Consider the following 116,604-nt stretch of genomic DNA (forward strand, 5'->3'; position numbering starts at 1 on the left):
CCATTAACTTTAGGGAATTTGTGTGAGTCCTGGTTTATTTTTAGCCCTTCAGATCTTTTTGCACAAGGGTTAACAAAGACGCAAGTTGGGCAATAGGAGGAAGAGGAATAGGAGGGCAGAGATGTGGGAATGGAGCAGGTCTCTGACCCTCCCAGGGACATCCCTTTGGACACACTGGCTAAAGGAAGGGAAGGAAAAGAAAGAGTGAGAAAAGACCTGCCAAACCACGCTGGCCAGACAGGAAAAAAAAAAAAAAAAAAAACCAAGGGCCCAGAGCTGATTTGCATTTGTATCAGGCACTTGGGGAATACAGATAAAACACTCTTTATTTTTCAGGGGAATTCAGGGAATATCAGTAGCAACATCCGTGCATGAGCACAAAAGGGGAAATAGAAGTATTTTGGTAATCCTGTTCTTAGGCAGCAACAGTGATAACATCAGAATAACACATCTCTCAACTTTTTTTCCTGGATCTCTTCAGGAAAAGCAGCACTGGCACAAAATTACAGTAACTTCTGGCAGTGGCGCACTTCGGAGAAGTCAAGGAGGGAGATTAGACAGGGAGTGGAGGTCACTAGCAATTTATTGCTAAACTGTGAACAAAAGGAAGGGCCCAGAGTCCAAAATTAATATCAGAGTGCCCTTATACTTCCTGTCATCAATGCCTGCAGTGCTCTGTGGTCCCCCTGCCTGCCTGCTGGGCACTAGCAGCATAAAAGTAAAGCAAAACTGAAAATTAAAGAAGAGCACTGGTCAAACATTGAAAAAGGCTACAAGAAAAAGAGTGATTTGTGGCCAGTGAAACAAGTTGTATGACTGAACTGCTGCTTAAACATCAGACTGTGCCTGCTCACCATGGGTGTAGGACACACTCATCCTAGTCCTCCCTGATTTCCAGTCAGAAATCCCATTTACATGTGTTTCCATAGATCGGATCGGTTGGGTTGGAAGGGACATTTAAAGAGCACCTAATCCATTCCCCCTCGCCATGAATACAAGCATCTTTCTCTAGATCAGGTTGCTCAAAGCCCCACTCAACCAGACCTTGAACACTTCTAGGGATGAGGTTTCCACACAGCCATAGGACTGTCCATCCCTGCATTGCCCAAATCATAAAATGCCTGCCTGCTGGGCTTCTCTCAGCCTGGTAGCTTTGCAAGTTCATCTCCTGGGCAGATGGACATCTATCAGCTGCTGGACCTCTGCTTAATTCTGATTTAGTTAAACAGATATCTGGATTCTACTGAAGCTATGAAAAAGCAGTGAATTGGCCACAGCTGTGACAGCTCTATTAATGTGTTACAGGAACAGCCCCGGGGCTAAATATCTTCTGCTATAGGCCAACAACTGCTATTTATCCCTGAAATAATGGCCAGGAAACCTTCCCTGATGCTTTAAATGCCCTTGAGAAACATTTACCCCCATGTTTAAATAAACTATGTGCTCCTCTGCATGAGGAAGGATGAAAACCAGAGGGGCTTTGCTTGTTTGTTAGCAGTGTGTACCAGATCAAAGCAACGTTACAAGTAGCCCTCCACTGTCATTTCTCAGCTGTGAAACAACTCACAGGTTACTTCAGGCTTGATTCCCCTCAGGCTTTGCCCATATAATTCCTTATTGCACCTTTGCAGCCACCTTAAGACCTCATAGAGCTTCAGCTGAGAGAGGAAGGGCCACAAAACCCAAAGTGGTGCTGTAAAATGATTTAAAATTGCAGCTGTGCCAATGCTACCCTGTCAACACTTGCATTTCCTGACACCCATGTGCCAGGATCCGTAAACATTGCAGAAGATGCTGTCCTCTACACCCACTCTCCAGTTTTATATGCATCCTTTTTATCCAGGAATTTTCCATTCATAAAAAGACATTTCTGCTTCCATTTCTTGATGTTCTGGAGGATGGGGGTTGGGAGGGGAAGGGAGAAACCGAGATAGCAGAGGTCGAGCCCCTGGCTTACTCTGCTGATCAAATCCTGGGCTGTGGCATTACCTTCCCTTTCAGCTGACCCAGTTCGAGCGCTGCGACTGCCTATTCCCACGCCACGTCAAAGGGAAGGTTTACATTGTTCAATGGATATTAATTTAAATTATTCTGGGGGTGCTTGGAAACCACCTCCTCCCCCCTTCCCCTTCAGTCTCCATGGGGACTATCACAGAGGCTCGGAGATATAAATGAGCAGCCACTGACACACTGATCTTCCTCCCCTTCTGTTGCAAACTGCCATCAGCGATTTCCACTGTCACAGGGGAGACATTCATATTTTGCTGAATGACCTGCTAGAACAAGATAGACAGATCAGTTTTTTTTTTACTTGTTAGGTACAATATCCTATTAATACCACTTTCCATTTGTTCCTTAGGTTCACACACTGGCGTTGTAGTTCTTTTCTTCACACCAACATCCTGCTGCTTGTTGATGGTATTAATAACACCCACAGCAGGAGGCTGTGCCCCCCGGGGTCTGGGCTATCAGAATAATTATTGAATGACATTAGGGTTGTTCTGTAAATTACTTTGTGACCCAGGAATTCAGCAGGTTACCGCTATAACTCAGGCTCTCGCAGTTGATTGCACTCACCTCCCGCTGCCCTGACATTTATTAGTCTAGTTTGCCTAGCAAGCACTGACTTCATCTGTTGGGAGGAAAGTTGGGAGCCTCTGCTATCCTCCAGCATGACCTCGGTGGGCCTGGCCCTTTCTAATGGCCTCATTTGTGGTGATTGAGTCTTGGGTACTGGTTTCCACATGGAAATTATATCCTTCACTTCCTCTCCTGTCCTCTCTGGCACACACTGAAATGTTATAGGGCAGCTGGAGAGCCCAGTTTGTGAGGCTGGACACATCTGCAGGCTGCAAGGGGGAAGAAGAAGTTAATTCATTTCCTTCTGGAGGAGGAACATGATTTTTTCCCCATGCATGCTCACACATATATGCATATTTCATGGGGGGGAACCTACCATTCTCCCCTCGGACCAAAGGAACGGGACTCACATCACCAGAGCCTGCCTCAGCCAAGGAGCTAAGGGCAGACAGTGGATCTGTGAGATGTTTGGAGGAACACCAAGGGGCTTTAGACACTGCAAGAAGTTGGGTTGCTTCCTATCAGACTGATGCACGTGCAGGTGTGGAAACAGAGCTCTGGGTGTTCAGGGAAGCCCAGTGTTGGAAACAGTGACACACTGAACTGTGCCTGCCATCACTCCTGATGACTCCTCAGCATCTGCCCAGATGTACTGGATAGCTTCCCTGGGAATGCTGAGCACCACTTAAGATTAGGGCAATGATATCACATTAAAAAGTTTATAATTCCTCTTGAAGAAAAACAGTCAAGACCTCTTTGGTCTTATTCTGGTCCAAAATTCCTACTTACTAAATGCTTATATAATACCTGTGATGAAACACTGGAGATCTGGTACATAGTTCTCTCAGATTCGTTTGATCCTATGAACCACTCTCCAAAAGAAATCCCTTGCTCTTTGTATGGAGGTAGCCCAGACCATTCCTCTTCCTCATCCCAGTTGCTTGGACAGTGATTAACTGTTAGACGTGTTCCATAGTTTCTTTCGGAAATTACTGGGTTCTGTTTTCATTGCAGCAAGGAAGCTGTGGGGACTGAGCATCACTTCTAAAGCTCAGAGCAGCATACGTGTTTCCTTCCTTGTCCTGGCAGCTGCTCAGAGCTCAAATGCAGAATCTGTGGCAAAATTGATATGGGGATGCAGACAGCAAGAAGGTGGTCAGGAAAGATGCCAACCTTTCAATGCTGCAAAAACTTAGAATAAGTGCTTTCAAAAACTAGTCGAAGCATGTCTTCTATAACAGAGACAAAAGAAAAGCTACGTTGTTCTCAGGTTTCTTAGTCTTGCAGATGATGCCAAGTTAAAGGGAAGCATTGATACATTCAAGAAAGGATGGCCATTCAGACAGATGGGCTGCAAGAAAGAGACAAGAACCTCATGGAATTCAATGAGAGCAGGCACAAAGTCCTGTCCCTTTGGAAATGAAGGACTCATTATGGTATCAGGCTGGGCACTGGCAACCTGTGGAGCAGCTCTGTGGAAAAGGTCTTGGGGATCTTGTTGCACATCAAACTGGGCATGAGCCAACTGTGTGTCCTGGCAGAAGAGACCAAGAGCCTTCTGGGCCATATGAAGAGGAGCAGAGCCAGGAGATCCAGTGAATGGATCATCTCCCTCTAACTGGTGCTTGGTGGCCAAAACTCAAACACCACAGCCAGTTTGGGGCCTCCCAGTAGAAGTTGTTGATGAACTGGAGCAAGTTCAGTAGAGGACTACTGAGATGGCTGGGTCTAGAACACTTGACCTGTGAAGAGAGGATGGGGGGACCTGGACTCATTCAGCCTGGGAAAGGAACAGCTTTAGGGACACCTAACAGAAGCCTCCAGTGCCTACAGGGCTGATCGAGAAGACACAAAGGACTCTTCATAACGGTGGATGGTGGGAGGAATGAAACACATGTAAACTTAAACAAGGGGTTCAGAACTAGATGCAAAACCTTTCCATCATGTGGACAGATGAGCAAGATGCTCAGAGAGGCTGTGCAGACTCCAGCCTTGGAGATTTTCTGGACCCAAATGGATAAATCACTGAGCATCTTGGTCTGACCCTGTAACTGACCCTGCCTTGAGCAGGAGGGTGGACCAGAGACCTACTGAGGTCCCTTCAACCTGAACTATGATTACTGATTGTACAGCAATGTGCTGGGGAGATGTCAAGGCCTGATTTGTACAAATTGCTTTTCCCTCCTTCCAAAAACTCAGTTTGATACAATCTGGGACCAGTTTTCAGATTGTGCACTAAGTTTCTGAATACATTCTTTCCACAGCAGAGAACCCAATGCCAACTTGACAGCTGAGGTAGCCAGAGAAGCACCTAGAACTACAGCCGAGTGCCTGTCTCTGTGAAGAAGACACACTGATTTTGAGGTACCTCTTCTCCCTGTATTGTTCTACTGGGTGGTGAGAGGACACAGTGTGTTTCATTCCAACTGGGAAGGCAATAGCTCCACATAGTTTTCCTCCTGATGTGCTGTTTTGAGGATGCTGAGATAACAAATAACAAAATGCAACTTATTTGTCTCTGCTATAAAGCCAAATCCATGTGCTAAAGAGTCCCAGAGCCACAGTTTGTTAAACTCTTCAGCAAGGTGGGGGGGTTCTACCAACTGTTGCTGACAACAGGATTTCCTAATGTTTCTAAGAACTATGCATCCACATGGACATCCAGAAATCAAAGATTCACAAGCACAGACCTACGAACAGCACAGGTACCAGCTGGGGTCAAGCTGTGTCTGCATCCCACAGCACCACCCCTTGGTGCTGTCTTCCCCGTCCAAGCACAGCTGTGTTCACTCCTGCTCAAGTATCACTCTGCAATAACTTGTCAACAGATCTAAACCTTTCCAAGGGCTTAATATGGAAAACAGGACCTTTGGAGAATTTCCTAAAGCCGTGGATCCACGCGGGAAGGACTGCTCATGCAAAGCACAAAACCAGACAGGGTCTTGTCATCCAAGTAACTGTGGGCAACCTCACCACATGCTCAGAAAGGAGAAAGAGTTGCTGTATTTCACGTTGCAGGGAATGTGGTTTTGCAGGAGGGCAAAAAGGAGGACCCTCTATTCAGGTGGCAGTCAAAGGGAGCAGAGAGTGCTCAGCCGCCTGTCGGAATTGGCCCTGTATTGGTTCCACCCCCAGCTATTTGAGGTGAAACTTGGCCTCTCAAAGCTCTCTGCCTCTCTCCTGCGCCTTTGTATTCTCTAGAAGGTGAAGCGTAAGGGTATAAAAAGCTGCAAACAAGTTCCTACCTCTGGAGACCAGGCATTTACTCTAAGAAAGAAAGACCAATTGCTTCCCAGAGCATTGTCCACCCACATTAGAGAAAGGATTAAGCAGATACATTCAGCTATTCTAACAGATTTTCTTTAAACCTTGAATACGCCTCTCACACTTGGTAAGATAATCACATTAGTTTTGTCATTAAAAGATCCCTTTTATAGAAAGTACCTAAACCGCTTAAACCACCCAGAGAGGTCGCATACATTAGAAAACAACAAGACAAACGGAAGGGATTTGCTATTCCCAGTCTCAGTGTTTCACTGCCCCTACTTTCTAAACTGGGGGATGGAACGAAAAGATTTTGCAAATCACCAGTGGGGGGAAAAGTCCCGGAGAGCTGGGCAGCCCCCACCCACCCTGGGGAGCCCTCACTCCCCACTGAGGAAACATTTGGGCATAGCAGTGAGGACTATGGAAAATATATTTTTCCATATGGGGAGGCCCACAGGTTACACCTGAAGCACCCCTGGTCTGCATATCTGGCACCCAAAACCCAACTGATAAGCAACAGCTGATGTAACTTATTACTGCCTTGGAGGGCACAACTATAAGGTGCTCCATGCTAAAGGAGCACATTCTCCCTCTTCCCTGCTGTGGGCATTGCTCTCTCTGCATCACACCCCAGGACTACAGGGACCACCATCACAGGGCTGCAGAAAGCACAAAGCAGGTCCCCAACTCAGCAATGCCCAGGGTAGCAATGAAATTAGCTTTCAGCAATCTAACTAATGTTGTAAAGCAATTTCTTCGCTGGACCTGTATTATTGAAAGGATACAGAGAAGGAAACTGCCCTAAAGCACGTGGATCAAATAGTTTCAGATTTGCTGGTAAAATAAGTTGGGCTGGGAGGAAAAAAAAAAAAAAGAAAGGCCGACTTAGGGCTGCAACACTGATGTTCGTGCAGCTGGAAGCAGTCCTGTGAAATCAAGGAATCAAAATAATACAGGAGCACAAGTCTACTCAGACCAGTAGAAGCTGCAATGCTCAGCACCTTTACATGATAAAACCAGAATTTTTTAACAACAAAAGGGGAACATTGAAAAGCACTTAAGCACTGTGAATTTACCTCAGATATCATCTTTGGTTCATATCTTTTGCCAATATTTCATCATCTTCAAAATTAAAATTACCCTATAAACAAAGTGAGTTGCAGAACATATTTAGCTTCCTCCCTAGACTCTGCAGCCTTAGCCCTGCCCTATTAACACTTTGGGCTGCATAGCTCAATTAAAACCTCTCCTTGCCAGGTCAGAGGGCACTACAGATCTGTCCTAACAACCTTCCTTATCATGGACATGTAGGAAGTGCGTGTTTGCTTGGGACTGAAATAAGCTTTCAAAGTGAAAGTGGACTTTTCCCCATTGTAGGTAGCTTGATTGCATTCACTGTGGTCACCTATGGAGAACAACCAGCTCATATACCTGCTCCTCCTCACAGAGCCAAACCTCTGAAGTAAGAAACTACCAAAGGAGTGCAGAGCCTCACCACCTGTCATCCTGACTGCCACTCCTGATTTCCGTAACTAGTTTTCCTCCTGCTCCAACAGAGTCAAATGCAAAGAAGACAATGTCACTTGCAGAACTCTGAATCTGCCAAAGGATAAAAATCCATGTCTTTGCAAAACAAAATCCAGTTCCAGATACTCCACATTCCATTATTCTAATGCATTTTTATCGACACAAACTGCAGGTTCACCAGTAAGACTCATGCTTGGGGGAAAGCATTCATTCTTTTTCCTTCTGCATTTTCCCCAGTGAGTGGGAAACATACAGTTTTAAATTCCAATAATTTCTGACTTACATAAGCCTGAGATGAAGTATGGTCCATCATCATATGACTGGAAAGATAAATCAACCATTTGCCATGGCCCAACCTGTTCTTACCTGTACAAAACACACAGGAGAGCCAACATTTAGCTGAAGTAGCCAAACCACAAATCTTGGTAGCATTCAGGGATGTATACATGGATTTTAAGATGTTTGAGATAAATAAGACCTAAAGTTTCAACTACTCAGTTTGATGGGAAAAAACGTAAAAAGTAGGATCAATTAAAAATAACATAAAAACAAGTCACCTAATTTATAAGCTGGTCCAAGCAGTAAGAACCTGATCCAAAGGGCACCTAAATCAGTCTCACAGACAGAAACTGAATGGAATAGTAAGATTATTTTAAAAAACACAAATAAACAAAAAACCCATAACCTATTTTTTGTTTTAAATGTCATTTCACACAACTAAAAGTTGAAAAATTGCATGTTGTTTTAAGTGTTACTGAAGGTAATTTTTTTGGCTTATGAAAGGAGTGAAAAGAGAAAGAAGAGAGGAATGAAATTCTAAATTACTTATGCTGCTTGAAACTAAAAAGTGTTTTCCAAAAAACAAAGCAGCAGCTATTTCCTGAGATGATAAGTTCACTAGCAGGGAAGAGAGAACACACAAGCTGATTAACAATATAGAGTTAATTTGTTCACAGCCCAGTGCATGAATATGCCCATGTCTTTATCCATATAACATGAAAATGCTTATCCCAAAATTTGCACTTGGAGTAGCACTCTGAGCAATTCATGGGAACAGTTGGACCAGGCTCTTGCTTGCTCAGTTAAATCATTTCTGATCCCCAAATTTATATTTACTTTTACCAGTTTCATTCCTTGGCTTGCAGTAAACCAGGACATCAATTAACATGTCAGAAGATACAATAGTATTTCTACGAACTTCACTGTAATGCCCTTAATTAAAAAAACAATAATTCTTATTAGTTTCAAAAAAGATCAAGGACATCATGTTATTATAAAGTCCATGAGTGAGAGAATATTTGAAGTAAAAAGTGGAACTACTGGAAAAGTAATCACCAACAGCTTTCAGACAAATCCTACATAGTTTTTCCTTCACCCCTGTGCTTCTTCTCTGGTCTTGTTCTCTATAGTTTTTCTAAGTAATTCCCTTGCTCAAAAGTATGAGAGGTTCAGATTGCAGAGTCTGAACATAAATTACATGTTTAACACAAGACAAGGAAAAAGATGTTGTGTTGAAAAGAAGATACACAGGAGCGTTTGAAAAGATAAAAATTCAGTGTTGGGTTTGCTTTGTTCACAGAGGATAGGAGGAGACTGGAAACAGAAAAGGCCACCTGGTGTCTTAGGAAAATACTCAACTATCAGGCATATCATCAAAGCTGAGAAAACTTTTCAACAGAAATGGAATTTTAAGAGTTTGGGGACACGAAGCCTAGCCTGAGTCGTTCTAAAATGGAGTTGTCCTTTAAACTGCAAAGAATCCTTTCTGAAGAAGGGCTGCAGTGTGAATGAAGCCAAAGCTGGAAAATGAGGGGACTGCCCCAGCCATTTATTAATGTCAAATATGCTGTCTCATGAATCAGGGCAGTTTGTCTGGTTTGGAATCCTTACAGAAAGCCCAGTGCACCTGGCTTGGTGAGCTCAGCATCAGGCTTTAGGCTGATCCAAGGGGATAGCTGCATTCTGTGTTTTCAATAGTTTGTCCAGCAAACAATTTTTTTTAAAAAAGGCTTTTATTGAAGAGCCATCAGCAAACAGATCATGTAGAATTTGAACAATACACAGAATGAAGGGGAGGGAGGAACCCACACAAGGCACAGCCCCAATTATTTGTCACTTCATAAGATCTAGCCAGCACGAGTGTCACATTTGCTCTTCAAGAGAATAGCTTCAAAAGCTTCCTGATTTAAAAAGCTAAGTGTTTCTGGGGGAGACACACATATACACACATACAAAATATACTCAGTTTTCTTTGGCAACCATCATCACAGTGACAGATCTTTCAGCATTAGGACAAATAGCAAAGGAAAAAATAAAACCCCGATGCAGATTGTGCATGCTCAGCCATTTATCAGCAGAGTGAGTCTGGGCCCAGCCCTGACCATTCAGTACAGCACAGAATACAAAAGCCACCTGATTAATAAGCCACAAGAAAACTAAGGAGAAAAAAAATTATATATTTATTTCTATTCCTGAACTGATTCCAAAGGGCAAGGGCTGTTTAGTTTCCTTACAAACAGCACAGCCAGCTTCCCCATGCCTTCCCTGCCTCTCCACTGAACATCACAGTAAGATATAATTTCTGTTCCCCCATTATCTCCACCAGCTGAGGATGTCTGAAATTCAATCCCACTGGAAGCAGCAGGAGTTTCATCCACACCACTGCCATTTAATCCACTGTATGTACCAGCAGTTGGAACAATCACTCAGCTCAGTGAGGAGCAAGGCATCAAGCCTAGAACAGGAACCTGTTACTACATGGTAAAATACAGCATTTGAGAAGAGCAGAAGAGGAAAGCAAGGCAGAGCAGGCAGCTCAATCCATGAACTTGGACTGAAGTTTATCATCCGAGAACGCTCTCCATCCCTCTGCTGCCTGCTTCTCTCATGGGCACAAGCAATGGTGAGCACTGCAATGCAGGTGAGGAAGCAGGAGGGAAATGCTCAAATGACCACATCGTAAGGCCTGGTCCTACTCCCAGCAAAGCCAATAGAGGTATGATAGCCACAATTGTTGCAGTACGACTTCAGTGACTGTGCCTGGCCTCTTCAATCCATTGCTTCATGTGGTAGATTTCCAAGGCTCGAGCTTGCTGTACAGATTTGGGGTCCAAAGGGTTACGGCTACGTAGGTCCAGGTGATGGGCTCCATCTGGGATCACAACTGCCACAAGGGAATTGGTGATGTTCTGGGTCACCCCACCTGCAGACCATGGGTCCAGGTCCCCATTGCTATAAGGAAAGAGTATTTCATCAGGATACATGTGCACAGCAGTCAGCAGTGAAGCTGCAGCTTCACATCAACATATTCACCCAACTTTCAACTAGTTTTGCATATGCAGCAACAGAAACAGACCTCAGCCCTGTCTCAATGTCTTGTGCCCACCCCTCTGCTGAGAGAAGCCTTTTTGACAGAGGTATGGAGCTATCTGCATCTTAAGCTAGGCTACACTTCACAATTATTTGCTAATTCAGATAATAATCTTTAACAATGCCAAAGTCTCTGGAGATAAATCTGCTGCCACCCGTAATCATCATAAAAGGTTCATGTTCCCCTGTAAACAAGACATCTCCAAATTCCCAAATCAAAGCACTTCACTTTCCTTCTTCACAGCCTGCCATAAACAAATAACCTACTGAACCCCTTTAGAGCTGAATTTTCAGGAAGTTCTACATTTGCTGTCTCAGCTGGGTGCCAGCCTGGTTTTGCAAAGAAATGCTTGGACAGTCCATTAGTCCACTTATTTCTAAAAATAACCATATTAAAATGAAGCTTTTATCTCCCAAAAAACTGTCTAAAATGACTCTTCCTCTGTAATAGGACAATTTAATGCCATTTACTCCCCCTCCTCCCTCACCCCAAATCATTTGAAAGGATTCCTTGCACTATAGATATGGCTCCAAATAATAGACCCTAGAGCAAGTCAATAGCTCAGCTGGGGAGAGAGTTTTCCATCTCTCATTCCTAGCATTGGACTTGATCCAATAATCCCTACTACATTTTATTTTCCTTTACTGCAATGCTCTTCCCACACATGGTCCATCTTTCTGCACAAAGAAAACAACATCCATATACTTGTGGAACTATGCAAATCTAGATCTGTTCCTCACTCAGAGCACTGGATCTGCCCACAAAAGGAAATGTCAGAGATGGGCTATGGTATACAAGGGTAAACTTCTAGATGGATCTAAGAAATTAAAATATCCTTGGACATTAAGAGATATAAAGCTAGAAAAATACCACAATGGCAGCACTAAAAAACAACAACAACAAAAAACCACAAACCAGAAAAATAAGGAGTAAAAAAAGAGGTTTTTTAGAAATAATTAACAGTAAAAACCTGATGAGGTATGAACTAATACTATACTTGTTTTACACTGAAAAAAACCCCAAGTATCTTGAGTCTCTGTAGTTCTTTACTTCCAGTGATTCTAAATATGACTTCAGACAAGAGAAACATTTTGTATCTGCAAAACAAAAAGCATAAAGAGCTGCCCAATAAACCAAATGCATTGGATTTAAAAGGTCACCTGAATCAGCAGAGCACCTTGGCAACAGGGGGATGAGTTGCTGAGAGACCCATGATGTACATGAACTTGGATCTTTTGGTCCTAGTCATGTGGAAACTAAGCATGCCACACGGAAACAAACAGCCTCCGGCTTTTCTGCAAGCTGCTGGCTGTGTCCTCTGCCAAATGATGGTACTAGAGGCACTGACGCAGTTTGGCAAGTGAGACTTGCTGAGAGGAGGGGGGATGGAGGGCTCACCACAAAATCATAAGTCTTAACAGTTTCTGTGGAATAACATAATTCAGTACCAACTAGAATGAATTACTTATGTGTTAAAACTAAGCATGCATGTAAGTACTCAGTTGCCCATCTCACGGGACAGGAATTTCCCAATGTAAACCAAAGAAGTAAAACAAGGGAAAGAATAAAAAAGTCAGCCATTTCTTTCTAGCAGTGGCCAGGCAAGTAAGACTTTCAAAAAACAAAACAAAACAAAAAAAAAAACTAATGAAAAATATGAGCATTCTAGTCCTGTTTTCAATTGCTATACTTCCTTCACAGCATACATAGGGTTCTGCCTATCTCACAGCAATCCCTTTCCTATATTCTCTTCAGTCTCCTCAGCCCTCCAGCCCTGAGTTTTACACAATCTTAGCAGCACTGCCTGTGCATCCTTTTTAAACATGCTGGCTCTCCACAACTGCCATGTTTCCTTTTATTAACTTTTTTCTCTCTCCTTTTCTCTTCAGTCTGGCATAGTTGTATCATTGCCACCAATTCCCTCCTTTTGTGCTAACTATTCTCCCTTCTGTACAGAACTCCAGTACTTCTCATAACAGAGCCTTCACTTTTGGCCTCTCCCTGTGCAGAACTGGGTAGGTGGGTGCCCTAACTCAGAAGGATGTATACAACCTAGGTGTGATCCATCCAGACTGAAAAATACTCATTTTTAGATTGTGCACACTAAATTTTGTACTGTCTGATATAACCTGGGCTGATTTTGACTACCATAGTACGCTGATGATGAGACACTATAAATGCTACAGGCTCCTTGCCACTGCATTCATGAACAGTGTTAAAATGTCACTTCCCACCACTGCACAGCACTTCCATACCAAGTACACAGCATGTACCAGTAAGAGGAGTGAAAATTGCTGGAAAAGAAAGGGGAAACAGTGTTCTGAAAACCCCAATTTCCTCAAACAAGTTTTAATAAAGATGTGCTGCCTAGGACAGGCAAGCAACACCTGTGCACAGCCTAAACCACTCACACTGCATACATCCAGGAAGGTATCAAAGTAGCAATGGAGTTTCCTGCATTAATACCATACAGTCCATTCAAGTCTGACTCTGCAGAGTGATGTACTGCTCGCAGAGGGAGAAGCAGCAACACCAGTTTAAGCATTCTGGCCAAATCCCACTGCGTCTGGATAAATCCACCCTACAGTAGTTCTCTTCAGATGTAGTATTTTTCCCTTCCTGTGCTACACTGTTGTGCAAGTTGCCTGTCACTTGAAACACAGTCCTTTTCAGCCCACAGGGAGCCACATCCCAGGTAAACACTGGGATATTTTTTGTAAAGCACTCTTCAGTGTTTGAGGATAAAAGGCTCTTATATAAAATGTACAGTGTTGACAATGTATTTGTTTGAAGAGAAACATCCAGCTTGAGATCCAAAAGCTTTGTGTGTACAGCACTAACTTCTACATTCATTTGGTTGCTTTCAGGCTTTTCTCATTTCCAGCTCCTTCAGCTGGCATAAATTCTTAAACACTTAGATTTGTTTGCTTGTCTATCACTTACAAAGCAGATTTCTACTGTACAGAGCTGTGAGACCTTGGAAATAAGCAACACTCCACAGAAATTAAGTTAAACCAACAAACTTCTTTTATTAAAAAAGTTTTCCAAAAGAGGGTGGAATTTCTCACTCCAGAGCAGATATTCTGCTAGGACAGAAACAGCAAGAGGCATACAAGAGGAAAGCAACAGGCCTTTGGAGCCAAACAGACCAATGTTAAGAGCTGCAAGCCAGAAAATAACCCCTAATTTAAGTGAAAACTTTATACTGTTAAAATGCACACCTATCTACCAAGTCCAAAAGTCTAATTCTGATCTTGTTTTATAGAAATGGTAGGGTTTTTTATGAGAAGGCCTTGCACAATTTTAACCAAAGCACAGAGAAATATATATCCAGGAGCTTCCCACAGCAGGCAATCGGTACAGCAAGTCAGGACTCCTGAAGCACAGGCCTCAATGGGTGTACTGAACACCTCCCTACCACATAAGCACCTGATGAACAGACAGCACTCATCTGTATCACCACACAGCAGAAGTACAACTACATGAACCTTCCTCTAAAGATAGCAGAGTTTAATCTTAAAAATAAGGAAAGTGAAGGCTGAATAGAGAGCAAGCTGCAAGCCCCAGTTTTTTTAACTAGACTGAAAAATTTCTTTCACTTTTTGTCCACATATAAAGGTGTTTCAGAACAAACTTTTGTTGTATTACCAGTATGCCTTACTAAAATGGACATGTCTTTGTATTTGCATCTTATACAACTGCGTTGAAACTTGCCTAAATACCACTAAAAGAAAAGGGCTATTGGCAGTAATAGAAACTCCCCAAGTTACTTGCCTTTCTTTCCTGTATCAAAGGGATAAGGAATGTCATGCCAGCCCCTCCACAAGGCTATCACTCAGAGCAATCATTTTGGTACTGAGATTCTGTGTTATAGCTAGAGCTTGTTTAGACTTTCCTTTTCTGTGGAAGTGACAGTGCTTTGGGTTCATAAAAGCTAGACGAATTTACCAGCATGGGAAACCTGGATTTTGGCCACAAGATAAGAAGGATTCCACATGGGAAGATTATATTTGGCAGAATCTCAATCCAGATTCTTCTTTTAGAGTCACAGAGGCGATAACAGAACAGTTGGCTTCTTTAGCCGCTGCACATTGACCATTTTACTCTCAGTAGCAACACAAAGCATTCCCATCATTTATTCAGCTGGAGTGCTGTAGACAGATCCTTTTGCTACTTAGGCCAACTTTCTCTTCACTGACAACCCAAACTGGTGGAAGACTCTACACTATAAGCTGAAACAGGGCTCACCTGAAGATGATGTTGCTGTGCGAACTGATGTTTTTTCCTCCATACATAGACAGAATCCAAGAGGGGCGAGGCCTCACTCCCCACAGTCTGTAACACTCTTCTGAAAATGCATCAAAGTCCCATTTCTCAGGTTCAAACATGTCATGGACACCATCTGTGCAGAAGGGCATCACCATCTCAGTGCAAGCCTGAAAGAAACGGCAGATCAATAAGATGTGTTCCCAGGAGACTGTCCAACAGCTGTTAGTGCAGTATTTAAAAAAGGAAGCTTAAACAGCATTTGATCAGTAATTACTATCAAACTATCACAGAATCATTTAGGTTGGAAAAGACCCTTTAAGGCTGAGTTGAACCACAAACCTAAAACTGCCAAGTCCACCACTAAACTGTGTACCTAAGTGCATAGTGTCTTTTAAATACCTCCAGGGATAGTGACTCCAGGACTTTCCTGGGTAGCCTGTTTCAATGCTTGACATTTTTCCTAATATTCAATCTAAAGATCTCCAGGTGCAACTTGAGGCCATCTCTTTTCATTCTATTGCTTGTTACTTAAGAGACTGACCCCCACCTTGCTACAATCTCCTTTCAGGTAGTTGCAGAGAACATTAAGGTCACTCCTCAGCCTCCTCCTCTCCAGACTGAACACCTTCAGTTCCCTCAGCTGGTCCTCATAGGATTTGTGCTCCAGACCCTTCCCCGGCTCTGTTCCCCTTCTCTGGACATGCTCCAGCACTTCAATGTCCTTCTTGCAGTGAGAGGCCCAAAACTGAACACAGGATTCAAGGTGTGGCCTCACCAGTGCCAAGTACAGGAGGATGATCACTGCCCTGGTCTTGCTGGCCACACTATTGCTGATACAAGCCAGGATGCCACTGGGCCTTCTTGGCCACCTGAGCACACTGCTGAATCACAGTCAGCTGCTGTCAACCAGCACACCCAGGTAGTTTTCCTCTGGGTAGCTTTCCAGCCACTCTTCCCCCAGCCTGTAGCGCTGCCTGGGGTTGTTGTGACTCAAGTGCAGGACCCAGCACTTGGCCTTGCTGAGCCTCAAACAGTTGGCTGCTGTACGTAGTTTTCCAGTCTATATGAAGAGCAGAAACTCAACAACTAGCTAGATAATGAAGATACAACCTAAACCTGCTTCTCTTTTCTGCCTTGCCCTCACCACTACAATCATACTTGGTTTGTCACTATATTTCTCACCAGTACATCAATACATCTGACACAATATATTGACAGGTAAATGACTTGACAACTCTTACCAGCTCTAGCTCAAAAAAACCTCAGTGAGTTGCAGTTTAGAAAGGCTACTGTGCATACCTGATAGTACCAACCAGTTTGGCCCAGATTCTTTGTTGCAGTCTCAGACACATCTAAGCATAAGGCTTCTCCTGTATAATTGTAGTATAAATTTACTGCCTGGAAAATATTCTGCAGTAACAATTTGTCAGAGAGCCTGGGATCCTTCAAGAACTTGCAGACTTCCTGCAACAAAGAGAGAAGGGGAAGTCTAAATCTATAGGTATTAAATATTAGGACATGATACCTGCTAGGATATTGATTTCTTGTCCAAGTACAGTCAGAGCAATTCCAGAAAACATCTTTATATGTGATGATATATCCTGAGCATTATCACAAAAAGTATACACAAATTGCATTTGTGTAGTGCATGCTACTATCAGGAAGCTGAAACTTTATATTTCCTGACTAAAAAATTGAAAAAAAGACCCAGTGCCACCTTAATATTTCATTTACCAAATTTTTCAACCCATTTACCACACTTTAAAATAGATTATATTTAATAAATAGTATTTAGCTCCTCTATAAAGACAACACATACAAATGTATAACAAAGAAGCTCCAGGTATAGATTGGGGTTCCCTGCAGTTTGATGTAGGCAGCTCACAACAGAGATTAAGCAAGATAGACGTATATCCAGCTACTCTACACATAGAATCATTAAGGTTGGCAAACACATCCAAGATCATCTAGTCCATATTTTCCCCCCTTTGTCATCCTCGGAGTCATATTAGAGCTTCTGTTTCAGAAAAAGAGTATCTGAACAGCTTAAATAACTCAGATTTTATATATTAGTACTGTCCAGATGAATAGCAGCCTTTTCTATTTTAGATTTATACCTCAGTCAGAGATAACATGGACAGTGGTGGAGGTGAGCCTGTTTCTCAGGTTCTGTCAGACTGACAACAAAGCAGAACTAATTTTCAAGGTGTTTATACTGCCCTTTGCAGACAGCCACGTGGACAGATGAACGTCCCTCTCTCCTCCATCAGGCAGCTTTACACAAATGAAAATTTTTGTTTTATAATTAACTGCTGCTTAGTAGCCTGAAATATCTTATCTTATCTGTCTTACCTACCTTACACAGTAACACAAAGTCCTGCAGGGAAATTCAGCCAGGGTCTTAATGAATAAAAACACTCCAAGAAAATGGAAATCTTGGAGAGAGCACTGTGGATAAACAGAACTGCACAAGTGAAGGTTTGCAAGTGTGAAGAGGTTCTGCTTTGAGAAGTGACCCTGCAAGGAATACATTTGTGGAGATCCACATTTTGTCTCACTAGTTTTCTCACATCAAAAAGGACAGAGGCTCAAAACTTTCTCTTCAGTTGCAAGCTCTGTCAGCTAAGCCTGGCACCAGAATCCCTAATTTTGTGTGCTTTTTTCTGCAGCATTTCTGCTACTTGAGAGCAGCTCTGCAGCACAGCTGAAGCTTTTCAATCATCCCTGACACTTTTCTTCTTCTAGGCTCTTGATACAACCTATTAGTCCTACAAGTGGCAGTTAGTCAACCAACCAGGTCATGTACACAAAGATGTTACCCTGGTTGTGTTTTCTCAGTCATGTTGGTTCTACAGAGCCAAAAAAATAAAGGAAAAGGTGCAAGTTAGGACGGAAGGAGATAATTAGTTAAACCAAATGGTCAATTCTACGAGATATTAGTTCTGAATTACCTGTATAGGCCAAGCTGGCAGAGGCTGCAAGAAGTCAGCTTTATAAGGATAATTCACCATAGCCAAGTTTACCCATGTTTCACTCAGCCAATTTTTCAATACAGCAGCATCCTGCAGATTTTTTAACGGGCTGCACAAATGAAATGTGCTGGAAAGCCACTGCAAACCTGCATCTTTAATAAAAAGAAATAGACAAAATAATGGTACAATACACTAAATATTAACACATAGGTCGTTTGTTCCTCTGCTAAAAAATATTTTCATTTAGTATAACTAATTTAGTGAAATTATTCCACATACATACAAGTATAGCAGATCAAATATTAGTCAGCACCTGACTACAACCTCCTTTCAGGTAGTTGTAGACTCACAGAATCACTTAGGTTGGAAGAGATCCTCAATATCTTCAAGTCCAGCTGAGTCCCTGTCAGTCCCTATCGCTGAGTCCATAAGGATTGCAGTCATTTTCTCTACCTGAGTGTCTCAGTAAACAAACTTTTTTTTTATAGTAATGACTATCAGGCCTATTTTGTCAGAAAGGAATACAAGCCTTGAGGTTCTGAAGTCTGCTTTTGTCTGACCTTAGGGATGTTTGGACCTGGATTCTGCATCCCACCAGGTCTGAAAGAAGCTTGTGATACAAAAAAACAGGCATTTAAAAAAAAGCCCACTAAGTTCACTTGGCAGTTTTCAGTACTAGGCATATAGTTTCAAAAAACCCAATACATACACAAGTGAAAGCCATAACACAACCCCGAATATTACTATTCTTTGAAAAAAGTATTGGTGAGGTATTACCTGTTGAGGAAAGGTGGTTAATAGCATTCCAGGAATTCCGGATGCTTTCCGAGCAGCCTGTCCCACTCTTTTTGAAATCATTGGTCACTATGCTGAAAAAAGCGCCACATGGAACCAAATCACCAAACTGCCAGACTGGGGCGGAGGCTGCCACAGCTCTGCAAAGGGACATAAAAAGATCCTGAACCTCTGCAAAGTGAACTTCCATCCTCTGGTCAATACCCTCCCCACAGCCACTATCTAAGTAGCACTTGGACACTGCGCTCTAGGTGAACTAACCATAATGCTGCAAAACTATTCCATAGGTCTGCATGCAGAGGCTGCTGAAGGATATAAGTCTTGGATACTAGTACAAAGATATCAGTAAATACATGAAGTAAAAATTCAGACTCGATTAGTTTATTGTTCTTCATTCGTATCTAGCAACTAGGTCTTTCTCACTAGACATTGTGTAAACTCAAATGAAGAGAGTCACTGTCCACAAAAATATACTCTCTTGCAGAAAAAAGTTGGGAAATTACTATTCTTTTTTCCAAGAGGGTAACTAGGGCATTGAAGAGATTAAAGACCTGCCTAAAGTCATTAGGAAGTCTGGAGACGCTCAAAAAAATTAGATGCCAAGTGAGTGTTCATGTGCTGTTTTCACAAATCTAACAGGTAGCTCTGAAAATATACATAATCCAGTACCTGCTGACCTACAGTTGCCTTTATTAGGCAGATGTGCCTCTTCCCAAATTCAAAGTAACTTGATTCCTTCTTCCAGTAGTGAAAAATTCAAGCCATTGAAGTACCATTGAATTATGGTACTTCTCCCAGAGCTGTAATATTTATAGCATGGAAGTAACAAATGCCTGCTCTGTTTAAGCAGGATGAGTACACTCACCCAACTACCATATGGGGATATTTCATCCTAAACCAGGCTGCAAGCATTCCTCCATAAGATCCTCCTATAGCTATGACTGGACTGTGACGGGCGCCTGCAATAGTCATCTTTAAGTAGTCAACTAGTACTGCAAAGTCTGCCAGAGCTTGTTCTGATGTCAGGTAATTCAGATGCTTGGAATCCTGAGAGGAAAGAAAGCAGGTTATATACAGCATGAGAGACTTCCAGCAGCAGTCTTTCTATTCCCCACAGCAGTTGTAAAGGTTTAAATCTATGCCTGATAACAAATAAAATATTCTTTGCAGGTTTCTCTGGAAGCACTAAAAAAAAAATCTCAGATTTTTTTTTTTTTTATTCCTAGAATTGAGAGTTACAAAAATAGGATAGTTGTGTTCTTCTAGCACATTCACATCTTACTCAAGTTAACGCTAATTGCCCTGGCAAGGATTACAACATGCAGAATTATGTTTGTATAGAACACATCTATAAGGAAGACACTTACGCTGAAAGACTCATTCCCAAAGGGCAAAGATTCTCCATAATATCTGTGTTCAGCAAACACCAACATAGCATTAAGTTCTTCAGCCACATCCCACATAAAACCCTGGTTGGAGGAAAACAGACATTGAAAATAATTGATTCAACTTGTTTAAAAGTCTCTACTTTCGGTCTAGTGTATTTCAACTCTTATTCTTGGATTAGAAAGATGGCACTATCAAAATACCAGAGAGTGCAATTTGGTTTTAAAGTATCACTGAAGTAAGAAAACACATAAAACAGATACCCACACAGAGAAGGTGATACATGCAAAGAAAGTATGTATATTTTAATGCTGCAAAACATTAGGCAGAATTGTTTTGTGATTATGCACAAGCAATCCTGACAGAATTCCTATGACATGAGCTTCATCCACAGCAAATAAAAAAGGCTACAGGAGAAAAGCATGCATTTGAGTTAGGACTACATTACAGAAAACACAAAACTTGTTTGGCAATAAGCAATAATCTAGAGCATTGCAATACACTTATTTTTAACTAATAAATAACTACAACGTGATGGTACTCGATAACAGCTTGTTACCACCAGTTATGGAAACAGGCAGACACAGATTGCCTGCCGACAGAAGTATGTATGTAAGCAGGCCTTGATTGCTTTGAGCTTGGTCTTGTTGTGTTACTGGACTTTGTAATGAAAGGCTGAAAAATACTCACACACTCCATTCTGCATTTGTATCAGCCAGGGAAGTAAAAACTTCCACAGGTATTGCAGAGAACAAGAATCATCCAGCCCCCTTGATTTCCAGCCTCTTTCATTTCACTTCACACTTCTCTTAATAGTGATAAAACATAAACATCAAAACCTCTCATTTTACTTGGGGAATCTAAAGTACTAGGATAAGTACTAGGATATGGTCCAAAATTCTGAATTCTTAGCTCAAAGCACCTAATGGTGTTTCCTCCAGAAATTTTCTTCACTACTCTAAGAAGTTAACACAGTGCATCCCTTTGGTTTCTTTGGGCTTTAAATAACGCCCTGAACTCCCTAAAACTTTTTCTGTACTTCTGTTCTGCTTCCTTTTCCTCCTATAACAATCAGAACAATCATTACTGGAAGAAAGGACTGTAATTCAAGAATTTATTTTCTACATACCGTGTTGTTGCAGAACCACGTGATGTCTCCTTCATTGCCTGTATAAAATAGTATTGGTCCATTGTCTTTCTTCCAGTGCTGATCTGCTACCAGATACCGCTGCCGGAATGTACGATTTTCATCAAATCCAAAGTGATCAATCTGTAAGAACAAGGAACAACGTATTCAGAAAGCTAGAACTGATCCTGGAGTCCACTGGGAGTGCCGACAGTCACTTTGCAGATGGAAAATAAAGAAAAGCAAAAAAAAGGCAAAAGTTTTACTAAGATTAAAAAAAAAATTGAATTCATTTATATTCCTTATACATCAACATTCTTCTGCTTTATGAAGAAAAACAGTAAAAATTACAGGTGTATATACTGAAGGAGAAATGCTATTTTCAGTCGTTAATAAAAAAAATCATGCCCTTTTTATAGTATCATATTTAACATGAGATATTCTAATATATTTAGAAAGATGGACCAATCTGCTAAGAGGTCAAAAAGTACCTCATGCAACAAAACTGTATCAAAAAAAAAAATAAAATCTTCCCACAATGTTTTGAATCTTAGGAAAACCTTACTAGCCTAGTCTTGTTATTCGAAAAACAAAAAACCTGAAAAAAACCCCCTAAAGCCCTAAATAACAAATGAACAAACAAACACCAAAACATCAACCCACAACCAACTAAAATCCCACCTCTTCCTTCTCTCCTTCCTTTGGATAATTTCATTCTCCACAAGCATGAAATTTAAACAGATTCTTTTAGAAAATGAGTTTTGGTTGCTTTTTTTGTTTGTTTCTTTGTTTGGTTTTTTGGGAATTTATTTGTTTGGGGTTTTTAATCTTAGAAGACACTATTTCTCTGTAGTTCTTGTGCTCTTGGCACATTTTTCAGATAGTTTCGTGGAGCACTTCTCCTTTTCCTCATTGCAATTTTCACTAGTCCATATAACTTCCCCAATTCTTTCCATTGCCCTACAAATATTGCAGGCCTATACATCATATCCCTTTACCCAAACCCCACAGTGTTAGCTTTATTTCCTCATTAGAAATTCAATTTCTAACATCAGTTTTTCAACTTCTACTCACACTACTTTGTATTCACTATCCACCTCAACCCTTCCCCAAGCATTCATCTGTATTGGAAAGTTTATCAATTTCTTTTACAAGGTAACTCCCCACATGGGTATAATCTTATTCTGGAATACCCATGCAGGCCTTTACCATAAAATATTTAAAAAAAAAAAATAATCAAACCAAACCATGGAACACTCCAGAAGACCTTGCTACTTAATTACCACAGGTCATCACTGCTTTAATTCATCAGCTAAAGATGACCTGTAGCTTCCCAGTTTCGACTTCCATCAGCACTCATTCACCTTTTCCTTTCCTAGTTCTTGCCGGCAGTAACAGCCTGACATCTGCTGGCTTGAGGATCTCTGCTCAACCACCCATCCACCTTTACACCCACAATTCTGTCAAATCTCTCACATGCTCCAGGAATCAACCTTTCACATTCCCTGTTTTGGAAAAATCTGCAAAGTAATTTTGAGAAGCAGCAAATCACACTTGCTGCTTTGTAGTGACCTGTCTGCTAGGCAGATTCCTCCAGACAGCTCAGGAAAGCGTAACTCTTGATCTGCAGGATCCAGCTACTCCACACCATGTACTTATATTTCCTTTGGGTCAAAGAGACCACATGAACTTATTTCAAAGATACAATCTGCTGCAGAATGTCTTTTCTAAATTCTTTCAAAGTAACTCTCTTTTGGACTGAAGTGGGAAGCCATGTGCCACAGCTCACTGCTACAACAGCAGGAGCAGTCAGATGTCTGTGCATAGTCTGAACACACGAGAGACAAGGTCTTTGCCCCCAGTAAGTATCTTTATTGACTGCTTCAGACCCAAGCAAAAGTAATTTATGTATGTTCTATAGTTTTCCTCAATGGGACCATTTACTCTTACTCACAAGTACATGCTGATGTTACCATTAAAGGGCTCTTTCACTGAACTCAAGTGCTGACAACATATGCTGGGATTATTTTACACTGACAACTCACCTGCTCCTTTTCCATTTGCACAGTTATTATTAATTTTAGTTTCATTTTCTACATCAAGCACAATCAAGAGTGATTAGATGTAGAAAGGCAGAACAAGGTCAGCAAATGAAAAAAATCTTTGGTCAAGACCCTGGGATGATTAAAAAGATGGATCAGTTAGGGCACATCTAAAAAGTCAAAGTATAGTTTAATACACTCCAACACTATTAGAAAGTGCAACTAATACATATTTTGTTCCAGGTCTGTTTGTAAAGGGGAGAAGTCTCTCTTTCTATTTAAATTTTCTGGTTAGGCTGCTAGCCAGAGATAGGAAAAACAAGCTCATGTGTTCAGTTTGCCTTTAATAGAATCCTCTAAAATTAAACACTTAGTTTTAAAACTTGATTCGGCATCCTTCCTGCCTGCAGCCAGAGTGCTAACTACAAAACCACACCCCAAAAAGTATTCAACTGTGCAACAGAAAAAAGAAAAAAAAAAGAGTGGAGGGGGAAGACTAAACAAAACAAACAAACCCCCCAAAACAAACAAACAAACAAACACACACACCCCCACCAACCAAAACAAACAAACGAACAAAAACACAACCAAAAACAAACAAACAAACAAAACCACACAAGGAACCAGAGAGAAAAAAATTTTGGCACCAGGCTGAGCTTATCCAGTGAGGTATTGTGCAGAACAGATTCTAAAGCCCATTTTACTGTTCCTTTCCACAGGTACTGGAAAATTAGGATAGTGATACTCTGATATGCATATATTTTCCCAAATTAATGCTACTTTTCTTTAAAGATATGACTTACTGTGTTTTTTCTTTGATGTGATCTGTCAGTCTACTTCCCCAAAACAAACCCCAAAAGCCCAATGCTCTAGTGAGTCTGCCTCTCAATATTGAGAGGGAGAAAAGTACAGGTATTTAAGTTCTTTTTTAGTTACCACATTGATCAAAGTGCCATGTTTCTCTGTCTTGACTCTGACAGATGTTGGAGACTCCCTCATTGCCATCAGCCATGTTATACTTTACTATTCTCCCTCAGTCTGTAAAACTTTGATAGTCCCGCAGCAATAAACTGCCTCTGTTCATCATATTCATAACACATCAAAACATGGACACATGTAAGATCCCTGGCAGCACAGTCACAAATCCAGGCTTCTCCAGACAAAAAACCAACCAACCAACCAACAAAAAAAAAATCACAAGTACCTATTACTCAACTGAAGAGCAGAAACTCCTTTATTGCTACATGATGGGGCTTTATACCTGGTAGTAACTTGTGTTTGCAAAGGTAAGACACATAACACAAGTAAAAAGAAAAAAACCCACCAAACCTAATGATTGTAAAGCAGACAGAGACCGCAGAGCAAACCACGACTGCTGGTTATTCAAAGAAATGCTGAATCCAGAACGTCAAAATCACGGTGTGGAGGTGTCCCCAAGGAGTATCTCCTCACAAGAGTAAAAACTGTGTGAAAATGTGCCAAGTCAGAGGGAAGAGGCACAAGAATCAATATCAAATCTTGAAGTGAAAGGTTTGGACACGCAGGGAAAGCTGTAGTTCAGGAACAGCAGATGGAGCTGTGGTGTAGCCAAAGTGAGATGCAGAGGTGCACACAGGAGCTTTTGGGTCTCATTCAAACAAGGGCTTGCTTTCACCATTCTTTATCGAACAGGTATACAAACAGAAAATAAACCCCAGTAACTGCGTGAAGTATACTGTACAATACAAACCAACTAGATAGTTTTTTGGCTTTTTTTTTTTCCTCCTTAAGTCAGATTTCATTAAAAAGCTGAACCAGAAAGGTTTTCCCCCCCACACACACTTACTCAAAATGAGTAAGATAAAGGCAATGACTTTTGCAACCAGACTTAATTAGAACAGACCACAAAGCAAAAGAAAAAAAGTGGTTTAGTACAATACCTTAACTGCTGGTTAAAACAATGATAATGATAAACTAGCATATATATGGTTTTTCTAAATACAATCTTCATAATTACAACTACGGTCAGGATGTCAGTACAAGGTCCAGAGCAACCTAATAGAACTCTGAAATCGGCCTGGTTTGAGTGGGAGGTTCGATGAGATGACATGCAAAGTTCCCTTCCAAAGCTAAACTCTAGGATTAACCCAAAACAGTCACTCAGCCGAAAGTTTTAAGTTTCTATACATGTGACTACCTAGCAAGTTTGGCTAGAACTAAGAACACAGTCATCACCTGTGATGCAACAGCAATGTTTTACAAATGAAAATATGATCTACTGACACAGAAACAGTCATTCTGATACTAACAAAAGGAAGGATAAAATTAGAAAAAGAAGCTCTGAAAGTGGTAAATTATTAATAAGTTTAAGAGAAACTCTCCTCAGATGAGGCAGGCAGGATAGGAAAGCAAACAATAAATTTCAGTTACATGTACAAAAACCTTTGTGAACACTGATTAAGAAAGCCTTGTATTTTCCTGCACTGTCTTTGAGAAAATTTGAGAGGTAGATTGCTCTGTTGGAAGACTGCAGCCACTACCTGCAGCACAGCAGCTGGAAACTGTACTCCCAGAGTTGGATTTCAAACAGCAGTAGGCAGCACAGGGCATTCTGCCCACAAGGCTAATCAGAGCTCCAGACTGAAGGCTCAAGTCAGCAGCTTTGATCCTTTAGCTCAGAGAAACTTTCTACAAGAAGAGCAACTCAGCTCAGGAGAAAGAACCTTCTCTAGACTGGTTTATTGAACAAACTCATACTGGAAGGAAGGGCCAAAACCCACCTTGCTGTTTGAAATATACAGCACATTTCTATCTCTTTACCTTGTAAGTGCACACTTCTCACATGCTTTTGTTAAGCTCTCAAAGATGACTTATCTCAGAGTGGGGCTTTTTTAATGTGCTTTTTTGTTTTTTTTTTGGAAATCCATTTAAAATAGAACAAGCCACTCTGCCACACATTTCCCCTGGGGAGGAGACAAAAAAGGCACAGCAGATGTTATTGTGCAGATGTTAGCCTGTTTAATGGACTTCTGGAAGTATTCAGGAGCTAAAGCAATGAGTAGAGTGCAAAGACAAAACAGGACATGTGGGCTAAAACCCACTTCCTTCTCAGCAGCACCTAAGGTCATCAGTGATTACAGAGACAGGGAAGCAAAGCCAAGCCTTTACCAAAAAAGACTATAATTCACAGGGTAGTTTCTAACCAAAAGCATTTGATATCATTTGAGATGGTAAATCAGCACCTGATGGTTTTATGCTTTTGAGTTTCTGGCAAGACTGTGAGCACCTGAAAGCCTTTCTGTCATGCCTTGAATTTCAATCCTCTGTGTGACAGCTTTATTTTCCCAAATTGGATATTCCCTGTGAAATCAAGCCAGTTGTTTTACTGATGAGAAGCCAGGGGATTTTAAGAGTCATGCTTCACTCTCCACATGTTCATGGAGTTGTTTTGAGTGCTCATCCTGTCTGAATTATATCCTGGGGACAGGAAGATACAGGATAGTCTGAGGATATCCTCCTGCATGAATAGCAGTGTCCTAATGAATAGATGTCCTAATCTCCTTGGGATTTCACTGATGTGTTTCGATTCCTGCTTTTACTCCTGTCAGGCTGTGAGACTACAGTTCAGTCAGCTGGCCCTATTAATTTTGTTTCCTCTTATAATCTTTGCTTCCTCCATCCAAATTTTAACTTCATGAGGCCAGGGATTGCCTTGTCATCTTTGCATAACATCATATTCAAGAGTCTCCTTTTCTCCAGGCTAAATAAGCCAAGCTCCCTCAATCGCTCCTCGTAGGATTTGTGTTCCAGACCCTTCATCAGCTCCACTGCCTTTCTCTGGACACACTTCAGCACCTCAGTGTCTTTTGTTTACTGAGGGGCCCAGAACTGAACACAGGACTCGACAAGCAGCCTCACCGGTGCTGAGTACAGGTCTGGTCACTGCCCTGGTCCTGTTGCCACGCTAATTCTGATACAAGTCAGGATGCCACTGGGCCTTCTTGGCCACCTGGGCACACTGCTGGATCATGGTCAGCTGCTGTTGACCAACACCCCCAAGTCCTTTTACCCTGGGCAGCTTTCCAGCCATTCTTCCCCAAGCCTGTAGCGATGCATGGGGTTGTTGTGACCCAAGTGTACCTGGCATTCTGCCTTGTTGGACTTCACACAATTGGCCTCAGATCATTAACACAGCCTGTCCAGATCCCTCTGCAGAGCCTTCCTGCCCTCCACCAGATCAACACTCTATGCCAACTTTGTGTGATGTGCAAGCTGACTGATGGTGCCCTCAATCCCATCATCATTTGTTGATAAAGATATTAAACAGGACTGGTCCCAGTGCAGAGCCCTGGGGAACCTCACTTGGAACTGGCCAGCAGCTGGATTTACCTCCATTCACCATCACTCTCTGGGCTTAGTGATCCAGTCAATTTTCTACCCAGCAAAGAGTACACTCATCAAGCCAAGACTGACTTTATGTCATTGCCATTTTCCACATGCCCCATAATACAGAGGTTTTGCTTACCAGATTTGTTAATCCGTCACATTTACCAAAACATACAGACAACAATATATATGCTTTTTGCCTATTAATTGTTTCCAACTTCTATTCAACTATTGAGATGGTCTAGAGCAACTGTCACCAAGTTTTCCATGACTGGAATCAGCTTTCAGCCAAATATGCCCCCCAAAGCAAATGCAGGCTTAGGATCCTAGTAACAGAAGGATGTCTATCATTCCAACATTGTCCTTGAGAACACACTGGCCTTTGACAAGACACATGGTTTAGTGATGAACTTGGCAGCATTATGTTTACGTTTGGGCTTGATGTTCTTAAAGGCCTTTTCCAACCTAAATAAGTCCATGATTCTACACTTCATGTATCTTACTGAAGGTTCTCTTATGCTACAGAAGTCACATCACCTGCTCTTGGGATGCCATTTAAGGTAGTCTGATTTTTAGCACTCATTTATCTCTTCAGTGATTAAAACACACTGACAAGGAAAGCTTCCAACAGGAACTCTACCCCTGCCCTGAGTCACACAGTTTGGACAGGCACTTGAAAAGACCAAAGAACATTTAAACAGCTACAGGATATGCTGCAGGAAAGCCCCAGGGTACTCAGGTCAGCCCTTGTTAGAAACAAACAGTACATGATAAAAGGTTATTTTTATGTCGGAAACCTGAGCAGCTAATGAGAACACAAACAAATTAGTTTCAACTTCCACAAACCATTAGTACGTTTATGCTGCAATTGAATCTCCAGATTCTGCTTACCATGTAAAAATGAAGTCCATAAACAAATTTAGGCTTTAATTACTTATATGTAAAATCCCCCAGCAGTCACAGTGAGGATGCTATTCCCTGTTAAAACACCTCCAGCTGAAAGGACAGGTCCCACAGGGCATCCCAGCATTTTCTGTCCCAGACTTGAGAGTCACAGAGCTCCAAGTGGGAGAATGGGTGGGTAACCAAGGCAGAAGATGGCAGGAATCTCTTCAATCAGCTTTACTACTGACACTCCCTAACCACACATTCCCCTGGTTCTTCTCCAAGCAATGGAGGGCCTTGTGCCACTCAGAATTCACCAGGTACATAAATCTGTAACAAATTATTATAGCAATAAACACTCCAGATGTTCACACCATTGATGCTTCCATTCAAGTCATTATCCTGGTGAAAATTCTTTCACAGGACTTGGGATGGGGCAAGGCATAGGGAACAACCAGGTCAGAGCTGTATTACCCAAGGTGCAATAATTTGCAAGGCTGAAAAAAGCACCAGCAAGAACAAAGTTACCCCTCTGCAAGGTCTCTCACACCCCTAACAGGCAAAGACCACTAATTTTTTCCATGTGCCTTCCAGACTGAATTACAAATCCATCACATTTGGAGGATTAACTTCAGAGGAGAGGAAAAAACTGGACATGAAGCTTCAATATGTCACATACGAAGCAGCATTAAAACATTCCAGTTTTGCTAGGAGTGTCCTCAAGTTTTGAGAAGGACTAACTGTTTAAACAAAAGACTTTACAAAGTTTCATCTTCTCTGATCAACACAGTTTTCATTTGAAAGGCTTCCTCAATTCTTTTTTTTTAACAAAGACACGGAGAATAAAAGCATTTCAGATTAAAGATAATATTTTTATTTAGTGAAATTACATACTTAAAACACCTGTATCCCTAGCCCCAAAAGGGCTAGAACTTTCTACTTTGTCAAATATTTTTAAAAGGTTTAATTCAGGTTGCAATTGTTTTACTTCCCAGGGTTTCACAACTACAACTAAATCATTCTCCCCACCTTAGTTCAACTACTATTATTTTTATTTTTTTTCTACAGCTAGTCCTACAAGAAGACAAAGGATCCAAGGAAGAAGAGACAGACAGTGAAAGCAAACAGGTAAACTGTCCTGTCATCCATCCAGGTAGTCTTCTGTCTTCTAATTCTGCAAAGCATGGACAAAATTACAAAAGGTCAGCACAGGGATGGCAATTTATCACTATTAAAAGGTTATGTATTTTACACGTGCCACTGTGAATCATGTATTTAAAAGCCACCAATTCTGATGAGCATCAAGGTGTGTGGGGGGGGGAATTTCAGAAAACAAAGCATCAAAGCAGCAATTACTCATACAGCCCTGATGCAATAGCAAAAATACCACATAGCAACTTCTGCTTTGGCAAGCTTGCAACATATCTGAACACTGAAGAACAACTTCTGCTTTCAGGGCTGTGAGATGTTGGTAGACAGGATGACGAGGGAATCAGCAGCATTCAGGGAAATAACACCCACAGCTCCTCACAAGTGAAAAGTTTTTCTACAGAGAAATTGCTCTACTTTACAACAGAAACATCTAGATCTATTGTCATAACCATTAGAAAAGTTCTCCAGAGGCTGAAAAGCTCTAGCAAACATATGGATAAAAAGTCTTCATACCAGTGTAGTTAGCACCCTGAATCAAGCCAGACCACAGATGCTTTTCTTCTCATAGCAAAGCAACAGTTTTCTCATCTAAACAGAAGCACTCAGATTTTCATCCCAAAAGCTTTTTTTATTTCCATTTCTACTTTCCTTTTTCCACTTAAAAAACATGAGCATTTTGTTACAAACTACCCTGTTCAGCACAGACTCTGAAGAATTCCACGGACATTGCTAAAAGCCATTTTCCATCATCTTATAGAACAGAAGCTCCTGCTTAGGAGTCTAGGGAACTCTACATTCCCCTCCCCATTAGCACTGACTTGCAGGACTGAAAACTGCACACTTGTAGGTGGCCAGCCATTTATCACTGTGTAGGAAGCACCACAGAAAAGCCAGCACTTCCAGAGCAGCATGTGGTTCTGAACAGCTTTTATGGAAGACTTCGTTTTCAGGGAGTAACACAGCAGGGCAAAGCAAGCTGTTGCTTTCAGGAACACATCAAATGTTTTGTTCATGCTAGTTTTGCTTTCACCCACTTCCCCTAGTTCACTCTAGCGGGACTTGGACCCCAGCCAAAGCCAAGGGGCCTGATGCCCATCACTTTCTGTTCCCGTTGTCTTGAAAGGAAGTTCCTGAATGGAAACTACCTCTAAACCTACCTCTGACTGTTTTTGGTCAGTTTGTTTTCTCAGGGTTTTTTTCCACACTAAGTCCCTTTGTGGATGCTTTTTAAAAAGGTTTTTTACTTCACAATGACAGAAAAACTTATTCCGTTTGGAAACAGTATAAATGAACTAGGAATGAAAACAGATGCGCCACTAAGTGTGTCTGAATCAGCAGTCAGAGGGAGAAGACATCACACAGTATCATAGCTCCCTGCTATCCCATGGCGGTAGGATTTTCAGTGAACCCTCTTCTCTTCAGGAAAGAGACACTTCTCAAATTTTACTCTACAAACACCTTTTCCAGATAACCTTCACATAATCACTCTGACTTTAAGCCTGACACAAGGGTGAATTTGTACATAAACTCTGTATCTTCGCTGTAGGAGTGAATAATGGAAAAAGCTCTTACATCGACTTGAAGTTAGAAATAACAGCCCACAAGTACCAGAAGTTTTATTCTTTGCTCACTATGTTCGTTTAGAGAACAATAACCACACCACAGCACAACTGACCACTAATGCCACTTGGCAGTAGCACTATAACAGCACTGAGTGTCAGAAAATACTACACATGCATGCTAGAGCTGAACTAAAGCATAGGAGACAGCAACTAAAAATTTAAAATAAAAAAGAAAATTATCCCCCTCTGCCACAGGCAAGGAGTATCTACTGACTGTGTTGAAAAGAAATGCAATGCCCATTCTTCTATCTGTATTTAATTCTCTGAATTCACATGCCTGGAAAACAAAGAAATTAACCATTTTCACAGAATATTCGTAAGGTGACTGAGTACAGCCTGGTTTACCCCATTAAATTTCTTATAAGTTTCACTACTTTAGATATAAAATCCAAATATTCCAGAATTGATTAAATAAATCAAGCTATTTCTTCAGTTTTTGAAGGCTTAAAATGAAATAGTCAAGTCTGATCCCCAGTCTCTAACCAAATTGGCATAATACTACAAATTATCTGTGTGGTCTACCACAATTTATTTTGCTGATGGCTGGTCTTGATCTCCTCAAAGTCAGATGAAGAAACAGATACAGAACTCATTACCATCAAGTTCCATTTTCCTTCATTATATATTTTACTTCATTTTCCTCCATATATCCCCACTCAGTCCCCTCTTCAAGAAAAAAAAAAAATCAGCTCTTAAGACTTTACTTCAACTTCCAGAAGCTCCTGGTACAAGTCCAAATTCAATGAAGTTAACAGGAGTTCTCATGCACATCTGGCTTATAAACAGCTTGCTACATCAGTCATATGCACTTCTGCTTATTGTTTTGTTCTTTAGACTTTCTGTAATCTAGACAGTCTACCAGAAATCTTTCAGTGGACTATTACAGCTTTTAATGATTAAAGCTAGTGCGATAAGAAATGCTCAATTTCAGAGGGAGAGTAGTGATCACTGATGTTTTTTGTAGTCACTAGTATTAACTGCTCACTTGAAGGAAGAGGCTGCAAGTAGTGAGGAAATTGTTTCCTGCTTAATTTGAGAAGCTGATGTCTGCATTGTGACCCCACAGATAAGTAGTGCATAAAAATAAAAATTCACTGACAAGCTTTAACAAGTACTTCCCTGTTTTCCTGTCCACTGAATAAGAGCTATTGTTTCTGCTTATGGACCTGGTTTATAGCTTACAGCTCCTGTTTTAAATCACGCTATGAAATCACAGAGTAAGAGCTGCCAAGTACTCTTGTACTGCTTGATGATTAAAACATATATTCCAAGTAATTCACCTCAGAGACAAACATCAGCATCACTTCTTCTCTAAACACCAGCACAACTTTTAATTGGTACCAAGGGGCTCTGTAAAAAGCACTTTGTTTTTTCCTTCACCAGAAGTCAAAAGTGCTATTGTGTTATGGTGCCAGGCATGGAAAACAAACCCATCTTAACCATTCCCGACATCTGTTACTATTCTGAGACACCAACCTGAGTCACAGTAAGATGCTAAAAGAGCTGCTAACCACAATTAAAAATGATAACCTCAATCTGTCTCAATACCTTTTTAAGCAAGTTTTAGACCTGTGGTTGAAAACTACTCCCTTAACTTTAAAAACATTTATATATAACTGTTGTATACACGTTTTTAGTGCCACTTTTACCAACAACAGTGAAAATTTCAAATACTGAAAAATGTTCAATTGAATGAAGGATATGTTGTTCCATAAACGCAAATTTTTTTCTTGTGAGTACAAGAGATGGAACATTTTTTTAAGAGAAAAACTGCACCCTTAGTTTTGATTAATTTGACAAATTAAGACATCAAATTGATTTTTGATGTAGTACTTATTTCTAGTTAGAGCAGGAAAATTCTTTTATTCATGCACTTCCTTTTAATTGGTTCTTTCTGTAAAATAGAAAGAATCATGTCTGAAAAAAAATATCTTCCCCTGTGTAGTCCTCAAATTCTTTTCTAGCTTGAAACTTGTGTTTTAATTTTCGCATTTTCAATCAAAGCTTTCATTTTCTCTGCTTCAGAACTTCAGCCTGTAACACAAAATAGGGTATTAAAGACTCCTGATATAGCCGGAAAGGATCAAATTGCATTACTTTTTCAACTTCACTACTTTGAAGCTTCAAGATAGCTTCCTTTTATGTACACACAATATGAAGTGTAGATGCATTTCAGAGCACAAAGCCTTGCATGTGAATTGACTAAGCTATGAAATACTGACATAGGTGTGAAATATAGGAGGTTATTAAATGCAATCATAACTCTTCTTTTGGAAAGGATGACACAATTGACATGTATTAGTTCAATCTGATTGAAGGACCAGGCTCACTAAGTTGCTGAACAAAAATTGCTTTGTACTTGTTACATTGGTTCTTAGACAAATTCATAGCAGTTCACAAAGCAAAGTGTGTGCTTACAAAGTGTGATTGGGGTGAAGGGTCTAAGAGCACATTAAGGCTCATGCAGCCATCAATTATCAAATTGAGTGAAGAGATACCTCGTCCACTCTCTTTTCTAAGATGACAGTTGATCAGAGAAGCCTTCAAATATCAGGAAATTTAAGGCTTCATTCTCTCAGCGGTACCACACATAAACCACCACAAGCTCTCAGGCTATGGTTTTTGTAACACTGGTATTTGTGCTAAAGACAGCGATACAGAAGTACAAAACAACGCCACCCAAAGGTCAGAGCAGCTGCCTGACTCAAGACCCTCCCCAGTATGCTCTAAGATTATTTCTACTTGGGTAAAGAGAAGTAGATGGCTCTTGGATGCCTCATCAAATCCTTCCAATAAATTTGAACCATGGTCACAGACACAGCTGCTTACAAAGAAACCATCCAGACTGTAGTGGTCTTTCTGCAGCTCTATACTTCCTACGCTCTCTGTAAAGCTCAGTTTTAGATGGATTAATGTAACACACAAATCACAAGCAATCTTTTAGCAAGCAAGCAAAATACCAAAGCGGAAGTGAGAATAGACTTGCATGCAGAAGTCACACTAGTATATCAGCACTCAAAAAGAGACCAATATCAACGTCCCCAATATAGATACAATTTGTTGATGTAAAGATGAGGGTGATTGCAGAGTTTCTGCTTCAAGGGCCATCTACTGATAAGGGTTGTTCAGGACAGACAGGCCAGCAAGCAAGCAAAGGCACTCATCACAGACACAGGCATTGCTTGACCTATTTCTCAATATTCTAGATTTTTAGCCCTGTCATCAGGGATGTCTGACACTTAAAACTGTAAACAGGAGGAAGTTCAATGCAAATCAGCATTGAGCTGAATTCTGACCATGTTATTTCTCCATTTTTATAAAAGTAGACTTAAATATCATTGATTCTCAGTAAAAGCTGACCCTCAAGCAATGCTACAGGTCTACAGCCCTTCATGCCAAGAAGTTCCATTTAGAGGTTGGAACTCCACATGAAAATTCTCAGCCTCAGTTCTCCAATGTGCAACATTAAAAAATTGTTCACAGTGCTCAGGAGGTAACTTTTTAAGCAACAAAATTCATGCACAGAATCTGTTTAGACTTTTAACATTTTCTTTTGTAGAAATATAAAATATTTAAAGACTCTATTTAAATATATTTTTAATATAAATAGGTATAAAAATGTTTCCTTTGTGAGCATAACATTTTGCCACACTATAAAGTATTTTTTATATTGGATGGTTTTATATAAATTATTTCAACTTATAATGTAAACCATCAAAGAGAGAAACAAGAATCAAAACAGGATGCTTAGCTAAGAAGAAAGACTTAGCAGCATGGAACACAAGCAAATGATTCATTCATGAGCTCTAAGTAAATATAACGTAAATAATTAAACCTCAACAATCCTGAGAGGTGGCAAAGTATCACCACCCCTATTTAACATGTTAATCATAGTATTTATGTTCCACTACAGAATAACAATGTAATTACAGATTCCCAGACAGCAGCTTTCAGTGCATGTTCCATAAGGAGAGAATGCCTATCAGCTCTCCACACTATGTTACTGATAAAGAGTAGTCTTACACCCCCTGTGTGATCAGACCTCTCACGCTACCCCTGTATCTTCCAAGTGCCAGGCAGCAGCAATCAAATCTTTGGTGAATATGAAAAATACATTAACATATACACACCTCCCACCCTGTTCAACAATACTAGTAAGTTTTCTGACAAGGACAACAAGGATGTCAAGGCCTGCACATATGCTCCCTCTTTCCCGCAGCAGCCACTCTCAGCCGACATGATTTTGCTTGAAGCATGAAAGGAAGAGAACAAGGAAGAGACCGAAGGGAAGAGCGTGTGGCATCAACTTTACAACACCATGTTACTGTGGCACTTTCCTCCCTTCTCTCCACACCTACCTATGTCCCAAAATCCACATATCCCAGCTACACAGCCCCTCTGCCACTTTGCTGGTGACTGGAAGGCACATAGGCTGACTCTGTCGAGAGCTGAGGAGAAAAACCAGGTGACACCACAAGCCAGGGAGGAGATGAGGACAGAGGTGTCACAGCATGGTGACAAAGGGCGGTTCAGACTGCAGCACAGAATTAGAATCACTGATACCATGCTAACAATGTTTAACAACCGGTGTGCCAGAACAATTAGAGTTACACCACCACTGCAGGATTGACATCCTGGCCAAGGCTGACCACACGCTGAGGAAGGTATTTGCAGTATGTTACAAAAATAAGATTCAGAGCTGTTAGAAGGGTTAATTGAGAGACACAAATCTCAAATCACTACCTGAGTAAGCATTAGATAGAGATGTTTTCAAGAGACAGAAATTCCATGATTTATGCAGGGAGATCACTGGAATAGGAGCATTCCAAAGCCAGTAACACTGTCTGTAGAAGGTTATAACCTCAAAGGATGGATTTCTCACTTAAATTGTTCCCAATCTATCTCTCATCTCAAATAACAGGGACCTTGATTCTCAAATTATTCCATAGCTATTCAGGATAACCTTAAAAGGGTTCTCTGTTTTCTTCATGTCTATTATGTCTGAAAGTGTAATCTTCCCATCTTGCTCACTCCATCATTAAGTTCACCTTCTACAAAGCTGAAATAGGAGATATTCAATCCACATATCACCCAAGATGCCCAGCCACAAGTTGCACCAGCAGAGGTTTACATAAGATATTAACAAAAAATTATTCACTGACACAGTTATCAAGCATTGGAACAGGGTGCACAGGGAAGTGGTTGTATCAACCACCCTACAGCTGTTTAAAGGAGTGTAGACGTGGCACTTAGAGACGTGGTTAGTGGTGAACATGGTAGTGCTGGGTTAACAAATGATTCCATGCCTGTGAATTAAACACCTCCTTCCCACCACTCCCTATGTAGACCAGAGCATGAAATTTAGATGCACGCTACAAGCCTGATTCTAAACAAATCAAGAGAATACTAGAAAAACATCCTCTTCCCTTACTGTACCTCCCAATACAAGGAACCATTACCTCCTCCGTGAAAACCAGGTACAGCAGAGGTGACAACAGAGATCTGCCTCAACACATCAAAGGATCTGTTGACTGTTTTTGTGAAAACCTATGAACAAGCAGGGCTCCAAGTCTTACCCAAGGAAACCACACCAACACTTGAAGCCAGTGTTGCAGAGCCCTGTGTTCTGTCCGTGAGCTATGGATTTTGTGAACAAATTGTGAGAAGACAGGATGACAAAGATCAGGTTAGTAACAGAAATCTCTTCCATATTTCATCTAGTGAAAGGTGTCCCTGCCCAGGGCTGGGAGAAGGGTTAGAACTACATGATCTTTAAGGTTCCTTCCAACCCGAACCATTCTGTGATAAAGAAAACAAAATAAATCACACAGCTGACGTTTGCAAACATCACCAGGGCACAGCCGCGGTCCCCGGCCCCTCGCTGCCGAGCAGGATGTGCTGGAATACGGACCCCGCGGTCAGGATACAGTGTACAGACACGCAAGAGAGTAGATTACCTAACACTTTAAATAGTTGCACTTTTAAAGGGAATATTCAAGGCTTGGAGCATTTTACCAAAGCGACTGAGCACTGAGTGTTTTTTTATAAATAATTAGTAATAATAATTAGTAATAATACACTCAGAAACCTGCGGATAGTCCTGTCCCGCCTGTGGCTCAAGTGAGGCTAGTGACAGCGGACAATGCCATCCGCATGCCCACGAAAACCCCCTCCCGCCCGCCCCCGGCTCCCAGGTACCGGCTGGCTCAGGTAGCGCGTCAGGTATGGTCCAGCTGCCGGCGCAGCGCCCCTGCGGAGGCGGGGAGGGGCGGGCAGGGCGCCGGCCGCGCCGAGGAGCGGGAGAACCAGGAGGAGCCGCAGCATCGCCGCGGGCAGAAGGAGAAGAAAGAGAAGGAGGACGAGAAGGAGAAGGATCAGCGCTTTATCCTGGCCCCGCTCCCGGCCGGGGCTGCCCCGAGCGGGACCCGGTGGGGGGGCGGGGCCAGCCCGGCACGTGCAGGGGCCGGCACTGAGCAGCGGAGCCTTCCGATTGGCTGAGCAGTCGGGGATGAACTCGCGCGCCCGTTCGCGGTTGGCTGAGGCCACTTCAACAGGTGTTTCGGGCGAGCGACTTCCCGCGAGGGGACAACGATTGGCTGCGCGGAGCACGTGATCCGCCCACCTCGGCGCTGCGTGGTGGAGGCGCTCTGACCCCTCCGTGCGTTGTGATTGGGCGAACCGAGGCGTCCTGCCGTCGCGCTGAGTCACGATTGGCTGAGCGCCGCCTCGTCCCGCCCCTACCAGGGGCCCGCAGCAGCCCGCACTTCCGCCCTTCCGCCGTGGCCTCAGTGCCGGGGCGAGCAGGGGGCGCTGAGCGTAGCCCCGGCTCCGCCCCGCCCCTCGGCCCGTGCGGGGAGGCTCAGGGGGGAAAACTGGGTGTGAGACGTGTTAGCGACTCGCGTTTTGCTTTTCCTCGGGGAGAAGGCGAGGCGGAAGGATCACTAGAGGGCACCAGGCACCGGCGGGAGCCGCGGGGAGAGCCGGGCTGCCGAGAGGCAGCGAGCGCGGCGGGAGCACCTGGAGGGCTCGTGGTTCCCCGGCCGAGCGCTGAGGTTTGGGTTGCTTTGTTTATTACAAAAAATTAAAGTAAAACAGATTTGTTTGTACTGTGCTCTTTTAACTTGTGTCGAGACAACGAGTTTTGTATTTCTTCCAAAGAGGAATAGAGCTACAGATCTTGAGCCTCTTTGCCCTTGCCAGAACCTGCGCGAGCACTTACACGCTGCGTTATATCCCTTGTATTTCAATGGAATATTTGCAGTGTTTTCTGCTTTTTGGGATGCGTTTTTGTTTTTTTCTAATGTCTTTTAAAAGTGCAGGTAAAAAAAACCGTAAGCTTTTGTTTCTCTAGTTCTGAGTTGAAGACCAGTGTTTGCAGAATTACAAGTGTAGAATCATTTCAGTTTTTAACCCCATGTTGTGACTTCACTCTAAATTAAGGAAAAAAATCAGAAAATGATTTGCCGTAGTGCTGCATTCAAGGTTAGACTAAAGATTCCCTAAATACGAATGAGAATTTGTATGATCTGTCTGCAATAGTGTGCAACACCGTGAACACTTCCTTCTTATTACATAGCTTCATCCTTTTTTTTTTTCTCTTTTTAAAGAGTTAATTAGGAGTAATAATAGATGTTACTTTAATTGAGTTATTATTCAAACAATGGTCATTTTTTTCCTGAGGGCTGCTTTTCAGAGTGTTCAAGCAACCCAACTAAAAGCAGTTAATATTAACATCTCATAAAATGAGAACTCTTCAAATCATTTCAACTTACTCATTTCAGGTGATGCTGTGAGAACATGAGTAGTGTGAAGGGACTTTTGGCTGCCTCTGTGATTTCCATCCAGAATTCCTGCTTCATCTATCCTGCCTGTCAAAACTGCTTATCTAGGCTGATACTGGATTCTAGGAGGTATGTCCTGTTTTGGGGATCATTAACTGTTTTTCATTAACTTGGGAATCTCTGTTAGCTGAACACAAGTTGAAGGAAATTGGTGAAAATCCAGCTGTTGTAGAAAAAAGTGCTGGTTTCAGATATTTATGTTGCTTATCACTATTTGAATCTCTTTGTATTCCAGTAGCAGCTTGGAGATCATTGTGGACCGAGGATTCTATTGCATTTAGTGCCATGCAATATCAAAGGACAGTTTAGCAGAATAAATGATGTGTGTTAATGGCTTCCAAGTGCATCCCCTACAGTCTGTCCAGTCCCTCTATGCTGTTCTTAAGTTGGAAAGCATTGACTGAAAGCCCCTCTAAATGAAATTCTGATTTGATTTTTTTTCATCTCGTTCTATATGTGCAACCCACCAGGTAGTCCTGTATGACTCTTCCGCTGACTGTGTGTCCAGAAATGTGTGAGCTTTCCTTTCTAATTGCAGTGTTGGGTGAAGAACAGTAAATCATTGAATGTCAGCACTGAGTGGAAGGAGCTGACTTTGTAAAGCAGGGATATCTCTTGTTTCAAATGCTGAAGTACAAGGTAACAGTGCTGGGTCCTGATGATTTTTTTTTAAACCTAGATATTTATACTAATGCTGCAGGATGAAAAATCCCAACCCAGAATGAAACTTGAAAAATCAGAGTGCAGGGAATTGAAAATTACACTCCAACAGTCACTCAAAGCCCACCGACTCTCCAATTTCACAAGAGGGTAGCATTTAATACATTAGTAAAAGAAACCAGAGGCATTCTGTCATGATACGGACACCTTGCTCTGAGCCTTTGGTAAGATTAATGCCTCAAGAAGTACAGAAGAAGAAAAAACATCTTACAGCTTTTGATGGAATATTTGATACATTATAGTAGTACTACAGCAGGTAACTTCTTACCTCAGCAGTAATTAACAGAAGTTCATGTATTCAATCTTTTTTATCCTTTTACTGTCTTTTGTCAGGTTTAATTGTCTAAAATGTGGCTGCACAGGTGAAGCTAAAGATGCAAGCTACAGATATAGATTGTCCCTAAAGATTGCTGACACTAGTGATTTGTTTGACATCACTGTTTTTGGAGGTTGCTTAGATCCATTCTTTGGGGTCACCGCAGAAAATCTGCAGAGGTAAGGAATGGATTCTGTCTGACCATATAGCTGCTGCTTTTTTATTTAGCCTAAAAAAATTGAGATGAGCCTAGATGGTGGGGAAATGAGTGAGAAGAAGCTACTGAAGTGCTCCAGCATTTCCTTAGTACCAATCACCTTGAGAAAATGCTGAAATTTGATTTTATTTTTTTTCTCTGAAACCTTTGCATCTTGAGATGGATTGCTTCTAGGTAGTAGAAGAAATCCTCCACTTGTCTGTTGAAGGCAGCTACTACTTGCTAAGTGAGCTTCACAGTTTGGTTGGTTTGACTTCTTCCTTGTGTCCTTTCTTCTTTATTTGAGATAGAGCCTCTGGGTTTTGTTTTTTTAACAGTTTGGATGCACTTGTGACTTTTCTTTAGTATGATCAGATTTTCCTTTAGAGAGAAGGGATTTCTGAGAAAGCCTGTTAGTCCTCAGAGCCTGACAATGCACATTACAGGCTTCAGATTTTCTGAAATGTGAAACTGCTGGGATGGGATATTCAGATGCGTTCCCTGCTTCTTTCTCTAGTCTGTTATTTTCCAGTGCCTTGTTTTATCACTGGCTCAAGGACAAATGCTTTTTTAATCCCATATTAGCAGCATAAATAACATACTCATGGCAGGCATTCTGCCCTGCACTGCTGTACTGCTGTCAGCCATGAAAAGCAGTTTTTTCCGTGTATGGATACTGCTGTGCTGTAGAGGTCTGGGCAGGAAGGATGTGTAAGCAATAGCAGCATATTGACAGCCTTATACAGTCACTGTGTTCATCAAAAAAATCACAACCGCGCAGGGAACACTCAAAAATTGTGAATGTATTAAACCTACTCAGAGTGGTTGTTTTGTTTACTTCTATTTCACTAACAATTTGAGTGAACTAAGCAGTCGAATTCATAGGTTCCTGTTTTCATTCCATGTTTAGTTTAAACTACCACAAAATTTTCTCCTTAATATGTGTCCTCTTTAGCACTATAGTACAGCTCAAATACTATGTAGGGCTTCCTCTGTCAGTCCAGTACTTCTGTATGTTTTTACTCAAGGTATATTCAAGACTTCAGTCAGCTGTCGGGAGAAACAAATGCAGAGGCACCTACAGGATTATTAGTTCAAGCAGTGGAAACCTGTTTCATTGGAAAAAGATTTATATTTGGATTGAAGGTAATTTTAATCCATGTTACTCTCTTTTAATGAGTTTTTTTCACCAGGTTTTGTAGCCAATAAGGAGTATAGACTGAGTTATCAATGAATCATGTACAACATCTCTTGGGAATTTGAGAAGATTTAAGGCTAGGACATGAGAAGGTTTCTGCTTCTTTTCCCCAAGACTCCTGTGTTATTTCAGATGAGTCACATCCAAAAGTCATCTTGAATGGCAGTAGTCAGCTTGACAGCTTGTCAGGGTGCTTTTCAGAGAGCCTGAGCAGTGCCAGCTCCTGTGCATATCAGTAACAGCTTGGAGTCTGTAAAAAACCATATACGGTTTGAGCAAGAAACAAGACTGTCTTTCCAAGCACTGCCCTACCTTTCCCATGCTGTGTGGTCTCCTAGTGTCTGAAATGTAAGGAGAAACGCATCCCCCTGCACCCTTTTAATATTTTTGGATTTAAGAGCATGTTTCAAATTGTTGATAAAGTACAGCATCTGCATGTGTGGCTCTTCTATGTGTTGAACAGACTTTGAAATATTAGTTCTTAGTAATCCTTCCACAGAAACAGTCTTCTGAGTTCTCTTCAAGTGGTGCTGGTGTGAGACATTCATTTTATGAAATCTGTCAACTAAACACTACCTGGCAGGGGTTTTTCCTCTCCCACAGGTATCATGAGATTTGTATCTGAGCTTAGATTTTCCTAATGCACAGCATCTTAATTAATGGAAGTTGGAGGAGTTAATGGATTAACTTTACTTGCCTGGAACCACTCACCAGGTCTCTGTGCCTGATGCCTTTACAAATCTTACATATCAACAGCCATATCAAACACACGTTCAAAGACCATTTGCTCAGCCCTTGTTTGTAGACATTTCTGTGTAGTTGTGTTCAGCTGTGCCTACAGTTGTACCCTCTCAGATAAAACTCAGTCAGCATACCACACTTTTTTAAGACTTGCCTTGGAAGGGTGTTGTCCTTGGCTAACAGCCTTCAGCCTCAACCCTTACACAGATTCAGGGAGGAGGAGGGTTGTTAGAGATAACTATTTTTGCTTTTTGGCCTCTGGCTTTGCCAGACCTTGAGGGGTAGATGAGAAAGGGTTTATCCACTTAAAATATTAGATAATTCCCTCTGTTTTAAATGTAATTTTTCATCTGTAGTTTCTGTGTAGAGAGAAGCAGGTTTTATAAAGTATTGTAGCTGAAGCTCCTCTGAAACACTACTCTCCATAAAAATCTGAGAAGATAAAGATTATAGCTTATTTCCCTTTCACAGGGGTAGTGCATAGAAAATATCATGCTGGCTTTGATAGCTGAGCTGCCAAGTCAAGTATCTGGCACAAGAGTGCTTTGCTTCAAGTGCTGCCCAGTGCCTCCTGGATAAAAGCATTGGCCTGAGGCAGCGAGCTGTTGGCACTGAACTGCACTGGAGGAAGCCCGGAAGCATCCAGTGCCCTAAAGAGAGGAAAAAGTTTTCTGTGAAGTCCTTTCTTACAATTCTTGGTTGTTTTTCCAGCTCCAAAACTTTGTGTAATTGCAACAAGCAAAGAACCTCTCACTGTGATGCCCTTTATAGCCCTTGCCGGTGCTTATTTCCCAGGGACTGCTTTGTGTGACAGACTGTTTTGTATTCTCTTCCCTGCAGATCCTGAGAAAAAGTGAGACCTAAATTTAAGCCTGACTTAAAAGGCATGTTAATTTTTTTTTCTAAGTTGGTTGGTTTTTTGTTTTCCCCCCAGGGTTGTGCAAGGGAAGATGGAGGGTGTTCTGCTGCCAGCAGCATCTTGCAAAACTGTTCCAGAACTAATAGAAGTACGAAAAACCTTACAGCTTGCCAGATCTTCCTGCCAAATGCTGCTGTTACTGGCTTTACTGTTATCAGCTACTTAGATCATCTCTTGCAGTCGGCAAAACTCAGGAGTGGTAATAACACCTTGTATTTACCTGATGCATCATCAGCTCCAATGGATGAACCTCTCAGTGAGCTCAGCAGCTTGTCTAGCCTGAACAGAAACTCCTGTTTTGTTCAGTCTTGTGGCAGAGAAAGTTTTTTAGGGTCCTGGCAACAATCCTTCAGCCTTACTTCATCTGTTGCTTGGGTAACAGCGGAAGACTTTCCCACTCTGGAAGTGGGAAAGCTGGTGAGTGAACAGCATGAAGAAGAGGCGAGGACCGTCTCTGCAGAATTGTGCAGTGTAAGCCTCAGCAATCAAACTCCTTGGGATTCACAGTTTTGCAGCTCTTCCGTGAAGGAAGGAGATAAAGAGAAGGATAATGAATTAAGTTCTCAGCTTAGTTGGATTGACAGTATCTCTGTAACTGGTAAATTGGAGAGAGTACCCTCTCCAAGGAGTGAATGTTCACAAGGAAACTGTTCCAGGTTGTTACAACATCCCTTGGAATCTGAGGTGAAACACATTTGCCTGAAGACTAATAGTAGAAATTATTGTTACCCAGAAAAATTCCACAACTCCTTTGTTTACAAGAAAGGTGCCTTGGCTCCTAATCACGTAACTGTAGCTGGAGTGTCTCAGGTGGACTCTATGCTTTGGGAAGAGCTCCCGTTCTCAGAAAGCCTAAATGATTTGTTAGCCAGAATAGAAGACAGCAAGGATATTGTAACATCACCCAGCCTTGATGCAGGCAGATATGCCCTTCTTGAACATAGAAAGTTGAGTGTAAATCTTAACAAATCATGTCCCAGGCAAACCCCAGTGGCTGGTGATTTGCCAAGGAGCATCTCGGGGAGGTTCTTGCCACCAGCAGAAAATGATAGTTGGGAGAACACACTGTTGGCTTGTCTTCAGTCAAATCCTCCAAGTGATGAGGTGCCACAATGTGAGTCTTCCTCTGGTGTATTTTCTTCAACCATTAAGGAATGTGGATCACCTTGCTTTATATCTAATCCCCACCTACCTCTTATGTCACTGTCCTCACCAGTTACATCAGAGCCTTCTGTTTTTGAGAGCAGATGTGTGCAATCCAAAGAAGCAGATAGTGACACTGCAGATTCATCTTGGTCTTTTATTAGTCTGCATGGAGAAACCTTCTGTTTAAAAAGGAACAAGGCAGCTACCTGTGTGCATTCTGCACATGATAGTTGTTTAGCTGCTTGTGAAAATAAAGAAAATTATTCTTCTACAGCAAGCCAAAAAACAGATCTTACATTCACAGGAGCCTGGGACTCTGATCCAACAACTCCGCACAATACAAGTAGGATATATAAAAGAGAATTAAAACCATTGACAATACTGTCAGATAATACCTTCAAAAGTGTTAGAAGGCGGGAAGTGCAATGGAACAGTGTCTTCCCTGAAGGCAGCTACAATGCTTCTGCTGATCTCTTTGATGCAAGTGCAAGAGAGGTATCAAAACCTGTAGAATTTCTAAATAAATCATGTAATTCTTTAATACAGGAAGATACTTTGACAGAGAAGGTCACAGCTCCTGAATTGATGCTTTGTCCTGGAGCTGTTCCTTGTAACAGTTCAAAACTGAGCTCATCCCTACACAGGTCCCCTCGTGCTTTTAGTAAGCACAGTACGCCCATAGCTTGCTCCTTTCATGACTCAGAATGCAGTTCAGTTAGTGCTCAAGACTTTGTTCCTTATTCACAGTCGACTCCTGTGACAAAACCTCTGCAGAAAGTGTGGCCAGGGGGGGAAAGAAGTTCTTTTGTCACCCTCTTCACCCCTAAAAATCCCACTAAAGTGCATTCCAAATGCAAGCGATCTAGGTCTTCCTTTCAAAACACTCTGCTGCAGCAGCTTACTGGCAAGTTAGTGAAACGTGGGGGGCCAAGTAGCAGGGAAGACAAAGAAAGTAGTAGCTCTGCTTCACAGCAGTTCCTTAACAGCCAACTGCCTGCCAACTTTGAGGAGTGGATCCCTCCCTCTTCAAACAAAAGGCATAATCCAACTGTGCCTTTAAATTTAAAAAGAATGTGCTGGGCTACTGACTTGCAATCCACCTGTGGGCACACTGGCAGGGACCCTGTTCCTGAAAGCAGAGAGAACAGTGAAGATTATGAAAATTTTGCCCAAAACGAGAGACTAAGCCCTGGGGACACAGCTAGTGTTGTAAGAACTCCTTTATCTGCAGGTGTCACCAATGCCTTGTTTTTGAAAGATACAGTCCTGGAAACTTGTTCCCCTTCAGAATGCAAGAATCGCCTTTCAAGTGGAAATTATTCAGGAGGTATATTGGAAAGGCCGACTGGCTGGTCTCCTGAGTTGTTCTTCCAAGCACGGACCCCTTTTTCCAATAAGCCAAAATACTAGAAAAAAGATATTTCAATGCTGTGTTCTTTTTAATTATTTCTGTTAAACTTCTGGGAAGGATCCAGCAGGATAAAAGAGCTATTTAAGAACTAAATTGTTTATACACCTATTGGCATATGTCTTGCTAAGATGAGTTGTGTTTATTTGCAGATGTTTGTACCACAGAAATGGGGAAAATCAAAGCTTGCAGTTACTTTATTTTATTGTAAATTAACTCGAGGATGTGCAATAAAAACTTTTGTAAATATGTGAGTATTGAATAGATCTCACTTTATCGAGTACAGGTAAAGTGGAGTGTTTTAATGTTGCACTATTGTCTTTTCATCACAAGAGCAGCCCTGGAGTCCATGTCCACTCCAGCTTATTACCTGATGAGACTCTCTGGAGAAAGGCCAAATTTTCATCGAAAAATTTCAAATGCCATATGAGCGCCTTGTCTTTGAGCCCGTTTGGATCTGTGACAGCCTTGAACTGGGGGGAGGGCACCATCCTGAGAGGTTGGTAGCAGGTCCCAGTTTTCCTGTAAGATTTTTCAAGTTAAAGACTGCTAGTAGCAGATTCCTGACAGCGTCTTTCCCTTGTTTTGAGGTCTTCCATATCCCTCACCCTTAAACAGCTGCATTTAGGGTCACTGAATAGAGAAATCTTGGATGTGTTGCTGCAAGTTTGTATGTCAGGTCCTGCAGAAGGGTGTGGGAATCTGGTAGCACAGGATGTCGTCAGCATGAAAAACTGACATTTTGTTGCAAATGAGTGTTTTTAAGGTCATAGTGCAGCTCAAAGGGGCCAGAGAGGATGCACCATCACACTTGTAGAACCAGATGCAGACCTGAAAGTACCTGCTGCGACTTTTTATTTTTTCTTTTGAGGCATAAAATGAATGTGCACCATTCACATTGTGACTGGTGACAGGGAGGTCTTACTTGGTTCATTCTCAGCTGCAAGGTGGACATTTTTGCATTCCTGTGTTTGAGGCCTCACCTCATTTTTATTGCACCTACTTAAGCCCCAGAGTCAGTGTTTGTTCAGAAAAGTTTTGTGTCTCAGCATGCAAGGAACAAATTGTATCAATACTAGTATCTGAAGCACTTTCAGGTTATAAAGACAGCACTTCTGCCTTAGGAAACCTGAGAGGCAGACGTTGCTGTAAGTTAGAAGAGTATTGTGGGAATGTATCATTTTGTGCTCACTTTGTTCCTATGTATTTTACTCACTATATGTTGTTGATCATTGTTGGATTCAAGGCTAGAAGTGTTTCATGTGTGACTGAAAGGCTTCTCTAACTTCACAGTCCCCTAGTCTCACAGTAGGTACCTCAGTGGGGCATCCACACAGACCACCAAATTCGGGCAGGACCTTCCTAAGGCAGCCAACAGAAACCATGTTTGGGATAGATGGAAAAAACACCTTTGGAATTTGAGCTGTAATCTTTGTGTGCCTTCATATCTCTTCTACGAAATAGTTATGTACCTGCTCATTAATTTCAGGAAACTTGGGGAAGTATGAGGGCATTTACTTTTGCCACCTTGTACCTTACCTACTATTTTTAGCATGGATCACCATTACAAAGCATATAGGTAAACCTTTTTAGATTCTCAGTCTCTACCCTAAGTTCTGCACCTTCTAATCGAATGCATTTCCCGTTGAGGGATGGGAAGGAGAAGAGTATTTGAAATCAAACAAGCTGCTTCTGCAGCTGAGCAGGGTATAAATGAGGTACAGGCTCTCCTGCAAGGGTATGGGTGTACTCAGACTGCAGGCTGACCAAAGAAAACAGCAAGCAGCAAGTCTGTACAGGTGAATTCCCTTTACAAAGAAACTTTTATAAAGAAGCTTTTTCCACTCAGCATTGGTTTGTTGGTTTGGTTTTTTTCACTCCTTACAGTTGAGAAAACCTAGGCACAGGTTCAAAGACTTGCCTGACATAAGACCAGGGAGTCCAGCTCTGGAGACCCTAAATTACCATCTTTTCACTGTCCTACCCTGCAAGTTACTAAAGCACACCCCAAAAGTTCTTCCCAGTGTTTAAGGATGCTGCAACAGCAGATGGCAGTGGAAAGAGGCTCAAGATTTCTTCTTATGAGTCCAAGCCTAGATCCCCACAGTCCCTGAAAGTTAAATAAAAGAGAAAGGAAAATCTAGTTATAGCAAAGAAAGAGGCAAAAAGGAGCAGAATTAGACATCACAATTTGATGATGTTTAATTGATAAATTGATTATGTTTTTAAGAGAGAGAGGGAAAATTTACCTTAGATATGCAGAAGAAATCCTTCACTATGCAGATGGTGAGATACTTGCCCGGAGAAGTTGTGGTTACCCCATCCCTGGCAGTGTGCTCAAAGCCAGGCTGGATGGGGCTCTGAGTAACCTGGTCTGGTAGAAGGTGTCCCTGCCCATGGCAGGGGTGGTTGGAACAAGATGATCTGTAAGATCATTTCAACTCAAACCATTCTGTGATTCACTGACCAAAGTAACCACAAACATCATGCCTGCAAATGGAGTCACTTGTTAAGTGTGGTGCCAGTGACACCACTGCTGCCCAACACAGCAATGCTGCACTGTAAGGGACAAACAGCTCCATAATCAAGGCTTCTTGGCACAGCCAAAGGGACGTGAGAGTAACAGCAGAAGCCATATGGACTTTGCAAACTGTTGATGACTTACCCAGCAGAGCTTTAGCCCTGCATTTGACAGCAAATCAAGTGTACCAGAGCTGCACCATGGTTGCTTCATTCAGGATAGTGCAGGGCTCCGAAGTGAGGCCAAGTGAGACGGCCTGTGCCTGCACCTGTATTTACCAATGCTATGCCTGTTGAAAAGATTTTATTTATTGCAAATAAAATCCTACTTGATGAATCCTTGGGGCAAGTGGAAAAGGAGTAAGAAATGTTTTCTGCCTTGGTAAATCTGCATTTATAGCTTATGTAGAAGAAATAAAGGGAAAGACAACATTACTCATACTCAAATCACTGAGCACAGGGAAGGCAATACAGAAAAAGTTTTAAGACATCATAAAACTTGAAAACTAGTTGCTTCTAGTACAGCACATAGTAGGAAACCGCAGTTATCATTGGCTCTCTAAGCACTCCCTTGTGATGAACTAGACAGACACCCACTTTATCACAGTGGTTAGGCCTGATCCAAGTGATACGCCAGAGACTTGATACAGCTATGAAACACTGCCAGAGCTTCTACATCATACACCTGACAGCATCTTGACATGAAATGTTTGGTCCAGCATGAGTGATTTTTCTCAGCAGACAATTCATTCACATACTATGGTAAGCAATAGCTTTGGTGCAAGCTGATGTGATTATAATTGTAAGCTTGTACAGAAAGACTAGAGCTCAGCATGTTTAATTCTGAAGGTAATAAAACTCCTGGAAATGCATACTGACTTTGTGATTGAATCCCTTTGCATAAAAATCCATAAATCAAGACTAGATTTTAAATTAGGTAGGACTTTCTGTGGCATGCCATTGAAATTAATGCAGGGCAGTCAGATCTCTGCTGCTTTGTGGAAGAGGACTGCACACAGAATGAGGAAAAAGTACTGTTGTGTGACAGGCCCCTGTCAGCAAGGTGACATCTTCTGGACAGAGCTCCTCATGTGCTCGGTAGGGAGATTGACCATGAGAGGGTGGAAGAGAGGCAGTAAAAGCTCTCTTGGTTTTTCTCCTATAGTCTGTCAGTCTTGTATTTTTTCCCCTGGGCAGCTTGTTTGCTTTTTACAGGGAGCCTTTGTGTGCTCACAATCCTTTCACCCACAGCAAAGCCTGGCACAGGCTGGCCCTTGCTGCTACACCTGATGAACAAGAAGAAGGTTGCACATCCCACTGGTTAGAGGCTCCTTGCAAGGAAGGGCTGCTACTATTCACCTGCCCTTTACTTTTCCCCAGAAAGAGATTAGTCTCCCTTCTCCAGCCTTCACCCCCACAGGCAACACACTCCATCCCTCTACTCACCTCCTGAGCTGTCTGAGTATTAAGGATATTTCCTTCTCCTCCCTTTGTTCCATTCCTTCCTAGAAGCATGCAGGGACTTTTCACTATCCAAATATCTCTCTGTTCTCTCAGTGCCTCAAATTGCCAGCTTCCTGGGGAACACAGAGCAGATGGCCCAGCACTCATGACAGACATTGACCAAGGAAGGAGCTTCAAGGTCAGCGGAAGAGGCAATAAAAGACACATGGTTTCTTCAAGCTTCACAGCTTGTTCCTCAGCATAAGTGTTAGCACAAGTCATCTTTGAAGTGGAGCAGAGCACAGGGGAGGAAACTTGATCCCCAGAATGAGTCAGAGCACAAATTTTATAAATATTTACCAAAAGACTAAAGGCTTAAAATGAGAGATCTTGCGCAAAAGAATTCTAGGCCTTCAGGAGGGCAGGTCATTGGGGAACACCAGGGGAGTTCAATGGGCACAAAAAGAGCAAGTTGAAGACTGAGGAGAAAAAAGTCACTGGGACAAAGAATCAAAGATAACTGAAGTATCCAACCATCATCTTTATCCAACACAAACCTAACACCGTGCTTAGGACAAGAGTTTAGCCTGCTACAGGTTTGCAACGACAGTGAGTGGGATGGTGCCTCTGTCGAAGACCACCCTCTAGTGACTGATACCGGCATTTCTTTGGCTATGATCTCTCCTGCTTTAAATAATTATTTTTTTCTCTTCTAGTGAAAAGGGACATCACTCCCATGGGCAGCAGCTCTACATCTGCTCTTCTTGTGAGGCGTCAATGCTGCAAGAGCCTTGGTATGCTCAACCCAAGCAGAAAACCTTCAGCAGCCATTCATTTGTTGGTCTGATGCTACATCATGTCAAGTGAATACCTTGTATTTAAGGCAACTTTGCTTTGCACTTTAAATCAAAAACCACACAAATCAAACACTTTGAATACCAAGTGGAAAGGATTAAACATTTATTTACATACAGATACACATGTAAGCAATTTCTAAGTATAAAAAAGGACATTACAAATAAACATGAAGCATCATACATTCATCATCCTGGTCATCCAAAATACATTCCTTTCTCAAGCCCACTGTACCACACTTGACCACAAGAACTTAAAGAGACAAGCCAAATGCTTCTGACAGTCAATGATTCACAGTTTGGTGATTTGCTAACACCTATACCCTCCCCAAAGACAGCACTACCCCAACAGCGAGATCAATGGTCTGACCAGCTGTAGTGCATTTTTTCCACTGAAATGGTTGTGCTTGATCAACAAGAAACACATTCCCTCGTCATCCTTCTGGCTACATGTTTAAGAATCAGGGTTCTTGCTGAAATTCTGTATATTGTGCTAAATTCACAATTGTTGGGGAAAAGACAGCAGAGCTTTGTGGGAAAAACTCCAACCCAGAAATTCCTTTAATGCTGTGACTTCCCTGGCATGGGAATCGCAAACAAAATGCTGTTGTTAGTTCTTAAGCAGATTTTTAAAGTACAATTCAAACTACAGTTGATGGTATAAAACATACTTTGTTCATGCTGTAAAAAAAATTACGTGCTTCAATGTTGATTTGATAGTAATCAAAGCTGAGGGTAATTCAGATTTTCTCCTGAGGAAATGAAGATGCCTTTGTAGCATCTCTAAAAATTATCATAGCTTTCAGGAAAGAGGAAATGTTTTAGATTCAAAAACCTAAAGGTAATGCAGAGCACGACAAACTTGTCAGTTAGATAACATTACAAAGGGAAACAAGCCAGTAAACATAAAATTAAAATGCCTACTCAAAGTATTAATGAATTCAAATGAGAGCTGGGTGAGTCTTCTTGTATAGATCAAAGGCAGTTTGGAAAAAAACTCATGATCTGCAAATTCACAGAACAGCCAAATATGTGCAACAGAACAGAGTGAAGTGGAAATAAAAAAGCAGAAAGAGCCATGTCCCATATTGACAGCTGAGTGACTGCAGCTGCTCCAATCTCATGGGTTTTGTTTGTTTTTTTTTTCCTTTTGTAAACAGCTGTAGAGAATAAAATGGATGTGGCATATCTGCAGTGCATCTTATTATGCTAAAAACCATGGCATATTTTAAACTACTTCCCTAATATCCAGAGATATACTTGTCATTCCAAATCAGCATAGCAACAAGCACTGGGCTTGCTCCATACTCTCATTACATGGCCTTTTCTCCACTAAAATGTTGGCTTCAGAAGTTAGTTTTTCCCCTTCAGTGCTGGCTGTATGTGGGGGTGAGTGGTAACCCTTTCTTCCAAACAGTCTGCAGGAGTTGAGGCAATTGCAATGCCTGAAATCATGGCAGCTGCCCCTACCACAGACCAAGTATTTTATTCTCACTCCATTAAAATGTAAAAACAGTATTCCCTCTCCTCCGCCTGCCCCTCTGTAAAGACTTGGCTGCTGGGGGACACTGTGGCCACTACATTTACTAAAGCTCATGCCAGTGATGCAACCCAGCCCCTCGGAGATTTTCACACCACTGCTCCCATGACAGCTCAGAATGACTCTCCTCCACATAGCTCTAAGTCTCACTGGCTGGAGAGCAGCATCCACTTGCTCACTTGTACCAATCCCTGCCCCTCATTCTTAACATCTGAATCACTTGTATTGGTCCCATAAGAAAGGACACATTTCTTATGGGGTGCCCTAGCTGGAATGGGCTTACTGAATTATTAACTTTATGTCCATAGCAAGGAGCTCGAGGTGGCACAGAAGATGAGCCACTGATGCTCTTCCTTCTAACCAAAGCAGGGGTGAGAGCCAGTGGTTCATGCAACCAGGACACCATGCAACTCAGTCTGAGATCTCCCTTCACAGTGCTTGAGGCATGAGCAGTATTGTGAAAGAACAGTCACTGATGAGAGGTACAAGAGGAATAAAGCTTTGAAAAGTGCCAAGATTTGCATTCTTGTGACAGCAGACACACCAGAGCCTTTGATTGCTGCCTGTGAAAGCATAAGAGTACTTTTAACATCTCCTAGGCTCAGGGAACCACGCACAGCTAAAACCATGACCGACACAGGTTTTGGCCATGTCACTTTTTCCCTGTGGACCAGGGAACTGGACTTCAGAAGGTGCTCAGCAGGGACACCACCACAATGTACTCACAAGTGCATGTCCTTGGCATGTTATCCCAAGATAAGCAGTAGAGGAAAAAGCAAAGGTGCAAATGTAAAGGTGGCATCTGCTTCTTGAGTTTAATTATAGCACTAACCAGAGCTAAAATTACCTTCCGAGGTTACTGGAAAAGGATAACTGGTTCAACAAATGTGGTCACATCCGCAAAGTGCTAATTGCAAGTTATTAATGTGAACAATCTCTGAGTATTGTAAAGCCAGCTCCTGTTTATCCAGACAGAGAGACTGAGCTGTTAACCCTGACTATGCTCTTAAAACCAGTCTAATGTTTCACTGACAACCTTTACAGCCTAAATTACTCATTGCCATCTCATTTCTGCTGTATCTGGGTTATCTTTCCCCAGTTACCTTTTGACCGTATTTGGAGGAGCAAGCTTTAGAGATTAGGCTTTCTTTCTGGATGTGTGTCTCCCACTTGGAAAGAAACAAAGATTCTCAACTCACACAGCATAGTTTTTACTTCTGGTTTAAGTTACAGCTCGTTCACATGAGGGGAAAGGGTGTAATGGCATCCATGAGTGATGACAGCCAGTGATCTACCCCAGCTGGATACAGTACAGTACAGCAAAGGCGACTTTGGGTCAGTAGAGAGAGGTGGTGATTAGCGAGGTAAGTCAGAGCAAGGCAGCGAGCTTTGGGAGCCTTGCATCACGGTCAGCATGATTACCCTGTTGTCTTTCCTAGCCAAGATAAATCCTAAACTGAGGCAGATGTGAGATCAGTAACATTTATGGTATATTTAACTACAACTCAAGTGGATGATTGCATTTCAAAGACATGACCAGCTGTAGTTTAGGCTGCTTTGCTTAGGATGCACTACTTTCTTGTAAGAAATCAAGCCAGTGTTTCCCCACCACTCATCATAGTGATCCTTTGCTGCTTGTGAACAGTAACTACAACAATTATTAGCCACAGCAAAAAGAGAACAGACTTGATGCAAGGAAAAAGGGTGATTTCAAAATCCAAATTTGTTCAGATAAAAAATAAAGTTTATAAACAGAGGAAGAAAACATTTTGATATAACATGTTTCATGTGGTTTTCACTACCAGAATTGATTAGAGTATTTCCTTTGTCTCCTCAGGGTTTTCTGGTGAGCCCTTACGTACAGAGACATTTAAGGAAAGAGAGTTTCCATACTTGCTCACGGGGAATTCACAAAGTTTCCTCTAGAAACACCTTTTTTTAACTGAATTAACTCAAAAAGGACTTTGTTGGTAGGAGCCACCCACATAAGGATATTGGGTGCTTTAACATTAAAAGTAAAAGAATGCAGAATTTCAGACTATACTCAATTTCAAAGCATCCCTAATGAAAGTCCAATCAAAACCTAATCCACACATGCAGTTTTAAAAGTGGAGGGGATGGAGAAAATGCTGAGCAAGCAGAATCATCTCTTTACTTTGCATTTGTTGCTCCACAGAGTCATCTTCCCCTTGCACAATGGGCTGTAGCACTTGTTCTGCCCCACAGCCAGGAGAGGGTTTCTGTGACAGTGTTTCCAGCCATATCCAACCCCAGCAGCACCACAGGTCCCCAAAGGGCAGCCTATCCTGCATGCTTGCTCAGCCTATTTTAACAGTTGGAGAATTTCACCTATTTTCCAATTGAATTCAGTCGCTGACTGCAGGAATCATGCCAGCCTGACATTTCAGCCTGATTTATAGACAGTTCTTCATACTGAAAAGAGAAGACAAGTGGAAAAGCAGCTGGTCAAACAGCAGTCCTTAGGGATAATGAACAAGGCAAAACCCAGTGGGTTTGACTATAACTAATTGCATCCCTTGTCAGCAAAAGCTCAGGAAAGCCTGTTGTCCCACATGTGTGCACCTACTGTGCTTCTGCATCACTAATTTCGACTTTCTTTCTTTTCAAATCACTGTCTCCTGTGTCAACCTCAGTCTGCTGCTGTTATTACTGATGCTGAAGGAATTCAATAGCCATTAAGTGCTGAACCTAGACTAGAAGGAGCCAACTGTTACCAATTCAGCCATTTCAAAAAAAGACAAACAGCACCAGCAGGCCGACAGATTTTAAGGGCTGTTTCATGTGTTCCACAGCAAAGAACAAAGTATCTCGCCCGACAATTTGTCACGTGTGGTTTTCATTAAATAATGATCACAAAGCCATTTAGCATTCAGCACAAACACATATCTGAACTGCACGCTCAAACAGCTTATCTCTAGGTCAAATCAAGACTTCGGGGTTTGAGGTAGGAGGAGGCACCCAGCGTTCCCCTTCTTTACACAGTTCATAATTTCACTTTTTCCATCTTATCTCTTTGACCTGAAGGGCTTTTTTTTTCCCCTAGCACTTTCATAGGAAACACAAACAGGAATAGAAGGGAGTCATGGCTTGTCTTAGCAAACTTTAGCAGTAAATATCCAATGCAAAATACCAGCAAGCACTTCACACTCAGTGATCTGAAGCACAGATGTTTGCTGGTTTACTTGAGATTAGCTTGAATGAATCAGTGGCTGCACTGGAAATCAGAGTTTAGACCATCCAGTTTTCAGAGATGTTTCTACTAATCTCTGCTTGCTAGACTAAGCCTGTTTGACCATCCAATACTAGCTTCTGCTTGGAGATAATCATTGTGCTAAAAAATGTCAAGAAAGGGTCTTGTCATAAGACTACTATAAAAATTAACATTCACCCAGAAATAAGATTACTTCATGGCTGTGAATATATTGCTCTGAAAATACATTAAAATCCAGCAATGACAATAAAAGTAATGCTTGGCTCTCTTGATAGTAGAGAACATGCCCAGTCAAATTTGGACCCATTATATCAATTCTGCATGACTTTTGGACGCTTGATCCAGCAAGCATCACAAGGCTTTTACTGACAGTTCTCTCAAAAATCCAGCAAGTTGTTTAGTTGGTGAGTTGATTATCACATAATTTGGATTTGTATTTATTTTATGTTCTTTTATTTTTCAAGAGTTTAATCACTATGCCACAACACTAAGTTGTCATTAGCAGCCAATAAAGCTCCTCTTCCAGTTGGGAAGCCTTCAGCAGTGGATCAGACTGTAGAAGAGAAGATAAGCCCTCAGTGCTACAAGGAAAGGCGGGTTATATGCACTCCAGAGATACTCAAAGGTGTACAAAAGTAACTCCAGCAAAGGAGTTACTACAATAAAATACCACTTCTTCAACAAGAGGCGTGTTTGCAAAAGTCAGAAAAAGAGGTGAGTCTCAAACTACAGTTTTGGCTTATGACCTTGTAAAATGTTGCACATACCACCACTGTTTCCTTTCAAGTTTTTAAGTACAGACAGAATAAACATTGAAAGGAATTAGTTCAGATTTGACTGGAGAACATTAGGCCAACTGCAGCACTCCACCGCGCCCCAAAAGAACATCACTGTTTGAAGATCGAGTCCTTACATGAAGATTTGCTAGCAATAAAAAGAAACAATGCTTTGAGGTTGGTAGTAGGCTAGTCTCCAAATAGTCACCTACAGATTAGGAAAGCACTAGAAAAAGAGATTTAGGCTTCTAGAAACCTCAAAATAAATATCCAAGAAAATAAAGTTAGCAGTTTCTGCTATTTGAACAGTTCAGCTTGTTCAGTCACGTTAATGCATTAGAATTCCACCTCCAGAAGTGATGCAAGGAGCACTTTAAAATGAATTTATAATGGTACTCAGTAGGGATGAAGAGTACCTGCCCAGGTTTGATCCTTTTGGAAACCAGGCTGAGAAATTCATGGGTGTTTTAGTGGGCAGTCTCCTTCCTCCTTTATTAACTTGATCAAAGAGCCCTGTCCCATTTGTTATCAATTACATGCTGATAGGTCCAGCATCAGGGGAGCAAGAACAACTACAAATTAAATGCACATAGTATTGATTTTTAACTTGAGTGTTACCTGACATAGAACCTTCAGCCTTGCTATAAGGAACTACCTAACAGCTGTGCAGAAGCAGCTGTCTCTGAGTTGGGTGCTCTTCACAAGCTCAAACGAGGTTGCATTTGGCAATTTGGGGAACGCTCAAGAAGACATTATCTTTCAGCACAGGCTGTATCACAGGGTCCAACACAGCGGAAGCCACCAAATCCCACACATTTCTAAATGTTCCAGATTACAACATGAGCAGACTGAAAAGGACCAGGCCAGAGCAGCAGATGATGTGTTCCCCATCTCCTCACACTTACAGAAGCTCTTGGCTAAGTGTTACCTAAATGACAAACAAGCTTCATACCACAACTTCTACATCTTCCTTTTTACCACTAGTCATAAAAGTGGCCTAAAAATAGCAAGAAAATATTAAAAATGGCCATATGACACATTAATTCCCCCCCAACACAGAGTCAGCTCCCCATTATGTATCAAAGGCACAACATGATAAAGCCCAAAGAAGCCTTTCCAGGAAACAAAAAAAGCACATTTTAAAATGCCTTTTGTTGTTGTTTTTTTCAAGAAGTACTTACTGGCAGCTTTTTATGTCAATACAGAAGCCCTGTTATAATCTTCAGTAAAAGCCAAATAATATTAAATTCAGTAACTCTAAACTGCAGCATATGACAGCCATGTAATTGCCAGAAGAGATTTACCCCAATTAGCTAAACTGAAGTCAAACTTCTAAATATAATTATGTGCACATTCACCATCTTTTGATTTTGCACTTTAATGCAACTTGTAAATTTGTGATGCATTGTATGGCAGTAGAGGTGGAATAACACCACAAACTCCGTAGTGCTTTGACTTTAGGTATTTTTTAAGAAGAAATTGCCTAAACAGTTACATGTACACTGGAGTTTGGGATTAAGAGCACAAAGCATCAAGGAAATAAAATGACTCTACATCCCTGAACCTGAAAGCTATTCTAGTAGAGAGACTGGATGCCAAGAAGATACCTTCAAGAACATCTTTGAGAGCAGTTCCACAAGGTGAGAGCTGGATGAGTTAGACATGGAATGATACCACTTGCAACCCATTGCTATTTCCACTTAGCATTAAAAATAAACAAACAAAAAAAACCTCTACAAAATTGTACTCTTGCCTTTCAACAACAACTGTATCTACAAGCTTTATTTTTAAGCTGGACATATTGCAGACCATCACTTCAAACTGTGCTTTCTTTGAACCCTTATACACGATCCAAGTGTGCACAAGACTTTGGTCATGTCTGGTGCACTTTTTCCAAGTTCACCAACAATCTTTCCTAAGGTTAATTTTTTACAGTAGGATATGACTAATGGTTTGATTATTTATTTATTTTTATTTCTGGAAACTCTTGTCATCCTACACTGGATATCAAAGAAAAGCACAGTCCTTTCCCACCATGTTCAGGCCTAGAAAAAGAGGTAATGAGATTTTTTTATTTTTATGAACAGTGCTTATTAGTGTTTTTTTCTTAACCAGTCTAAGTTACACATTCAAAGAACAGTAATGTAGTAAGACTGTGTTTGGTCTATGGAATATCTGCTGAACTGCTAGCACCAAAGGGAGCAACTGAGCTGTATCCATGTCTTCTTCAGTCTTGAAAACGTTGATATACGTAACTTTTTTTTCCCCCACGTTCATAAAAGTGCCCGTACGTGAGACACATAACACTATCTCAAACACCAGAGTCCTCCATGAAGACAGATGGGCAGACGTTATGTACATGTCCTAAGAGCTCACTCACTGACAGCCTGGAAGATTGCCAGTGTAGTCCAAAGTCAGCATTCATTGTTGGGGTTTTTCTTATTTTTTTTTTAACTTTAAAAACGATCAAACACATTGTTCTGTAAGACAGATTTTGATCTCTTCAATATCTTCAAGAGAGGCTGGTCTACTCTCCCACAGAAGGAAACAAAACAGCTCATGTTCTGCGTTACATGAAGGACTTGTGCAACTCCTCCTTTCCTGACCTGCTCCACAGACTTTGAGAAAAATGAAATTTAAACCCTGCTACCTTGCCATGTAGTTGGAGCCATCAGCCTGCCATGTTTCCAGGACTGCAACCTGACTCAGGGTAAGTCACATGGGTCAGATTGGCAAGAATTCTTTCAAGCAGATAAATCCCACTAAAAAAAAAAAAAAATCCTCTTGGCCCATGGCCCACATGTCAGCTCTTTAATTAAAATTACAGCAAGTCAAGTAGCTGATACTTTTCCCCTCTCCTGGTAGGGGGGATGAGACATTGTTCACAAGGGTGTTCTGTCGTGCCTCGCTGATCAACCGGCAGGCCAAGTCCAGGAAGAGTTTTTCCACATTATCTGATTCTTTTGCTGACGTTTCCAGATAGTACATGTCCTGTGCTTCGGAAAACTCTGCAGCTCTTTGCTGGGATACTTCCCTCTTATCAGCTAAATCAATCTTATTACCTGTATTGATAAAATATTTTAGAAAAGGAATTAGTTTGACTTCAAAACCAAGACAAACTGAGGTTTAAAAGGAATAAACAAGAGTTTGTAGTTGTATGTAAAGTGGTTTTGATATGTAACTCAGAGTGCTTGCTCTCCCCTCCAAATAACAGATTCCCCAATACACTCAAGTTCATTTAATACCAGGGCATTTAATAAAATATGCCTTGTGAACATTCAAGTCAGTTAGCTCTAATTTAGCACCAGTGCATCTGTTTGCTGCTATCAACTAACATTAAAGGATTTCCATTTTAATATCTATTGAAAATTCTCCTATCCTTGCTCTGAGGAGCACTTAAAATGTCAATTATAGCATATGAGACACTAAATGTGATATTTATCATGTTACAAGCTTTTAAAAAAAGCCTGGCATGGAAGACAGCTTTCCTATTTCAATATTCCCATATAGGATTTGGCTGTGGAGGCTGGAAGAGGGACAGGACTGGGGGGCACTTACAGAGTGAGGCGAGGCCAGAAACCAACCCTCTGCTTCAGAGAGATCAGTTGAGCAGAGAGTTGATTACAGCCTCAAGCAAGTATCTGATATGATTATACACTATTACTGGTCACTTCACTTCAAACATGATGTTTCTGCCATAAATTAATCTTACAACGAAGATAACAGACCAGGACCTGCAATAACAGGCAGCTGTGTCCACAGACTCAGTAGGTTCAGGAGGAAACATCTCCTGGCCTCACTCCTACTGGCAATTTTGTGAGAACTAGTGGGAGGAAAAGATGGTGTTTCCACTAGCAAGCCTTGTCTCATTGCCCTCCTCTCATTTGAGATCGCCTTCTTTCCCAAGAATGCAGTTTCTTGGACCCACTACATTCAATGAAGTTACCTTTCTAAGCAGATTACCATCCAACACAAGTGATTTATGGTTGTCACCATCTTCAACGTGTGAATTATGACTAAAATATGTTTTATATGTTGCGCTGTAGATGCTGGCAACTAACTTAATGTTCACTAAAAAATTAATGTGTACATTTGTTAGCCATGTAATAATTATTTCTGCCCATTTGTACCCAGGCCATACTCAAGGAGTAGGAGTTTCTTGTATGGAAGCTCTATGAACCCCACAGCTCACTTGAAATACCACTGGGGCATGTAAAACTCAAAATAATTATTTTTTTTCAAATACACATTAAACAGTCTTTACAATTACCTAGACTTTTTCGTTTAGACAACAAGCTATTAAAGGTGATATCAACACTGCAGCATGAAACTTTTTGGCTTTCCCCAAGTTATTTTTCCATTGTTCTTTATATATTCTTGGACCCTTAAAAGCCAAATCCCGACTATCAGATGCTGATAGCAGAGTATGGAAAAGCATGGGTAGGTAAAATAACTTTCCCCTTGCTTATAGCAGACAGATGGCCTGAGGTCTGTTTTGTCTTGAGTTGAAGCTCGACAGATTAATATAACATTCAGTTATTTATTTTTGGTTTCCCTAAAATTCATGCAAAATTATCCAGTTTTCCAGCTCTGCCCCACCTATGAATGCTACAACCCATGCAACCATCCCATCCTGATGTGGTTCCCAGATCCTGAACATTTAAGACAAGACTGGTTGTCCCACTCCTATGGGGTACAGCAACCTGCAGTCATCACCAGCTTGCGCAGATCCTCACATATTTGTAGCTTGAAGTCACAAGGAGAACTGCTCTATTCTTAGCTTGGTTGGTAGCTGCCCCATCCACATTTTAGTCCCTTATGGGACCATGTGGTGGAAAGCATCCCCCTCTGCATGCAATAGCCTTAGGCCTGAAACAGGACCACACTTCAAAGGTGGCCATAGCATCTTGAACACCACTATCATTGTCTTGGGGTTATTTGCAGAAGGAATGGTTCAAGCACTGGGTTTAAGGCACCAGCTGGACCCTGTGCCCACCTACAGTTACAACTGGTTGGCAACAAGATCCACCGGACCAGTTCAAGCATCCTGCACCAGCAGTTCACGCAGATGTCACGTTTTCCTCCTGCTAACACCTCCATCTGCCCCCTGATACGCGCAGCTTACCCCCTTCCTCACAGCACCCCATGAGGGACGATTGTCACTTACCCACTAGCACAGTTATGACCTTATTGCTGGCATACTGCTCAATTTCCCGCAGCCACTCGGGGAGGCACCGGAAGGATTCCTCACAGGTGATGTCGTAGGTCAAGATCAACGCGTTAGCACTGCGATAGTAACTCTGCGTGATGGATCGGAATCGCTCCTGTCCTGCTGTGTCCCAGATCTGCAGCTTTTGACGTAACAAGGAAGGGTGGTAAAAGGAAAAAAAAGTTATTTAACTTTTTTATTTGATGGTAGCACTGTTTTGACCTAAGGAAAAAAACACCTTCCAGGGTAAAGCAATGCTAGGAAAGCACTTAGCTCTTCTCCCTTTGGCTTCCCTTCCCCCAGCACTATTTGTTTCAATTCTTGCACTTCTGGATTGAAATGCAAGGCACAAAGTCAGCTGGCACTGCGGCCAACGGCCCCTGGAAGCTGCAGGTCTCAGCACTTTCATGTGACTGCTGGCCTGGAGTTACAATGCAAGTGCTGGAGGGAGAGTCACTTCTCCTGCCCCTGAAGTTCAACAACAGCAGCACCCATTCCCAAGAAAAAATAAGAATGCCTCTCCTCTAGCTCCCAAAGCTAGTTACAGTTACTCTGAGATGATGCACTGATGAGTGGAAAGCAAAGGAACGAACAAGGAGCTCAGCTGAAGGCTCTGAAGGCTGATCTAGGGATTCTAATGTACTTCCTCTCTACAGCTTCAGCCATCTCATAGTTTGCCTTCCTAACATGTAGAGTTGGTTGACATGGCCTTAACTATATCATAGAATCACAGAATGCTTTCGGTTCAAAAGCACCTTAAAAACCACCTAGTTCCAACCCCCCTGCCATGGGCAGGGACACTTTCCACTAGACCAGGTTGCTCAAAGCCCCATCCAACCTGGCCTTGAACGCTTCCAGGGGTCAGGCACCCACGACTTCTCTGGATAGCCTGTTCCCATGTCTCACCACCATCAAAGAAGTCATGAGTGTTTGCCAAACCCTCTGGATCCAGGAAGACAACATACATTTCCCCATGTAAACTAAACTTACACTGGTTTTACATTTTGACCATCTGATAGTTTTTGGTGGGCCATCAAAACCTCAATCCTTCAAAAAGGAAGTCTAAGAACAAACATCCAAAATTAACACATTTCAAGATAAAAGAGTATTTCTCTTCAGCTTTTCTTTTTTTAAAGCACCTCTTTCTGGAAGCAAATATGTGAAAGGATGACTTCCAGCCAAAATCCTGTGTACTTTGGGAAGAAAAAGGTGTTTCAGAGTTTTTCCATATATTCAGCAGCCTGTAACAGAGAAAATCTTATTCTTGTCCAGTTCCAAAGTCAAGCTACATCAGCCACTCATCATAAATATGTTAGTTTGAAATGAGAGCTCCCAGTAGCAGCTTTTAGACATGGGGTATGATTTTGAAAAAAATACATTTTTTGCAGAGAAAGTAATTTGTGGCTGGCTCACAGCCCCTGGGCACCTTTGTGCTTTAATCTCTTGGCATAGTTGTATTTAAGTGGCTGAACCTGGCACCTGTAAAGTGATACGCAAAACCATAAATGAAATTACTTGAACGTGAAAATCAGATAATGAATGAGTCCTCGTTAAAACAAACCAGCCTCCAAACTCTGGCATATAGAAAGATACAGATAATTCTGTTATTCCTCAGCTGTTACCCAGGAAAAACATTTACTGACTGTCTACTGGTTAACTCCAGCTTATATAGGTTCTGCATTTATTGAGAACATAAAAACTTGCTGTGAATATGTTCTTCCACTACTTTAATCTAACAGACATTGAAAACAGAAGGGGATTGTGCTGGGGAGAGGGTTTCTCACTGGCTGCAGTTATGAGTCTCTCTCTGAGCTGGGTGCCCCTGATCTTACAGCCAGTGAAAAACTCTTCCTGCACATAAAATGCACATCTCACACTTCCCCTCATTGGTTATTTCTGCCAAATAAAATATTTCATAGCAATCATTTTACTTGTATAATTTTTTTTATCAAAATAACCAAAGGACTGTGTCTGATTCAGCCTGTGGAAAATCTAGACATTTATTTTCTTGGAGCTTCCCGCTCTCCCAGTGTTTGCACACACACTTAGCTTTCCACCAAGTATAATGAGACACAGGTCCATGCAGCACTAATGATGCTTAGCTCTGACCACCACAGTAACTGCTGGTTCAAATTTGTGGACCCTCTTGGTACCAGTGTTGCACATAATTTTGGGGTTTATTAGAAAAAGCCAGATACAAATCTCCCTCAACTGCACAGTGCTCTCTCAGCTTATTGGCCAGTGAGCTCTAGTAGCTGCTCATATCTGAAAGAGCTTGCATAAAGCTTTCATACCAGCAAGTCCCTCTTCACTGACTTTCTAACGACAGTTTTGAAAGTTGAAAAGTACTTTTCCCCAGAAATCTCTATTCTATTTTCAAGACTAAAAACTTTTTTGGTAAACAGCTCTGGATCCCAGCAGATGTGCAGGAAAGGCTGCCCAGTACAGAGGCAGAGTCATGGTTCAGGCACTGCTAAATGATCTAACAGTCAGAGCAGTGTCTTGTTTGACCAAGATATCATTTTTATTGCTCTTTGCTCTGACTCATTCCTGCTTTTCCTGCTCATTAAATGTTTATTCTCACAAGCACTGCTTACTCAAAAAGTTTCGGCTACACTATCACCCCCTGAAAGAGATCTGTTTGCCTTTCAGACTCCAGAAGGCTCATTCAAATATCCAAATATCGTACTAAAGCTTAGCCCTCCAAAGCTTAGTCACTGAGGCTGAGCTCCAGCAACTCCAACCTACTGCATTGGTGGTGTCAGGAGAGGGACTTTAAGAACTCATTTGCTATGTGAAATACAGCTGGTATGTCAGCTACCACTTACTAAGGCTCTGTGACACACAATCCTGCCTCAGGGTGATTCAGGCAGTTGCTTGGCGGGACACTTGTGCATTCATCACACATTTGCAGAGCAGCAGGGACTTCTCATTTAGCTTGTAGAGCACCCCGTAACCATCCTTGCCCTGAGATAGCCCATGTTGGCATGACTGCTCCCAACATTCACTTAAGGAGTTTGCACTGTCAGCCTGAGTTAGTCTTAAAACAGGATTGTATCACAGGAGCAACAAGTGAAACAGACAAATCCTTAGGGTGAGTTCATCTATACAAAAACCAGACTTCAGATATAAGTGATGCTCTCAAGGCTCCATCAGTACTTGACAGAGAACCAGATGCTTGAAAAGGAGAGGTGTTTGAGGTGGATGTGATTAATCTTCCCCAGGATTGCTCTTCTCCCTCCAGTGACCAGGACAATCTTGAGACTTCTGTTTTAAGCCAGATATATAACGGGGAAAAAAATGAATTCCACCTCCAGTGCAGTGATTAAGCCATTTACCAGCTCAGATCCTCTGTGCTGCTTCACTGGAGCCGATTTTGGCTGAAAGAAGCATCTCTGCAGTCTGAGGAGCTTGGAGAAACAGCATCTGTGTCCTGGCCAACGTTGCTACTGCCCGCTAATGAGCACTGAAACCACCGGGCTGAGCACTAACACCACAGGGGCTACACGTAATCCGCTCTGCCTCTCTGCCTGCTGCTCTGTCCCCCTTGCACAGCTATGTGCTGAATATTAACTCAGTCTTTAGCAGGTGAAGGTATTTATACCTCTTGTCCTTCACCTGGTCTCCTGGTCAAGCACCATCACTTGCCATTGGTTTGCACAGCTCCTCGTGCAGCAGGGTGGCAGGCTGCTGACATGATCACGGCTTTTAAAAATCTGTCCTGAACTTCGGAACACACCACACCATGTTCTTCTTAAAAAACCTCTGGGGTGAAATACAGGTTAAAAAAAGCCCGGGGCTGAAAGTCTGCCCAAATCCACTGCTTCCATCCCACCACTGGAATTTCATGCACCCCTGAATTTCATGCTGGCAGAGTAAATCCAAGAGCAGCTCAAGGGACCCTGGACATCTTGACATTAGAGGTTCAGATAACCATACTCTTCTCTCTCATTTCTTAGACACCAGAGTAGCTGTAGTGAAACCTCTACTAATGAACAAAGTGGTGCCAGCCAACATCTCTGGGCTCTGGAACCCAACCATGGATCCCATTAAAGCATGAGATTGGTCCCCAGTCTGCCTTGGCCCAGGTAAAATAGGTCTCTGCCAAGTGATGCTCAGGCTCACTTTGGGAGTTAGCATAGAACAAGGACAGTTTCCCAGCAGTGGTTTGGTTGCAATCACCCTATTGTAGAGGGTGAAAGACTTAATAATATGGAGACTGTGCCCTTTGCAGTTAAATGTTGGCTCAAACACTAGTACTGTGGTCATCTCTGCTTCTCCCAAATCTGTAACTTGGCAGAAGTGGAAGATGAGCCTTTGTTGTGCAGAACTCAACAAGTCCAGAAGCCTGCTCTACCCAATGGCTGTCTTGGGAGCTCACAGGAGAAGACTCTCATCAAGCACATCCCAGGGAGTACAATAGATTTCTGCTTACCAGAAATGCTGTGAGCAGAGGCTGCACTGAAACACTCCTTTGTGCTTCCTCAACCCCAGTCAGGCAGAATCTTACCATCTCCTAAGCAAGAACAGAGTTTTGCGAAATCTCCCTGTTCCATTTCCTCCCTTGCAGTAGGGGAATCTGTTGCAATTCTGATGGTAATTGTGGAGAGGAGCATACAGATTTTTAGACCCTGCATTGCCCAAGCCGTGCCAGACAGCCCTGCACTTCGCCAAGTGCCTCCCAGCAGTGGGGGGGCTGCAGCAAGAAACCTCAGCTATGGTACTGAGACATGAACTTACACATAAAATCATCAAGGCTCCTACCTTTACTTTTTCACCGTTTATCTCCACAGTTTTAATCATAAAGTCAACCCCAATCGTGGCTCCTTGCCCTGGTGGGAAAAGCCCCTGGAAGAAAACAAGAGTTTGATTGAGCATATATCTGTAGCAAGACAAAACTCTCACTGGGTACTAATCCTCTCTGTTTCATCTTCAAAACTATTCATCCCTTGTCCCCTTCCCTGGACACTTATTTCTGTCACATTTAGAGTGTGACATTTTCCCAGCACGAAGGCTGCCATAATTCAACCCTACTGTTTTCTCCCTGTGTATGCATCTCTAGTTGTGTAGCAAGTCATTGAGTTCAGAGGTAGGGAAACAGGAAAAGAAAAGGAAGATACATATAGGGGAAAAAAGAGAGGGGGAAAGCCCTTCTACTTCTGTGCAGTTGGAAGAGGCAGGGGAAGGGTGAGGACCTTCCATTGTACTTCCCAATGCATTGAAAGAGGTGTGAGCATCTGCGTGGGTTTGGACAATACCTTTTGCTTCTGCAGCCTTGTGCCTTTCCTTTTCCCACCACCACACCCCATGGCAAGGATAGGCATTTCTGGCAGCTCTCAGCAATGGGGTCACATTTCTGCACATCACTTCCAAAGTGAAGCACAGAGCCAGCCATCACTGGTGCCACAACAATGGCAAGGGATAGACTGATGCTTGTGGTATTTGATTGCAGCACAATCAGAAAGGAACAACAACAAACAAAAACAAAACAATAGCTTTTTGATTTCTGGTCTACCAAGTCATGTTGATTTTGTGGCACATCCCTTCCCTACAGCAGCTTTAGCAGAAGTGGCCAGACATTCTTGCTGTTAACCTTTTGGGGTTGACTAGCTTTATTACCACTGGCTGTCACATGTTTTTGGAGACTTTCTAACATCACCATGGCTTTAAAACTGAAATTAACAGTGAAGAAGAAAATTGCTGACAGTATCTAGTCAAGAGTACAACCAAAACTCCACAATGTTTTAAGTCCATCATGCAAAGCCTTTTCTTGCCCCAGATCACAGAAGCATGGTCCTTTCCCTGTTATTCTGCCACAAAAAAAGGTCCAGAAGACACTGGACTGACAGATCAGGACCCAGATTATTTATCTACTAACGACAAACAACAGGGAGAACTTTGTGCAGCAAAAGATGGGAAAGAGACCAGGAGATGTGCTGATCCTTATAACCAGCCCATACCACCACCAAAACAGGAGTTATCCCAGTGGCTTTCAGAGGGGAATTTCCACCTTCACAGAGGAATGAGCTTTCTCCAACGCAAAATCCAGAACAGGGCCAAGTGCAGCATTAGATAAAGATGTGCTGCTTGTGCCAGTGTGTCACTATAGGTGATACCTGCACCAAGAGTGTGAAAACCAAAATACTTTGGAGTTGTAATGCTGGCAGAGCCCTCAGTGTACAGTCACAGGCTCCATGCTCCATCCCAGTGCTGTCCCTCTCCCCCATCTCAAAGTCTCACATCCAAGAGGTAGCCAACTTTACCTGAGTGAAGCGACGGACTAGGCAGGTCTTCCCCACACCAGCGTTGCCAATTAAAACAATTTTGAAGAGGAAATCATAATCTTCCATACTCATTTACGCAGCTGCAAGAGAGAGAAAGCACAATACTATGTGAATCAAATCAGAGGGGACATGACCTTTTATCCCCGCTGAACTTTATTACTCCAAACATTCAAAGGTCTCCTGGCACACACGTGGCTCCTGAGATAAGGGAGAAGAACACTTCCCACTCTGAGGCGGGGCATCCACGTAGTCAAAAATCAGCTGCTGTGAAACTTTGGCCATGTTTCAGTTCTCATGTGCTCTCACCTGGTTGCCCACAAATTAGAGATGCTGGTTTTCAGCTTTCCGAGCAGTGCTTCACAAACCTGAGACATTGATTCCTAGATGTCCCCAAAGGTTTTTTTTTTTATTTTAACTACATCAGCTCCAAAGGACAGTGTGGACTTTGTCACATTGTCCAAGGGGATCATGTAATTTATTTCTGTGAGGGCAATACCCAAAAACCTCACAGGAGCTCCTCTGAGAGGGCACTGGGTCACACAGAACAGGGCTGGGGCAGAACAGATGGGGAACTTAATTTTAAAACAAATGCAGCAGTGTTTGCCTTAAAGACAGAAAGAGTTCATATGCTAAAACTGTAGTGGGTACTGGGGTAACAGTTTAAAAATATCTTTTAATGTTTTCAGCTAAAAAGAAAAAATAATAGATGCTAATAGCAATATTACTAGTATGATAATTTTCTTTAATTTTGTGAGGATAGATTGCTCAAATGGGAATTGAACAGAGAGGAGCTTCGGGCGTATCCAGCACACCCCCACCCCTCACAAGTCAAATCTTCTTAGCAGGATGATTTCGGCAACATCACAGGAGATGGGTAGGGTTGCCTACATGGAAGACCTCTATACAGGGCTTTCTTAGGCCACTCAGAGTGTGGGAAGGACCAAACAGACAAATGTAGTTTGCTACAACTGAGCAAGTCATGAGGAATGAGCATGCACACCTCCATCTCCAGTGCACCTGAGGGTGCTCCCAACACTGTGACCAGAAAAGGGGTCTGTAACCTTCAAGAAAAGCAACAACAGCCAGAAGAGATTCAGTTGGAGACTTTAGGCAGACAAAAACCCACAAGGGAGCAGAAGGGCAGTGTCTGAACTCCATTATGTTCAGGAGGATCCAGGTATTGTATGTGGCAAAGAGCTGTCCTCAAGACTGGTCTGGAGTAATGGCATAAAAGACTTGAGTGAAGAGATAGATTTACAAGCCATCAGTTCAGATACCAGACAGAACGAAGCCTAAGCATCAGTACCTAACACACCAGCACCTATAGATCAGGAAATGAATGAGGAGATAGAGCCAAAGATGGTAAGTACAGGAGAAGGATAAGGCAGATAGGTGGGGAATGGGGAAAAAAATAGTAGTATGAAAGTGCTATCCTCAGTAAAGCCACAGATTCCTTAGAGGATCTTTACAGAGCTGACAAAGGGAGCAAATGCAGCCTGGGTGAAACCAGCTTTTCATGCTCAGCCCAAAGTCAGAGTGCCCTCTCCCGCTGTCTCCAAAGGTCCTTCCTCTGAAGGGTTCATTGCCACACACCAGAAGGCTCCAGCTACATACCCCGGTCCCACCAAACAGTTGTGATAGGCTTATAGTCAAACAGCCAGAGAATACAAGATAGAACTGAGCCAGTCTGGATCTGCCTGGCAGGGTGCATGGCAACAGCTCTCCAAGCACCACCAAGAGTCTGACGGACAATGGATCTGGGGGCAAAAGAGGTGGAAGACTGATTCAGCTGCTTCACATCTATGTGGCCCTTGACCATTCCAACAGCCTAAAAAAAGGGTAACCATGCCAATTAGTGACTAATGAGCTGCATCACATCAGCAGATGGTTAGCAGGAACACACTGAGTCACTACACAGGCGTGTCACTTCGCCTGGGCCAGCAAAGTGCCACCAAACAACAGCTGCTGGAGGCGTCCTGAGGATGCTCTAAGATGCAAGACCTTGCAGCTCCTTAGTATCTCTTAGCACAGTGAAAGAGTGGGACCTTAAAGAACAACCTCAAAAGTGCCCTTTTTTATTTTCTGGGGCTCTTATTTTGTGTAATTGCTTCATATCTCCATGATTGGCTTTCCCAGAGTGGGACTGGATAAAAAAAGCAGTATTAAAAACATGTCGACAGTGCTCTTACAATGAAGGTTAAAATGTTAATATAAGGTTTCAAGCTTTCACACTAGCAAACATGAAGAAAAATGTGATCATCCACTAAAAGCTATTTCAAGACTAACGATACTCACTCAGCACTGCATAATTATTCCTGGGATTCTTCATACCCCAGAGGGTATGCTCCCCACAGAAAGATTTCACTTTGATTACTTGTACCCTAAACAATCCAAAATTAAAATTTATCTTCTTAGGAAGCTTAAAAATAAACTTCCTCTACAGATTTTTGAGCTCAGAAATGCTAAATGGCTCAGAAATACCCTAGAGTTATGTCTGATCCCCTTCATTAGGCTCTAGGACTAATCATATGTGATAATGACCCCAAACGGGAACTGAAAAGTGAACCAAGACCATAAAACAAACCATGCAATGATGAGATTAAATGTCAGAACGGAAGAGACACAAGAAATGGGGGCATGGGAAGGGAGAAAGCAAAGGAAGCAGCAAGGAAGAGTGAGAAGTGGTTTGGGCAGGTGAAGTTGACCACCATCACCCTATTACCCAAACAGGTGTTTCTCCCTCTAAGTGCACACATGCTACCCCAGCACGTTGTCAGTGCTGGACACAAACATTGCACCAGTTACATTATGCAATCCTCTCCTCCTGCACCCGAGCCTCTCAGCCAAGTGACCTTTGCTGCTGACTCTGCTCATGCTACCCTCCCTTTCCCCAGACAAGATGTGTCTCAACCTCTGCCCCGCTCGGGAATGTGCATCTCAGCAATACAGCGCACAATGAATTATATGCTTAAAAAAAATTATAATACATGGAGCACGACTTGCACAACTTTGCTATTTGTTTTTAGGGTTTTTTTCCTTGGGTTTTTTTGGTGTGGGTTTTTCCCTCCCACCATCTTCTCTCTTCTTGTGTTCACAGGCACAGTGCTCTGCCTCACATCCCTGTGGTGGTTTAAAGTGTTTAGGATGCAGCTGCCTTTCCCACCCTCTGGCAGAGACAAGACACTGTAGTGAGGGCAGGGGATAGGATGCCAGTCCATGCCTCAGCCACCCCTCACCACATTAATTTAAGTCATAAACAGGGCTGGCTACAGCACAGAGACATGCCCTATCATGAGATGAAGCAGGAGTAGAGCCTGAGGCTGGTAGCAGGGCAGAAAATTTGGTTTCGTAGCTGTTTTTCCCAGAGGCAGTTTATGCAGCTAACAACCTAACTGCCTCCATGGGCTGTTCCCAGCTGACTCCTGGGGAATCAGTTTTGCAGGGTTTTATTTAATTTGTGTTGTTGCTCTGCTCCACTTCCTCACATGACCCCACACACAGTCACTCTGAGCAGAACAAGAGGTCAGGAGGGGTAAATTGAGGCAGGGAGACCACCCGGAGAAGTGGTCCATCACTGGGAATGCAGCTGAAGGACAGCAGGACATGTTTTAGACTTAGCTGGCTTTCACAGAATCATTAAGGTTGGACAAGACCTCTAAGATACGGTCCAGCACTGCCAGGTCCACCACTAAACCATTTCCCTAAGTGACATATCTACATGTTCTTAACACTTCAGGGGATGGTGACTCTACCACTTCCCTGAGCAGCCTGTTCCAGTGCTTGATCACCCTTTTAGTCAAGAAATTTTTCCTAATGCCCAATATAAATCTCCCCTGACACAATTTAAGGATGCTTCCTCTCATTCTATCACTTGTTATTTGGGAAAAGAGACTGACCTCCACTTTGCTACTACTTCCTTTCAGGTAGCTGTGGAGAGCAAGAAGGTCCCCTCTGAGCTTCCTTTTCTCCAGGCTAAACACCCCCAGCTCCCTCAGCTGGTCCTCACAGGACCTGTGCTCCAAATCCTTCACCAGCTCCACTGCCCTTCTCAGGATGTGCTCCAGCATCTCAATGTTTCTTCATTTGGGCAAGACGGTGCAATAAATGCTCTTGGTATTTTTCAGTTATTAACTCCAATTCAATGAAAAGACTGGTGAGATCCACCCAAACTAAAAGTACAGAGGACAGGGGCTTTCACCTCTTCTTCTCCCCATCCAAGCAAGCTCCAGCTCCCATGGAGACACCTGAAAAAGGAATGCAGAAGTCATGGGCTGCTTTCCCCATGCAGCAAGCACTGCTGCAAAGGCAAATGTGCACCAGTCCCTCCCGCTTCTCCCCGTGTTTCTTGCTAGAAACTCTCCCATAGCCTGGTTAGCAGGACTTAGTCCTGTTTCACCCTGCTGTGGGCTCTTCACTGTATGTAAATGTGGGACAGCAGTACATTTGAGGGAGGAGAAAGACACACTCCCTCCTGCTTTTTATGTTCACCATACACTGCAATGCAAGGAGTTTATCCACAGTAAATATATGCTTCAGGGAATGAGATATCTGCTTATTCCCTTATGTGATGTCCTCTATGCATTTGCTCCATTTACCTCTTAATTCTGCCTGATCCACTTTCATTTACTTGGCAGTGTTTATCATCTGAACTAAGGATTTTCTTTTTGCAGTGTTTTTTTACTCATTGGTTTGGATGGTCACAGAGGGTCTCTCTTCACCCCTGACCTGCTTTGACCATGTCTTGCTCAGCCTCTTTGGCTACCAACTAAGTGGCAGAAATACAATGCAAAGGTTCAAATACTACCTGGAGGCGTGAATGACTTTGGAGTGATCAAATTCTCCTTCATGTGGATGAAATCACTACTCTGCCTGTCCCCCATCAGCTTTTACATCAGTACCAGTGTTTGCACAAACAACCACTAAGTATTAGTGAGGTTTTCAGCTGATAAAGAAATTTCTGGCACTTCTCTCTTGACCCCTTTGCTCAAGGAAGATTTCCACCTCTAGGCATAATGATGATTTTACCCCAACTGTTTTTGCTTATGAAGCCAGAGCTAGAGTGGAATACTTCAAAAGAACAAACTTTTCTCAGTCAGCTGCAAGATATGCCAACCTCTGCTTGTCTTTTAACCTCCCCAAAGATCACAAGATAATGCATGCTCAGGAAACACTGTGGACAGCCTTCATCAGAAGTTAAAAACCTTTAATGTTTAAAAGAATGTTTTGACACCTTCATTTTAGGAGAACAAAACAGAAATAAGCTGGTGTTTCTAAACCTCCATGGTATCTCAGTCCTCTTCTGAGTGCAGGAAGAACTCCTGAGTTAGATGTGCAGCAGTTAGAGGAGAAACAGTTCACATCTCTGCAGAGGCAGGGAGTGGGAACTGGGAGTGCATTGCATATCATGGCATCACCCTCTCTCCCCAAGTCTCATTTCCTGTAGCCTGAAAAACTATTGGAAGACTTTGTAGGCAAATGCTGATTACAAGCCATAGTTAGGGGACCAAACTAAACAGAACAGGTCAAATCAGAGCATTGAGTCCAACTGTAAACCCAGCATTGCCAAGTCCACAACTAAACCATGTCACTAAGCACCACATCTACACATCTTTTAATGTGTAGGGATGGTGACTTAATAACTTCCCTGGGTAGCCTGTTCTAGTGCTTGACCACCCTTGTAGTGCAGAATTTTCTCCTAAAATCCAGCCTAAACCTTGCCCAGGGGCATGTTTCCACTTGTCTTATCACTTCCTATGTGGGAGAGGAGACAGACCCCCACTTGACTACAGCCTCCTTCCAGGTAGTTGTAAAGAGTGAGAAAGTCTCTCCTGAGCCTCGTCTTCTCCAGGTTAACCCCCCCCCCCAGCTCCCTCAGCTGCTCCTCATCAGACTTGTGCTCCAGACCCTTCACCAGCTCTGTTGCCCTTCTCTGGGCTTGCTCCAGCACCTCAACGTCTCTCTTGTAGTGAGGGGTCCAGAACTGAACACAGGATTTGAGGTGCAGCCTCACCAGTGCCGAGTACAGAGGAACAATGACTGCCCTGGTCCTGCTGGCCACACTATCGCTGATACAGGCCAGGATGCCATTGGCCTTTTTGGCCACCTGGGCACACTGTTGGATCATGATCAGCCACTGTCAATCAACACCCTCAGGTCCTTTTCCCTGGGCAGCTTTCCAGCCACTCTTCCACCAGCCTGTAGCACCACCTGGGGTTGTTGTGACTCAAGCGCAGGACCCAGAACTTTGCCTTGTTAGACCTCGCACCACTGGCCTCACCCATTGATCCAGTCCATCCAGACCCCTCTGCAGAGCCCTCCTACCCTCCAGCAGATCAACACTCAACCAACTTCGTGTCATTTGCAAACTGAGGGTGCCCTTGCTCCCCTCTCCTGATCATTGACAAAGATATTAAATAGGATTGGCCCCAAAACTGAGGTCTGGGGAACACCAGTTGGGACTGGTTGCCAGCTGGATGCAACTTCATTCACCATGACGCTCTGGGTTCAGGCATCCAACCACTTTTTTCCCCAGTGAAGAGCTGGATAATAAACAAAACAGAAGAAAAAACAAAGGTTTCTCCACGTTTAGGAATAAAGACTGAAACTATATCAAGCCAGGAATGTCAATAATTTGCATCTCAGCTCTATCCCACTGAAATCCCCCTCACAACCTACTGCTTCAATTAGACACCGAAAAGGATCTGCAGCCTCTTCCACCTGTTGAAACTAACCAGTAGGTCAGGGCAGGTTTTGATGTATTAATATAGTTCTTAATAAACAAGTATTTTCTGTTCTTCATCATCCAACAGCTATAAACTAAAATAAATTTACTTAAACATCTCAAGTTCAAACAGCAGCAGTTATGTATACAGATATTACATTGATCACACATGCCATATGAACCACAAGATTCAAAGCTAAGGCTAGTATTTCAAGCAGAGAATTATTCCTCACAGGCCAGAAAATTGCAGGGAATTCAGGTCTGGACATGCTGCTGCATTACATAACTCAGGATAAAATATTTTCATTTCCAAAGCATCTGCCAACTCAAGCAGGCTCCTGCACTTGGCAAGCAGAAGCCCAGCTCATGCCCTCTACAAACAAGCAGCCTGGATTTCCTTCTGTTTCTTTGCCTGCCTTCCTCACTCCTCATCTCCACAATGTTTAATTTCACTTCCATTTACATTAGAAAAATTAAGAGACTTAATTCCCAAGAAAGCCTGGATCACCCATGCCTCTGTGCTGCTGGTAGCAAAACCACAAGCACAAGGGATCCATGCTCTCAGCTTGGTGTGACATTAAAACTGGTGTCAAGAGCAGCATTAATACAAATCATTAATCCTTTTTGGTTGTATGGTGGAAGGATGGGTGGTGTTTAGGTTGGACGCATCCTTGAGGATCTCAGTGCCACCAAAGGCTCTTCATGAGAGACCAGCCAAGTCACAGTTTGCCTGGTCCAGCATTCTCATCTAACTTTCCCACCTCTTAGGGGGAAGGGAGACTCAGTGAAATTTATGCACTTCAGTGTTGGGATTGTCTATGAAAGTGCTAAATACCACATACAGACAACAAGTTATATTTCCTCAAATACATCTGAGGATTCAGCTGTTAATCAGTGATGATTCTCCTTGAACAAACTAATCAGATTTCTGCGTTACTTAGGAATAATGATACTGACACAGTATTTGCAAAATGACAAATAGAAAATTAAATTTCTTTAGGATTAAAAAAGAAAAAAAGCCTCAACTGTGTCTGACCAACCCACACACCAGCACACCCAGAGTACACACCATCATCAGAAAACTTGTTCCAAGCATAAGAACAGCCTCACACTCCATTTATTGTCAGAATCTGGGTTTTTGACTGCAAAAAAAAGTTCATGCAACCTTAACACATGCTTTTATAAACATCTTTAAGACATGCCTGGAGATGGAGACACAATACTGCATGCTCAAAACAACACTCCATGGGTCTTGGCTGTGTTTTAGCACATCATGCGACCACCAAGCTGTATGCTCTGCAGCAACACATTTTTGTGTGTTGAAGCAGTTACAGACTCAGCCAGCACAGCAGACAGGCTGACTTCCAAGTGTGGAAAACTGCATTGCCAGAAATCCAGCCAAAAATGCTGTTTTATCCACTCAAAAATAACAGCCTCTTCCCAAAGGGGAAAAAACCCCAACAAAATTATTTTTTAAACTACAGCCAAATGATAACTGAAACACGTCCTGTATGGAACAGCCAGGAAAGCTGCCTAAGTCCAGCTCTCTACAATGGGAAATAAAGCTCCCACACCAAGACCCGACCCACTAAGCCCATCAGGAACTTAGGTGAGAATTTCTGGTTCTAGAAACCAGGTGCAGGATCAGGCTGAACCCCAGGTGTCTCCCACGAGTTGAGCAAGGTTTGTGGGGACAGTATGCAGTGAAGTGCAGGTTGCCCAACTTGCAAGGAGGCAAAGCTGGTGGAGAAACAATTCATCCTCAATCTAGAAGAAAGGTTTGTGCGTGTCAAGTGGGTAAGAAGCAAAGAACTCTCCTATTTCATTAGTTTGCTGGGCTGGCATCGTGGCCATACATGGAGAAGTTTTGACACTGGGTGATAGGGTTCTGCTAAAACACTTGCAAGATTAGACAGTTTGACTCCACCATTTTTGAAAATATACAAGAGAAGCTATCATAACTAAAGAATTTCAATAAAGTATTTACAAGAACATCATGACTCAAATGAGGCTGCAAATGCAGAAGCAGCACAAGTGTAACTATGCCACTAACGAATGACATAAGAACCATAAATGTACTGTGAAATATGAATACATTAGTCTGGGTTATAGAAGTATATCCAAGAAAGTTTTCTCAACTTCTAACTACAGTGACATGTCTTACTGCTGTTGACCAGTTTTGATTGTGTCAGACTGTGGTGTGAACAAAATTTAAAAAAAAACTAATAAGGTTTTGTTTCCTAAGAATGCTTTTTAATTGAAAAAAATAAGCCATTATTTCCACCTCTTTATTTCTGCTTAAGCTTGTGATTTACTGGGATTTACATCACTTCTCTATCAAACCTAGTAGAAGTAATAAGTAATTAAACCTCATCTAACCTCACTTTCAGGCATCCGAGATCAGGGCTGTGCTTGGCACCCCACAGCTTGAGGTTCAGGGAAGCTAATCTCCCTGGTCCCCATTCGCTCCAAAGATGAGCTTAGAATCCCAAATTAGAGGACCTTGTCTGCCACTAAAATCAAGTCTGGGCTAATGGGTTCTAAGTTGATTATTGCCCAATTTATCACCTCCTATTTCCAGACGGGAAGCACATTTTACCTGTAACATTCATGCTTATGCGCCCGAGCATATATGCTTCAGCTTCCTACAGGAACTGCACCACCAGCACAAGCGTTGTACCGTGTAAGAAGCTTTCCCCTCTAAAAATGGCCTCATCTAGTGGAAACCTCTCAGCTGGGATCAACCATCCCATCTGGCAAGTGGCTGAGCTCACAGCGAATATTCTTTGCATTTCTGCAAAGGAACACTGCGGTACAGCTTTAACTGCGGGTATCTGCCAGAGCAGCAGATGTTTCACAAAAAACAAATTGTTCAGAGAGGGAAGAAAGTAGAAACAATAGAGACTTGGGCATAGCTTTAGGGCTGGTTTAAGCTGATGCCTCCAGTGGGAAGGTTCCCAGCCCTGCCTGCACCCCGCCAGCTGCAGAAGGGACTCAATCCAGATGTGAAAAAAATTTGAGGGTGGGACAGCAGAATTAGATTTTTACAGCACTGGTCACAGACTGTAATTTTGTTTGGAAGTATGTTTACTATCTTTAGTATCTCTTCAATGGTAATTTCATATCCTGGCTCCTGAGTAAGATCTTCATAAGGATATCACAAGTCTCTTCAGAAAGTAAGTAACAGTATTCATATTCTGGTTAAATTTTAGCTCACACGCTAACGAGTAGTCTATTTTCAGTTCCCCTTATAGTTTCAGGTGGTTATGGTACTTTTTATTTGTCCTAAACCATGGCAAAAGCACAGTTACTGTTCTAGGGCAGCTATCTGCTGTTAGAAAACCTCATCTCAGCTTTGGCCCAGCTGCAATTCAAGGCACTGCACAGGTTAAATTTGGCACTGAAACAAATCCTGAAACACAAAAAAGCAGCACTTAGTAGAAGCTTTCTGCTCGAAGTCTCCTACCACTGCAGGGACATTACTCAGACAGCTTACCTAATAATCTAAAATCTGAAAAAATAATTTTAAAAAAATGTGTTCCAAAAATGTCTTTGAGATTTATTGGTTAGAACTGATGAAGGAAATGGTACATTGAGGATTAAGGAGGAAGGTCCCCACAAAACCAAGCATTGCATGTGCATGCGCACGCACACGCATTAAAAGACAGCATTGGTCACAGCAGCTCCCTAGTACAGATAAATCATGTCTTCACCTCTGCACACCTCCACTCCCAGCTCAGCTACTCCTCATCTTCTGCCACATGGGTTAATATATTATTGCAGAGATCTGCAGAGATCTGCATTTGGAGAGAAGGTGAAGGCACAACCACAGCTTATGCAGCACCAATATTTACCCTTTTGATACTGTCAATGACCAACAACTCGGTGACACAGCCCAGGACCTCCTGAAGCACGGTGCTTTTGCTCAAATATACATTCCCATCACAAACACAATTTCTCAGGGCTTTTCCTGTATAGACATTCCTGTATTATACATAATAGCAGATAGAGATACAGAGATATTCCTGTACTACTACTGATCTCCTGGCAGCAGCCTACTGAAGTTTTGACCTCTTGGGGAGTAAGACTAGGAAGCAGAAAGTTATTTCTTCTTGTTTACTTAAAACAAGCAGTAGCCAGTCTTCATAGACACTGATGCCAACATGATGTGTGCAGCCTGAGCAGTGCTGTCACTGGGACGAGAACCTTCACACTCAAAGCTGTGTGATCATGGGGGCACAACTTGGCATGTCAGCACTGTGTTTGTGACCATCTATTTTTATTCCTTAGCAACAGAGCAGCTTTTGAGGTTGGGCTTTGAGTTTGGGTTTGTGGGGGTTTTTTTGTGTTCAATCTATATTTGGCACCCTGGGGAAATTCCTGAGTAGAAGATAGCAATTTTTAAAAGAGAATAAATGCTGGCACTCAAGCTTTGCTGACAGCAACACCACGCACCAGTTCTTGGTTAGTATGAAGTACTTGGACCTGAAACCAAGGGAAACCCTCACAAGGACCAGGCCAAAAGTCACAGCCATCACACTTTCTGCCTTTGCAAAACCTTACCCTGGCATAAGAACAGGAAAAGATTTATTGGGTCAATAAATCGGTTATTGTATCATGTGTAAACCAACATCTCCAAGGCTCTGAACTTTACTGTTCAGCAGCACTGATGGGTCCCACGATAGTTTTTGTCCTGTGGGAGACAGGACCTCTCAGCAATAGCACTGGCTTAAAGAGGGAGGGAGTGGGGGGGGGGCTAAGACATCAGTACAGTACAGCAATTCTGAACTAAGATACTGTCCTTACCATATATCATGGAATTATCAATATCCCCCAGCTCTCTACAGCTCCCAAGTAAACATGCAAATTAAATCCTGACTAGTCTACATGAGAAAAGCAAATAACACCTGATGTTTCCCCACTCTGTCAGCAACATGGCCTTAAAAACATTTAAAGAAAAGATTTAATCATGGGAAGGACAAAGATATCACATGGCTTGGTGGTTTCATCGGTTGTCATGGCAAATGAAAATCCCTGACTCTCCAACTTGTGTGTTTTAGAGGAAAGGAGACAACAAAAATGCCCTTTTTATGACTAGAAAGGAATGTTTTCCTAATAATCACTCATGAACCCACAGTGCACTATATATAAACAGCTGCTCCTTCCCAGGAAAAATGTTTGCTGTTTCTTACTGAGCAACTCTTGGAGATCGAGGCAATTCAGTCCCAGCAGACATTCAGGCGTGGGTAATGAGAATCATGTGCTCTTACATGTGGTGACTTCTTGCCTGCCAAAGAGAGCCTGAACTAGCCACGAGGGGGGTCTCAGTTCTGTGACAGCTCTGCCACCAGCTCCCAGGGGAGGCTGCCAGCACAGCATGGCCAGGAGAACCTGGCAGCAGCATGAGTCCCCTCCCCTGCTCCCACACTCAGCATCACTGTGTCATTTCTTGCCACATGTCCAACAATGCCTGTTTTTTTCATGTGTTCTCAAAGCAAGCCAAATCCACGGATATTTGGCTGAGTTTTAATCTGCCAGACAGGTAAAAGCAGCAAAGATACCACTGTGTTTGCTCCAACCCAGGCAATCCAAAGCACCTTGCCTGAATGACCAGCATCACACATTTGTTACAGTAGATTTTCTAAATATAGGTGGGAGATTTATTTGGCTGTAACTTCAACAACAGGTCCCCAGAGAGCCTGCTCTTTCCAGCCACATTGCCTTTTGGGTTTGGACGCATGCTAAAAATCTGGGAAGTTGAGGATATCCACACAGCACAGTTACATCACTCATTTCACCACCAGGTCTTAGTTTGTTGGTTTGTCTCCAGCCCTTCCCCTCCTGCAAATCTCTCTCCACTCCTGGGCTTCAATGCCAGACCGTTTGTCTAGAAGGAGCAACAGGACCCTAAGGAATAATGTTTATTGCACAATGTTGTAAGCGATGCTCCTCTGTGGGGTAGGTTTTTTCTGGCAACCCCATCCACCATGATTCCATGGGGGAGACCAGAAGTTGCACAACCTCAGATGTGTGGCTGGCTGGAAAGCAGCCCCTTCTGTAATGAAAGCTACAAGCTCCTTCCCTTACTTCCCCCAAAAAGCAGCTATGTATCAAACTGCACCACTGCACTCCAACACTGACTGTGTACGTACACCAAGGGCCACGTCCCTGGCCTCAGTCCACTTGCACTGCACAGCCTTCATTGTGACAGCAAACTGAACCATGCTCCTCCCCAAACCTCACCCACCAAACTGACCCACAATCAGGGATGCCCAAGCAAATTAACTAAAGGCAATGGGATAACACATGGATAACTAGTTTGGATCCTTTATCTTTTCGATATGAGGCAGAAGGAAGGAGATTCATCATCGTCCTCCCTGGCCAGGCTGTGCCTGCAGGACTGCAGGTGAGACACTCACTTTCTGATTTACAGCCTGCACATACAAAAAGAGCCTGCACATACAAAAAGGAGGTCACTGTGTATCGAGTACGAGAGAAACAGATTTCCACAATAACTTTTCAGCTGCAACACTGTGAATTGTATCACAGCTTCATACATTAACCCTTACCCACACCACAAAGATGAAACGTTGAGGCTGCTGAAGTTACTGGAAATGCAATCACAACCCATGTGACAAAGGAACTCTGCTCTTTCACCCAGGCAATAAGCCAACTATGCAGCAAACAGGACTTTTCCATGGAGGACTCCTGCCAGAGTACCCCCTCAGCATGCTGGTCCTGCAGCATCCTCTCCATGCAATGGTTGCTGGCTTGGTTTAGAGTCTAAAGTTTCTGGATTGCTGTGCACATGGGTGGATGTGGGGAGGGATGGGAAAGGGAAAAAGCACAAGCCAAAGGCGAATAAAAGGCAGGCTGAGAGAGGAAGGAAAACAGATAGAAACCCAAAACCAAGCAAGAATAATTATCTTTAGGTATTACAGCAGAGTGGGCTGGTACTGTTGGACACCACACAGTTTTACTGCTTTAAGTTGAAGGGATATGACAGAGAAGATATTTTTCATCCCAACTAGGAGACTTAGTCTCAAGGCTAATGCCAACTGGCTACACTCACATGTTTAAGATCTTGACACACAGTCCTGGAAGAAAGTGTTTCAGTCACAAAAAAAGACTGCATTACCAGCTTCTTAAATACATATATACTTAAATATTTTTCCTTAGGATAGAGCTTGTCAGAGGAGGTGGTATAAGCCAGACAGACTGCGCTTATGGGGGTAAGGCACATCTCACATTTGTTCATTCCTTGCATTTTCCCAGTTTTGCACAAAACTATTTGGACCGGCACCATTTGTGTTGTGGTTTTTTTTTTAACAAAATGGACAGTCTACCCAAAAACATTACTTGTAATTCAAAACTGAACATAAGGCATTTTCATTTAGTAAAATACAGAATTCCCTCTTCATGTTTCAGCTCCCCATTTATTCCACCATGCACAAGCACAGCCTTGCTGCCCCCCAGCACAGCACACTGCCATCAAGTATAAAGCAACATACGAACAACAGCTCCTAATTGCACAGCTAATTGTCATTAGATATAAAGAGATGTCATGTTTAATGGAGTCCATCTAAAGCAAAGACAAGACTTCCGTAGAAGTTCTATATTTATTTCCAGTCCTTTCTAAATGTATTTCTATACTACACGTGACTTGAGATTGGATATCCAGGACTGTACCATAGATCAGAGAACAGAACAGATTTTTGTGTGTGTGTGTGTGCATATTTATCCTCTTAGCAGAGAAAATAGGTGAAGACCAAGACCAGAAGTCAGAATATAAGATTTTTGGCTCTGCTTTTGATAGCTTGCAGGACAGATCTTACATGGCACTTGAGATTTTGTTCTTTCCTACCTAACAGTCATCAGCATTGCCCTGAAGTGGCACTGCAAGCCCAGATCCACCCATCCTGCAAAGTTCTGTGCAAGGAACTTGTGCAGAAGCATTATATTAACTCTTAACTTTAAAAGCAGATTTATAAAAAGTCACTTGTTTTCTCTCTGAAAACACAGGGTTTGCAATGACTTGCACAATGTTATTGCAGTCAGCTAACTCAAGCAAGAACACGTGAATTCCAGCTTTGAACCACCTTTTCAAACTACTCTGTTCTCCAACCTATTTAGCTTCTTTCCAGTGGAAAACTTCACTCTTAATGTGCACTACTGCTCTCTTGTAGCATAAGCACCTCAATGTCTCTGCAACAGTCACGTGCAGAACAACTTAAACTGAGACAACTTGAACAACTGGATACATGTACGATCAAAAGCAAAAGAGAAGCTGCTGTGGTGGTAAAGAATCCAGGCAGGGTAACAAGGCTTGTAAAACTGCCTTCATCTGGACTGAGGTATTTGCTTAGCTGGCAGTACTATGAATTTCTAGAGGTGATGGTGAAAGGAAACAAATAATAGCTGTAAAGATCTAGGTTTAAAAGGGAAAAAAAAAAGATGGTTTAAAGAAACTGTGAGGCAATTTCAGGTTAAGATTATAAAAGGAAGAAATAAAATTTATAGACTGAAAAGGCAGAGAAAACAGGAAGAACAGAAGGATATGGCATGAATCTGGGATAAGGATGTCTGGGCAGATGCTGCTGGAGCACAAAGGCATGAGTCCAGCCAGCCACACTCTGGAGAGGAGCATCCCTGTGCAGCACAGCAAAAAAAGGGCAGGAAAAATACTGCCTGGAGGGGAAGATGGGAAGAACAAACTGGCAAAAAACAATCTCTAACCCTGGACTGACACCTACAGCTACCTACAGAGATAAACTCAAAAGCTGTGGGGTTGCCTCTGCCAAAAGTTAGAAAATCCTTCATTTTTAAATTTGCAAAGGAGATTCATATCCTGGCAAGACTATGCGTTGGATCTGGGAATCTGAATTCAAACCCTGAGCACAAATCAGGTTTCAGTGCAAATCTCAGTGCCAGCCTGAACAACAGTCACTACAGCCCCAGCTAACACATCCATCTGTAACAGAACATGCATTTGTAAGTCACAAATAGACTTTTCGTTCACTGTCAAAAGCATAAAAGAACCCAAGGCAATCAGGGAAACATTAGGTATTAAAGGTCAAGTATCCTATTCGTGGTGCAATGCAAGTGGACAGGTTTTAAGTATTGTTTTGGCATAGAAATGTAGGTTGGCTTGTGGCACAGAAAAGTGCTCCACGTCCAAAAAAGCCTTTGGAGTGAAGAACTTCACCTCCAGTGGAGAAATAAAAGTTTTCACTGTGGGCTCACTAATCTGATGCTTTGGTTCACGGCTCTATTGCTGCTGCTCTGCAGTAGCCTCACATACTGCCCGGGGTTACAGCCGGCAGCTCCAAGTGCTCACTTAAATTGAGTTTCTTTTCTTGGCAACTAATAACCTCTCTTCCCCCCTCCCACAAGACGGAGCAAACACCAAGTGAGACTTCCCAGGTACAATAGTTGCAGATGAGGGTCACATGTAAAGCACCACGCTTGCATTTTTTTGTACATTTATTACACTTAAGCAGTCAGTGAAGACAGCACGTGCTCTTTGGAGCAGGTCTGTGTCCTCTCATCTCTGCCCCAAAGCCAGCAAAATAAGGTCTGAGCATGGTCACAAACATCCCCTTCACCCTCAACACAAATGCACCCTTGGACAGACCCAGAACCTGGTTGTGATAAGCATGTAGGAATTAGGAAGCCATGATTAAATTAGTCCTTCATCATGCCTTTACAACAACCAAAACTTCAAATGTAAAACTAACTCAAACATCAGCTGGTTATTTAAAAGCACCAGAGGTTACAGACTATATGTGTGGCACCTCTGCTTTGCACACTTCTTAGACTGTTCTTCCCCCTTTTGTTATTTGCTACTTGTTGGTACCTCAGTGTGCACAATACAACTTTTCTTTATACCAGGTTGTACAGAAGGTTGTATGCCTCCAACAATATAAATGAGTTGTGCTTTGACAGAATATATTACAATTTTTTTTGGTCTATTACACTGAAAGCAGCCTGTGGCATTTTTTAAAGGGTGGAGTTACATGTTGAGTGAAGCCTTTGAGTTGCAACTATTGCACACTTTCCACCACATGCATGCCCACTTGTACATCCTTTAAATTTTAAAGGGAGAGCAAGCTGTGCATAAACAGTATGTACATTTCCCCCCTTTCTTCATTATTAAGAGTAACTTCAAGTCTGTACCATGATAACACTTAAATTCAAGGTAGGCCAATGGCCAAACAGTACTCTGTGCTAAGAAAAATCACTTACAAAGCATTATTGTCCATCTCTGAGCACTCTATACACACAAGCAAGTCAGGGAAAACTAACAGACAAGTGACTTGCCCAAGGATAGAAATTTGGGAGTAGCCCCCATGGAAACCAGACCTAAGCCTTAAACTCTCTTTGTTGGACCATTTCATCTCTTCAACCTCTTTCCCACTGATATCCCAAAATCTGCTTTGCTTTTCTTTACTATCATTGATGATTATCTTGTCATTCTGCAGTCTCAATATCTGCCTTCCTCTGCTCTGGTATCATGCTATATACATTTTTGTCTTTGTCTGCCAAGAAAGTGCTGAGATTAGCTCAGTTGGTTAGAGCATGGTGCTAATAACATCAAGGTTGTGGGTTTGATCCCCATGCAGGCCTTTCACTTAAGAGTTGGGCTCAATGATCCTTGTAGGTCCCTTCTGACTCAGAATATTCTGTTATTCTAACTTAACTACAAAGGTGTAATAGGGCTGGTATTTTTCTGTGGGAACTATTTTTGGGCTATATTCAGGAAATTTCCCCTTTTAATTAATAAGTTTTGTATAAAAGCTAGAGCTACCAAAACAGACTATAATCCTTTCTTCCAGCTTCTCTTCCCACTCACTCCTAGGTGCTGGAGGAGAAGTCACCCATGATGACACAACCATTTCCCCATGCAGACAGGCCGCATCCACTGCTCTGCAACTGCCCAAATTCTCCCTTATCCATTAATGCCTTAGTGCCAGCTCTGCTCCCAGACTCCAATAGAAATGCTTTCTACCCTAATTTAACATTCTGCATTTAACATGCAGCAACTGAACTGGTCAATGCAAATATCAGGTAGCTGATACTCATCTAAGAAGACTTCAGATTTCTAGCTTAAAACAGACATCATCCACCTCCTCTTAAACCCTGTCCTCCCTTAGCTCACAGAACCGCCCTTCCCAACCAAAGCTTGGCCAACTGACACCTTTCCTGTTCATGCAGGTCATTCATGCGAAGAACTGGTTTAATCTCAGCTGGCAAGAGAGTTATTTCCTGATGAAGTACAGCAGCGAAGCTTTCTAAAAAAGTCCAGCATCCTCTCACATCTCAGTTATTGCAGTTGTCCCTCTCTAGCCACAACAGACCTCATCTTGGATCATTGGCATTCGCATTCAAAAAAAAAAATACTGTTAAAGCACAATTCTCCCAGTTTTCCCCATTTATATCTTCAAGGTTTCCCACTTTTTCTCTTTCTAAGGCTCCCCAACTCCTTGTCATTCCTTTTCACATTCATCTTACAGACTAGGCTACATCCCACTAATCATCCTTAAAGCAAAAGCAAGCCTGTCAACCATGCTCTTCCTCTCACCTGGTCAGATCTCCCTACAAACACCCACTAAGCCTTCACCGACTCAAAAATTTCCCTGCCTGTTAGCGACCGTAACCTGTTGTCACTCACCAGAAAGTGCTGAGCTCTACTAGGTGGAAACTGTTTTGCCATTGCACAGTTATTCAGGATACGAGGATGGGCTACGGGATGCTGCAGCAAGACACAGTGGCACAAGGCAGAACGAATCTTGCTTGAATGGCCGCTCTTAATTTAAAGCAGCAGGTCTCTTCTCCTGAGGCTTATCCCACTGTCCTAAATGGAAATGTTAGGCTGTTATGCCCATGCCACTCATCTTCCTCCAGGTCTGATCTACAAAGAATGGCAATTCCTCCTGGATCCATCAGACTGAGAGCTGATGGTGAGATGAAAGCATGTGGCTCAGGTTTCTTGTAAACAGAAGAGTAGGGAATTATGAAGAAGGATTTTAATTATGACACAGAATGTATTTTTAATATTTACGGGGATTTCTGTGACTGTTCAGAGGGACCCCTTCCCATGCAAAAGCAGAAGTGTGATGGACTCTTTTTTACTTTCCCAGGAATGCCCAAAATAGCCACTCAGAGCAAGAGGACAAACGACCTCAATCACACACTAAGGCATACTGGGACCCACTTCGAGGTTAGGCTAAAATCACAAATGTTCCTTTCTAAAACTAGAAGTTTGAGAGTGATATGTCAGAGCTTTGCACAAATCCCTCAAATGCCAAACAAGCTTGACAAAATAACCAGTACATCAGTCCTTCAGCTCCTGAGAACAGCCCACACGCCCAGCAACATACAGCTCTTGCACATGAGAAATCCAGTGAGTTTCAGCATACAGCTTTTTTCAATGTATCTCTATGTATCACAACACATATTAAAACTCAATTAACACATCCTGCCTTTAAAAAGGGCACACAAGTTACAAGCCCTTCCTTCCTTTCTAGGAGGAGACAGATGCTGATTACAGGAAGCAGTTATCTGTAACAATTCTCTTCCTAAATCATACCGATTGCCTTGCCCATTTGAAAGGTTGCATTTGCTACATCAGAAGAAAAAAACACCTTTATTATTAGCAACGTCTGAACCACTAACAGTCAAAATTGTTTACTTACTAGACACATTTTTTCTGCATAGCACTGCATGAATCCCTGTAACACCTTCCCAGACAAAGTGTCATTAACATGCAAATGAAAAGTTCATACTTCTCCTTGAGATGGCACACAATTGTAGTCATAAGTAGAGGTAATGAAAGGCTCAAAACAAGACAGGTTGGTTACACATGTCACAGTAATGCTTGCAAATCAGGCTCTCCTCTAATTACCACAGTATTTCCAGGAGGAATCGATTACAACAATATGGATGAGTGGGATCCTAAACCTGAAAAATGTACTGAATTAAACATTAATGCACTCATTGACTGTTATCAATATATATATTTAATGGACGGTATGGCCTAGCAAAATACAGAGCTGACAGGGTTCTAAATATCTAGAAAGACCAGAATCACGGACACAGAGGCTTTAAAATACCCCCAGCAACAGAACATACCAAAAATATAAATTCATCCACCAGGCTATAATTACACTTTGCATTTTGTTTTTATTGTAAGATTAGTGTGAGCACACAGCCAGGCAGGAAGCCAAGCCACAAACTGTGCCCTATTGACTGCTGAGGTCTCCATTAGGTGCTACAAACAGAAATACTCATTTGCCCAGACCAAGCCTAAAGATGATGCAGTGAAACCTCTTCTCCATGCCAGGCAAGCGTTGGATGAGCATTGCCAAACAAGCATCTGAATTCAACAAGCTCCCTGCCCCTTAAAACATTATACACACTTTAACCCTGTTTTCTTAGGAAAACAAGCTTTTGCAATCATCTAGCCTGACCAACAGGTTCAAAAGTTACCAAAGGAAACAGTGTTTCAGCAAAATTACAAAAACAACATAATTTCTACAATTCTTTTGATCACCAGGCAGCTGCGATGAGCCGAAAATCAAAATCCACACTGTCACTGACCTCTAAGTGGGCTGATCTCTGCCCTTGACATTTTTTGTTTGGCTGCAACTGGCTGATTCTTCACAACAGTGCTGCCCATCAAGAGCACACTTAGCAGCCATGCATTTCTTATCCAGATATTCCTATCATAGCTTCCAATTGTAACTATGTATTTTACATTATCCAGTTTCTGAACCTCTGTCTAGTGCTCCTGAGCCCTTGAAGATTCAGCACTCAGCAATCAGTTGAAAGTGCTCAAAACCTTTCCAAAACAGATGCTCCTGCATGGGACACAAAAACTGATGATTCTCTTTATTACTAAGTGATCTGACACCCTGACACCTGTGTCTAGTCTATTAAAGCACTAACTGCTCTGACAGATTACACTGTACCCAGTGGCACTGATTTGTCTTACCTGCCTTTGAGGAATTCACCAAAATGTCCAAGTTAGTCTTATACAAGGTCTGGCTTCCCTACCAAACATCTGAGACAAACATCTCTGAGCACTTCTGAATCTGCCATCTCCCTCCAGTGATGGTGTCTGGGACCTAAAATAACAACAATGTTATTTAGACAATGCAACTTAGGTGCCTATGATTCAGGGCAGAAGCCAAGGCTCCACCATTCACTGAACAAACCCAACCAAACAGAACAAATTCTAAGCCAACATCTTTGCAAAACTATTTACACTTTCTGAGAGAATTTAGGATTAATGGGACTTCAGCTCCAGAGTAAGTTATCTGGGGTATGCCTTTCAGTCTTTTTGATGTACAGGGCAAACTCCAAGCAACTGTGCCTCTTGCCTCCATTAGAGGAAGACTTTACACAGCCAGCTATACCAGCCTGAGGAACCGCTGAAATCACACTGTTGCATCCCAGTATTTGAATTAAGACATCCAGAAACAAACAAGCTCTGCAAGAAAAAACACCCTGTTGCTAGCACAGCTCTTTCTGCTTGACTGGAATTGAACCAATATCACAACACCGTGAGACTACAACAAAAATGCCATGTTTCACAAGAGAGTCACTTGATCTATAAGAATCAATCACATCAATGGTTAAAAAACAAAACAAAAAAAATCACAATTCAGGTAGTGTCTGTTTGTTTTCTTATTTCCCTCCCTGTGTCACCTCCACCACTTGCAGAATTACTTTTCTTCCTTGCTATCTTCTCACGTACAGCTGCCAGCTGCACTGCAATATCCATCACACAGCAACTCCCTGATAGCTGGTGGCTGCTAAGGCAGTATTTACACTATGGCTTGCATTACAGTTTATAAAATTCTTTGGAGCTCTTCCAAAGGAAGAGCCTCATGTAAATCGAAGTTATTAGTGTCATCTACAAGCTAAGTCCAGTTAAGAATTTGCTAGCACTCACTGTGGAGACCGCAGATCTTTGAAATATCAATCAATGTGCAGCAGAGGGGCTGAGTAATAAACTTCATTAGCATTGCTGGTAACACTTCTCTTCAGTAGCATACAATAAATCACTGATGAATATTCAAGGCATCCCTCTGAGGTTATCTCCATTTTACAGATGGAGGCAACCAAGAAACAAAGTTTAGAAAGGGCTTGCCTGTAAACACAAAACAGATGCAGAATTCAGTTATCTTGCCTTCAAAATACAAAATATGTAATTCTAGATGAAACTGCAAATTATACAGATGGATTTGCAGTGAAATTAAGGAGACTGTCATTCCCTAAAATCACTAATGGCTATTCCCATCCAAGTTACAGCACTGGTTACTCACATTACAGTAACACCTACAGACTGCAGAAAACTGCAGATTCTCACTGGAGAAAGTAGGGAGTAACAGATAGAAGTTCTATCTCAAAGACTTTATCAAGGATAATGAAATCCAATCTACACATAAAATACAGGAACAGTTATAAAGACAGTGATGACTCAAAAACTGCATCGGAGGAAGTGGACTAACCCTTCAGAATATCAGACAAACATCAATAAATTCATTAGCTAAGCATCACCCAGCATTGCCCAGGAGGTATTTTTATAACCTTCCTCTGTATCTTCAAGAACTGATGTCATCAAGCAAAATGAGAAATACTGTGAAAGATGTGCTAACAAGATGGAAAGAGTTTTTATGTAGTTTCACACATTTTCCAGCAAGAAGTTTGACATTTAAGCAGGGTGACCTGGTTACTAGTGGCTACTTTACAAATTGGTGCAACATGTTCACGCTGCAGTGACTGACAGCTGCAGTAAAACAATAATTCACACTAGGGTCTTCCTTCCTGTGGCAACAGCTTTTGTAAAACTGCAGATTTTAATGAGATACTTGATTTAGTATTTATTTCAGAATCAGCTTCCTTTATTCTAACAGAAATAGCCTCAGCCCACAATGAATGTTTTCTTTGGTTATTTCATTGTGCAAATCAATACTCAATTTATTTTGAATTTCTTCAGTTGTGAATTTCTAACTACAGGGGATTTGTTTTAAAGATGCCTTTATTTATTATTATTAAATACCAGCTAACCACCCACATTGAATCAGCCTAGGGACACTATCCCAAAAAGTTAACCTAGGAAAAAGATTAATTTTAAGACTGACTTATCCAAGCAGTTTTCCAATCCAGAGGCACAGCAGGTTAGCGACAACCCTGATATAAGTGAGATGGCCCTTGACAAAAGTCTGAACATTCACAATGACCAGTGTGAAGTTACTAATGATGGAAGCACACATCTCTGGCCATGCATCAGCTTGAGAAGGAGCTTTAAAAATTACCCGTACTACATTCGCATCTGCAGTAGAAAGCTTAGGAATGGTCCATAATAACCATGTATAATGGCACAGGACAGAGAAATCTCAAGTATCTCCAGCACAGCGATGTCCAACATGACCCAGCAGACACTTCTCACAGGCCATGCTTTTGAAGACCATTATGTCAGTGCTTCCTAATGACACATAGAGACCAGTGACCTGCACAGCCCTCTGCGAGTGCACCAAGACACAGGTTTCCTGCAGAACTGTGGAAACAGAAGTGCTACTTAAAAGGAAAGAAAGATTTCCTAGTAGAGGGAAACACTCTACATTAGCAAAAATCCTTTACAAACATAATGGAAATACTGAGAAGTACCTCAGGATAACAATATGGATATATTTAAGTTTGTTTTCAAATTGGGGGGGGAGGGGGAAGCAAAATACTTCAGAATTTGGGGTTAGTGACTGCTAAAAGACACTGTTTGTTTCTTTGTTTGAACATACACTATATCCCTGCATGAGATGGTCAGGGCATACCAACAGCAGGTCACACAACACAAGAGGAGACTTCATTCCCACAGATCCCACAAAGCAGTTTCCAGCAGTGCCTAACACTCATGCCTCCCTCTCCTAAATAGATCGAGCAGGAATCTACCAACATGGAATTAAGAGCTCAACTTCAGATTTCCCATTTGCCTGCTGAAAGTAAAGAGTTAACAGAAACCTGCATTTATTTGGGATTTTCTATGTGCACACAAACACATCAATCCAAGCAAAATGCTACTACCACATTTTAGAAATGTGAATACTGCTGAGTTGAAGAAAATGGGCACAGTTCCCTTTTTAGAAGGAACAAATTGTTCAGAACAAGGATAAATGCAATAGAGAAATCAGGCACCAACTCTGTTTCTGCAGTTTCAAGCTGCTGGTACATGGATACAGTCTTTACACAATTATTTTTTTTAACAGAGCCAACGTTGTTCAAGGATCCCCCCACAACTATCTAATGTTCTCAAGAGCAAATATTTACTGTGAGGATTTTTATATTTTCAGATATGTGAGAAATTAGAGAGTGCTACAATCTTTTGTCTTCTTGTGGCTACAGACAGGAGAACACCTCTTGCTCAAAAGGCTGGAGTAATTGCAATGGTGCAGACACTCGCTGCACTTGAGTGTATTTTAGATAGAAAACATGGAATTAGCTGCAAACTATGTTAAAACATTTCCTTTAGAGTGAAAGCACTTTCTGCAATTATGCCATGGAAAGTGGGATTACAGAGAAGAGCAGAGCCCAAACCTATCATCACAGAGGCTGAACTTGCCTCTACATCTGCAGTCAACCACATGCAGAACCTGATCCTGAAACCAGCCATTTCAAGGTCCTCAGCAGCCAAAAGACATATAGAAATCCAAAATATGCCCTTACCCTTTTGTGAGAGCTAGAGATTTCTTCAATCTTTGCTGGGGTTTAATTAGACTCATTACTGCAGGTTTATCCGAGTTAATACCTTTTCTCCACAGGACACACTGCACCATGAACTTCGAGGGAGATGCAAGAATAAAAAGGCTAATGTTACTTCTCTTAATCTTCTTCCTCATATGCAAAAATGAACTGACAGCCCCATAGCAATTTCAGGCTACCTGATTCTCACATCTAAAGATTACTTGTCTCAGGATGGAATAATCTGATGTCTCCAGAGGACTAGCAGGGAGACCAAATGAGCCAGAAAAGCTTTTTCAAGCCTACATTTACTTTTCAGGTATTTGTGTACATAGCTATAAAGAAAGAACAACTAAAAAAATGATTATTTTTTCAAGTGGCAGTTGTCCCCTCTCTCAGTTAATCAAGTACAGTAGCCATTAAAATAAAGCTTGAATCTCCAATGTTGGAGAAGATAGAATTCAAAACTTCTTCCACCATCAGAAAGCAACAGGACCGCAGAGCATGAACACCCTTTACAGGATTTCTTGAGGTCAATAATTCAGGTTATACAAGGTTGTGTTACCATGTTTTTAATTAAGGGTGTTATTTTAGGTAAATATTCCCATGCTGCAACCACGACTGTCATGAAAACACCACATGTTAGCCCCTGGATGCTTAAGAGATGGCACCATGAAGAACTTCTCACTAATTAGACATGAATCTGGCTTCCTTTAGAACCTTGTTAGATAAAAAGCCTTGACTGATCTATCCTCCATTTCTCTGAGTTCAGGCAATGAAATTTAAATCACAGAGAAGTGCTAATGATAATTTTTCAAGTCAGCTTTTCATTACTGAAAGTACGCTTTGCAACATAGCAAACCCCAAATCTCTTTTCTAATCCTGGCAATCCCTTTCAGTTGTTCTTTGATTGGCCGTAGATCTGAACGCTGGCGTTCACGTCTCAACTCATGATCTACGTCCTGAACACGGATCTGCGATTTTTCTGGAGGATAGATTTTTCTAGATCTCCCGTCACTTTTGTATTTATGGATGAATGGGTATTTATAGCAAAAGAATGACCACTGAAAAGACAGGAGGGTTTGACAAGTTCCTGTGCCTTAAGTTTCATCTGTCTCAGGGAAGAGCGCACATAGGTGGGGTGATCTACTAACCAGATACACATTATTCTACTCAGCATCTTTAATAACCTGTTTCCTATTGGCATCACATCTTCTTCAGCTAAGTCTCCCTTTATACCCATTTCTCAGATTCATTTGTAGTCTGGGGCTATCCAAGCTCTTAAAGGTTACTGCTGAACATCACTAGACAGAAGAAGAGCAGAGGAGGAAGGGGAGGTGGGGTGATTGCACTGGAGCAAGGAGAAGCTTAGGCAGATGGAAAACAAGAAGGGAGAAAGTGGGTGGGAATAAGGACATCAGCAGTCCCCCTTGAGCTGGTGCTATCTCAGTGGCAACATCCCACTGAGTAGTGAAACATTCCATATAACCCCATACATCTTTGTCAGGGCTGGAAGACATGCCCTGTGAGGAGCAGCTAAGGTTTTGGATTTGTCTGGTTTGAAGAAAAGGGGTGAACTCATTGCTCCTTGCAGCTTCCTGAGGAGTGGAAGTGGAGAGGGAGGTGCTGATCTCTTTAACCTGGGATTCAGTAATAGGACGTGGGAATGGTTCAAAGCTGCACCAAAGGAGATTCAGACTGAACAGAAGGAAGCATTTCTTTACCAAGAGAGTGGTAAAACACTGCAGCAGACTTCTTAGAGAGGCAGGCAATAGCCCAAGCCTGTAAATATTCAAGACATAGTTGGACAAGATGATCTTTTTAGGTTCCTTCCAACTAAAACTATCCTAACTACTTGATTACTCTGGAGAGGGATCCCATCCTTCCACAGCCAGGTAAGGGGGTGATCCCCCCTGCCAAAGCAATGAAAGCTCCTATTTTTGGATGTGAGGGGCTCTGTCCAAAATACTCCAGAAAGCACATGCAAATGATTGCTACTGTAGGATGCGAGACTCTCATACACAGATTAATTTTCCGCACTGTTCCCAACAAATTGGCATCAAGGCTCAGCACCAGCCTACAGGATGGTAGTTCCTTGACAATTCTCTTTTGCAAACAACAGCCTGGATTTATATGAAGAAATACTCCCACTTTAAATGCACACATGCTGCCCTTTGAGTAACTGGCTTTTTGCTTAATCAAAAAAGCAGTTTCAGTACCTTCATTGGAGAGGAGAAGCAGAACAGTGCAGCAGTGGGTTGGGCTGCCAGGGCCCTGCATGAAGTCCCTCCCTCCATGGACAGCATCTTTAGCAGGACAGACTTCTGTACACTTTGGCATCTCTAACACCTTTTTTCTTTTTTCCCTTTAAATTCAGCCTGCAGGATACACGCTTTTGAGAAACCATGTGCAAGTTCATCTTTTTTCATGCCAGCATAGCTTTTCCTCCACTTCCTCTTCTCTCTTTCCTTTTCTCATTACTCTTTTCAAGGTCTAAAGGAAAACACTATTCAGATACTTAAAGGTTACAGTTAACTTGTAGTTCAACAGAACCTAAAAGAAAGCATTTCTGCTAAAAGGAAAGAATATAAACAAGGTATCCTGTGATGTTTAAAAGGACAGAAGCAGATTTCCGTTAGACTTTACTGAAGATTTTCTCCTCTGTTTGTACAAGTATTCCCTAATTATCTCAGGAAACTAATAGCTAGGTTAGTTTAAATAGGTTTTAAATAGGTTTAAATTTTGCCTTAAGTATATTAGGGAAGAGTGCACACCTCTGCAGTGTAGCAAGAGGCAGTTACTCCAGGCGAGGCGAGATGACAAATAGCAATTGAGTCTCAAGCTGTTCACAACCTAAATATCCATCCTCAGCTCAAAGCAACAAAGGTCCCTAATTATTTTTATCTATGCAAGGTGAAATCAAATGACATTATTACACAAATCTCACTAATACCTTATGCAGGGACAATGTTTAATAGCACAGATTAGTTATGAAACTACTGTAATAGCAACAGACTTCAATGTGGTCTTGACTCTGTTTAAATCCTGACAATGATTTTAAGGGACAAGTTTATCCTTGTTGTGCCCTAATTATTTCAACATATTAGCATCTGAGGAATATTTGACTCACCTCACCCTGCCCCCCCCCCCCCCCCCCCCGCTTTAAATTCACAGTTTATGCACAGACCAACCAGAATTACATGGCAAACATGACAGATCACTTCTTTCCTACTCTAAGAGAGCCATTAAAACTAAAATGAGAATTTAGTTAGTTATTGACAGAATCACTCTGGGGGGGAGCAGGAAGCTAAATGGCTTGCTGCAAAATGAAATTGCGGAAACTAGAGAGTCAATCAAAACACTGCCTTAGGTCATCTCATCTGTCCTCCAGCCAAAGCAGGGTTGTTGCCGAGCATCTCTGCCCCAAGATCTCTCCAACTGAGCTGATGTTTTTGGTGTCAGAAACCTATTCATAATACAGGTGATGATTTTACTGTCTCCTAAATCTTCTGTTACAAAGTTAGACAAACATCCATACAAGCATCAACAGCTTTGTCACTGCAAGGTATGCCCCTCCTGTGCTACTTTCCACACTCCTGTCATGCCAGCCACATAGTTGCAATGAATCTCTTGAATTTTCACACTGCCTGGGTGGTTATTTGACAATATGCATGAACTAGCTCCTAGCACATTCCCCACTCCTCTTTCTGTACTCACCAAGAACAAGGCTTGCACTCAAACTGCTGATCCTGTCCTAAAAAAAAGATAATACGCTTTAAAATTAGAAAAGGAATTGATCTAGTTCCCAGGTACTATAATCTCTTTGTTGGCTACATTTTATGTAACCATAAGAAAATGCCAACAAATCTATCACTCCCACAACAAATCAGCTGCAGATACACCCATCTGGGACACACCACAAAACTTAGAGCAAGCACCTCAATTTGCCAGTTGATGGATGCCAGCTTGGCCATCCCACTGAGGACAAAACAAGAGCAGCTCCAGAGCTGAAACCAAGAGCTCTCTACAGCTTCAATCAGAGAGCCACAACACTGCAGCTCAAGCAGTGAGCAATACCGACCACCTGTAGCTGGGGCTGGGAAGACAGGAAGCACACAGCATAGATCTGCCAACAGAGAAAAGCTCTCTCACAGTAAGGTGACAAACAGAGGTCGTTTGCTTGCAGACACCCTTCTCCCACTGCCCCATTCTCACCTTCCCTCCCCATGCCTGTTTGGGACTGTTCAGTTCCTCCCCGAAGAGCCACCTTCAGCCATCCACCTCTTGCTTCAGGAACTTCAGCTGCCTTGCCAGATCCCAACTCCAGGCTACAGAAATCACTGTCCTCTCATAGCTCACCTCTGGAGCAAAGAAAAAAATTAAGCTTAAAAGTCAGCAAGTCTGGCCCAGCTCTGGCTCTTCCCAGTTCCCCTCATCTCATCAGTCTTTGGGTCCCTCTGTACATGAGGATGGGTGACACCCAACATCCCAGAGCAGCTTAAATCTCTTTCTGCAACAAGTTTTGGGCAATTTAATGCAGTGCATGGCAAATATGTGATGCTGATAAAACCAATTTGCAAAGATGCAACTTCTGGCTTTACTAAGAAGTCAATCATTGCCATCATACTCAGTTTCATTAAGAACAGGACTAAAATATAAGAAAACTCTACAGAGTATGACCATGAGACCACCTTGCCCTGAATCTCCCTTCAGAAAGTGGACACATTAGGGAAAGAGTAAAAGACTTGAGGAAATATTTAGTGCTGTCTTTCTGGGATATTCTCTTCAATTTCAGTAACTGGCATCTTGAGGATTTCTTGAATTACAGTAAACACGTTCATTGCATTTAGGTCTTTGCAGGACAAGAAAAAGGCCCCTTAGCTCATCTCTACTTTTTCACAGCAATCATTTATCTACGGAGTGATTTTCAGCTTTTGGTCTCTTTTTATGTGCTATATTTCAGTTGCTGCAAGGCAAAGTTTCACCTGAATAATAGTGTAGATTTCTGAGGTACATTTTTAATCCACCTCGTGTTATAGTATAATACAACTTTAAAATGCTAGCACACATTGTCACAAATCTTTCTAAATCCAACAAATGTAATAATTTTTGAAAAAAAACACCCCAAATGAGCATAAATAGCAATACATATTTGTAAAGATACATACATATGGAAAGATGAAAACAGAATATAAGATTGTATTACTTAAATACAAAATTCCAGGCCACGGGTTCCTTGCTTGTTCTCATCAATTTCTGTATCAGTATTTCCCAGAACAATTCCCAGTCTACACTTTCAAATTATCGCTTCATATCCAGTGCCTTCTATCCCAGGCTAACAAAATCACTGCTATAAAACTGCTCCTTTTACAGCCAAGATGGGAAACCCTCTATTAGATTATCCGTTCCCTCCCTTGTAAAATAAAGAGGAAAACACCATTCCAGGAAATAAAAATGTTTAAAAAAGACCAACCAAAGGCAACGCCTGCATGCGCTGTTGTTCTTCCCCTTTGAGTCAATAATAAAGAGGAAGGAAAAAAAAACCCACAGATAAAATAAATGCAAGGAGAAGATGTGGATGCAGCATGTTTATCTCACTTAAGGAGGGAAAGCTGTAAAATGCCATCCATTGCATACGGACACCCCAACACTGCCTCAGTGTTTACAAACACTTCAAGCAAATCAAACAGGGAGTTTCATTGTCCCCACTGCACTCATGTCACCCTCTCCCCAGCACTGCGATTCCAGGGAGAGCCCTGCCAGAGGACACACAGTGCCAGTTACACAAGAGAAGCGCAGAAGCAAATATGCAGCGGGGGGGGGGGGGAAATTAAAAATATCATCTCAGCTGCACACTCTCTTCCTACTCTCAGAACAGCCTCCAAGTGGGCTTTGGGGTGGATTAACTTTAAAGGGCACTGAGAAACGCTGACAGATTTGAGGCCAGCAGGACCCCTCTGTGTGCATACATTTCCCTGCCACCACTGCAAAATGGGATATCTGGGGTCCACCAGCAACTGCAGGAGTAATGTAGTAATAAAAGGGGATAAAACCTTCTGATGTTACATATTAACAAAAAAATATCCAGTATATTACTCTAATATCTTAGCATTGTTCAAGTAAAGATCTGAACTGCACCTCACAAACAGCAAGGAACAAGGAAAAAACCAAAAAGGCACAGTAAAACAAAGCTCTGCTGGACCACAGACTTTCTACAAAGTTTAAAATACAGTCATTTCTTATATATATGATAAAAGTAAAAAAGGTCAGAGTAGTAGTTTGGAAGTTGAAATATACCATCAGGCTGTCCAATCGACAATTTTTAAGACACAAACTCATTATGTGACTTGGAAAAGAAAGCTGGACCAATTGCAAACAGCCAGGATTGAGAGCCAGTTGGATTCAAATCTCCCCCATTTCCCTGAAAGAGGGGAGGCATAGAGGTGTCAAAACACTGAAGCCACACGATAGCACACACCAGCGCCCCCAAAACCATCCTAAAATGCACCCCGTACTTATTTTATCCTCAGGAGCCCCGGGTTTCTCAGACTTAGCAGGGCTTAGCGATAGCAATTCAAAATCCATCTTATTTTCCGCTGTTATCCAGTGCAAGAGACAAATAAGACAGGGCTCCCCGCCGGTGCCCCCGGTTCGGGACCGCGCAGCTTCGGGGTGCCCGGAGCATTCCGGAGTCGCGGGAGTTTCCCGGGGGCTGCCACCGGGCCCGAAAGGCGGCGAGGGGCACTCATCTCCCATGGATGACCCTATTTAGGGGGCTAGGGGTTTTTCCCCTTCCTTCTCCCCCGTTCCTCCTTTTCCAGCAGAGCCAGGGACAGACAGCGCAGCCCCGCTCGGCAGCGCTGCTCCCCGCTGGGGAACACACAGTGCGAGGAAGCGCATAGGGAGACAGGGGCCTGGCGGGGAGGGGGCAAAAGGAGAAGGAAAAACACACACAAAAAAGAGAAGAGGAGCGTAGAACTAACCTGGTTTGGGATTTTTCCTCCCTATCCACAAACATGAAACGAGGTGGGAGCCAGGAGCCGGTCACCGGCGACAGGAGAAGCGGCAGCCCGGGGCCGCCCCGCGGCGGGGATAGCGGGGCTGGGCGCGCTGCAGTCCCCGCACTCCCGTGGTAGGTGCTGCCCCCAGGGATGGGCGCACGGCAGCCCGCTCCCTCTGGGATAGGTGCTAGCCACCCACCCGGCGCAGGGCAGCTCTCCGGGATGGGCGCAGCGGGCTTAGGCGCAAGGCAGTCCCACTCGGGAATGGGTGCTCACTCCCCGAGCAGCGCAGCCCCTCGGGATGGTGCCGAGCCACCCTCGGGCCAGGATCCCCAGGACAGGAGCAGCGGGGCTCGGCTCAAATCAGCCCTCTCCGGGGACAAGGGCAGGGCCGCCCACGGTGCTGTGCAGGGCAACCCCCCCCCGAGCGGTGCAAGAGCAGGGCAGCGCGCCCCGGGCGGTGCAGGAGTAAGAGCAGGGCGGCCCCGGTCGGGAATGTAGCGGGAGCGGGTCCTCCCCGCCGTGTCCAGCGGAGGCGGCACCAGCGGAGCACAATGAGCGGCGACGCGCGGCGCGCCCCCGCGGCCCCGCTGGGCAATGACATCACCCCAGAGCCCGCCGGGGCGGGGCCACCGGCCGCCATGCCGCCTAGCCATTGGCTGGCGCCATCGGGGCACGGGGTCTTCTGGGTTTTGTAGTTTATCTGGAGGATCCATAGCACGGCCGCATACAGGGTGGGGACTCAATTTCCCGGCAGGCCCCGTGCCGCGCGGCCGCGGTGGGGAGCTGGAGGGGTGGGGAAGGAGGCTGTGGCGGCCGCCATGTTGATGGCGTGGGACGCTTTTGGCTCGGGAGGAGCGGCCGGGGAGCCGGGTTAAAATGTCGGAAAAGGGCGGAGGGTGGGAGCCAGCTCTTGGTTTGAGGGGCAAGCAAGAGCTTGTGTGCGAGGGGGTGAGGAAGAAGGGGAGGCTGTGGTTGAGGCTGAGGAGTGGCTGGAGGGGCGCGGTGGCGGGACCTGAAGGACATGGCTGGATGTCTCTCCGTGCCCGCCGGTTCTGGGTGGGGCAGCGCCTCTCTCCATGGCGGGAGAGAGGCGGGGTTAGGGGGTCTGTCCCGGGACTCGGCGAGGCCCGTACGCCCCGGTAGCGGGCCCTGTGCCGGGCGGGCTGCGGTGGGTGTGCGGCGGGAGCGGGCGGGGGTCGCGTTGAGGCTGCTGCGGGTCACGGCCGGGGGCGGTGCTGGGCGGGCAGGGGGAGGTTGCTCTGTGTGGCGCAGGAGCCGGGGCGGCTCCGGTGGCTCTCGGAGCTGTGCCCCTTGAGCTTTCCGGGGAGAGGGGTCCGTGCGGGGCTGTAGCAGCCGCGGCACTTGGCTGTGGGACTAAGTACGGGCTGGGGGTTAAAGAGTAGCGCTGGCCTTGGTGGGAGAGGTCGTCAAAAGGGAGTAGGCTGGGTCATGCCCTTGTCGCATACCAGGCTGCGTTGGCTGTTTTGAGGCTTTTTTTCAGGGTTGTAGCTTCTGTCTGATAATTGCACTAGTGGTGCTTGGTTGTCATAGACATAGGGCTTAGTGTGACCAGCAGGAGGAGCTTTGCTTCCTCCTAGAGGCAGCTGCCCTCAGTATGTCTGGAAAAGGGTAGGATTAGATTAGATATAAGGAAGACATTTTTTATTTCAAGGATGGTGATGCATAGAAACGGGCTGCCTGGAGAAGTTGTGGCTTCCTCATTCCAAAGCCAGGTTGGATGGGGCTCTGAGCAACCTGGTCTAGTGGAAGGTATCGCTGCCCACGGCAGGGGGGTTGCAACTAGGTGGTCCTTAACATCCCTTCCAACCCAAACCTATGACTCTGTGTCCATAGAGTCATATATCAGCCTTGAAAAAGCTGAGAGAATGGATTAGATGTTGTAAGGCATCTCAGCAGTTCACCTAACTTGCTTGCCCATTATCTTTGCTGTGCTTGCTGTCTGATGTTGGTGTGGCTTAGCCAGATGACTGGGTGCTGTCTTAGTTTCAGCATACCTCTGGCTGGCATCTAGGAGGTAGGCTAGAATTTTGACCAGCGGGGTTTAGACTTTATTGTACTGAACGTCATCCCTGCTTTTGCTAGGCTTTTGTGTTGGGGATTGGGAAATGATCTGCTTACCAAAAGAGAGAGTAATCAAAGCTCTCTTAGGCTTAAGGGGACTGAAGTTCCCTGAAACAATGTATAGAAGACTTTTAATGTAAAGTCGAAGGGAGGATGCTCAAGGTATTGCATGGCTTGTGAAATAATACCCTTTCTAGCTACAAGTGATTCCTGTGAAATAAAGCACTTTATTATCTCAAGAAGGTACTCAATTGAAAGGAGTTGTGAAGAGTTTTACAGGCTTGCTTGATGTGTTAGCTAAAGTCCAGTAGTGGTACAGCTCAGGACAGATGGGGCTGTGGGGTTTATTTCATACTTTGGCTCCTCTCTGAGGTAAGTAGGATGTATTTGCTCAGGATATTGCCTCACAATAACTACACAGATAGTGTGTTTCCCCCAGGAGACACTCGAGGGGGAAAGGGAGGATGTCATGAGATGTTCTGTGATGCATTTGCTTCCTCTGAACATTGCAGCCTTTCAAAATCTGCTGGTATTACAGCAATGTGTGCCATTCTTCTGTGGCTTTATATGCAGCTCTCTTCAGCTAAAGAATCAGAACCAGTTGCTTGCCATCCAGTAAAAAGTCTAGTGTACTATAAGTGCTTCTCCTCATGTCCAAGTTGTCCCATTTTGCCATATTCATGAGTAAAGAAAAAGAGAGGGTGGAATGCTCTCTTGCTACTGTACCTTTCATTAATAGTTCCATACATCTGAAGAATTCTGGATTACAAGTACAGCCCTTTTTATTTCTTTTCTACTTCTTTTTCCTCTCTTTGCAGATACCTTTAGATTAGGTGAACTGTGGGTGAAATAAAGGGGCAGTGGCATGATGACTTCACAGTTACAACAGTGTTCCACAGTAGACTTTAGCCCTATGCTTTTATCTGCACAGCTGATACCTGGTACTGATGGTAAGTATTGCAGTGGAATTCTAGGGTAGGCTCGATTGTCTTTTCTATAACTGGCAGCAGAAGCGTATGTGAAATCTGCAACCAGGATGATCTGCTGGTCTAATGACAGTATGTTTTGTTACTTAAACTGGTTTAGAAACAATTGGTTTTAAACCACCTGCAGTGGTTTCCCTCTCTCCCTCCGCATCCCACTGGAGTCAGTGCTGCTGCTCTGAGAAGTGCACCTCACTTTGCAGATAGTTTTTCTTCATTGTTTTTACCATTGTTTATACCTTATTTCTTTATCTGTAGATGCCCTGATGTCTCAGCAGAGAGTTCCTATAGCATATCAAAATGTAGGAAAAAGGAAATGACTTCAGAAACTACCCAAGTGAATGCCTGATACAAGAGACAAGTAAAACAGTTTTCTCTGTGTGTGTGGTTCACTTCAATCAGTTTGGGGTTGTCTGATACTTGTCAGTGTATGGATTTTACTCATTGATGACAACTTGTTAGAACTGTTAATGACAAAACCTGTTTTCTATGTGTCAAACTCGGATAGTATGTCCACCTGAAAGCACTAATGCACAAGTCTCTCCTGACCGAACAGATCTTAGTTGCAAGATCCACAAGAAGCTTACAGTCCTATTGCAGAAATAAGCATTTTCTTGGTGTTTCATATAAAAATATGCAAGGTGGTGATAGAATTGAAAGCTTGCCTTTGGCTTTTCTTAAACACAAAGGTATGCTCTACTTTAATGCTGTTAGTGGAAACTTACTCTGGTGTGTGTCTGGTCCTCAGCCTATGAAGCTGATATGTTTGTCTGTACTTGAACTACTATGCTGACATCCTACACTGCAAAAACTATGGATTTTCTTTGCTACTGAAGTGATTTTTGTCACTGTGGACTCAGGTAAGCAACCACCCAGTTTCCTGGAGACCTGGAGAAAGAGTTGGAAGATCCTGCAGGAGATGTGAGGAAGATAAGGATAATTAGGAATGTGTGATGACTTAAAGAAGAAATTGCTTAATCAAAGTTTAATTTAAGTTCATATGTAGAAACCTGTCTTTGTGTCTCAGCTTTCATTCTGACAAGTTTCCTCTAAATGAAAATGTAGAGGATTTGGATGCTCTACATTGAGCAGTCACTGGATACTGTGCTACATCAGCTCTGCAGTCCGCATGACATACACAGATTTCAAGATGAAGTGTACAAATAGATTATTACATAATTTTTAAGCTGTCCGGTGTTATAATGCCACAGTGTCAACATCCATGGCAGTGCAGCACAGAGAACTGTCAGGAGTTGTCTTGGTTCTTGCAAACTCACTGTCAGGCCTAACATAATTCCTGGTATGCACATTAGCATTAGTGGAATATAGTTTGTAAGGATTATTGATACCTTACAAGAGTACCTCTATGCTACTCTTGGAATGTGAGTTGTGTTTTAAAATCCAATTTTCTTAACTATCCCAGCTGTAAAACTTGGTTGTCTACAGTCCCAACTGCTTATTTCAAAGCCTCTGGTGGAAGGGTGTTAACTCTTTCACATCAAAGTTACTGCTCAGATGATGGAGGATGAAGAAGCTGCAATGAAGTTTGGTTGGTTGGTTGGTTGCAATTGTCTCCCATGGAGCTGTTTCCCAAAAAGTTATGGAGCTGCAAAATGAAAGGTGAGAGGGTGAATTTAGCTGGGTAGAATAGGTAAGTATTTCTATATCATGTTACTGTTTCCAAGTATATTAATCATAGCACAGAAGAATACATTGTGTTGTCTTGGTTCTTTGACAGGGAGAGCTTGGAAAAACAGGAAAGAGTTTAAATGTTTTCAATGAAATTGTGGGGAGGAAGCTGTTAAACCAGTATCTGGAAGAGCCTAGTATTCCTGCATGGCAAAAGGAGTCTGTAAAGCTGCTCTGGAAATAATTCTAGTGACTAATTATGAAGTGTAACCTTTTTTTTTTGTGTGTCTTTCAGCACAAGAAGAGTGCTCTAAGAGCAGTCAAGAACCTTTTCAGTTAGCGTGAACATGTTCTTCAACCAAAACGTGGCAGCAGTTCAATAGCAGTTACACAACAGGAAAGGGTGTGCAGGCTACTGCAAGTCCCTGGTTTCATAAGATCTGGTATCTGAAAGAACTCACTAGAGAGAAGAATGTGTTTTTTTCCACAACTTCTGTCTTGAGTTGAAAAGAGAGCTAATACTGCAACAGGAGATTGATTTTATGTAGATACTGGAGATGGTCATCACAATTTGCAGGACTTCAAAATGTTAGGACACTGAAAAACTGCAGGTAGTTTGAGTACAAGAGACTCCAGGGCTCCAGCTGTGGGAAGTTCCCTCTTCAGAAGGCACACTAACAGTGGGGAAAACTTCCTAAACACAAGGAGACTCAAAACGTTCTGTGGCTGTCTCTTAGCTACACATGGATATATCTCTTAGGGTGGGATGGTGTGACATGACCGCTGAAGACCATAGGGCTGTAAGCAGACCACATTTCTCTTACGAGCATGTGTGCCACTAACCAGTTCAGAAGCACCCCAAAAGCTTCAGGTTTTGTCACATAATAGTATTTCCTGGAACAATAGCTTTTCTTTGTCCACCTCACTCCTGCAAAGCCAGCTGGCTCATGGCAGCACTGCGGTGAAGATATGCCTTCCACACCCACGAGTTGCTGAAGACTTGCATAGAAAATGACTCAGACAGGCTCCAGAGCTGAGCATAAATATTTTGGCTCACACTGTTGTAGCTTTAAGATACACGAGTGCTTCCATGTGGAACCAGAAACACTCAGGCTGCGTGTTTAGATGTACTTTGTGTTTGCACTGCCCTCTGCAGCACAAAGCTCGATCAAGCCCTGTATTGCATAAAGCAGGTGGAGGTATCGTGCTGAGACTGTGCTTGGGGTGGACCTCACTCAGTTGCCACTGATCATGGAAAGGTCTATTTTTGTTGTGTAGGGGTAAACCTGAGTTGGTAACCGATACTGCTCAGCTGATGTGTGTCTGTGCCAGGCGAGCAGTCCATGAGCTGACAAATCTTTGACCATGGTACTAGCTCTTAATACTTTCAAAATAATAAAAAAGGGGGGGGGCGAGGGGCAGCAGAGGATTTTTTTAAGGGTCACATAAGTTCTACTGAAATTAAAAGCTCACTAAAAATATCTTTGTGGAAAGAATACATTTTAGGAAATGATGATTCCTGTGACGAGAGCAATGTGAGCCTTTAGTTATGGCAAGCCTCCAGTGCTGTTCCTTGTCCCTGTTTTTGTGAGGTGTGGGTGAAAAGTGAACACAGGGAGAGTGAAAGCCATAACCAGAGGTTAAAATTTAATTTTAGCAACCATAGTTTTAAGTCAAATGATGCACCATTATTTATTTTCTTAGAAAATCCTGCAACTAAATTGATAGGCTGGAGTCTCTCATTATGCGTGCAAGTGTTCTCAGGTTCTCCAGCTATTTGGGTGCAGTGGTGCAAAATTTTATGTTGCTTCCTGTATGATTCAGCTTAAAATACTAGCTTAGGCAGGTGAGTACCTAAACAACAGTACTGCAGTCAGAGCACTCCTTAGTGCACACAAACCATTTCCTTTGGGTAAGTAATGCCGCGCTGTGAAAAAGCACACAACTTCTGGGACAGCAGCATTTGATAGCGTCTATACCAGAATTCCCTGGGTTTGCTCTTTTCCTTGGTCTCTTTACCCAGACTTTTAGCTTTTCTGTACATTATCACTACCTGACTCTTTTCTACCACCTCATTATTTTTGGGGGGGTTTTTTGCTATTTCTTTTCCAAGTGCCTCTTCCTGAAAAACTGGCTACCACAGTGAGTACCACAGTTCCTGGACAAGTTTCCGCTCACATGGTTTCACTTGCTTTATTTTGTTATTTACATACAAAGTCCTAAGGATATAATTTAGTGGACCGCTAGTGAGTAGCTAACATTCATGTCTTGACTGCAGTCTGCATAGGTCAGGTTTACACAAGCCTCCTTCTTCATGAATTCACTTCCTGTAAGCAGGACTAGTGATAGCTCAATGTAGTTGAGACGAATCCCAGCATGAACAGAGAGCTGGAGTAAGATGTGGGGTTTTTTTCCTTACCAAGAGTACCAATATATTTTCCTCTTATGGAACTAATTCTTACATGCGGGGAGTTGTATGTTACCCCTGCACACATAGCCAAATATAATTTTATATTTAATGGCAGAGTAGGTCTGCAAAAGAGAGAATTAGGTATTAAAATGTTCCACGTATAATAGATGAAAAGCTAATCCCAGTTTCCTCCTGCTACCAATGAAATTGGCTGCTCTGCCATAAACTCTTGCTATGCTAATATGATTTACTGCTCCACTGTGATAATGGTGAATGTTGCTCTCTGGTGAGGACAATGTGGTGGCAGCTGTTTCAGAGTGATGAGCAGCGGCTTCGCTGTACATGCTCTGCTTTAGCGGATGTCAGCTAAAACAGCAGTTGCATCCCCCAAGAGTTAGATTGTTGCTGTTGTTAACCTTTGTAGAGAAACACGCGAAGTACAGGCAGGTGCAGTCCTCAGGTGAATTGGCAAGAGGGTGTTGCACAGCCAAGTGGGTACTGTGTCTCACCAGGGAGGAATGGCAGGGATGAGCTTTACTAGCTCATATCACTGAGGTCCATTTGGCCTCTTTCAAATTCCTGCCCACTGAAAGCTCCTCTGACCTCCAGGGTAGATTGTGACTGGAGTAACTGCTTTCTCAGTGCTGCGTCCTGGAAAAAAGGAGGTGATGAAATGGAGTTTTAGTAGGCCCAATGAAAATAAATGGATTTTCTTTTCATTATAAATAATACATTTATACAGTAATTTATAAATATTTTTGTAGTGTAAATACATTTATAAATACATATCTGGAAATTGTGCATATATGTATATAAAAGGTATATATTTAAATATATTTGTATACATTATTGTATAATAATTAATAATTTAACACTTCATAAAATACAAATGAGTCAGTTGGGAGAATCATGGAAAAGTAGAGTAGTTTTGTCTTGCTGACAGACTCCTGGGATAGAGAAGCTGTTTCCTCTTGAGCACAAATCAAACATGAAACAACAAATACAGTTTGTGTTAATTATTTTATTAAAATGTCCAATCACATCTGTCTTTTAAACTCTCATCCTTGAGAAGGTTGTTTGGTTGTGGATTAACCTTGTCATGAGTATTGAGGCATGTGACATGCTTGGCTATGGAACCAGGTATGTGTGGGGTCTCACAAGTTTCTGTCAACACTTGAGTGTTGTGGCTCTCTGAGATGGATAACATTGCTGCCATTCAGAGTGGTGTTGCAGCTTCATTTGCACGGGTTTGATGGTATCTCGGGTATCCCAGCCCTTTGGTATAGGCAGTTCTCCATTATCTGAAGGTAAGTTTAGGTACAAATCACTTCAGCCAAGATGCTGGGTTTGGAAGATACTGGGTTAGGAAGGTGCCTGCTTCATTCTGTGGTATGAGTACCACTCTTGGGTACTGTCGATGTACCAGTCTTATTCCCCCCAAAGGAAATGTGCTCCCTGAGCTTTCCCTCTGCTATGGTAGTGCTTTTATGTGTGCAGTCTCCAGGTAACGTTCACCTCTGTGCAATGCAAAGGGATGGCTACTCCAGTCTTCCCTGAATTTACTGCTCTGCAGTCAGTCACATAGCAGGAAAAGCAAAGCATTATTTTGTTCATGTCCACCATTGACAAATGGCATTTGGTTTTTGTCATCATTTTGTTTCTATCTAGGTGTGTGCCAACACACAGGTTTTCCATGCTTCCATTTTTTTTCTTTTTTCCATCTCCTTGTCACCCACACATAGTACATCACACTCAGTATTTAGTGTGAGAAGCCCTAGGATAATTATCATTTGTTAACTGTGAAGGTGGTGGTTCTGATGGCTGCAGAATTCCAGCTATTGCATCCCATCATTATTAAGAAGAAAAAAGAAAGCTTGGAGGAAAGAGCCCTGCTTTCCTTCTTGAATCTTGGGGCGGTGGGGGGAAGGAGAGGGGACAGATTAATAACACTTTAAAAGTGGACAAAAAGTGCTTTTCCTGTGCTGAGTTTCATATTTTTAACCTTTGCATTTTGAAATTTCAGAGTAGCACTTTTCGTTTCCTAAACTGATGACACCTGAGGAAAAACAGATCTTTACAGCCAATTGCCTCAAATACTGCAAAGACATAAGTGACATTTTGCACATGCCCTGTAAGTGCAGACCCAGTGTATTGCTGGGAACCAACCTGTCACAGTTAAAATACAATAATGCAAAAAGCCATCGGCAGGCTGAGCAAACCCAGCCCTTCTTACATGTTACTTCTACAGTGTTCTGTCTAAAAACTACTATCCTTTGGAAAACTAGCTGACACATTTTAACGAGGAGAATCAAAGTGCCTCTGTAGGGTTCCCCTCATTTTAATACATTCATAATCATAGAAAGATTATATTGGAAGCCATCTGTAGATAAATGTAACTTCCTGAGACAGCTTAAACTACTGAGCCATTTTCATATAGCCCATTTGTGACATCATCAGATATGTTCACATTTCTGAGGCCAAAATAAAAGGTGGCTTTGTGTTAGTTATTTAGAAGACACTAAAAATCATAAAAGGAGCCCTGAATTTAGATAAAGTGAGTGCATGCAGGTGGTTACACAAGTCAGTATTCAGGCAGTGTTTGTGGTTTCTTAGCTCACCAGTTTTATCTACAGAGCAGCAAAGAGAACATGGATTGTGTTAGCAATCTTCTCCCATGTGGCAGACACTCGTAGGCCATGGCTGTAAGTTGGAACCTGGGCTGGATGCAGCTGTGAGAGGACTGAGGGAATGGCAGAACCCATAACACTAATGGGCACAGAGAGGGTGTCCCTCGACCTTCTATCTCCCGAGCTCCCCACCAGTCGCGTCGCACCTCTGAAGTCTTCAGTGTAGCCAAATACTATGTGGCGCTGCAAAATGCACGTCAGAGATGTGGATCTCTGCTGGTTCTGACACTGGAGAGGCAGCTGTTGGCAGACTGTACCGGTGAGTCTCTGCCAGCAGAGGGTGGTTTTAAGACCGTTTATGTATTGCTTTAATGTTTAAACACTGTATGGGCTGAATATTGAGCATGATGACCTTACTGCTTCCTTTGTTTCTTAATACTTCATCTTTAGTAATTGTAAGAAGAATCTAGAAAAGATTTTTTTCATTTTTTCTGTTGTTTTTGTTTGTTTGTGTTTTTTCCTCTGGCATCATTCTTCCAGGTAAGAATAACCAAAAATAACTAAATTTAGGAAGACAGGTTTGAAATAATGTTGGTGATGATTTAGAACTACTTTAGCCTAGGACCAAAGTACTTGAAATAAATAATCGAATAAGTTGTCGGTGTTCTAGCATTTATTAGGGATTGAAACATAAGCCACTAACAGTGAATGGAAGTCATCTCGCTGAACTTCAGATACCCAGCAGGTGCCTCGTCTCAGCGTGGGCTTTCCTTGCACTCTGCGGAGAGGACTGCACACATATCAAGGTTGATTTCAACACCTCTTATGCTAATTCAAGAGTCTTAAGTTTACAGAACACAAGCTAGCAGAAGCCTGATCCCAAACAGCGTTTGTGCCTGTATTATTATCATGTGGAGTCACACTATGCATGACAGTTAATGACTAGATAGTTAATTATAGGAGTAACTTATACAGGAACGGGCTCAATTCTTGCGCCTGCATTGCAGGGAGGCAAATTTGTCTCTTGAGATGTCTTTTCCTTTCTGTTGACTACAGAGGGAGCAGAGGTTAGAACAGCTCAACATTAGACATCTGACCTACACATCTAGCTGAGGTACATCTCACCCGCTGTGCCTGCAGGCTGCTGCTACTACCATTGGGTAATACTCTGCCTCCTCTTTGAAGGTCTGTACACACTTAATAGATTTTATGGATCTGATTTCACATCCAAGGGAATAAAGTGTGACAGTTAAAGCCATGTAACTAGTAGATAGTCATTAACTTTTCTGAAATCAGTAGAATTCCCCATGGGACCAATTGCACATGTATAAGTAGTTCAGACTGTCGTTGACTGGAGACCTGTTGGGAAGCTGTACATAATAAAAGGTAGTAGTAAATGATAATGGAAAATGCATCATGTTCTAATATATAGTGATTTATATTCTGAATTAGATGTTCTGTTGAGAATTTTCCTACACATTTTTAAGTAGTTTTAAAAGGTTTGAACAAAAATTCAACAATTTCTGTCCTTGATTTCCATTTATTTACCACTTGGAAATTATTTTCAAAATGGAATTTCTATCTAAAGGTCTTTAATTAAAAAAAAAAATCTGAGTACCAGCAATCTTCTGAACTGTTTTGAACTACTGCAGAAGTATAGCGCAGATGAGGCCTTAGTATTTCCTAGAGTAGGTAAAATTCCTCTCTGTTTGCAGAAATAGAGCAACCTAGTGACTAACTCCAGCAAAAGATCAGAGAGGCATCTTCCCACTGGCTACAAACTGCAGATAACCTCTTGTTTTCCCTTCCACAAAACACAGGCAATATCAAACATTAATAGGATTCACATCTTCCTCATCTGCAGGGATTAAGCTTTATGAACGTGTTTCCAAAGCCACATGCAAGAAGTGCGTTTGATGTATTTAAAGACAGAGAAATTCCTCAACAATTATTAAGGGATTAGAGGAAAAGGTTCAGGAGGATAAAAGAAGGTTATTGCAAACACAAGGGTGTATGCATGACACCATCATACTCTGTGGCTCTTCCAGAAGTTTCCAGTCTACAACAGACTGTAGAGAGCCTTTTGCAAGATTTAATGTGCCCAGTACTTGTGCTCTGCTTAAGGTTAATAACATGGAAAATCTTATGATTCCTTGCTGTAATGACCTGTTTGTATACAGATAGGCTTTCAACTTATGGAAATGCCCCATGGTTTATGAAATAGCCTCTTCCTGTTTGCAATGATGCAGTGCAATATTAAGTCATCTCTAACCTTTTACCCTTCCCTGTACAAGCTCTTTGTTGTTTGCGACCTGGCCCTTGAGATTTGGACTGATGGTGCCAGAAGCAGTTTTTACTTGAACTAGTCCCAGTTTTACCAGCTTTGGATGAATTATTGCACTTTCCTAGGAAAAAGGTTTGATCTACATCACTGCTGATTTGAATTGTAACAAATTGCTAAAAAATTACCTGTGTGTAGTTTGGGTTGAAATAATGAATTCTTGATTTTAGGGATTAATTGCATTTCCTATATGCACCAAACTCTCCTTCCATAGAGTAATGAGTCCAGGGACCAAGAAGTTCTGGATGCAGATGGAAAGTACATACTGCAGTGTTCCACCAGATTATATTTTCCTGTCTTTTGGAGAAAGCCCCTAATGCCAGTGAAATCTCAGCAATATGACACCTGACCCTTCAAGGGATGAAATAGAGTAAGTGAAAACATAAGACCTTTCATCAGGTTTGCACAGTTGGGTATTTTATCTTTTCTCTACAGCATATAGCAGGGGCTTAGGTAAAGCAGGCTGGATGGTCTTTCTAATTCATGGGTGGTTAGTTTATTTTGACTCTGAAAACATATCTTGGCTGAAGAGCTGCATTTCTAATGGCTGTGCAGTGTGCTGGGTGTCCTGCCAAATAGCTGGGGACTGCAGCACTATGTTGTTAATTCCTTTCTGCCAGTGAGACATTCCTGTTCATCTCTTGGACAGTGTCATAAGTCACTTATTGGTCTTGCCTGTTGCTGGACACAGCTGATATGGTGTGAACTCAGGCATAGTGTGTATGCGAGTAGCCATCGTGCCGTCCTAGAACCAACTCAATTTAGCTATTATCCTATAAAGAAAGATAAAAGAACATTGAACAAGCCAAATTACATTGGTGGGGTAAAAGCTTTGAAATGCAATGACTTTAGATATTGACAACTGACAGTTGCTTCATCAAGGCACAGAATTTTTCAAAGTATTTGACAAGGAAAATACAGATGCAACATGATGAATTTTCTTGTGGAACATTTTAATGGATATGCTCAGCTTTCCCAGTGGGATCTTACTTTCTTAGAGCAGAGATTAGTCACCATTTACTTGATTTGTCTGAACTTTCTGCCAAAATCAACAAGGAATGAATTGACAGGACGGACTTTAGAAACAAGGACGTTGTGACATGTTTGAAGAGAACGCATGCTCAGAGGAGGGTCTAATTCTGTTTCAAAAGCAGCTTCTTATCAGCAAAACAAGCTCTGCTCTTTCCTGTGTGTGTCTTGTCTCTGCCTTGCAGCAATGCTGAGAAGATGTTTCATCTTGTGGGAAGCCAAGGGAAAGCGATTTACTAAAGGCAGAACAACTTTGCACATGCTATTGCAACTCCAGTCATTCTATTGAATTCAGCTAAGACAAGCACTAAAACCAGCTGTGACTGAAAGGATTTGAAGTCTTTGCAGTTACTACAGGGTCTGTTCTTCTCCTGAATGAACACATCCTGCAGCTTCTATGACAAAGGGAAGAAGTACATACTGTACAGCACAGGAAAATACTACCCTGCTCTGTGGTCATGGGTGACATGGGGGAAGACAGGTCAGTCTCCCAACGCAAGTCAATAGGGCAAAACTTCAGTCATTGAAAAATGCCATTTTTTAATACACAAAAATCAAACTTTGCAACAGAGATGTGAGGCAGTGCACAGAGCAGTTGTATCTTTCAGAAATCTAACTGAACACAAGTAGCCAGGAGTCCATGTACTAACTTAAAGCAGCAATGATACCACTTCTCTCTCCATTCTTCTCCTTGCTCTTCCCAGAAACACTGCAACCAAAACTGACAGCACACCACATCTTCCCAAGCCTCAATATTCACTCACACATAGAGGAGAACATGGGAGGCTTTTTAAAATCCCCCTGACAACTGGTACAAGAAAACTGTTTAACTATTAGTGGAATGTCCTCTCATAAAATGCCAAACAGTCTTGTGTTTTTCAGGTCAAAAGCTAACAAGATGAACTGTGAGCTCTTATTACTTTTCTGTTCATCCACAGTAAAAATATAGAGTGCTTTAAAAATGTTGAGAACATGACAGTGATTGACAAGAAAAGAAGGCATGTAAGGAGATACTGTGCAGAAGAAATTTTAATTATTTTAATCATTTTTGTAAAACAAAATTCATACTGATAGAGGTTCTTGCATTTGCAGTGTCAGCCACGAGCCAGGGCTGTTTTCTCAACCAAGACACTTACACACTCTGCCTTGCACCCTTATGAAAGAACACCTAATTTGGTAAAATCCCAGAGTGACTTTAAGGAGAAAGAGCCTAACAAATTAAACAGCTGCTTGAACCACTTATGTTTTAATTTTTTCTCAGTGAAAGCATGTCTTAATTTTAGTGTGTCCAGTGCATGTGTGAAGCTGTTTCCATAATTTTTATTATTGGAGTTCATATGAGTTTTATAATAGCTGGTAGCTGATTTCTAATCTCACATAAAGTAACAATGACACACAGAGAGCGGTAGTTGTAATCACATTAAGTGTGTCAATAAGAAATTAGCAAAATTGTAAAGAAATTTTAACTGACAGCATGAGTGAAAGTTGATCTAGACCTTGGGTAGTGGGTTATGGTCTGATACTAAGGGCCCTAGTATTGGATTTATTGTATCATTAAGCCATGGTCAGAGAGGAGGAGAGTGAACTGTCTTTTACAGTTTTTAAAAACGAAAGCATTCTGCCACTGCTACATTCCTCAGTGAAAAAGCCAGTGCTATATGAAAATTGCTGTTGGAGATGATTCAACCATCATCTGTCTACATGTTAAATCTTCAAAATACCCTGTGTAACTGCATAGAGATGGCAAAGAACAACATAAAACATGTACTAATGTGGAGATTTAAAGATATCACACAAGCATTTGTTTAACTGCATTTGTTGAACTGAGTGTGGGTACAGTTCTTGTCTGCTTGGATCATTTAGCTGGCCAAAGACCAAAATTAATATTCCACAGCCACCTATGCCCAGTAATGACAGAGTCCTCCAGTGACATGTTAACTGTGTCAATGAAATATTAGCTAAATAGTAGCTGGGTTTTTCAGGTTATAAGAAAACTAGACCTTCATTTAATTCCAAGATAAGCTTAAAAAAAATTACTTTTTTCATTATGTGATGTGGTTATCTGCTGTGGTAACTTGGTGACCAGATAATCTGAATCTGCTAATTTATTGATTTAACTGAAAATGGAGCCGAAATCATATAAAATATAGAAAATTGCTTTGTTTTTAATCAGTCTGGTGAAATTTTAAGTAAATTAGGCAAATGTGCTTTGTGAGATTCATGCGTGTGCATTCACCCTTCTTATGCAACCCACACATGGGACACAAGATGTATTTAATTCAGCAGACCACAACCTGGGTCACAATCTGTGAGGGCATACAGCTCTGGGGTGAAATCACCAGCCTCTTGCATCCATCTCCAAAGTGACTGCCTACACCCCGTACATTACACAGGCTCTAGCATCCCCAATAAAGTGACCACAATAGATACTTATCTTCCAATACTGAGAATGTAGCTGTTTATAGATCACAAATATGCTTATGTGCTATGGATTTGCTAGCATGCCTTCATTTACCTGCGTAAGTCAACACAAGACACAAAATTGCCAAATATATTCACCTCTAATGAACATCTACCTAGACACACAGCAGGTCTGAAACAGGACAAAGGAAGCAATTACAGAGCATCCAACCAACTGCTAGAGGGCAAAGCAGCTGCAGCTATAGGGCCTCCTGCAACTTGGAGGGGTAGTGCCTGCTCTCTTCATGTTTACTATCTATTCTGTCCCCTGGAACATGGTTTATAATAAAACATACAGGGTGTTGTTTTGGTGCCAGGGAAGATGCTGCCTCTGTCTTGAAGATGCTGCAGCCATGGCTGGACCCTTGGAAAGGGTGCAACATACTTTTCTTTGGTGCAGTTAAGCATCATGAGTTGGGTGAAACATCTTAAAGATAGGATGGGACAGAGAGAAGCATTTGAAAGAAAGAACCTGCCCTGCAAGGAGTTAATTTAGAAACTTTCTGTTCTGCCTAACTTGAAGTGTTCTCTATAGTTGGGGGTTTTTTGGTGTTTTTTGTTTATTTTAAGTATTCCTTTATGTTTAACAAAATCTGATTTCTGAAGTTAAGAGCTTTGTGTTTTGCAACAATTGTTTCGAGGGAAAACTGAAAGTAAGTCCACCTCAAAGATCTGCTGACTCAGCTGTTAATATAATTAAAAATGTTTATTACCTCTGAAATGAGGATGTGCCTGCCTTTAGGTGTCTTGCAGGATTATAATGTGAATTCCTTAGTTAATTGCTGAAGACGCTGTTCCTCTGCCCTATGCTTAGTGCACTGATTTGCACGCTTACAAGACAAAAGCAAATTGCAGAACAGAGAGATTTGAATGTAAACCCATTGCTAAACATTGACCTGGAAGCATCAAGTTGTTCTTCTGATCTTTCACATTTACAGAAGGTGAGTACAGAGGTAAGGAGCAATAAAAGGGCAAGGCAAATGAGAAGGACTCTAAAGCACCTCAGCAGAGCTAACCTGTTGGGCTAATTAGTCACTGTGATTTTCACCCTTTTAAATGCTTGTGTCTTTGCACAATTTGCAGCATGGAGCCCTTTCTAACAGATGCAGAGCTTCAACAAAGCATATTTGCTGCTCCTTTACCTGTCCATGAGCTAGTGCATGCATTTTGCAGTGTTTCACATAATGTGGGTGAAACAAATAGGTACCTTTATACTTCCTTGTACCTGTGATGGAAGCAGCGAGAGGGAAAAGGCAAAAGAAGAAGCCAGAATTTCTGCTATCAAGAAGAAAATGCAGAAAGAGAGAATCTAAAAAGATTTTATTTGAGCAACCTATTAATGTGCCTGCTTGCTTCTGAGTTCTGCTGCAGCTTACCAGCTCATCAATACATATATATTCTGCTTATCTGCTGTATTTACTTGGTGACTGGATAATTTAAACCTGCAAATTTATTGACTTAACCGAAATTGCAGCCTAAATCATATAAAATACAAAGGAGATATATATATATATATATTTGGATTATCATGGGTCAGTCTTATTATGGGGCTAGATTCTCTCTCCTTTCACAGCATTGAATTTCAAAGCATTAGAAACAGAAATACATGACTTTTACTCTTTGTCTATGTATGTTTAAAATTATGTCAAGATACCCAAACATGGTATTGTCATATATAAAGCCAGCTCAAAGCAAGAACTGGCTGTTACCAGGCCAGTAACATGTCCCAATTCTATCTCACTTGGCACATCTCCAAATGCTGATTCTCACAGTATATCCCAATATACCAGAGAACAGTTCGTTAGTTCATTATGGATTGTTTATGATCGACAATATTTACTGTATGTACATTTTGAACTAACACAGTGCTGCAAGCAG

General features: G+C 42.3%; 3 protein-coding genes and 1 long non-coding RNA gene across 10 annotated transcripts; 2 read left to right on the top strand and 2 right to left on the bottom strand.

Annotated features, from left to right (window-relative positions):
* Positions 1-9,810: 9,810 nt before the first annotated feature.
* Positions 9,811-37,805, bottom strand: LOC113983411 (prolylcarboxypeptidase). Its single transcript, XM_027712514.2, has 9 exons — positions 37,557-37,805; positions 21,296-21,436; positions 20,148-20,249; positions 19,646-19,827; positions 18,763-18,920; positions 17,965-18,137; positions 16,313-16,477; positions 14,993-15,180; positions 9,811-10,605 (listed from the first exon to the last, which is right to left on the bottom strand). Exons 1-9 carry the CDS (start codon positions 37,680-37,682, stop codon positions 10,401-10,403), a joined length of 1,440 nt encoding a protein of 479 aa, XP_027568315.1. The 5' UTR covers positions 37,683-37,805; the 3' UTR covers positions 9,811-10,400.
* A 324-nt stretch (positions 37,806-38,129) lies between these two features.
* On the top strand, positions 38,130-47,691 carry DDIAS (DNA damage induced apoptosis suppressor). 2 transcript variants are annotated; one of them, XM_027712479.2, is made up of 5 exons: positions 38,130-38,410; positions 39,140-39,268; positions 40,253-40,414; positions 41,460-41,577; positions 43,305-47,691. In XM_027712479.2, the coding sequence occupies exons 2-5, from the start codon at positions 39,156-39,158 to the stop codon at positions 45,843-45,845; spliced, it is 2,934 nt and encodes a 977-aa protein (XP_027568280.1). In that variant the 5' UTR covers positions 38,130-38,410; positions 39,140-39,155; the 3' UTR covers positions 45,846-47,691. The 2 variants fall into 2 exon arrangements, with proteins under 2 accessions (XP_027568280.1, XP_039234538.1); XM_039378604.1 differs by lacking the exon at positions 38,130-38,410 and having other exon boundaries at positions 39,208-39,268; positions 39,435-40,414.
* Positions 47,692-50,742: 3,051 nt separating this feature from the next.
* On the bottom strand, positions 50,743-99,710 carry RAB30 (RAB30, member RAS oncogene family). 6 transcript variants are annotated; one of them, XM_027712480.2, is made up of 7 exons: positions 99,145-99,710; positions 96,377-96,522; positions 95,879-95,915; positions 67,681-67,781; positions 66,182-66,265; positions 61,376-61,559; positions 50,743-59,270 (listed from the first exon to the last, which is right to left on the bottom strand). In XM_027712480.2, the coding sequence occupies exons 4-7, from the start codon at positions 67,771-67,773 to the stop codon at positions 59,020-59,022; spliced, it is 612 nt and encodes a 203-aa protein (XP_027568281.1). In that variant the 5' UTR covers positions 67,774-67,781; positions 95,879-95,915; positions 96,377-96,522; positions 99,145-99,710; the 3' UTR covers positions 50,743-59,019. The 6 variants fall into 6 exon arrangements, with proteins under 6 accessions (XP_027568281.1, XP_039234539.1, XP_027568282.1 ...); XM_039378605.1 differs by lacking the exons at positions 95,879-95,915; positions 96,377-96,522 and adding an exon at positions 88,416-88,548; XM_027712481.2 differs by lacking the exon at positions 95,879-95,915 and having other exon boundaries at positions 99,145-99,709.
* A 664-nt stretch (positions 99,711-100,374) lies between these two features.
* LOC113983405 lies at positions 100,375-105,340 on the top strand. The gene is made up of 2 exons (XR_003539074.2): positions 100,375-102,197; positions 102,489-105,340. It is a non-coding gene; the product is annotated as an uncharacterized LOC113983405 (long non-coding RNA).
* Positions 105,341-116,604: the final 11,264 nt, after the last annotated feature.

Source organism: Pipra filicauda, unplaced genomic scaffold (assembly GCF_003945595.2).
Source record: "Pipra filicauda isolate LSUMZ 115617 unplaced genomic scaffold, ASM394559v2 scaffold141_size4267151_pilon, whole genome shotgun sequence".
Taxonomy (NCBI): domain Eukaryota; kingdom Metazoa; phylum Chordata; class Aves; order Passeriformes; family Pipridae; genus Pipra; species Pipra filicauda.

Coding starts and splice junctions, on each gene's coding strand:
- DDIAS (XM_027712479.2), top strand. CDS start 39,156: ATGAGTAGTGTGAAGGGACTTTTGGCTGCCTCTGTGATTTCCATCCAG. Junction 39,269..40,252: donor CTGATACTGGATTCTAGGAG/GTATGTCCTGTT, acceptor GTCTTTTGTCAG/GTTTAATTGTCTAAAATGTG. Junction 40,415..41,459: donor ACCGCAGAAAATCTGCAGAG/GTAAGGAATGGA, acceptor TTTTTACTCAAG/GTATATTCAAGACTTCAGTC.
- LOC113983411 (XM_027712514.2), bottom strand. CDS start 37,682: ATGCTGCGGCTCCTCCTGGTTCTCCCGCTCCTCGGCGCGGCCGGCGCC. Junction 18,921..19,645: donor TATCCCCATATGGTAGTTGG/GTGAGTGTACTC, acceptor GTCCCTTTGCAG/AGCTGTGGCAGCCTCCGCCC. Junction 16,478..17,964: donor TGCCAGCTTGGCCTATACAG/GTAATTCAGAAC, acceptor TCTTTGTTGCAG/GAAGTCTGCAAGTTCTTGAA.
- RAB30 (XM_039378605.1), bottom strand. CDS start 67,773: ATGAGTATGGAAGATTATGATTTCCTCTTCAAAATTGTTTTAATTGGC. Junction 66,266..67,680: donor TAGTCCGTCGCTTCACTCAG/GTAAAGTTGGCT, acceptor GTTTTCTTCCAG/GGGCTTTTCCCACCAGGGCA. Junction 61,560..66,181: donor TAAACGGTGAAAAAGTAAAG/GTAGGAGCCTTG, acceptor TTACGTCAAAAG/CTGCAGATCTGGGACACAGC.